This window comes from Passer montanus, unplaced genomic scaffold (assembly GCF_014805655.1).
Source record: "Passer montanus isolate IOZ18808 unplaced genomic scaffold, ASM1480565v1 scaffold18, whole genome shotgun sequence".
In the NCBI taxonomy this organism is placed as follows: Eukaryota; Metazoa; Chordata; class Aves; order Passeriformes; family Passeridae; genus Passer; species Passer montanus.
In genome coordinates this window covers 3,823,150-3,967,328 of record NW_024365381.1, presented here as the reverse complement: position 1 = coordinate 3,967,328, position 144,179 = coordinate 3,823,150, and the positions used below count along the sequence as shown (strand labels likewise).

General features: G+C 37.7%; 3 protein-coding genes across 6 annotated transcripts in view; all 3 read left to right on the top strand.

Annotated features, from left to right (window-relative positions):
* DPH6 (diphthamine biosynthesis 6) overlaps nucleotides 1-6,944 on the top strand; it is a 188,078-nt gene extending 181,134 nt beyond the window's left edge. For both annotated transcript variants that reach the window (XM_039705473.1, XM_039705472.1), the window contains exon 15: nucleotides 6,620-6,944. In XM_039705473.1, the coding sequence (XP_039561407.1) occupies nucleotides 6,620-6,735 (116 nt within the window). In that variant the 3' untranslated portion in view covers nucleotides 6,736-6,944. The remainder of the gene's footprint in view (nucleotides 1-6,619) is intronic.
* A 35,455-nt stretch (nucleotides 6,945-42,399) lies between these two features.
* Nucleotides 42,400-51,648, top strand: ZNF770 (zinc finger protein 770). Of its 2 annotated transcripts, none has more exons than XM_039705469.1 (2): nucleotides 42,400-42,512; nucleotides 47,701-51,648. In XM_039705469.1, the coding sequence occupies exon 2, from the start codon at nucleotides 47,843-47,845 to the stop codon at nucleotides 50,033-50,035; it is 2,193 nt and encodes a 730-aa protein (XP_039561403.1). In that variant the 5' UTR covers nucleotides 42,400-42,512; nucleotides 47,701-47,842; the 3' UTR covers nucleotides 50,036-51,648. The 2 variants fall into 2 exon arrangements, with proteins under 2 accessions (XP_039561403.1, XP_039561404.1); XM_039705470.1 differs by having other exon boundaries at nucleotides 42,415-42,491.
* Nucleotides 51,649-62,281: 10,633 nt separating this feature from the next.
* Nucleotides 62,282-117,281, top strand: AQR (aquarius intron-binding spliceosomal factor). Of its 2 annotated transcripts, XM_039705287.1 has the most exons (35): nucleotides 62,282-62,377; nucleotides 63,308-63,364; nucleotides 63,828-63,868; nucleotides 64,856-64,891; nucleotides 65,925-66,045; nucleotides 67,325-67,465; nucleotides 69,098-69,166; nucleotides 69,637-69,737; nucleotides 70,394-70,470; nucleotides 71,686-71,750; nucleotides 73,654-73,770; nucleotides 75,221-75,334; nucleotides 76,094-76,197; nucleotides 76,826-76,928; nucleotides 77,948-78,068; nucleotides 81,031-81,172; nucleotides 81,889-82,067; nucleotides 83,792-83,959; nucleotides 84,387-84,556; nucleotides 88,302-88,543; nucleotides 89,944-90,087; nucleotides 90,584-90,653; nucleotides 91,717-91,827; nucleotides 93,897-94,006; nucleotides 95,330-95,465; nucleotides 97,144-97,353; nucleotides 98,165-98,302; nucleotides 99,162-99,233; nucleotides 105,983-106,170; nucleotides 107,754-107,925; nucleotides 110,124-110,294; nucleotides 111,013-111,098; nucleotides 111,931-112,105; nucleotides 113,390-113,503; nucleotides 116,756-117,281. In XM_039705287.1, the coding sequence occupies exons 1-35, from the start codon at nucleotides 62,282-62,284 to the stop codon at nucleotides 116,999-117,001; spliced, it is 4,407 nt and encodes a 1,468-aa protein (XP_039561221.1). In that variant the 3' UTR covers nucleotides 117,002-117,281. The 2 variants fall into 2 exon arrangements, with proteins under 2 accessions (XP_039561221.1, XP_039561222.1); XM_039705288.1 differs by lacking the exons at nucleotides 62,282-62,377; nucleotides 63,308-63,364; nucleotides 63,828-63,868; nucleotides 64,856-64,891; nucleotides 65,925-66,045 and having other exon boundaries at nucleotides 67,331-67,400.
* The last annotated feature ends 26,898 nt before the right edge of the window (nucleotides 117,282-144,179 follow it).

Genomic DNA, 144,179 nt, shown 5'->3' with positions numbered 1-144,179 from the left:
GTCCACTGCACAAAGAGGACTAGCAGTGAAATATAGAGCACTAGTATTCTCTTTATAGCAGATTTTTCTCTTGGCACAAAAAAGACTTGGACCTGTTAAAGCTGGTCCATAGGAGGGCCACAAAAATGGTCAGAGGAGTAGAACATCTCTCTCCAGTGAGGAAAGACTGAGATAGTTGGGGTAATTTTGCTTGTAGAAGGCTCTTGGAGATTGTTTATTGGCCTTTCAATATGTACAGGGAGCTTATTAGAAAGATAGGAGAGACTTTTTAATAGGGCTTGTAGTGACAGTGTACCCCTCATCCAAGGGGTAATGGTTTTAAACTAAAAGAGAGTAGATTCAGACTAGATACGAGGAAGAAGTTTTTTACAGTGAGGGCAGTGAGACACTGGGACAGGTTGAGCAGAGAGGTGATTGATGTCTCATGTCTGGAAACTTTTCAGGTCAGGTTGAATGAGCCTCTGAACCACCTGGTCTGGCTGAAGATGGCTCTGCTTATTGCAGAGGAGAGGAGTAGACTAGATGAGCTTTAAAGGTCCCTTCTAACTCAAACTATTTCATGATTCCATGATTTCTTTTGGTGAATGCTCTGCTGGGTGAAGTGTTGCCCTCTTTCTATGTCCAAAATGACAGAGTCCTATCAGTCTGGATCCTAATAACCATACCCTTTACAAAAGAGGTTGCAATCATCTAAAATGGTACTCCAGCATTAGGAACAAGTTGAAAGACTATGGCTAACACTGGCCTTGGTGCTTTCAGTATAGGCTGTATTTTCATGTTAGGTGGTTACTTGAAAAAGGTATTTTCATTAATACAACTAAAACGAGCTTAGTGGGAGAAGAAAGAAGTCTGTCAGTATAGATGGGTCCATGTGAGGATTCTTGGAGATAGGTTTTTATGAAAGAATTGTTTGCAAATAAAGATGTACAGATCTGTCTGCTTTGGCAACTGACCAGGCATATGACTTGAGTTCCAAACACAACTACCATTCCCTCTGTAATTTGTTTTATAGTCACAGTTCCAAGGACTGCCATAGGAAATCGCAGATTGAAGTGGTTTCACAGCCTTATCCAAACTCATACTGGTCATTTGTCTCATATATCGTGGCTATAACAGATGTCCCCTGCAATTCAAAGCAACTGTTTAACTTGTATTCACATAAATATCCTAGGCCAGAGTGACGGGTGAATCATCAGTATTCCATGAAGTAGCTTACATCAGTTTTGAAAAACTGATCCCTTAAAAGTACAATGACCAACATGAAATAATGTCATCAAGAATAGCAAAAAAAGCATAAGGCATCACATGAAAAGTCAAGTATTCGACTGTGAAAAATACACATATTGTGATTTAAAATCTTTACAACTGCAGCAAAAAAAAATAAAAAAAGTCAGCACAAAATCATATTTTTCCAGGTGACTCCGTTTTATAGTCCAACATTATATTCGTGTTTACTGGGTTTGATTTTATTTTGGGTAGAAAGGCATTAATTGCAATGATGCAAGCAAAATATGCAGGGTTTTTTCCCCCAAATCTTATATTCCACTGCGTCATTTTATATTAAGAAAAATATGTGAAAAACCCTGGACTGAAAAAACAGACAATATTTTAAAACACAGCTTCTGTTCTTGCTGTGGTTGGACACCAGAGACAGTCAGCTGGATGTTTAAGAAAGGGAAGGGCATTTCCAGTTCCTCATGTTTCACCTTTTCATTGCACTGCCTGATCATTTAGGAAGAGGCTTGTTCCAGACAGCTTTAATTAAACTATGCTGTGAAACTGAATATAGATCAATGGAAATGATCCATAACAAGCTAATAGTGTATTTAACACTGTTCAGTCCAGTTCAATCACCTTCTAACATTTCTGTGGCTTTACATTCATGTGGCAAAGCCCTGAATGTGTATATGTATTTTTAATCCATCTCATTAGTGACCATATGCTTTGGCTTCAAGGGAGACAAGAACTGTCTGCAATCTGCCAGGGATTTAGGGACATCAATAATTTGTGAATAGTCATGTTGGTACTGGTCGAAGGGTTAAGTGTTCTGCACACCAGGGGCAGATCTTTTGGGACTGGAACTCTTAGTCAGCTGTTAGGAACCTGATCCCCTCTGATGCATCTTTTCAGAGTACATGCTGCATGTCAGATCTCTGCAGCAGAAGCAATGGAGCCTTATTAGCTCAGGGATTTAAAACCTGCTCTAAGAAATGTAGCAATATATTTTGGATAAAAAGTGAAGGAAAGATAGTAGTAATATGAAAGTGATTTTTTATGTACTGGGCTAAATGTGATCTTCCTTCTTGCTACCATTTTCCTTTTTGCCACCATTTTCCTTTTTCATATGAGCTATTAGATTACTACTCCCCTGCAGGTATACAGTGAAGCAAGAGTATGATAACAATAACAGGGACTTGATTTTGAAAAATGTAAGTGGATTCTGTGGCCTCATCTGATACTGCCTAAATCCAGCTGAGGTCAGTGACAGCAAAGATGTAGAAATCACCTCCTTGTCTTTTGGAATGGCCTTTTAGAAGCTCTCAGAACACTGTTTTTTCTACCTAGTATGAAAATCACCTTTAAAAACAATAGATTACACTCTTAGTTCCTGCTATGTTATATAGAAGGGCTGCTAAGTCAGCATGAGAGATCATCGAATTATTGATTCCAGTATCCTGTCTTCACAAAGCAATGGCAGAAATAGATGGTAATGCCAGAAGACACTGAATAAATTTTGTTGATTTTTAAGTTTTAGTTATGTCCATGTCCCTCAGCTGCACCCAGGTTAAAAAAAATAAATTCATAGCAGTGTAGGAAGACGCTTCATATAGAACCTGCTCCCTGAATATCTGTGGATTATTTGGGAGAAGGGGGATCCATCTTGCAGGATGAAGTTCACCTGCTTTGAGCAAATTTCATGTACTTACAATCATAAAATCATAGGATAGTTTTGGCTGGAAGGGACCTTCAAGATCATCCAGTTCCAAGCCCCCTAGCTTGGGTAGGGACATGTTTCACTAGACCAGATTTCCCTGAGCTCCATCCAACCTGGCCAGGAACACTTCCAGGGCTGGGGCATCCACAGTTTCTCTGGGCAATCACTTCCAGTGCCTCACCACACACAGTGAAGAGTTTTTTCCTAATATCTAATCTAAACCTGGTTTGGTTTTTTTTTCAGTTTGAAGCCATTTTCCCCTTTTCCTATCACTAAAGTCCCTCTCCATCTTTCTGGTAGGATCCCTTTAGGTACTGAAAGGCCACAATAAGGTCACACTGAGGCCTTCTCCAAGCTGAAGAATCCCAATTCTCTCTGCCTTTCCTTGTAGGAGAGATCATCCCTCTGATCATCTTCAAGGCCCTCCTCTGGAGGGCTTCAGCAGCTCCATGTTCTTGCTGTGCTGGCACCCCAGAGCTGATGCAGCCCTGCAGGTGGGGTCTCACAGAGCAGAGCAGAGGGGCAGAATCCCCTCCCTCCCCTACTGCCCACGCTGCTCTGGATGCAGCCCAGGACACGTTTGGCTCTCTGGGCTGGGAGTGCCCGTGGCTGGGTCATGTCCAGCCTCTCACCCACCAGCACCCCAAGTCCTTCTGGGCAGGGCTGCTCCCAACCTGCTCATCCCCAGCCTGTGCTGATAACAGGGGTTGTCCCAGTCCAAGTGCAGCACCTTGCACGTGGTCTTGTTAAACCTCAGGAGATTCCCATGGGCCCACCTTGAGCTGTGATGTAATGGCAACAAGGACAGATGTCAGGCAGCATGGTGTCTTCCATCTCTTCCTGTTTCCATGCTGCATGCAATGGTGTAAAGGCACCTCAGCTGGGCTGTCAGCTGGGTCAGCTTCCTCGAGGAACACCCCTTAATTTCTTTGAGTTATTTCCTTTGTGTTTTCCTGTTGACTTCTGTTACCTTGGGAGTCCCTGGGTGGCTTCCAAAAAACTGTAAGTGTGCTGCAAAGTGGCTGGCAGAATTAGTGTGGACTGTCACAGGAAATGAAAACATCCACAATGCACACCACTTGTTTGCTGCTTGACAATCAGCTGGTTTTCCTTGTCCTTAAACATCCTGTATCAGGGGAGTTTAAATAACTGTAAGACTGTCATCAGTCATCCATAGCCACTATTAAACTTCCAGTAAATACACTCACCGTAACCCTTTATCCTTTACTTGTTTTTGTTTTTAAAATCAACTTTTATAAGTATGGCATACAACTGAGCAAGCATTCCCCATACATGATATAAAAGGATATTTTTTTAAAATCTTTGTATTCAAACAAAGAATTACATTTAGAAAACACTCATGGCCAAAGCTCTTATTTATCTAAAATCATAATTTGAATGAGTAAAAAAAATATAATTAGTGTTTTCATTAATTTCCCATCATTAAGAATATACAATTAGTATTGGAAGATTTAGAGTAACTTATTAGAGCAGGTAAAATATATAGCTGTGAATTTTTTTAGTTTGCTATAATTTCATAGGTTGCCACAGTTCTAGTAATTGTGTGTTGTCTTCTGTGAGACCTTAGAGTACAACTTTACTGTTTTAGAAGACCCAATCTCTGCTTTTTAGGTGAAGTTTGTATGACCAGATTTTTATCCACAATTATTAAATGTATAGATATGCACATCTAAGTTGCACTGCTTTCATATAAAACTAATTGATTTGTAAATACAGTAAAATATTTAGAGGCACATGTCCCAGATTTTAATCCACATTTCATTTATACATATAGGCATTGGCAATAGAAAAGGCACTGGTCTTTAGGAAAGGTGGCTCTTCCCAGTTGGCAAGCAAAGCCACTAGGGCGCATTCAAATGTAAATATTTATGGCTATTTTGGATACCTCAAACCCACCAAGATTTATCTATTTCCAGATAGCTGCACTTTGAAATTCTCCCTTTAAAGGTATACCTGACTTGTTTTGGTAGCGTTTAGCACTGATCATAGCTTTTAAGCCTGTGCATAAAATGCTAAAGTCTAAAATTGTATTTTCACAATTTTAATTGATGAAAAAGAAAAAGTAATTTTAATAGGGTGGAATCAGTGATTTTGAGGTGGCCTGTTTTACCCCTTCCACTTAAAGCCTTCTGAGTTAGCATAGCCATAAAGTTTTCTGAAGTCAAATTTTTCAGGAAAAATGCTAGCTGATAGTTAATTACCAGGTCACTGCTGAATATCTGTAATACAGAGAATGCGTTCCTTTTTGCACAGCAAATGAAGTCATTTGACCTTTGAGGTGACTGTTGATTTTTGGCTCTCCCTTGTCTGTCTTCACCTCCAATGTCAATGATGCTAATACAAAAGGAAGCCATCTGAATTTCAAAAGGCTGGTACTGTCTTTGCAATATTGCAATATTTTGTAGGCAGCATTGCCATTATTACATTAATTTGTGCTACCGAATTTCAGAAGGCTGGTACTGTCTTTGCAATATTTTGTAGGCAGCATTGCCATTATTACATTAATTTGTGCTACTCCTGCCAGATAAAAAGAGAGGAGTTTTGGCTTCAGTGAATACAATTGCAAAATTCCTGTTTTATCCTGGATGAGGTAACACTTTGACTGAACTGCCTATTCGCAGTTTCACAGGCAGTGACGCCAAAAAAAAAAAGCTCTGACAGTCTGCAAGTTCTGCCCTCTTTACACCCTTTCTAGCCAAGATTGCTTAGTGTTATAAAGAATTGCCATAATCCCAGAAGCTGCTGACAGAAATACGTTATTGAAACAAGAACCTTTGCAGGCTATACCTTATCATTAGGAAACTGTCTTTTGTGGGTCATTCAGCGGGTTTTCGATAGCTTTCTTTAGGGTTCTGTGTGGCTTGATTTCTAGCATGTTCGCTGAGGCTGAGCACGACCAAGAATGTCTGGATGCCAAGTTTAAATTTTCCATTCTTTACTTTTCTTCTATATTTTAATTAGATTTTTTCAATTATTAATTCTGTTCCCGTAATGGACTTTTAAATTTGCAAACTTCTGCCACAAATACCAGTCCCTTTAGAGCTTCTTGTAGCCAGATTCTGTATTTTTAGCAGTTTGAATCTTACTGTAATTCCAGATATTCAGTCATATATGTTGCCATTCCTGGACTTCCTCCATTATGTCTTCAAGATGGCATGCATCCATTGATCACAAATTGAAATGAAGTTCGTAATTTTTTTTTTAAATGGCCCACTTTAACTTCTTCTCTTTTGATTAATACCCCACAATGGGACTTGGGAGAAGAGTTTCATTTACAGACCACATGATGTGCTGATCATCCAAATATCAAAAATGACAAAGAACTGAATTTCAGCTGGCCTTTTGGTATTTTTACTACTGCTCTAATTCCGTTCTCTGTATCTGTAATCAACAGACCACTCACTCACTCAAGGTTGGGAAATATGCATTTAACTGTTTTGCTGAATTCTGGCCTTAGACAACATCTAAAGTTAATCTCAAGTTAGTCAAAAAGGAGGTGGGAGATTTTCCTTCTATATAAAGTGAAAATTTAACAGTTGCATTCCACTTCCTTTTGTTAATTTCTACTCCACAATAATTTTCAGAAAAGTATTAAGAAATAATTCTTAAGAGATAGGACAATAAGACAAGGGGGACTCATTAGTTGTTTTGTTTCTATTTTAGGACTGCAAGAATACCTTGAAAAATATTTGGAAGAAAAGACCCCGGCTCTGATTTTAGTACCTGTGGTGGATTTACCTGACAAAGATGTTATTCATATAACATGCTGGCTAAGCTAGCAGTTTAGAAGGAGATGAGTTGATATCAAAACACACATACATCCCGTCAAGGAGAGAACAACGAAAAGAGCTGATACTAACTCCATTGGATACTTTCATGAAGCATTATTGTTTGATTTAAGCAAAGTTGCATTACCTTGTTAATGATGCCTCATGATATGTGACAGAGTCAGGTTTGTATGAAGAATAAAGCTTTCTTTTAAAAACAATGTACTTTTTTCTGACTTGTTTTTAGATGTATGCAGGTTACAGCAAGTGGCTTCTGGGAGATGCAGTTGGTGTGATCACATTGGTTCTTTGTTTGATATATTTAGGTCTGGTTACAATACACCAATTATAACATTTAGATGGAAGTGAAACTAGAATATTACCTCCAATATTGTTTTAAGGACTGGATTCCTTTCAGTTCTATGTTGAATTTATTCACTTCAGGCCAACTCATGAAAACCTTATTTGTGGCCAGATTTTAACCATTTCCTAGCACTAGGGAAGAGTTATTCACAGTGGTATTTAGGATGCACGTTTTACTGAAACAATGGAAATAATGGAAATGATGGCAAGACAGTAGGATTTGCTGCCTTGCGTTCTAAGCCAGGGGTATTTTTGTGGTTTATATCTGGTAGACAGCTGTTATTAAAAGAGCTACCAACATTCAGGTAACTACCAGTTACCAGTATTCACAGGTATCACAGACCCCGGCTTCAGTTTTCTCCAGAAAATCAACAGGAGTTTTACCACTGCTTTCACTAAAACAGGCTCAGACACACAGGTGAAGCACCTGTCAATTTCATTAGCACTGATATTTTACTCATTACATAAGGTCAATGTAGAAAATAAAGCCTTTTGGGCTTTATTTGAAGCAGTAATGCACTGCAGAAAAATCTTACTTTCAGACAAAGGCTACAGAATTAAATCTTCATGAATGAGTATCAAACCTTTGCCTTGCCTATATTCTGCATCTATATATTCTTGCTGCTTCTCTTCCACAGTGTGAGCACTGTAGCTAGGAGACCAGCACTCCAAGTTATCCTTCTCTGTCCTTAGCAGATATCTGAGATACCTCCACAAAAGTCAACTGTATGGCAGGACATTTACATTGAGGTGACAACAAGGCAGACTTAGCACTCCAGTTTAATTTTCTTACCCACTGTCAGAAATGCACTTGGCAGCACCTGATATAAAACAAGAGACTAAAGATAGGAGGATCTTCCTCTGTTAGAACTCCTACCTGCCCAGCATACTATGCTGATCAATACTTGAAATTAGAAATGGTTAAATGTTATTGTTCCTTACTATTGCTTCCAATAATATAGCAAAGCTGCCACCTTCTTTAGTAAAAATTACTTTTTTCACAGATCTTTAAATGTTTTTGAAAGGGGCAAGGCAAAGAGTTTTTTCTATAACAGTGTATTAAAAAATGGTTGCATTAAATTTCTTAAGGAAAAAGGGATGAATTGTTAACAATACATTAGTTGATTAGTATTCAGGATCATTTTTAGGTTAGAGTTAAACACATTTGATCCTTTCCCACGATCAGAAAAGGACTCGTTAATACCTGGATGTGCCTGGTTTATTTGAATTCTACTTTTTTAGAAGGCTAAATCATTTTCTCATTCTCCCTGAAATTACCAGTATTTTATTTCTCTCAGTGTGGAGTGTCCATGGGCCAGAGACACAATGGATTGTAAGAGAAGAGAAGATGTACTTTCAGAAATAAGGATGAAGTTTATTTTTCCATTGATGCATATGGAAACCGAAGAGATGGCATAAGTTTCACTGTGTCTCCTGTTGCAGTCATTTTTTTTCACTGTGAGTTTAAAAAGATACTGAAACATGTTGATCTTAGTTTTTGTACTGTACTGGATATTTTAAGGTAGCAGGATATTTGCTTCTAAAGAAAACAGCTTTTCCTGGAAGTCTTCCGACAAGATTCATTACTCAAACTAGCCTGCTTTTTTTCTCATTAGAGCTGCACTGAGAAATGGTAACAGAATGCATTGTCTGAAAAACACTGAGATCTTTTGTATTTCTCTCAACTGAAAGCAAAACTTTTTTTCCTTTTTTTGAGAGAGAGAAATAGAACTTCAACAGGTTTAAATTGTGAATACATAAAAAAGAACAGTTTGCTGACTTTTTCTCCTAGAGAGACTTCAAACAGTTTCTGAGTGGTGTGAATGAAACTATAAGCTCAGTCTACACTATTTTAAGTATGAACAAGGCCATTTGTGCAACATTGATATGCAAAGTAGGTGAGTAAAGTGTGCCATAGAGAGGCCTCAGACTTTTATAATAGAGAGAAATAGCACAATTTATCTGCCTTAAGCTGCTGTACTTTCATCAGAATTACTGGGTCCTACTATGAATAAGATGTTTCAGCAGAGCTCTTTTTGACTTTCTTTGTAACAATGCTGAAGATGTGAGGTGGGGAGATGGGTACAGAAATACACACACACACAGACCTACACGTGGTTTAGTGAAAAGAGAGAAGGACATCAATATTCAAAATTTATACATACAGGGCTGTTTCTTGTGGTTTTTTATTGTGGGGGTTTTTTTACAGAAAGGTCAGTGGAGTGATTACCCCAACAAGTTGTAATCTTGAGACTATAAATTCCCATATGTGCTAAGACACCAGTTTTGAGGACTTTGTATGCACACAAATTTTTATGTTTCTCTGATTTTTACGAAGCTTGCAAGAAAATGTTTTGTATGCTTATTATGACACAAAATGTTGGCTTACTCCAGCACCTCTTATATAATGGATGGGGAAATGTCTTTAAAAGAGTAACCCAAAGTTTTAATTTTTTGTTTCTCTGCTTAACAAGTGTTAGAATATGTCTTGCAAATCTTCTCTGCTTCTTTTTTTTATTTCAAAAAGTAATCTGTCTTGTTATAGTTCTCTGTGTCCATAAAATTTTGTCTCCTGCCTCCTTTTAAAAGTCTCTGTATATCAATTTCTTTAATTGCTTGAAAGTATGACCAAATGGCTCTGTAAGACCAAAACTGATTTAGTAACTTTGTGCTGTACTCATTTCAAAACCCAGTGATGGCAACAGTACTAGTGAGCTTTTACAATGCACATGGCTAAGCTGCTATAAAGGCACCAGAGCTGATCTTCCTAAATAGATTTTAAAATGACATTGAGATATTTTAAAAATAGATTATTTAATTTTTTTCCCTGTGAGTTTTATAGTTAGGTAATTCAGGAGCTGATTTGTTACACCAGATAGCATGGGTGCATCTTTCCTCTTAGCCTTCAGAAGTGCAACGAGTACTGGAAACAGGATGTCTCCTGAGTATTAGAGAGGTAATCTGAAGCAGCTCTTCTCCTTCAAGGACATCCTGTTCAATCCATTATCTCCTGTCTATGTGCAGAGCCTAGTCTATCAAAATACAGTGACTGAACAAAAATTTTATTTCAAATAAATGAGTGCAGTGGTTTAATAAAAGATTTCTACTGCATGGTGTAATAGTTCTATAAATGAACACTGAAATCCTAAAATACAGAAACTTTTCATGTGTCCAAGTTAAATCTTTGTTATTTCTTTCAGGATGGCTTTCCTGAAGCAAACCTAGTTTGTTCTCTCTATTAAAGTAAAACTGTTCTGAGCTCTCTGAGTACTAACTGGCACTTATTATTTAAGTAACCTGCTTTTACTATTATAAATGTCTGGCAATGAGAATACATATTAAGAATACTTGACAATTTACTAATTTATGATCTTTTTACTTGTATTTTAATATTTCTGGCAAGCCAGCCTGTGTTGATGTATTAGACAAACATTCAAAATACAGACTTGAGATCTTGAAAGCTTCTTTTTTCAACTTTCATCTGAACACTGAATATTTTTGACCTATTTTAAATTTTAATTTTAAAAAACAGACTGGGTACCTGTGAATTGAACTCATATGTTACATGCAAGTGCCCTTTTACTGATGATTCACTGCTCACAATTTCTTGGATTTGACTTTTGTTGGATTAATTCATGACTAGGGTTTGCCTGTGATTTCCTGCTTTTATCATTTTTTTCAGCACTGCCTGCTTTTTCCCTACATTCGCAAGCAGTCTGGTTGTTCTGAGGCTCTTGGCACAGGTTATGTCACTGGCTATAGGTCTCCTTGCCATTACTTTGGCTCTCCATTTCATTTGCAATGTTTAAAAAACATTTGTTGGATATGTCTGCTCATCCTCCATCTCCTATTATGTGGCTATTTTGTGACTGTATCAATACTAAATTATTTCAAAATGCTGTTTGCATGATTTAACAGGGTTGATGAGACTAACTGTCCACAGTACAACAGGACAGACTCAAAATAGATCAGATTTCACATTTGCTTTTCCCAGCTTTCAGAAATTCCTCTCTGAATTATAAAGATCCCCAGTTCAGAATAAAACAATGGTTCAGAACAAAAAGACAAGCCGAACTAAATGTCATGAACAAGTTGACAGCTGCCCTGATCTAGTAACCTGTTAGGGCACATGTTCAAGTCAAGAGGCAAAGGTTAGGGCCAACTCCACCCTTCCCTGGGAAAGTTTAAGCATATCCATTAGATTTCTTGTGCCTTTATTTCCATATTTGTATGTTTTCTCACCCTTGTAAAGGTGAGAAAGGGATGCTATGTTGTAGTCATACAACCTGCAATAACAAAAAGTTTAGACTGAGCGAGCAGCACACATGATGTGAAAGTAATGTTGTAGTGGGAACCAGAACGAATGTGATCACAGACAGAAATTTGCATGAGCACAATCTGGAAAGCTTTTCTCCCAGCACACTGCCTGCAGCAGTCTCAGATCACAGGAGTCTATAATACATCTAGTAACATTAATGATACATTTTACAGCAGGATTCATCCCTGATGATCCTGAAGTGCTTTACAGGTCCATCACATAAAATTTTCTTGGTCCATCACTGGGACAGCCACACACATGCAGGGGGCCTCCCCTGCCCAGCATGAGTAGGCAGGTCTCAGGTTATGCTGCTGGGAGAAGAGCTCCTCCACTCTCCCCAGGTAGGGGCATTTGCTTTGGCAGAAGAAGCAGTTTTCAACCTCAAAAGCACATCACCTGGTAGCCAGAGTTACTACTTTCTGTTACTCATGAGATTTGTTCTACTTTAGATTTTGCTGTGGTGGCGGGGGGAATCTCTCTTCTGACCTCTGTCTCTATTGTCTTTCTGCAACTCCTGCTACTGGTAGCTGTTGACAGTACTGTCTTACCATAACATCCTTCATCCATCACATTATTGCCATATCCTCACTTCACAAGAAAGATGTAGTTTGTCTGAGCTAGAACTTGAAGCTATTGCATTAGGGGTGCAAGCTCATGTAAGCATTGCTTCCCCTGCACTGATGCCCATGGGCTTGTTGGTAGCTGCCTTGACATTAGTTTATTTAGTTGCTTGTAAGAGACCAGAGGCCCAGAAGGAAGAAATACGTTTCTCAGACGTTAGAGTTATCTCCTGCGACAAAGTTCAGTCCTACTCCCACACATACCCAACCGTTTTGCAGCAAGACCCAGATACATGCAAATGCAGAGCCTTTTGTAACTGAACCAAATTACCACAGCTCCAGAGCTGGATCTGTTAAGGTTCAAAGCAGGAGGTGTTAAAGGATATGAAATAATAGAAAGGAAACACAGACAAGAAGTTATTGCCAAAGGAATGATATTACTAGGAACTGGTGGGGAAGTCAAGCTAAAAAGGCAAACAACAGGTCTAGGGACCTAAGGGATTTATTCTTTATTTATGGGATGTCTTTGAAGGAAAGGACCCTGGACTGCCTTCTCACTACTACTAGTTCTTACTATAAAAGATTAATGAATGAAGAACAAAGAGGAATAAATAGAGTTGCCAGGAAAGAGATCCAGAAGTGAACTTTAAAATGCATCTCTCATCCCTTCAACAAGGTAAATGCTTTGACTCCTCTAACAGCGTGCTTTGGTCTGGGTCTGAAGGGGAGGATGCCTGAAATAAGGGTAATATGCAAGAGAAGCCACCAGCTGTGCACCGTGTTAAGAGATATTTCTCCTGGGTACTGCCACCAGGAATGTGGTTAATAGGTCTTGACTGGAGAGCTGTAGCTTATAAATATGTGTCTCATCTGTGCTCCTTGATCAAGGTGCTACAGTGAACCAAGATGTTGATTCAGGACTCGTCTTCATTGTTATGGATCTTGTATAAAACTATTTAAACACTGAAAATCTGAGTATCTTGTATTGCAGCTCAGATTAAGCAAGCCAAATGTGATTCTCCTAATGCTACAGTCCCCAGTGCAGACAAAAAGCTTTCTCAGGTTGAGATCCTGCCACTCACGTAATTATTTAGAGAAAGACAGCTCCACTACTTCAAATCCAGTACTTCACAAGAGGAATGGAAACATTAGGAAAAGTTTTTTCTTTGATGTAGAATACGCTGCCACTTTTTTGTTATTAAAATAGGAGCTAACTTTAAATAAATAAAATTTTGCCTGGAGGCTTCTGAAAACTAATGTTGTGTTTTGACAGTGTCATTTTTCTGATTCCTGAAAGCATTATGTGAGTTAGCTCAAGACTTCAGCATGATTTTTCTTCTATGCTACATACAGTGAATTACTTTTCAGCTCTGGATTTTATTTGATTTCTCTCTCATACACAGGCAGAGTCACATCACTGTGCAACTTTCCTACTTGACAGACACTCCCCAAAGTTGGGTTTTCCCCTTTTTAATGAACAGGTGGATCAACCTTCTGTAAAGGAAGCAAAAGAGAGGGTATAGCAAAGTTGAGGCAGCTATCACTATTTCTTATTGGAAAAAAATGGATGGAAATAAATCATCTTTGAAAACAAACTAAGAAAATTAACAAAGGTCACACAAAACCCCCAAAAGACAGAATTTTGTTTTAAAAACCCCATACTACCTTCACATGCAAGCTGCATGTAATGCTTTTTTAATTGGGTTTGTAGGTTTATATTCCCCGAATTTCTGCTTTTCTTTAAAGGATATTGATATAAGAATGACAAAGGATTTTGGGAATAAGTAGATAGTGTTTAAATAATAGCTGACTTGAGACTCCCTGTCTTTGATGACAATTTATGGCCCTCTTAAAAAAAAGTAAAAAGTCATTTAGATGTATGCTCAACTAGAAAACTCAGGTAATGTGTGCTTAGTGGGAGAAAAAGGATTGCTAACAGCACCATGTGTCTTACAGCATAAAGTGCAACCCTAAAATTGCACGTTGCTGAGCAAATGTAGAGCCTTCCCAGCGTGCTGTGAGCAATTCCATACTCTGTATTTCAAACACTGAGTGCCCACACTAATATATACATATATCAGGACTGGCTACATTTTTTGACTTCAAGAGACAAAAAGAGCTAGCCAATGGAGTTCAATTGCACATTACAACTGTCAGAGTATTTTATTTTCTATTTGAAGGCAAGTAAAACACTTTAAATTGTTTGGGAGTTGGGTTTTTTTGGTGGAGTATATATTTTGTTGGTTTGGTTTGGGTTTTCTTTTGGTCATGGCTGCACTCCACCCACCCCCCCCCCCCCCCCCCCAAAAAAAAAAAAAGTATTCTTTTCTATCGAAAAGGTCACATTTTCTGTTCAGATTCCTCTTTTTCCCTGGAATTATCCTAAAACATTGAACCATGGAAGTTTTTTGGTTGCAGAACATTCCCAGTGCTCTTCATGCCCATGGTTCACGAGGTAATTTTGAGTCGTGAGTGAGTTGTGACAAAGATTTTTTTAAAATACCGCACCGAGGGGTTTTCACTTGCTTTCTGGTCCACATGCAGAGTTCAGGATGGGTGGGGGTGCCATTGGAGGTCAGCTGCAGACTGGCGCAGGAGCCCAGAGCAGAGCCCAGGCTTGTCTCCTGTACAGCTGCAGGGGGACTTTTGGGATTCTGCCTGGATTTTTCCACCTCTGCACTAGAGAGCAGAATGTAGCATGGGCATACTTTGTCTCTTAGGGCTACTCCTTCATTGTCATGGTTTTCTCTGTATCTTCAAAACTAGAAAGCACTGGGTTTAATACTACTGAGATTTTTAGAATATTACTTGTTCACAGAAGCTGCAGAGTTAAGAACTGCAAACAGGGCAGGAGGATTGAGAAAACTGCTTTTTCTCTTCTAACATCAGACAATGTATGCCTTTGGCCTTCTTCCTCTGTAACCTCTGTGCTTCTCCTCGCTCCTTTCCCCTTCTTTAAGGTTCCTATTCCTCTTTTTTAATTTTATTTTATTCTCTCTCCCTGGTACTGTCTTAAAATGTTCAGTGTATGTTCAACAAAAGGAAATATCCATGTGAGCTCTTCTTTTGCCTTCATGACTAAGGACCTTAGAAATCCAACTTAAGATGGAGATCATAAGTGAGACAGCACACACAAAAAAAAAAAAAAGAAAAAAAAAAAAAAGCTGAAACTTGCACCTGGTACCATTGGCATCAGATATATTTAGATATACAAACTGTAAAGTTTCATAGTTCCAAGGCAAGGTGAGAGCAAGCCTTACATTGTACCCAGGTGTCAGCTGCATCTCAACAATGTGACTTTGTAGCGAAATACCATCTGTTGCCTTTATCAAGCCCCACATACTTCTTTCAAAATGACCAAAATGACTGGGAACACAATTTTTATTTTGATTGAGTGGAATTTGTGCTCCCAAGTCATGTAAGGACCTTCTACAAAAAGTTTCTTGGGAAGGTAGTATTTTATCTGGTAGATTGAACCAAAATTTCCAAAGTTTAGCAAAGCAGACTATATAAATAAACTATAAAGTCGAACTACTGCAAAGGGTGCTAGAAAAATCCTCACTATTCCTTGTCCCTTTTCCCCATGTGGTGAGAGTCGTTAAAGGAGGTGCACCAAGGCTGCCACACCACTTAGTCTGAATGTTGAAGCCCAGAGCCTCTCCTAAAAATCTGCACCTTTGCACGGTTGCTCAAAGAGGAACTGATTTCTTCAGTGGTGAAACGCCAGAAGAGGCTTCGCAGAGAGGTGGCTGTTGCCCCAAGAGTGTCAGTGTCTAGGAGGAATTTGAACATTGTCCTCAAGAACACGCTTTGACTGGTGGCCAGCCCTGCGGCGGTGGGGCCGTCCCTGCAGGCTCCCCCGACGGGAGCGGCTGTGTCCGTCTGCTCTGCCCTGCCCTGCTCTTCTGACTCCCGGCCCACTCCAGAGCACCAACCAGCAGGACTCTGCAGCTGTGTTTCAATGCAAGGTCCCAGGTTTTTCCTAAGGACGTTACAGGTCACGTTAAAAATCCCGCTTGGGAGCCTTTGTCACGGCTCCCAGGCAGAGGTATCCCTGTCGCCGCAGCGGACACCAGCTGCTGGTGCTGACCGCACTTTTTAATCTCACACTCTCCCCCGGAATGGAAAGACGGTAAAGGCGCGTCCGAGCACGCCGCAGAGCAGCCCTCGGCAGGCTCCGAAGGGCCACAGAAAAGGGCCTTTCGTCTCTCCGCTTCCCCCGCCGCGTCCCTCCCGCCCGGCCTCGGCAGCCGCCGCCATTTCGCGGGCAATGCTGCCCCCTCCCGTTCGCGCCGCGCAACAGCACGGGGCCGCCCGCGGGCCGCCGCAGGGCCGGGCCGGGGCCGGGCCGGGGAGTGCGGCCATGGCGGGCCCACGGCCCGGTGTGCGGTGCCCCGAGGCCCAGAGCCTGGCTCTCACTCTGCAGTTGTGCAGAAACGGGGCACAGTAGTTGCAATTAGTAATTAATGGTAGTAGGTATGGTTCGTGATATTCATGATTGATGCATGAAGTGTTATGGACAGCAAACACAAACACAGACAAACCCCTCTTACCACACCATTTGCTGCTTTGCAAACTTGAGGGTTTGTTTTAGTCAGTTTTGTGTTTTCCGACCTCGAATTATAAACACAAGAATTACATTCACAGCAAATACCGAGAGATACAAGTGTAATGTATCAACCAGGAGGGAGAGGGAATGAGGCTGCAGCATGAACTGGTGCCAAAGGGAGAGTTAAAATGCAGGAAGAGAAGAGAAGTCTGCTCTGCTTTAGACTTTTCAAACCCCTTCTGTCGGCTGCTTTCTCATGCTGCAGTTCTTCCATATGCTCCCTACACCCACCAACACACCCACCTACACACACTCACAATTTACCAACATACTTCATGTCTTTGCTGAATTAAATTCCACACCATCATTCAAATAAAATAAAATAAACAGCTGTTTTCTTTCCACCAAAACCTAATGTTTTCTGACGTGCCACTTGTGAAGCATTTGAAAGAAGCAAGCTGCTGGAGATGCTTTTGTACTGGCACATGGTGACGCTGCACACAGGGCCAGGGCTGGCCCTGGGCACTCACCTGTGCTCTTAGAACCACTCCACTTAGGAAGGGGACCCTTCCCGGGAGGAAGGGCTTAGAATCTGTGCAAACAGGAGCAGACTGTCCTAGCGGTCACTGAGATTCCAGAATATGCTTTGGTTGAGTCTCTGGGCCTGATAAATAGATTATTCAAAGCAGCACGGACAAGCAGGGCACTGCAAAACCACATCACAGGTATTTATTTCACAGCCTCTCTTCCTGTGGGAGAAGTACATCTCCAGGAAGTGCAGAAACCAGAGACCGGCTGGCATTTACCCTACCTGTGTCATCATCTGTGTTAGCTCCCAACTGAATTTCCAGCTGAAGTTTGAAAGCCCAGTGCACAAACAAACAGTAGGAAGGCAGGGCCTAGAAAGAGTCATCAACAGGATCCTGTTGGCAGACATTCCTGTGGTTTGTCAGCCGTGGACAAATGTACATTCCTGGAGGTCAAAAGTGTTGAAAGCAAGACAACCAGCTCAAGTGGCCATATCAATATAAGTATGACTCTGCTGTAACACTCCTTTCTGACTGTTCCAACATGGTTGTCCTAACAGCTCTGGCAGGAACAGCTCTCTCAGATCGTTGATTGTGTTGGTCACAGCTGCAGGAGTAAGGTTGCTGCACTGTACAGGTGGAAAGCAGATGAAAGAACACTGTCTAACTCAGAGCTGACTTGTCATCTAGTAGAATCCAAAGACCAAGATTATACACCTGGTTAATCCATAAAGCACATTGTGAGACACAAATCACATTCTTTAAATCAGCTGTATCAATTTACCAGGATATTGTGTAGGTACATGCCAAGCCTGCAGGAACTGAAGGACTCAGATGCCTTGCTCTCAGATCAGTGCAATTCAGAAGTCATAGATAGTCATGAATACTCTCCTCATACTAAACAGCCAAACCAGGTTGGACCTAGCACAAAACCCAACCCAAAGAAGAAACGGCACTCTCCTCTCTTATTGTGCAGTATAGTTCACTGGGATACAGGACAGCCATAACCAAGTGCATCTAAAATGCATGTAAAACCAGAAGGGCAGAGGGGTTTTGAATCAGTATTAGCTGTTGGCATCAATCACTGACCCAGTTAAGTTTCTGGTTCATGATGTAAGTTTTCTTCTGTCCATCCAGTCTTGAGTGCTTTGCATCGCTGCTGTTATTGATTACCAACTTCTACATCTAGAGAGGTGGAGCAGCAGTCAGTGGTAAAGGACAGAATGCAAAACAGAAGATATTTCATCTCCATCTCATCACAGAACAAATCAGAAGTGCCCTCTGATTAAAGCAGCTGAAGCACACCTTACTGTAGCTGTAAGAAGAGACTTTAGGCTGTTCTTCCCCTCAGTATTTTTCTTTTTTTCCTCTGCAGATGTGCTGAGGAACACCAGGGCTCCGGGGAAATCTGTGATGCTGTTACAGGATATGTGAGATAAAATTTTCTGAAAGTGACATGTGTTGAGGCATCTCTTTTGGTTCTAAGTCAGGCCACATGTCAGTGAACTGGTATGACTAGAATCCAAAGAAATACCTGATCCTGTTGTCTACCTTAAACATCAAAACCCCTACTCATATTGCCACTTCCCAGTTCATGAGAGAAATTATTGTTCAAAGGTAGCCACTGATTTGGCATCAGTCTTCTTGTTGGAGGTGGTGAGTGATTGCCTTTGCATCACTTGATATCACATCTTTTTTCCTCACCTATTAAATTATTTTTGCATTGACCCACAAGTTTTCTCACTTTTGTTGTTCCTGTTTTCTCTACCATCTCACTGGGGAGAGGGGGAACATGAGTGAGCAGCTGTGTGGGTGCTTGGCTGTTGGCCGGGGTCAACCCACCACAGCCACACTAACAAAATTTCATAAAGTCAGTCAAAATGCCTTGAAATTACTCAAATTCCTCCTTTAGGCAACATATTGGGGAAAATGAGTGAGCAGCTGTATGGGTGCTGTTGGCTGGGGTCAACCCACCACAGCAACACTAACAAAATTTCATAAAGTCAGTCAAAATGCCTTGAAATTACTCAAATTCCTCCTTTAGGCAACATATTCTGACAATCAAACAAGCTGCAATATCTTCAGATCCTTCAGTTTTCTTCTCAGTTTTGGTTCTATTATCCCTCTCATATAAATCAGGCTGTCATGGCAGGCAGGGGAACTTTGTATTGCATTGGCTAAAGGAGGACTCAAGGAAAAGAAACCTCTTAGAACAGGACTTCTGGCATGGACATTACTCTGTGTTATTTGTGGAAGAAGCCTTGTATGGGTGCCCCCCAGCCTCTTTTTACTTGAGACACTAGAAAAGTACCTAGTGGAAATTAACAGCAGAAAGCACTCTGCCTCAAGACTGATGACAATAAGGAATAAAAGAGAAAAGGAGAAAAACTCAGCACTCCTTCCCTGCATAGTGGGAACCTGATTTTGGCAGCTCTGCAGGCTCGGAGCTCTGCTAAGATGCGTTCTCTCTTAATATTTTAATGAGCTGAGCAAATGACAGTCCCAGCTGAGTACTTGTCTTTGTTGCTGTTGCTAAGCAAAACAATGGTAAAAAAAGCTCCTTTTTCATCTTCTAAATCATAAAAACAACCGAACCATTTGTTTGATATGTGCAGAAATTCATTCTACCTCTATGCCAGCTCAACCCACACACCTCAGTTCACTCATGTTTTTCACACATACTTGTTCAATTTCTCTAATATATGCCATGATACATCCCGATTTGATTGTCATGCACATCCTATATATCCTTACGGCCGCACAGAGTCCATTCAGTTTGTCCTATTCATCTGGGCTCCAGCACAGCTCATGGTAATATAGATCAATGCAGGTTTCTGTTCTCTGGATTGGCTGAATATCTTGCCTTGATGGTTTTAGAGTTCTGCAATGGCAAAAGAGATGCTGGCATATTTTTGCATTCATCCTCTCTTTCCTTCTCCAGTAACTTCCTGCTTTCCTAACAAAGCCTCCTGGTTTGGTTGGTTTTTTTTCAAATTAAGAAATGTTCCTGACTCCCTTCTCTTCATTATCTATTTATTAAATAACTTCTTGCATTTCTAATTCTTTCTTTCTTTTTCCTTTCACTCTTACATTTTCTTTAGCCATCTGTCTACATTTCCTTAGCCATTTGAGTTTTAACTCATGGGTAGTTAAAAGAAGTTCTAGGGTCACATACATTTTGGTGAGGCCTGATATCTACCCTATTCTTCAATAACTTGTCTTTGCAAAATGTGCCTTGTGATAAAAAAGTTTTATCTAATGTCATATTAAACCATTTTGTCTGTAATATGAGTAAGGAAATTCCTACCTAAAGCATCAGTGAATTGTAACTATCCCTTTCTGATCAATGCCAATCTCTGATCCTGAACCCTGACCTGTAATACACAGTCAACAAGCATGTTGGGGAGCTACAGATAACAGTTCCAGTTTGAATAATGAGACAGAGCAAAACAAGCAAGTGATTATTAGCCCTCCATAGGCCATTTTAGTAATAGATTTGCACAAAAAGAGGGGAAGTTTCTACTTTTGGTGATACTGTCTGACATCAGTGCTTTCATGACTAACAAAGATTCTGAAAAAAGAACAGTAAGTAGGAGAAAATATTTTCAGTCATACTGTGTTTAGCTTTGATGAAGTTTCCTTTGACTACGGAATTCAACATTACAATTGTGCTACTCCCAGGTTTTTAATATAATGAAATTACTATAAAAACACTACCATCAAAACGAACAAAATCTTAATATAGCATCATTTTTCAAGTTCCAGTATAGCAGCATTTCCTTATCCTTCATGACAGAGAACTCTGAGTACTCCTGAGCTCAGAGCTGTCAAGGAGCACTTTATAGGAAGACTGCTGAATCTCAAGTGTTTTCTGTGCTTACCACAGTTACCTTTTTGTCTGTCTGCTGGGCACAAATCTTGAGCAAGGTACAATGCTCTACCTCAATTTCATCAGTCTTTTGCTCTCATCTCTGTAATCTACACCTTTCAAGTGCAGTTAACCGATTACACACAGAAAAGGAATTTAATAAATCACATAGGCACACTGTAAAGGATTTTCATGCATTCCTTTCCTATGTAAATGGTCTGTAACTTTTTCATGAATCAGGCCCACAGACTCTTTATTTCACATTTCCATCCTCCTTTCCCTGTAGAATTGCAATTTAAATGATCCTTACACTTTTGAAGACAATTAAAGGTTAGCTTTGCATATCAGTGACCTACCAGCAATTCCCCTGTAAAGCTCTGATAAATGTACAGTGTTTGATCTACACCTGCCTGATTTCAGGACGGTAGAACTGTTTCCATGCTGCTCTGAGCTCTAGGTAGGGTTGAAAAATAGACTCAGAAGACACCACAAAATAGCTACCACTTCCTGAAAGCTTCACACTCTTCAAGGACACCATTGTGGATTGCCATGATTTTTGACTTCATTTGAGTTTTGAACAACACATAAATTATTTAAAAGGGTTGGTTGCCAGAAAGATTTAAAGGATGTTTAGAAAATACTTTGGGTTGGCTATGTGTTGTTTCTCCTGTTGTTTATCAATGGAGACATAACTGTGACTGCCTAAGCAGGCCCCTCAACCCAAAACCTGTGATTTCTATATTGCAGTCCCATCAGACATGATCTGTGTGGGTTCTTAGAGGAAATGAAGGCTGCCTGACAGCTTGGAATGACCACGTGTGACTTGATCAAAGGTGGAGTAAGATCGACCAAACTGTAGGGACTCAGCACGTAACTAGATTTTGAGTGAATTGTGAAATATTTGAACAAGATTCTTTTCCTTCCTTTTCACCCTCTCCAACTTCTTCCCCCTGGAAAAGCACTTTAATATGTAGAATATAAATTAACAGGTCTGCAAAAGAGTTGATAAACATTTGAGAAAATATTGTTTCACAGCATGACTGGACAATTTTATTCCATTTGGGACAGATTCAAAAGATGAAAATTACTGTAATATTGGAGGGTGGAATAGCTCCAAATTCTTTCAGCTTTGTCTGGAACAGACACAGCTTAACTACTATTGTCTTACACAGTGATTAAATATAAATATTGTAAAATATTTATAAATAATGAGTGCCAAATTGATCACATTGTGGAGTTTTACTGGAACATGTAATTCCTGTTATTAACATGGCATTTATAAATGTTTTACTACTGATCACTTATGATAGTCATCTGTTCATATAGGTTGTCTTATTAAAAGAAAACCTTAATGAGGAGATGGAAACAGCTTTGTGATTTATTCAATCTCTCTGAGACTGTTTCTGCCTGTGTGTGTGCTGATAAATGTTAGGTTAACTGTTTCTCTGTTTGTTTAGTGTTTTCCTGAGGAGGGCTTGATTTAAGCAGTCTCGTAGATTTAAGCAGTCTCGTATATTTAAAGCACAGCATTAATATCTAGTCTGTGGTGAGAAAGACAAGGAAGGGCCACAGGTGGCACAGGCACTCTTCTCACAGTGGACAGTCTTTGTCTTCCTTTGTAAAACCTTATTCACATCACAAAGTACTACTGATCTCAAAAATCTTGATTTAGGAAAATATGGTCTGGAAATTACATTCTGAATTGCAAGACTAACAACCTAACAGGGCTTTGTTTAATAACAGTCTAATATCTGTTTTCCACTTTTTTTTTTTTTGCCTAGGTTTTCATGCATCCTGGTATACAGGAGCTTTTTCTTAAAGGAGAAAGAAAATTTTTACAACATCCACAATACACACAGAGGCACACATTCACACTTGCATCCTTTCAAGCTATTTTCTAGAACAGTCAGTAATAGAGATGTGATGAATCAGGCCTCAATTGAGATTCCAGTTGCATCCCTATTTTCCAGAGAGCATTTGGAAATGCTAAAGTAATTCAAAGTCTGGGATTTTTGCCTTATTGTCATGAACATTTGTTATGCCTTCTCTGCATTTGATGGGCATCTGATGAAAATATAGAAAGCTGAATCCATATGACAGAGAGCCCCATTTTTCTCACTACAGACAGACTGAAAGTAAAAAAAAAAAAATTACTAGAGAAAGCCCACTAGAACAAGTAATCCCAGTAAGGTTATGCAAAAGTGGTTGGTGTTTTGGGTTTTTTTAGATCAACCATTATAGAAGAAACACTGTCATTGAGCATCAACTATGGAAAACCCAGATGTTAGAACTTCATTAAATACTTGGTGAGAAGAGCTGATGAAGACTGCTCTATGTCCAAGTTTTGATTCACCTGCAATTGCCAAAAAACCGTGCATCGGGCTTCAAGGGAAGTACTCTCTCCAGAAGGACTTAGAAAGTAGATTATCTAAAAGCTGTCAGCTTTCCTTTGGATGAAATGATAAAGTTGACAACCAGATAGTTTTAGTTTTGGATGAGCTGGCTCTGAGGTTGAAGATGTTACAGAAAATGTAACATATTCCCTTCTGAATTACCTGTCATATAATGTAGTGCCTGGTGTGGATAAATGACATTACCCTAAGAGATATAAATTCCAAAAACTGGGTCTGCTGTTTATCCATAGATTCAAATAACTTTTGGTCTTTGAGCCCACAGGCTAACTAAAGTTTTCAAAAGAAAGTCAGAGATTCACCCCTGCAATGCTTTTGTCTCCAGACATACAGCTGTCCTTAAAGCAGTTTCCTGCACTTTCTAAAACATCACCTTACTACAGAAGCCAAGGTTATTTTTTTTAGATAATATCCTGAAAAAAATGACAATTTTTGGTCCTTTAATACCTTCAATTTGGGATGCTAGTCAGCATCAACCTCTAGTACCTGAATAACTACGGTCCTGATGTCATTCTCTGGAGTTCAGAGTGAAATATTAGGGCAAATTCAAGTCATGAACAAGAATCCCTAGAAGGGCCTTATTTCTCCTAAAATACTGATTCAGTGATTGTTACACACAAACTAAAGTCTTGATGTCTTTAAGTTAAAAGCCACACTTCTGGAAAATTATTATTATTATTATTATTATTATTATTATTACATAACTGAGGGATCTGCCAAAGAAAAAACAGAAAATTTCTGTAATGTTACCACTGTCATGTTTTTATTAGACACAGTAAGATGTTCCCAAAGCACAAAAATTAAATCATCTTTCATTGCAATATACTTAATCAGAATATTATATTATGTCCAACTACATATTGCTTGTAAAATCTCTTTGCCAAAACTTCTTTTGAACTAGGAAGGCAGAGATGACATAACAGAAATAGTTGATAACCTGATGATCCTGTTTATCAAAGCTCTCTGTTTCTCCTGTTTTCATTCTTCCTCACTTTAGTTGGGTGAAACCAACACTTGTCACTTGTAGATTTAACTGCTTTGGACGTTTCTGAATAGGGTATGTTATTGGGGGGTTTATGTCAGTCTTAATTAGTCTGCTTTCAGGTTTGCTGGTAAGTCTAATCATACCACTGTCAAGATACTGTTCTGTTTAACAGGTGCTAAAATGTATTAGGCTGACAACTACAATTGTCACTGAATCCTTTCTGTGTTTTTGAAGTAAACAGAGATAATTACTTATTTTCCTGAAATTTCACAAAGTGAAAATCACAAGTACAGCAATAAGTATTTATTCTATGCTTTGAAACCTAGGCCTTACTGGTCAACATGCTGATTTCATACAGCCAGTAACACACTGGGATTCATGGTAACCAATCAGCTGCAGTGGTACAACCACATAAAATATTGCATTTCAGGAGATACAGGAAAAAGTCAAGATAGGAAAATTAGAAATGGATCCTCAAAGACATTTTAGGGGTGCAACCAAGTCCAATGAATTATATTAAAAGTGAATCTAATATAAAGGAATCCAAGGTCTGAACACTCTAAAATTTATCATGCAATGGATTAAGCAAAGCTCTCAGCTCCAACATAAACACTGGGGATAGCTTTTTCTCTGAGTCAGACACTCAAGAAAGTTTGCCAATACGGAAACAAACCAGAAATGCTACACTGAGGGAGGAGAATTTATTTAGTGGTTTTCTACCATCTCTGGCAAACAGACAACAAAAGAGCCCTTGATCTTCTATGGGGATCTGTGGACATACTCCACTTTGCTATATCTTGGAGTTTTTTGTACTTATCATACTTTAGGAAAAAAGAATCTGTTGGAGAATGCATATTTAGATGGCATGAAATGACTCAGTTGGATGCTAACACTTGACAGGATCTCTGCATTTTTAACTACTGAAATAGTAGTTTTCATCTTCTGTCCTTTCTGCATAAGCCGCTTCTGAAAAAAAAAAGCAAACCATGCCTTATTGTTTGTTCTTGCTGCTCTGTCATCGTCTTCACCTGGCAGCCACTGCTTCTTGCATGGGAAGAGATAATAAGCAATAGATATCCATCCAGCTCCATTGCTGCTCCTTCTGGAATGCATGATGATTTATACTGAGATTACTGTGCCATACAGAGATTTCAATACCACAGTCATTACTACAGTACACAAACTTCGGTCTGCAGTGCATTAAGCAACATATTCCAATATCTCTATATGAGCTTCATCAGTGATGTACAGCTGGAGTGCCTTGCTCATAGCCTGCTGGTTAGGTGAAATTTGTGACAGCAATTCAGTTACTGATGTATGTCCTTCTTGTTCCTCACTCTTTTAAATAAGGATCAAAACATGGACAGGTTGTCCTGGCAACCTGCTCAAAGGATCAAGCAATTCCTTTCCAGGTATGAACATATGAGGTGATAAGAGTTGCTGTGTGGGTCATACACTGAACATATCTGCTGGTGACCCTATTCTTTACTTCCTTTTGCCCTCAGCATCTGGAGTTTTTTCAGACAATTTATAACACATGCTTTTAATATAGGGCAGGGATACACAGGAGTTTTTATGAGTGGGATCACAGTGCAGTGATTAATTCTTTTTGTAGTACTGTAAACATGCAGAGTTCTCTCTGTTCTTCCTAGGATAGCTTACGATGTAATTTAAACACAATGTAGCCAAATGAAAGGGATGAAAGAAACAAAACATGGGGCAGTTGGAAGAGGGCAAAGGTTATAGCATTGTATCTACATGGTTAGACAGCAAAGGTTAGCATGTAAATGTGAATTTCACAAGGTAAATTTATGAGAGTAGAAATAAAACAAAAATAAGATAAGAATAAAATAAATAAAATAAAATAAATCAGTGTCTTTTATATAATGGAATTCAGTAAAAATGATAACAGGTCATATTATCATTATTAAGAGGTCTCTGTAGTACACCAAATGTGGTTACCCTTGCTGTTAGAATGTCCAATTCAGAAGGAATAAAAGTTAACAACTGATCAAATCAAATTAAAATATAGAATCCCCAGCATACCCTTTCATCATGCTTTAATGGCATGTAAAAAGCACGTACTTAGATAACCAAGTGAATCTGAGGAAATCTTTATGCATAGATGTCATGGACAAGGACTTACCTCAGCTTTTTACAATATTCTTTTGAAGAGTTGCAAATCTAAAACTAAATCCAAATGTATAATTACTTAGGGATTCTATATCCAGAGAGCAGACTTGGATCATTTGTAAGAGCAAAACCAGTCCAGCGTACAAGAAATCTTTGAACTGTACATCCCATTTAAGGGTACACGTAAGCTTGTATATGAAGAACAATATCCAGCTGAACAGTCAAATAAAAAGGGGCAGTAAAGCTAGCCTTTTCTTGAAGCAATGCCTGAGGCAATCTAAGGGAATCGGCTTTGTGGAATTATCTGGAAGGTGGATTCAAAGCACACTATTATAATTCTAAAATATTCCTCTCTCTTGGAATTAAATTTTGTGAATTCATCTTTATTTCTCTGCTGAAAAACAAACTGTAAGTTACTCTCCTCTCCCAGCTTCAAAATCCTGGAGGTTGTTTCTGTCCTCCTTAGGGTCTCTCTGAGTTTTGCTATTAACTCTAAAGGAATAAGACTTGATTGTCATAGTACTTCAGGGGACTCTGAAAAGTCACTTGCTAATCCACTTTTATATGTAAATTACATAAATCATTGATTTATATGGAATTGAGGGGAATGAGATGCTTGTGATTTTGCTAGGTAGAGAATCAAGGCCTATGTAATTGTCAGCTCTCAAATTAAAAGAGAGTTATAAAATTACAAGAAAAACAAACCCCTTCAGAATAGCAAGAGTAACCAGTTTGTCATCATTCTGCAAATTGGTACCTTTATGGGTTTTGCTCTTTTTCTTTTCTGTGCCCACTGTTCTTAATAATTCAGTACCTTCTTTCTTTAATCATATTATTAAAGGCAATAGACTGATGATTCATTTTGCTTTCTTTGCTCTCTCAGTGATACCCATTAATGAAGACTTACTTTTCAGCGCCATTGACTCAGTTATCTAAATTATTTATTTGGTTGAGCAGCTCAGTGTATCAAACTTTTTTCTCAGTGTAGCAACTACTTGTAGCTCAGATTAGAGTTTCATATTGATTTTCTCCTGGAAAATGTGTATGAAATAGATTGTGCTTTAAAATTCCAGAAGTGGCAAAAGCAGGGCTAAAGAAGGTGCAGCTAAAAAGATAACAATAATTCCTCTTGCTATAGCAGTTTTTACGTTTGTTCTTCTTTACATTTTGGATGAGTAAAAGACTTTTATAAACTATAATGGTGCTGAAATTCCCATAAAGAACCTCATTTCCTGCTGGTTAGGGTATTGGCCTAAGGCATCAAAGTCAGATATGTATTTTCTGCCTTTTGCACTCAGCATATCAGTCCCTGGCCACTCTAAATCGGAGAAAAAATGGATTTTAATGTCTTCCCCACCCAAAGCCTGTACACTAAATCATCACCTCCAGAAGAGCTCATGTAAATGTTCAAAGAATGAATGGATATTAATAATATTTACTTCACAGAAAATTTTTGAGATACTTCATTTGTGTCAATGATTTCCCATTGCCTTGTATGTCCTGACTCTAAGGAAACCTAGGTTGCTTGTTGGATATGTTGATATTGCTCACCTTCATTTTCTCCCACTCTTTTACTCTCCTATGACCATCAAATTCATAATGCCTCCTTCATCTGCTTTCACAACTGATCCTACTATCCTTTCCTGCTCCTATCTCCTAATAAAAACATTTTTAAAGATTTGATTTGTTTCTCTCTTTCACGTAATCCAGTAAACAGATGTATTTGTTTCTACCTGAATACTTGAAAAAAAAAAAGGTCTGATAAATTATCTTCATTGTACTTCATATGACATTGTGAAAGGTTATTTTCTTTGTTAGGCCTGCATTCATAGACTTCTGCATAATGCTGATATCACTGATTCGAACTCTCCACTGTAGATGAATACTGGAAAACCTGTCAGTCCCAAAAAAAAGAAAAAAATATTTCTGTGAAATAATGTTACTTTTGAGGAAAATTATTTTCTTCACCTAAATACAGTACTTCGGGATGATGGAAATAGGTTTTCCATTTGAAGTCCATGATCATCTGGTGGTTAGATTCCTAGGAATATCTATACAGTTCAGATGAATTCTGTAGGATCTGTGTAAAGCACTTATCAGAGACAAGGGTGGAAGCTTGATTGAGTACAAAAGAATACAAATTAGTAGAAATTATAAAAGAAAAATGGAATGTGAAACTTAAAATAAAATGTGACTACTATTTGGCAGATGGAAAGGATCTTTACTGTCTATTTTGTTTGTTATGGAGGTGACACAGGAAAAGCTTTCAATGCAGAAGTAATGGAAATTCCTTGACTTGAGACCTGGTACCACCACCTGTAGCTATGTCTGCACAATGTGACTTTGGGAGAATTGACAGAAACTATTGTATTTTCTCCAGATAGCAGGAATGTTTGTTCCTAGGCATGATGTGACACCAAGTACAATGGTGTTTCAGCACTGCACAAATAATAATAATTTTTATTTTAAAGCATTTTTTTGATCAAGAAAATATTTGATCTCTCCATTTTTCAGAAACAAACTGAAGCACAGAGGTAGTCTGAAAGTCATATTTTTCTCTGTAATAGACAATGAAACCATTTATATGTGGGAGGTGAATGATATTTCCCACTAGGGACATCTTGGGGTGACCTCACCTTTGTAAGTAATTACATATGGGAGCAAGACCATCCTTTAAATGACTTATTTGTAATGAAAAAGAAATTTTTAGCAGACTGAGAAATGTCACTCAGATCCTTAGCATCTATCTTATTAAAAACTCGATTGGCAATGCTAAGTTTTCAGTGTATCCCATTATGGGTCCTTAATTTCGGTAACGTAGAGCAGATTCCCTCCTCATTACTGCTGGATCTTATTGTACAATAGAGGTAACAAATACATTCTTTTCATTTGAGAGCACAGAAAATCATGTGCTTATTATCAAACTCAGTCCAGACCATATCACCCCAATCTTCCCTACCCAGAAATCTTCAGTACCATCCTCTACTGAAAAAATTGAGACAGAAAGTGCTTTGATAATGTTTGACTAATTAATTTAAGTAGCTTTTATTAAATATTTTCTGAACTTAAATTCCTATAGAATACTTGGAAAAAAGACTGATATTTTTGAAATATCAATTCCATAACTTCTGAATTAGTGAAAGCACCCCAGGTAAAATTCCAGATACTTCATAGCGTGGATGCATTCCCAGCCACCTCTTCAGAGCACAACAAGCTCCTCTCTACAAAAACTTCTACTCAAGATTAAAGACCAGACATGATGCTGCTTATCTGGACTCTTAAATGTTTCAGCAGAAAAAGCAAAGTATATGAAAAAAGGAACAAAATATGAGGTAGGAAAAAACTTGCAGACTTGCATTTACCAGTATTCTGAGTGCAGCCTCATGCCCCTGCTCCAAGGGATTTCTCTGTCTATTCTCAAGGCACCACAGACACAGTGCAGCTGCATAATCATGGTTTAGATTGTTGAGAAAAGACTTGCATGAGAAAAAACTGTAAGAAGGGGGCTGCTTGAACCATCCTTGCTCAGAAGCTGCTTTCAATTCCCTGTTCTTTCACCTGATCCCTGCAAAGGGTCATTGGCCACTCCTGGCCATGTACCCCAGTGATCCAGACTTGATCCTGACTCACTGACTTGCTTTCACAGCTTGGACATGCACTTGTCTCACCACGGCAGGTTTGTTTGGCAACCCCTGGACTGTTGGCTGACCCTCATTGCCATCACCAGACTTGCTGTCCTCTGCTTTGGGCTTTATGGGACTGGAGCTTTGTTAGTGCAATCACAGCCCTGCACCTGCCTTTGGTCACCCTTGGCTCCCTTTTCTTTAGAGAGCATCCTGCTCTTGCTGCTCTCAGACAGTATCTTCAAATGCCAAAAGAAATCAAAAAATGAGAGAAAAAAATAGAAGACAAACACACCAATGGATAAAAATCCTTTGCAGGTCACCTTAGGCATTGCTTTTTTTTGGCAGAAACTAATTTGAGTATTTATAGCCAAGTTAAAACCCATTGAAAGCGCAGGTCAAAATGGAAACACTGACCCTTGCCTACTGCAGGGCTAGTGATCATCACCCCAGTCTAAGTACCTGTAAGCTGCTTGCAATAAAAAAACCTCTTAGTTTCAGCCCTCCAAGTGTCAGCCCTCTGTACTGGTTCATATTATCGAGGGAATCCTTGCCTGACAGAAAGTAATTTAGGATCCATTAAATATGATTACTTGGCCTTGAAAATGATGGATATTGAACAGAATTATAGGATCACTTTACAAAAGAAAGGTCTCTTTTACATCCTTTCTTGTGGGGCATTAAATAAAGTCTGAGAAAACTCCTAAGGGATTTCTGGCATTTATGGGTTACATTTATGAAAAGAAGGATTGATATTCATATTAAAAACTCTAAAAATTTAACAGGGTGATGTGGTAAGCACATGGACAGCTGAGACATGTCTAAAAAGTGAGTGACATGTTCAACAACTGTTTTCGTTGTTTCAGTTATACTAGAGATATGAAAAGTGCCTTTAATTTCAGACTAATCTTTCATGTACTTTATTGGAATATTAACCCCAAGTGGTTTCCTAAGTTCCCCATACTTCTCACTATATCTCTATTTTTAACTGAAGTATTTATGCCAGAGGTTTTCAAAATTCTTAGGGCACTGTTTTCATCAATGTCCTTTCCTAGCCATATGTTGAAAGGGAATTGTATAGACTTATATAGACTCGATATGTTTGTGCTGCTTTGACCTAACTGAAATCTATTCCTAAGAACATATTTTAGGTACATGGGAGGTTTAAGCTCTTCATTACTAAGTCATCTGCCTAAAGTTCAAAAATACAATGAAAATAGACAGTTTGATCTTCCTCGTAACTAAAATTTTACACTTTCAATTTTTTTTTTAAATTTTTATTTTTCCATGAGAAGGCGGACTGGCTGACTTACCATACTGAGAAAGTAAGAAATACAGCCCACAAAAATAGAAAAAAATGGTTTTGGATGGCTGCCTCTGAAAAGAAATCCTTCTCAAGAATCAAGGGGACAAAGGGAAAAAAAAAGAGAATATATTAAGGAATAATTAGGTCTTCTGCTGTGATCTTCCTCATCTCATTGTTTCCCTATAAGAAGTTGCCCTAGAAAGCACAGCATTCTAAAATCCCGATCCTCAGTCTGGTTATTCTCTACAGATAAGGGTTCAACATACAAACAGAAATTCCAGACACTTTATACCTGAATCTTCATCATTAACCATAAGACAGCAAATTCATCACAAAGACAAAAAGCACATTCATCATCTACTTCATAGCCATAAACACAACCACAGTTTGGGTACAGCACAAGGCATGGCCCACTGACAAATCTTGGCTTGTGCACTTTCTGTTTTGAGATAAGGAGAAGGTTTAATATATCTTTGAGTTTCAAGCCAGAATTGTCAAGGAATTCCCTGCCAAACTGATTTTTGGTTGTAGTGTGTATGTATATGTATGTATAGAGCATATATTCTGACATTGCAAGACTGTGAATATGTACTTTGAACCATTCACATACACTGGCATTTAAATTTTATGGTGTTTAAAAAAATTAATATATCTACTCAATGACATTAAATCAGCCCTCTGGCTTTTAGATCTGACTGTATGCAGTGCACAATGGAAGCAAGTCCAATCCCTTCCAGAGGCAGCCTTTCTGCTACTTCATGTAATGTGGGATCACTTGTACCTGTGTAAACATGGCACAATATTTTATGGGACTACACACAGTACTTTAATTTACACTGACAACAGCTGCTACATGCACGGAGTTGGTGAGATCTCAGCATATCTCAGCTTCAACAGCAAAGTAGGTTAACTCTGAGCTGTTTTCTTTTAACTAGCAAAACAGCAACAATCAGCAGCTTCATGCCTCAGGCACAGATCACATACACACACATGGGTTTCTATTCCAGTTTTGCCAGTTGCAGAGCACAGCAGTGAAGTGGGATTTTCCACATCCCCTATGAATGTCTTAGCTATTTGTTTGTTCAGGAAGATGGGCAATCTCACTTTCCAGTTTCAGTCAGGAAAAACACATGCTTGACATGAGATATCTTCACCAAAATAGTTGTGTTAAAACTATTAAAGATGGGTCAAAAAATAGATTTAGTGAATGAGTATTTTCTAATAAAAAGGTGGTTTCTTCAGGCAGTTCTTGACCAGCTCTACTAATGTAAGCTTTGCACAAATTTTGGTGACTTTATAAGACATTAAAAAATTAAATTTATACAAAAATATTTCCTGATGTTATCACTATAATTTCATAATCTTCAGCATGAAAACTAATGCAACGCTTAATCTCTCCCTTTTTGAAAGGAATTTATGGTTACACATCTGGGAATATTTAGAAACATACAAAGTTTCTTTTTGTTTATTTGTTCTTTCTAGTACATAACTGGAATCCTCTTGGAGATAAAGATACCTGAAAAGTTCTATCAGCTAAGTACAGAAGGAGATGCAGAGGAAAAAAATATATGTGATTGTAAAGAAAGGAGTAGTAGTCAGTCTTTGATCATGATATTAAAAATCTTTATTAACTATGTTCCAATGTCTGGAAGTGCACATAAAAATATATTTTTAATTATGCATAATCTATTCCTCAGACAGCAATCTTAGGTATCCAGACTAAGTTAGAAACACATTTTTATGGTGGCAACATAAACCCTGCCAAAACAGGAGCTCATAATGGAAGTGCCAACACAATCTTCTCACTTCAAATGCAAAGAGTATAATCAAATTTAAAAACTATTTTATCTCTGTTTTATCTTTTCAGTGTATTGTCACAAGCTGGCTCTTTAATGGGAAAATAGATTATAACAGCATGCAAGAAAAATAAATCAGGATCCATTTATGCTGGTTTTTGTATGTATTTTGTAAGTTTTAAGAATAAAATACATTACACAGATTTCAGTGCTGTATTTTTTTTAAATAAATGCTGCTCACTGATGCTGAAGCAATCCAGCAAGTTGTGTTGCAGTATAGATTTTCTTATACGTCTTTCCCCTCTCAGTACTAGAAGTGAATATAATGAGAAGTTACAATACCCAGGCTGGAGAGAACATTTCATTCTGTGAGAGAGTTTAGAAATGTGTCCTGTGCTTTACTTGAGTGCATCAAAACAGTACCCTAAGTTTTTTAGTTTCATGCTCTTCCAGGGTTACATATCCCTTTAAAATGTGCCAGGTTTTTTCTGAGGGTTTAATGATTTGCCACACCAGGCCTCATCATGCTGTATGTGTGGACATATGCACCTAAACATCTTTCCTTTGCATTCCTGTGATTACCCTGCACTGCAGTGTTTTAAAACCAGTGCTGAATGCCATGGTCACACATCACAGTGTTCTGCTGTTACTGCATGTATTGCTGGATTTATGATGTCATGCACTGTTGGACCTCTATCAGAAAATGATATAATTTCAGATGAGGAGTGAAACTAAATAGCTTCTATAACTTCTCTTGTTTTATTCTATCATTTTTCTTTTGTTGTTTTTCTTCCCACAAGGTACTGGCAGGTGGCCTAGGTTATTCCTTATGGTGATTAATATAGATAGACTCCTGAACAAATATCTGAAGTTGTGCTGGGACATTAAAACAAAGATTCTGAAGATATGAATGAAGACATGGCTCAGCAAATATTGAGTGGAACTGAGAGGAATCCTATGGTCCACTCAGACAAAAACATAGGATGGTGCAGGACTGTGAAGAGCAGTAAAGCCATTATGAATTGGCCAACATTGACTATTGCTGATTAGCAGGTAATTACAGCATTCTTAGTCAACCAATCATTCATCTTGAAATTAAGATGTTTGTGACTACTGAGTGAGCATATTTTTCTCTAACTCGTGAACCTGAGTAAAACATAAGAGGTTCTGCGGTCACTGGGTTTCCAAAATGAACTAAGGCAAGAAATGGGATACATGGAACCATTTTCCTTTCACTCCAGTTGTCAGCATTCAGTAACAGAAATGAAACCCTCGCTTTGGACTGGTGCTTTGGTTTCTAGCCTTTCTATATATTGTACTGATCTCTGCCAGGTGACTTTTAGGTGCTGGGATTGTTTACTTTAGCTATTCATTGGTGGACCTTCTACAGGTTATGAAGCCTCATCTTTTTAAAGTTTTTAAGTTGTTATTATACAAAAGATTAGTAGAAAATGTGTAGGAAAAAAACACCTACCATGCAAACTCAGAATTCATTATAGGATGGTAAAATTGTGGCATGTTTTTGCTGGATCAAAGACGGACCCTATATAGTGAAGCACCTTCAGCTTTTGACTTACTGAAACAAGAGTTTTAAGGGAAAGTTACCAAAAAGCCTGGAAGTTTACTTATGCCATCAGTCTGCGTAGTGATATCAGATGAATGATATCAAGCAAACAAAGTAGTTTGGACTTTGTCCTAGAAAAGCCCCAACATAGCCACTAGGGCAAGGATAGACAACGATGGTGAACAGAAGTTCAGTTTAATGTTATAAATGGAAACAGAAAAATCTTAACACCTTAAAAACTTCCAGATTTTAAGAGGATCACGTGGAGCTCTTAGGATTGACCAGACATCTAAGATATATTTTGTCATGCAAGGGACCTGAAGAATACTTAGAGCTGACAATGTCCTTAACATATGTTAAAAGGTAGACAATCTGTGGAAATAAGGGATGGGACCCTGAAAAATCAGCATTTTCTCTCTCTCCAATGCAAAGGGGAAGTAGGCAGATGTAGACTGGCAGTTAAAGGTGTTACACTCTCATGACAGTTCTGGAGTAGTCAAGGACACACAAGTAAGTGTGTAGGCTGACATGATTATCCATAATGTCTTTTAATAACTGGAGGGCTTGGCAGCTGTGTAGAATTTACCAATTTTCTATTTTCTTCTTTTTGTTACTCATGTTAAGGTAATTTAAAGCTGAAGTTGGAAGGGTAAAGCACTGAGACAGAAAATACCTTTTACCGTAATAGCCAATCCTACAGATCTTATGCAAGTAAATATCTAGCCTTAGAAGCCAAAAGTATATTTTTCTCCAATTTTCTCTCTTCTTCCTGCATATGACTTTAGTTGACATTAAGCACATATATTAAATTTGAACATATTTATTGAGTTATCAAGTAATTTGATAATTTGACAATTTGATTTGTCAAGATTCTCTGCAGTGTAGATAAAACTAATTGTATTGACCGACAGGAGTTTTTGAGCAAGTCAATACAGGGGCACTGGAGTTTAAGAATAGAAAGGATTTCGTAGCTCATCAAATCCAATTTCCTGGTGCCACAGGTGGTCAAGTGTTTCATGTTCTACTGCTGTTATATTTCTGGAAAAATAAACATACACCTTTCCTAATTGTCTCACTTCAAGCCTTACAAGTTTTGCTGCTACTTAAGATTCTCAGTTTCCCTCTCCTTTCACCTACCTAGTGATCCATATTGAAAACTGAAGCAAAACATCCATTTTGAATATTCAATGCATTTTTGAACCATGCATGATTTATCCTCCATTGTTCCTTTATCTTCAGAGAACAGGGATGTTACTTAACGTTATTTTAGATTTATGTGGATGAAGAGCCTTTTGTTATCTATTTTTTTAAGTTTTATAATGCCTGATTTTCAGGAAATCTTATTTCACTACTATACTTTGCATCACTGAAGTTTAGCTTTCTTTGCTGACCACTATTTGGTTTAATTAATTCTAATTTCATGAAATTCAGCCTTTCTTTTGAAATCAATAAACCTGAAGACTAACTTCTATTAAACTATCAGCTAATCAAAATGTTATCTGTATGGCATAACTTAAAAGGTTGTTTTTATGACCAGCTATTCTTTAGTGCACATACCACTTCAAAAATCTAAAACAGAAATAGCTCTACTTGATTTAGTAATCATTCACTATTGTTTACCAAATCTGGGGATAACTGGTTCTGAATATTCTTATTGACACTTTTTTCCCAGGGAATGACACAGAAACTGAAAATTGATCTGTCCAGCAGTAATTTTGACTATTGTGTTCCTAGCTCATTTATTTCTCTTTAACTAAAGCTATGGTCCACAGGCCTATAAGCCAGTTTAAATGTTAGATCCTTTTGTTTTTCAAACCTCCATCACCTCCAGCTACATTTAATTTTGTCCCTAATATCTCCAATGATGGAGACCCCATTCACAACATCTACCTCTTCCATTTACCATTTTCAAAGCAAAAAAGGTTGAGGATTTTTTCCTCATGTTTAGGTGAAATTTCCTGGATTTCAGTCTTTCCCTCCTGCCCTTACAGAGGCGACGACTGAGAGGAGTCCAGTTCCAGCTTCTTCCCTCCCTGCCTCCCACTTCAAAATGTATTTGAACACATTGATAAGATCCCTGCTAAGTCTTCTCTTTCTGAGGCTAAACTGTCACAGCTCTTCAAGCTCCTCCTCACAGAGCAGATGCTACTTAATCATCTTAGTGCCTTTTTGCTGGACTCATTCCAGTATTTGCAGCTTTACCTTCTACTGGGAAGGCCAGCAGTGGGCACAGTACTGAGAACTTTTTGTTTTCTCCATATCTGTTTTTGTTTATGTTAATTTTACTAATTCCATAAAAGGAATTAATTTCCATTTAATGAAAGGTTATTTTTAGCTCCTGCATGCATACACATACCTTGGAATTATATTGCAGAATTTAATGTTTCAGTGATGTAAGGAATACTTTTTCACTCAGTGTCCACCTAAGCTACCAAATGGCATAGGATGTGCGAAGTCAGAAACTCAAAACTCACACATAGACACAGCATGTGCAATTTTATATTGCATTTTAATTTTTCACTTCTATATCATCAGAAATTTCTTTTAAATTGAAACAAATGAATCTACAGGAAGGAGGTGAAGAAAAGGGGAACTTTCTGTGGAGTATGTCAATCTGTAGATTAATTAATACATTGATTCCATTTGAGAGCCTGAATGTACCTGTCTTCCCACTGAAATACCCACTGTGCAATCAGTGGTAATTTAAAAATCAATTGCTCTTCTGTAGTAATTAGGTTTGTCCATTTAAACAGATAAAATTGATAGAGCCTGGAACTAATTTCAAAGCAGGGATTCTTAAGGGATTGAAGAGATTAAGAGCTGGGAGCCAGCAATTTGTGGGTTTTTCACTCAACAAATGAACATCTACATACACTGGTTTGTGTATAAATTTCAAGTATATTATACCAGATAAGAAAATTATTGTAAAATATACTGCTAAACAATTGCTAGACGAAGCCAAAAAGTTAATGAAAGTGATTCTTAAAGGCATTGAATTGTAATTATTCTTACATCTCATAGAATTAAATTAGTACAATGTGTTGTCTTTAAAATTTCATCATATTCTTTGGAAATTTTTCTTTCTTTTTCCTATGTTTTTATAAGTGTGGCTGAATAACTTTTACTCTTCTCAAAAATTTCATTGCAAATGAAATTTTTTGTTTTCTGTTTTGAGCATACAGAGAGAATTTATGGAGCTCTTGACACACGGTGCTTAATCAAATAAAATATGATACTTGCATGTGTAGAATACATGTTTTTGAGATTCATTAAACAACTATCTTCCCTCAAGGCAATTCATTGTTATGCACCAGAGGGCTTTAAGATGGACTATTTAGGGAAAAAAAAAAGGCAGAAAATAGGGCAAGAGAAAAAGGAAGAAACCTAAGATTAACATTAAATGCATATTCACAGTTTTAAAAGCCTTTGCAATTTATTGCAGCCCCGAGGTGGCATTAATTGACACATTAGCAAGTTATATACTGTGTTATGTGTCTATTTAGCCTATAACACAATAAAAATAACACCAGGGGAATCGCTGTAACACATTGCATATACAGCTTGTGTTTAAAGTAGGGAACACCTTACAAAAGCAGACAAGAACAGATTAATGATAATGTGTTGCAGTTAACTCACAGACTGTCCCTGCAACTCATGTAATTGAATTGCCAACTGTCAGCTTGCAGAGGCATCTTCACAATATTTCAAGGCAAAATCTTATGCTTCCTAAAAATTAATGGGAACAGAAATTTATTTGAATGAGATCTGGCTTTCCATATCAATAGACTACAGCATATAAGCACAAAAAGACTAATCACTCATTTTGTGTTAAAATTGAGACTGAGATGTTAATACCTACTCTAGATAGTGTGTCTTCTACAAGAAGTGGAGCAACATGCATTTAGAATAACAACATAAAAGCATTACACAACTTATGTTCTTGTGTAAAATTTGCTTTCACAAATGAAGGAACACTCAGCATTTCAGGATCTTGACATTCAGCACTAGCCAGTGAAATTATTCTATTGCACAATTTTTATTTAAGGAAAGTTTAGCAATTCTTTCTTAGTTTATTTTTTACATTTCAGTTTCTTTGGAAAAAAAACTTTAAAAGGATTTTGCATGTAACACTATAGCTATCACTAGAGCTAATTCTGTAAAACGTCTCAAGTGCCAAGTTAGATAACAATCATGCAGATTGTTTCAATATGCTCCTGGTTTATTATCTGTTAAATGCAACCTTATCTAGATAAATAAAACAAGGATAATATGTATATAATACGTATACCAAAGCATGCACATCCTGAATATTCTGCATATTCTTAGCATGTAGAAAACTGCCACAAATGTTAATATTAGATTGCAGGGAGAATGAATAACATCTGGGTGTGGAAGCATCAGAAAGAAAAAACAGCTGGAGAATAGTTACCAGAACGGTGTGTATCACAGCACCTCGATTACAGGTCATCAGGACCCCAGCACAGATCTACCTACAGCTTCGAAGGACACACGATGAGGCAAAGGGCAACGAGTAAATCCCAATGCCTTGCTGAAGTGGGACAGGATTGTGAAAATAAGTATGTTCAGGTTACAAAAAGACATCCACAACAGAGATGTGGGAAGAAGGCATAAGTGAATAGCTGAAATCAGTTTAGATTTAAAATAAATCCACTTTCCACTCCTAGGAGGTCTTGCATTGTTGCTACAATGTTGCAACATTATTTCCTACAAACCCTGCCTATTTTTATTTTGGCATCATAAAACCATATAATTGACTCAGTGTGTTTGCAGTGTTTTCTACAAAAACATATTGAATTAATTCACCTGTTTTGTTACAACTGGGCTAGGATTGAATTTAGTATTTTTGGATTACACTTTCTGGTAACTTCTAGAACTACACAAGAAGATTCTCAGCTGGTATTCATTGCAACAGCTTCGTTAAAATCAAGAGCTACAACAATCTACACCAGCTGTGGGTCTGGTATACTACCTTGTTACCAGGCACATGCAGAACTCAGCTGCTTGTGTACTTGCTTCAGACCAGACCAGAGGTTTCATGAGCAGGCTGCTAAGGCTGGATACACTTTAAAATTAAATAGATGCTTTAAAAAAAAATAAATATATATTCAGGTCATCTGCAGTTATTAAATGATGACAAATATTTCTGAACAGCTTTATGAGATGCACATGGCAAGGGGATGGACATCTAGAAGCCTAAGTGACTTCCCTGTGGTCATATATTGTTTCCAAGCCTTCAGCTCTAGGCTGTCCCAATCCCTGTTTTAACCACAAGACTTGGCTCCCTTTCAGGAGGTTAATATGTGACTGTATGCTACTAAAGCAACAAGCAACACTAACTAAGCTGTTTGCTTGAGCATTTCAGCTTAAATGGAAATAAATTTTGTTCCGCAGTGTTACAATTTGGCTCGGGTGTTGTAAAGTAGGTCAGATGTTATTTATACCACTGGCGATGAGAATAATTTGATTTCTAATGTTGCTAAGCTAAGAACTACTGATTGTTCTACAGACATTTGTTTCTAGGTATCAGAAAAGGACATTTCTAGGAATCTCAAGAACAGTTCTTCACAGACATCAGGGCCTGCAAAACTTATCCTTAGGGTAGTAAATGCTGCCAACTTCTCTTTCATTAATGTATACAACATTAATGAGTAAACAATTACATTTTATATATACAGCAGTTGCTTGGAGTTTCCTCAGCACAGATGATTTCTACTTGAATTCTCAGTAGGCTTGGAGAGAGGGCTTAACACCCAGAGCAGAAAGGCAATTTAAGTTACTGTAGCCTTTTTAAAACTTTACTAATTTACATCTTTGATATTTTGTTTGTTCTGCCCTCTTCTGTTCCTCCTGCAAAGAGTCAGATCCGTTGTACACAGATGGAGTCTCAGTAAAAGGACAGCTGAAAAAAGATGAGTGAGCTGGCAGTCATGTTTTTCTAAGAAATTAATGCTGCACGTGCAAATAATTATTTAATTTCAGTCTGCATGAACAAAAGAAAGTAAGCAAAGCTCTTAGGAAAATGCATCTGTATGAAAAAAATTAACCTCTTATAAGCTTTATCTCAGGGAATGACTTATTTTGTCTTCAGTGTTGCAATTTCACTTGCAAAGATGGTCAAATCAATTATCAGTGTTTAAAAAGGTGGGGGTCGATGAGCTGTCCCTTTTTTAAAGTAAAAAGGAAAGCATAGAAGATATCTGCTGTTCCTCTGTAATTCCTGGGATATGGCAGATACCTTAAAAATAATAAATTACAAAAAATAGAAAAAATCTGCAATCTGTCTTTATGTGCTTTTGATAAAGAGTTTAAGATTTAACTAAGAGAGTCCATATTGAGCTGTAAATGCAGGTGGCTAAGTCAAAAGTCTTGTGACTACAAATCCTCTGTCCCAATGGGGACAACGTAACCAGCCTCATCCATGTCTAACACACATTTATGATGAATCTCTTACACTTTGCTGTATCATTTGCATGTTCTTTTATGATGCAGAATCACAGAATAGGGTGATTTGGTTTGGCAGGGACCAAACCCAGATTATCTGGTCTAACCCTTTGCTGTAGATAGGGACATCTTTCTCTAGACCAGGTTGCTTTAAAGCCCACTCAACCTGGCCTTGAACACTTCAGGGATGGGGCATCCACAACTTCTGGCCAACCTGTTCCAGTCCCTCACCACTCTTATTTGTGAAATATTTATTCTTATTTGTGCAATATTTCTTCTTTATGTCCGATCTAATTGTATTCTCTTTCAGTTTAAAATTTTTGCTCCTCGTCCTATCACTATAAGCCTTTGAAAGTCTTATACACCCCCTTTAAGGCCAGGAGGGCAGCTGTGGGGTCTCCCTTCTCTCTCCCCGAACAGCTCCAACTTTCTCAGTGTGTGTTGACAGGAGAGGTGCTCCAGCTCCTTTAAGGTCAGGAGGGCAGCCGTGGGGTCTCCCCAGAGCCTCCTCTCTCCCTGAACAGCTCCAACTTTCTCAGTGTGTGTTGACAGGAGAGGTGCTCCAGCCCCTTTCTGTGGCCTCTTCTGGACTTGCTCCAGCAGGTGCTGTGCTGGGGACCCCTGAACTGGATGCAGGACCCATCTGTAAAAGGTTTCTGTCTCTTTCTGTGTGCCTTCAGCCCTTTGCTGGCCGTTCCTCTGAGGTCACCTCAGCCAGGCCGTGGCCACCAAGGGAGATCTGCCTACTGCCGGCCGGGCGTCCCGGCCCCAGCGCAGCAGCTCCTGCCGTGTTCGCTCCCGCCCTCCTGCAGAGGAGGCAAACCCGCCGCCTCTGTGTGCACATGTTACTGGCGGTGTGTTTAGAATTCCCGGGCAAGCCTCCCTCTTCCCCTTCCCTTCCAGGTACCATTTCCTGGCCTTTTAGGCCAGTAGGTTTGGCTTCGCGGTGCGTTTAACACATAACAAGAGTATAACTCTGCCATCGTGCTTTGCTTGCAACCCCGGGCATTGGTTACGTGCTTTTGGGTTGCTGCGGTAGCAAATGTGTCTTGTTCGTACGGAACAACGTGCCACGCCAATTAAAAATTCATCAGCAGGGCCGGGGGCATTTTCTGCCTGGGCATTAATGAACCGTCCCCCCGCTCCTCGTCCCGGCCCCTGCCCCGGCCCCGGCCCGGCGGCGGGCGGGGCCGGATTGCGCGGGGGAACGGAAAGCACCAGCCCGGGTTTCCCGCTGTCCCGGTGCCATCCGGGGGGAAGAGTTTAGGCGGCAGCAATCCCGGGAGAGATGAGGAAGGTGGAGGTGCGGTAGCTGCTTCTCCAGGTCGCTCCCTTCTTCGCTCCCGGTCGTTGCCCTTTCCCTGGGCCGAGCCCCGGGGCACCGCGGGGCCGGGCTGTGCCGGGGGGGTCTCCGCGCGAGGGGGGAGGCGCGGCGGGGCCGGGCCCAGCGCAGACCCGCTGTGCGCCGGGAGAGAGCCGGCCCGGAGGCGGGGGTGCTGCGTGTGTGTGCCTATAGATGTATGTCTGTGTGTGTGTGTGTATGTATGTCTGTGTGTGTGCGCGGTCTGCTGTCCGCAAGGGCCGCCTCGACACCTGCTCGTAGGTTTCTAGCTGGGGCGGGGGTGCTGCGTGTGTGTGTGTGTGTGTGTGTGTGTGTGTATGTATGTATGTATGTGTGTGTGTGTGCGTGTGCGGTATGCTGTCCGCAAGGGCCGCCTCGACACCTGCTCGTAGGTTTCTAGCTGGATTTACGTGTGTCCCGCTGGGCGAGTGCTGGTGTCAGGCCCCTGCAGCAGAACGTACGTCTGTTCTTAAACCAGCCCTGCTTCACCATCGTGCATCTTTTACTCGGTTGGCTTCAGGAAGTGTATCGGACAGTCACAAGGAAAAGAGGAGAGAATAAAGGGTGTTATTTTTGAGGAGCCGTGATACCTGATGTTGATTTCTGAGTAACTGGCGAGTTAAGGTTCCATTTCTGATATGATTTGTTCTCCCATTGTAGCAATCTAAACTTTTCTCTCGGGAGAGATGGTGAGGAAATCCAGCAAGCAACGTGTTTGTCTTGGTGCTCAGGTTCCTCTTTCTGGCATGTTGTGTTTCATAAATCAGTAGCTAGATTTTCACTTTCTTTTTGAGTCATTAGTGTTACCTGAGGCACCTTTATGTTTCTTCGCACATCTATTATTATAATTTGTTTTCTTATATAATTGTTTCTGGGAGGTTATAAGCATTAGCACGTCTCAAGGATTTGAAGATACACTAATAATAATGCAGAAGAATGCTGCTGTGAAAATTTTGAAATATATTGAAGTTTCAATTCCTAAATGTCTTGTTTTGAATTACAATAATGAGTCACCAAAAAACAATACAAGAATATATTCTCTTATGTAGAGTGAGCTGTAGGGGTGTGGGAATTTGAGAAGTGTTTGTACAACCTTCTTTGGAGACCGCCAATGTAGGCAGAGCAATCTCCTCATATAACTTATTTGTATGCTCATTCAGAAACACTTTGCAGCTGTAAGGACAATAATATACTTGAATTCTTTCTATGCTAATTTGAAGCCATTTTCATTCACAACAATAAATGGTTTGGGGAACAGCTTATTTCTGTTTCCCTTAAAAGTGATTCTTCTGCTTTGTCTTGCAGGGTGTGTGTGGTTTTTTTTTTAATTGTATCTCCTCTTTTTTAGCCTAATGTTCCCAGTTACTTTAATCTTTTCTTGTATATTTTGCATTTAAGCTCAGATAATTCTTGATCCTCTTCTCTGAATTGTGGCAGAGAGAATAGGGACAGGCGATCGGAAGATCTCGAGCTGTCACGGAAACCTGATAGGGCCCCTCTCTCCCCTGACTCCCAGAGATAAGGGATAGCCATAGGAAAAGAGGCCAAGAATGTAACCCTTCCTAACACGGCCTCTACCCATTTTCCTCACTAACCATAAAAGGCAAAAGTTAGACCTCAGAAAGTAGAAGGAGAACCAAGGGTATATATACCGAGGAGAAAACCAATAAAGTGCTCTCGGACCCTCTGTCATATTGATGTCTGCGTGCCTTAGCCCGAACGGCCCAAAGGGAGTGGGTCGTCGTGCTGCACCCCTTGGAACCAGGGCGTCACGCCTTCATCTTAAGGCAACACTGAATTCATTCATTCTGATCAATTCATATGTTTGACTCAGTTCAAAGGGCAATATTCCAAACAGGATAGACTACTCTAGCTGAATTCTAAACAGTAGCAAGTAAGTAAGAAGGAAAATTTATGTCCTCTCAAAGCTTTACATCTGTTCACTCATCCTGGTATGGATGGTGTAGCCTTTGGCATATTCACATTCTGTTCCAGCTTAGACTTTAGATATTTTCTGCATCAGGGGATTATTCTGTCCTAAACTGAAGGTCTTGTTTTTGTTCTTATTTAAGTACCCTCTTCCTGATTGGTTGCTTACTCTTTTTTTTTTTTTTGGTTGGGGTTTGGTTTTGTTTTTTTTTTTTGTTTGTTTGTTTTACACTACAGTGCAAACTTTTCTGATTTGTAAAGACTGGATTCAAATTCAGGATTTTCTTCCATCACGTTTTCATTTTGTTGCAGCTTTCTGCCATCTGTAATATTAAGAAACAGTTAATTATTAAACAATACTACTTAGGAGGGTCCTCTCTGAACTTTCAGTGGCCTGTGTAACTCCTTGGTTCTATTTTTCTGCATGACCTTGCAGCCAAGATGAAAGGTAGAGACAGCGTAATATTAAATTGGACCTCTGCCATAAAGTAAATCCTTATCACATAGTGAGGTATGTTTTCTAACTCTAATTTGGACAAGCCTGTGTACTTTCAAGGCTAGCAGGAAGCAATATTCCAAGCTTGTCTTTTGCTCTTTGATCTTCAGTAGCAGCATGTTTGTTCCTTAGATGTGCAAGGCACAGAGCACCTTGAAATAGATGTGGAGATGCCTGTCCTTAGTAAATAGGATTTGAAAATATATTTGGGCCACACAGTAATGCCCTGTCTTGGCTCCTTTCTCCTTCCCCTGCATCCCCTTAGTTTAGCTTTTCTGAGCCTTCAGTCTTTCACAGAGCAAGAAGATCACAGCAAGAAGCTCTACTCTGCTTTTGACACCTTGTACTACAGAGCATTTTCGCCATTCACCAGATAGAATCTTAAAAAATTTATAAGCTAAATACAAAATCCCTTGTGTAATATGCCACAGCTGTCTCTTACTTCGGACTTCTTTTCTCTGCATGTCACGGTAGTGTTTGAGCATTTTCCTGATGTGTAAATTAGATCTGTATGACAGTATGTTAACTGAAATTCATCACTCTTTACAGTTCTTCCTCAGGAGGTTTTCTTTCCCTGCTAATGGAGGCTGCCTTGAGCTGCACAGAAATTCAGCATAGCAGAGGATCTTCTCTCCTTTTCTCAGCCTGCCTGTCTTTAGCTTCATGGTAGCACCAACTAGAAAGCATTTGGTGTCACACACTTTTCTAAACTCCTAGCTTCCACATGATGTGACAACTAGGAGGAAAAGGGGGTCTCCTAAAAGTGTTGTGTTATCTTGCATCTTCAAAAGGAGATTGAAATTGAGTAGATGTTAAAGTTCTACAGGAAAAGAGAATTGGAAAGGAAAAGTTGACTTTTTCAACTGCTTTGTCTACCCTGAACTGTTTCAGTGAGATTAAGAAACTCCTCAGTGTAGTGACAATCACATCTTAGGCAAACATCCAAATGTTCCTTGTTAAGGCCCACAGTTACATAGGAACATATCTGTTAGGGATAGAACAATTCTACCTCATTACCAGGTTTTCTTTCCATTAAGCTTAAGAAAAATCTTGGTTCATTGGATATTTTCAGTCTTAGTGCGTGTTTCTTGAATCTCATTGTAACTTGCTTTAAAATGCAGTAGGCTTTTATTCTTTGCAATTACTTTGAATAGACATTTTTGATATTTATTAATTTTTTAAAATAAGAACATTATCTCTGTGAAGTGACAGGGGTTTTGGAGACAATGAAGAAATGAATTTTTTATTCTGCTGGTATGTTGAATGAATATTCAACTTGTAATAACTTTGAGATACACAAGACATTTCTATTAATTGTAATTTGTGGTAGTTTGATATTACAACTCAGGTGCTAACTGCTATACTCTTGCTTTAAAGTTTGCTCCCTTCATCCCTTTTATATTGGTAATATCATAGAGTGGTTTGTTTTTTTTTGTGTACTCTGCTTGTGGACTGAAATACTTAATCTTTTCTAGATGTTGCAGTTTAGGAATGAAGTGACCAACTGAAATTGGTCCAGAGATGATTAAAAACACCAGGTTTTTTTTTCTTGGTGAACCTAAAAGCAATACTTAGAAAACCCAAGAATTTTCCTAGTTTTAAAACAACAGGGGAGAAAGCAGACTGAATACATAAAGTAGTGGCAGAGAACACTGACAATAACTTTGTAGTAAAGAAAAGCTGAGCTGGGTGCAAGGAAAAGCTTCATGAGGAGGTGAAACTTCGAAGCAGGAGCCCTGCTTCAAGGAACCTCCCTCACTGGAAATTTTTAAGACCACTGTTGAGACATGGATTGGCCTCACAGTGGAAGGCTTGGGCTAAATGTTTGGTTGAGGTACTTTCTGGCTGTTCCTGTGAATATTTTAACAACCAACAATGTACTCGGGAACTTGCAAATTGTTTTTTCTTCTTTATAAGTCATTGAGCTGAGGCACAGTAGCTTGCCCAACTGTGTTCCATGTTGAAAATTCAAAGAAAATTAAAACTATTTCACTTGGTTTAGACTAATGAATTGTGATAACTACCTTGGTATTCATGATGACTTCACAGTATGTGCATGGTTGGGTATCACAGCCCTGATATTCTAGGGGGGCTAGAATATGGTGTGACAGCAAACATAGCCTGTATTTTTTTCCACGTTCTGGGAGTTGTCTTTGTTATGGTTATAGTTTGTGGCTAGTGTGTTGCTCTTGCTGACTGGCTCCAGCATTTGCCATTGTGAGAGAAATCAAAATTGATTATACTGCTGATACAGTTGATGAGATGCAGAAACATGAATAGTAAATTTAACAATATATTGAAGCTAAGTGTTTTTCTTTTCACTAGCACTGCATTCATTTAATGTATTTCTGAAGTGCAAGAAATCTTAGTTCTTCTCTTTTTCTCTCATCTTCATAAATATTATTTGGGAGTCAGAATTACTGATATAGAGAAGACATTTATTACAATAAGTTATTGATTTTTTAAAAAATAAATTCAGTGAAGTTGAATAGTGTATTATTTGGAAGAACAGATGTATTTATAGCGCAGATGACTTAAACTTGTTTTTCTTCTGGAAAGTAATCTAGTTTTTCTGTATCATGTAACAACTAGTGATTACTCTGTTACAAGGAAAGTATTTTAAGCTAAATTAAATCAAGAATGTGCTAATGTAGATACTTTTGGTATTTTATGTAGAAAACAAGAGACAAATTTAGGCAATTATGCATTAATATAGGCTAAATAATACTCTTTTTCTTATTTTAGGGACCAGTGGGATTTAAGAATCTCTCTCCTAAGAAAATTCACTGCTTCTACAGCTTTTCATCTTAGTGTGCATTTGATGATTTCACTTGAAATACCTATCTGAAGAAATTAAGAGTAGGCGAGGTGTAATTACCTTTTAAAAATGTTAAAAACTCAGCATTGTGTAACAGCTGTCAAGATACCCAAGAAAAAGCCATATATTTGTGACATGTGCTATAAACAGTTTGAAACCCCATCAAAATTAGCTAGGCATTATCTCATACATACCGGTCAAAAGCCATTTGAATGTCATGTATGCAATAAAACATTCAGGCAGTTAGTCCACCTGGAGAGGCATCAGTTAACCCATAATCTGCCTTTTAAGTGTATTGTTTGTTACAGAAACTTCAAAAATGTAATCACGTTCTTAAAGCATCAGCAGCTTCATAATGAAAATTATGAGAATGATACAAAGCAAGCAGAAAACTATGTGAATTCTGAGCAAGACAGGGTCACTTGTGGCATATTTCATTGTTCTGTGTGCTGGAAAACCTTTGCAACTGAAGAGAGGTGGATGCTGCATCAGTGTATCAAGTCAGATCATGTACGTGGTACCCGAAGGAGAAAGAAGAAAGCTCACACTTGTGAATCCTGTAACAAGACGTTTCCATCGAGATCCAAGCTAGAAAGACACTTCCTTATTCACACTGGCCAGAAACCTTTTAAGTGTTCTTCATGTGGCAAATCTTTCAGACAGTCAACACACTTGAAAATTCATCAGCTCACACACACAGAAGAAAGGCCTTTTCAGTGCTGTTTTTGTCAGAAGGGATTTAAAATACAGAGCAAACTCATGAAGCATAAACAGCTCCATGCCAGAAATAAGACTTTCCCCAATATTGTATGCAAAGCAAAGACTCTTAAATATCCCAGACCACACAATGTGTTGGAAGGAAAATGGGATAGTTTTGAGAATGCTGATACACACAAGTCACCGGAGAATGACCCTCATGATGTGCACTCAATTTATATTGTACCCTTTCAGTGCCCAGCATGTGAGCTGTGTTTTGAAACAGAGCATGGTCTGAAGTTGCACAAATGTTGTTATCCAAAAGACAGCCGAAGTTCAGATAATGGTACAACAGCACGCAGACACACAGTCAACAGGAAAAATAAGAGCCTGATGAAACTGAAGTATACTGGAGGAAAGGCAGATTTTTCTCTGACTGACAGAAAAAAAATTAAATCAGGTCACGTTGGAAGTCCTGACCTGATTACAGCTAGAGATCAGCGTTGTGATCAGCATGTGTCCACTAAACCTTCCAAGGGCCGCCGGAGCAGGCGTGACCTGCACAAGTCAGTTTGTAGTCGGATGAAAAGAACGTTTTCTGTGCCATTACCTTGGCAAGAGTACCCACAACCTCCTGACTTGGGCAGTAATTTAAAAGGCGTGCTTCCTGGTGAAAGCATGTTAAATGTTGGTGATTCACTGGATAATAAAGATGATGCTTTTTATGGTTCATCAAATGATAGTTTTTTTGATAATCCAGAAGTAATTCGCTGTGCTTTTTCATCTTCTGCTAAAAATACACATAACAGACACAAAGTGTGTAAATGTGACAGATGTGAAAAGATTTTTCCATCTTCATCCAAACTTCAAAGGCATTATCTTATACACACGGGACAAAAGCCCTTTGGCTGTAATGTTTGTGGGAAGGCATTTAGACAGTCAGCTCACTTAAAAAGACATCAGCTCACCCATACTGAAAAGAGAGCCTGTAAAAGCCCCGTTTGCCAGGTAGAATTTGTAAACCTGAACAAACTTTTCAGTCACCAGGGAGATCACACTGAATTTATGTCTTCTCAGCCTGTGGGTTATTCAGGTTACTCTCAAACACCTTCACAGCCATCTGGCTTTCAAGAATTTGAGCTGATTCAGTCAAACCAAGCAGCTGAAATCAAAGTCGAAATTGAGTCAGGGGATTTTGTTCTTGACACCAGCAGTAGAAACCCACAGCCATATTTGTGCACTAAATTGTTGGAAACAGAGCAAAGCTGTTACAGCTATTGGCATGATTTTTCTGAAGGTAGTGAAAAAAATGAAGCTGTTAACAAATTATATCAATGCAGTATCTGCTTTAAAACTTTTAAATCTCCTTCTAAGCTTGAAAGACATCACCTAATGCATGCTGGACAGAAGCCATTTGAATGTTTAGTTTGTGGAAAAAAATTCAGACAGGCCCCACATTTGAAAAGACACCACCTTATTCACTTTAAAGAGAGCTTAAAGCTTAGTTCCACTGAGGAACAAGCAGAGAATATATTAGTTTTATCAAAACAGGATACTATCCTATGAAATAATTTTTAAATTTTTTGGTTGCATAACTATAAAAGATTTATATTAAGCCAAACAATTATAGGAAATTATATTTTCTATTACAGAGATGACCTGGTGAAGTTAATTTACTGTCTTCAGAACTGTCTACTTAATACAATTTGTGAGATACTCATGTTGAGATGTTTTTTTAAAATGCAACAAACCCACACTCTTTGCATTCCCTTTGGCTACATTAAGTTTATAAATACACATTCATGTTGTATCAATAGTGTTGCAGTAATCTACAATGTTCCATGAGTAACATAATTATCACTGAACTAAAATACTATATGGGAAAATGTAACACTTTTAAACTATCAGTAAAGACAAAAAGGTAATATTGAGAATACTAAAAAAAAGGTCCTTTTACCTTCTTCTGGCTCCCCATATGTTCCAAGCAAAGGATTATTGCTGTATTTATCCTATACTTTAAAAAAAAGATTATTTTTAGATAGAAGAGAGTAGAAAAAGGGGAGAAAATTCAATGAGAAGAATGTTGATGTGGTGTTATAGAAGATTCTGTTTCCTATAGGATAGAACAAAAAGAACTGCATTGTTATTTACACTTAATGTGCTTGCAGAGCTATACATGAGGAATTAGATAATTTCCCTTTTTATATAAAATACAAGGAGACAATGCTATAATATTGGGATTTATAACCAATTTATCCATTTCACCACTTCATTAACTCTACTTCCTTGTAAATCCCTTGCCTTCTGTAGCATTTTTGGCCAATTTATACTTTACTGAACTATTTTTCTGTAAGAAAAGAAGACAAGAAATTATCATTAAGGTTAAAAATGAGCTTACTCTGTTCAGTCTCCTTTCCTTCTAGCATACATAGTGAACCAGTAAAAGAAATGTTCTCTGAGATATGATAATAACTCAGATGAGCAGTTTTGTCAGGAAGTCATGTTCTCATTACATTAAATATAAGAGACTGAAAATTACTTTTAGCTGAAATTAAGTAATTCTGATTTTGTATTAATAGAATCTGTAGTTTTACTTTCTGGTAAGTAGATGGTTTTGTCCATTGTGCCAATGGGGCTGGCAAGAAGTGTAAGTGCAGTGGAGCTTCATACATCATGAGCAAGAATGAAGTTTGTTTCTTCTTTTTTGTCCTCTGAAAAACTACCTTTTAGGACACTTTCTTTGTTACACAACTTTTGAATAGCTGAATCCTGAAGTTGTTATTCCTGTTTCTAAATTAATATACCTGTAAGATACATAACATTTTTTTAGTATTTAAATAGAATCATATTTATTTAAGTAAAATGGGATGGTATTTTTTTTTTAATTTTTGAAATGGCATGAATCTTGTGGTACTTTGTGAATATGAAGGGTAAAGGGAGTTTTATTTTCATACATGTTATTCTTTTCCATTTTCATTGAGAGTAAAACCAGGAAAAATACTTGGAAACAGTCTGTAGTTACTCTGCTTTTTGTATGACAGACAAATTCAGTATATTAATAATGATTACAGTTATATATTGAGATTTTTTTCTCCTTGTGTGAATTGTTTCATATTGAAAGACAATGCTGTATAAAATGTTTTGAAAGCATATTGTAGAACTCTTTTAAAATACTTGTAATAAACTATTTTATTTATATTGTACTTTCAGAGTGTGCTTTATGTGCAAACCAGTTTTAAAACTACATAACATTCATTGTGCAGAAAAGACTGCATAGCAAAATAACTTTGTATGTTACAATGATAGGTGTGGTTTAAGATTTTTTTTGTAAAAAATACAAATATGTTTAAAGATAACATCTTTCTTGAGGAGTTACGGTAATTTTAAAATGCTATGAGAGTAATGTTTAGAGAAAACAAAACTTTCATATTTTGAAAATACCAATTTAAATAAAATTAAGGGATATAAAAAGATATTTTGAGGGATGAATAGACATTTGCAGGAAGTGTTATTGTCTGATGCATTTGGAAAGTAATTAAATCTTTGGGCTTGTATTTCAGAGCCACAATGGCTATCTGGCTCCCCATCCCTTCATAAAAATTTTTGTCAGTACAAATTCATTATTTTATGGGGATTATTTCTTAAACTAGCTAGAAAATAGTTAAATGGTTTCTAAGAGTCAGGAAATGAAAAACCCGAGGTTGAAATCCTGTGTCTTTTGCAGTTAACAGTGAAATTCTTCAAGTATATTTTAGAATTTGAACTAGAACAGTTTTCTCTGTGTTCACAGTAACACTTCTTGTTGATTAATATGTCAGTCATTTTCCATAATGCTTCAAGGCAAGTTCAAGCCATCAATCTTTTAAGTATCTTTGGTGGCAGAAACATTGCCTGTGGTTTTGTTAGAATGAACTGATGGCTAATACTAATAATCTGATAGTTCTGGAGTAGTGGATTTTTTGAGAATCCAAAAGCAGAACCAAAGCATATTCTTTGAGGCAAACAGAGGGTCCCCCTGTGTTAGCAATGAGCTCCTGCTGAGGAGAACTTCAACAGCATGGGTTTAGCACTGTGGTTGGCCTGTGTGGAATAGAAGAAGGGTCAAATATTTTAAAACAAGCAGAAAAAAAAGGTGAAAGGGATTTTTTTCAGACAAGTTATGCAACTGCAGTAGTAACTAATCACATCATCCCTTTGCTGTCTAGATGTGGCTGTGGACGCCTTTAAAATGTTCATGCTGTACTATCACTGCAATGTGTCACAAATGACTGTTTTAGGTGGCTCAAGGAATCACCAGCAAAGGTATCATCAAAAGCAGGTTTATTGTAAAAGTAAAAGCACAACAAAGATTGTTGGCAACCTTCACTCTACTAATTAGATAGTTAAAGAACACAGACAAATATTGTAGTTGAGTTGGAGACAATACAAAGCAACACACTCCATTTCCAGAAGGCTTCAAACCGTTTTTATTATAGCATGCATGCTTTTTATACATTCTTACAAAACTCATTAGTTTACACTTTACTCATTGGTCACGAGAGACAAAGTGCTTACTGGAATAGGCAGTTGCAGGTTTCTCTTATTTATCCTTCTTTCTTTCTTGGTTTCTACATCAACAACCTTGGTAGGAAATTCCTTCAGAGGTAAACATCAATCCTCTTATCCTCTTCTCTCACAGAAGTTGCTGTAAAACCTCTTCCACAAAAAAATCAGACATCAATCTAAAATAAATCAATCTATGACTAAAATCAACCTAAAGTAATCTGTGTGGAGGCTCTTAATGGAAAAAGGCTAAGGATGGAAAAAGGTAAGGATAAAAGAAATAAGGGGGACCCTCCAATTGAGTCACAAGGTTCAGAGGGGAGCCAAACTTAGCCCCACATTTGACCAACACTTTAGGCCTAAAGTAACAGCATTTAAAGCACTTGATTTAAACCATTTTCCAAAGATTCAGTGGAATTTATATAGCACTACAGTAACTCAACAGGACTAATTTACAAATATAACATACTTCAGAATCTAAGAGAGCAACATTCATGGTATGTTTCCTTCAGCAGATTCATAGTCGCACATGCAGAGAACTAAAGGAGTATGTCCAGGGTATATACCTGTGAAAAACTTCCCTCAAGTTCAGTGAAGTTCTCACATCAGATGCCATTGCATCTTCTCAGTGGGCAAAGGGCTACCTGGGGGTATCAGCCCAGGCTCTGGCAATGCTGTTCAGTGCAGTCCTCAGAGTACAGGAAACTTGAGAGCTCACCAGCTGAGAGCCATCCCACTTAGAGGGCAAGTGCTGGTTGAAGCTCACTGTGGTTCAGGAGAGCTCCAAGGGTCTTACTTAGGACTGCTGTTTATAGGGATGCTAGAGAGTTGTCTTTAGTCATGGTAACTTTCCATCTGGATTAAATTTGGCTCTAACTTTCTTTGAAAGTTTGGTAAAAAAAAATTGCTCCACTTGTGTTGCTATGTAGGCAAGAAAAATAAGTTTCCAAGGCTGTTTGTTAAAAACCAGGAGCTTGTTAGATAACTTGTTAGTTCCCAGGAAGAGACAGTGTTTCTGATAAGCTCAAGAGTAGCTCAGCCCCAGTGCTGTTCGTCAAGGCCGAGGCCCAAGGAGCAGTTCTGAGATCATAGTGTGGCACGAGGTGTGTGTGTGTGTGGGTGGCAGCTGTACCCCCACACAAGGTTTGCAGAAAGTCAAAACATACATATATAAGTATTCCTATATATGTCTACAGAAAAATTCAAAAGAGGAAAAAAGCAATAACAACAGAAAAACTGTTTCATCACTGCTTTTCACTGTGTGCTGGGTTTCTCACTTGGCTGTGGTCTGCTCTCACACACCCACAGCCAACAAGAAAATTAGTGGGACAAGTGGGGGATAGACACAAAAGAAACTTAATTGAGGCTACTGACACCTTAGGCTTCAAACCAAGATGCTGGATCTAATATTTAGTTTTCCTGACTGCCTCCTAGTATAAATGTAAAACTCTAAAAGTCATAATATCTCAATAGTAGCTCATTTGAGTAACATTTACCTAAGTACAGCTGGATGACTCTTAAATCAATAAAGACTATGGATACAGTCCATCTAATGGCCCCTTGTAATGATGTTGAAAATGCCCAGACCTCCTAAATAACTGAAGTGGTAATGGTTCATATTCCTAGCACAAGGTTTTGTGGATTTTTAAAGTGTAAGTTTTAACTTAATAGTCTGGTTTTACGGTCTGATGGCTGTAGATGAGATGTGTCTGAGAGGCAGTTATCACAAGGAAAATTGAAATTACAGAAGTGACTTTTCTATGCTCTCCTATAATGTTCTTACTCCAGGTTAAGCAAATAAGTTGTATTTCTTCATATAATGACTAGTTCTGTCAAGCAGCTTTTAAACAGCTTTTTTTTAGCATCTGTTATAAAAGGGAATCTTCAAAGTCCATGCGAAGGAGAAATCAGTCTTATGACAACAAAATCACTCACAAGAGAACTGATATCTCCTTGTTAAGAAAGTACTGTTCTATCATGAAAGTGTCATTATGCTGAGTTGTCATGGGTCTCTGAATGCTGTTTTACTTCTGCTCTCTGCCATTCCAGTTCCTGACTGCTCCCAGGATATCCTTATGTGTGGCTTGACTCTTACACACTTGCATGATTTGGGTATGTGGCTGACATTTCTCCTCTCCGCTGGAATCCTTCCAGTGTCCCTGGTGCCAGTCTGCATGGCTCTGTTAAAGCCCACCTGTGAGTTCTAGCCCAAGAGTCACGGAGCTGCCTGTTGCCCGTGTTGCCCGTGTGCTGCCATGGTGTGTAGAATAGTGCCTGAGGATGCGAGTGCAGGAAGATGTGAGAAGCTGACTGGTGATGATGTAGGCTGTGGCCTGTCACTCTCCACTCAAAGTCATCAGGGTGTGTAGTGTGGGTAGTAGGAGCACATGGATGTGGTGACTGTCCAGCTTTTCCTGTGGCACTGGAATGTACCTTGCTGACACAGTGAAAGAGGAGAAACAGACTACCGTGGCCACTGCTATTTTAAAAAGTAAAAGACTGTTCCTAAACTAAAGAAGCCAGCTATGCATGGTCTCCCTTTTGCACTCCTAATGCACTGCAGTCAAATCCTATTGACATAAAGGAAAACATTCTCTCGATGCTAAGTGGAATTATTTTATCTGTTGATTTTTTTGAGTATTAATTTTAATCCTTAACATGTGTTTGCAAAAGCAGCTTGCTGGCCCACAGAAAATCAGATGATTTCCTCAATTTCTAGTTTATTTTGTTTCTAAGATGATCCTGAAAACACAGCAGAGCAGAGAGATTACTGTTAGTGACAATACAGTCCTACTAAATGAAGTAGAAATCTGCTAAACTATCTGGCCACTCCAAGTACAGCAGCCAATTTGAGGATAATTTTTAAGATCAAAACAGGTTAGGATTTTTTCATGACACCAAGAGCAACCTTGGACCAGTATCTTGCCAACATTGTTTGCTATAGTGTACTATACCTTGTATTTCATACTCTGGGTCTTAAAAATAGCGAGTAAGTACTTGGGTAGTGAAAATATCTCTGGAGGAATCCCCTCAGGTGTTGAATAATGTGTCTGATGCTAATGCAATTAGTGGAGGAAAAATGTCTATTTGCTAATAAGCTAAAATGATTTGTTGGGTAATATTGTCATTTATAAAAGTCAAAGCTTTTTTTTTTTTTTTTTTTTGCATTACACAGGTGTGAATTTGCTGTTTTCTGGAGGTATTCTGTTTTATTGCCATTTTATACTCCTTTAAAATCCTGAAACTTTTTTTTTTTTTTTTTGCACTACACAGGTGTGAATTTGCTGTTTTCTGTTTTATTGCCATTTTATACTCCTTTAAAATCCTGAAATGCTAATGGAAATGTCTACCAAAAACATAGAAAATATAGAGAAAAGCAAGGATGAAAGCTTTAGGAAACTGGAGCAAACTCTTAGCATCTTAGAAGTGCTGTCTTGATGCTAATGGAAATGTCTACCAAAATATAGAGAAAAGCAACGATGAAAGCTTTAGGAAACTGGAGCAAACTCTTAGCATCTTAGAAGTGCTGTCTTGATTGAGTTTTACACTGCATATTAGGCATGTTACAGTTTTATCTGCGATGTGTATTTTTTTCCTTGATTGTGAGAAGAGAGATGTGATCAAGAATGCACTTTTGCAATGATGCTGCAAATAGACCCAAATTTCTATAGCACTTCTCATGCCAGCACTAGCAGAAAGGAAATTATTCACCTTAAAATCTCATTTCATTGATGAATTTTATTCATCAAACAGATTTATTTCATATTAATTTTTTCCACACAGAAATGTCAACACATAAAAGCCTTTCACAGGATTTTTTAGCAAATATTGCTAGAGCATGTCTGACCACTGATCTCAGCTTCTTACCACTGTTCTCTCTCAGCTGGCAGGAACCTAGCTAGAAGTCTCTGAAGCAAATTAGAATAGTCCTGAGTCTGCTCTAACCTGAGCTGTTACCCAAATGTGAGCCCAGCAACAGAAAGCTAAGAAAGACACAAAGTCTCCTCTTTCACCATCTCCTTCACTAGAGGCACTGCTTGCTATTCTGGGATATAAAAGCATCTGGGTTGCTGAATTAACCATATTTTCCTCTAGTCATGAGCTCAGAATATCCATTGAAGTTACTGTAAGTTTTGCACAAAAATCAAGGGCAGTACATTGGCCAGAATGTGTGCTAAATAAATATTTATACACAAATCAGAATGCTACTGATGGCTTCTTTACACTTTAAAATTCTAAATATTTTAAGAAGCATCTGTTACTAAACTGAGGCATCATTTTTGAAAGTACCCATATTTACTGAGTGGAAGTACACATATTTAATGAGATGAATACAGTGACAAAAGTCTTGGACTAGAAGAATGCACACAAATAAAATAGTAAAACCAACGTGACATGATTGAATTAAAGCTGCAATGAACAGCCTGAACATTTAGTTTATATGAATATTAACTGCTATGAAGGATGAGCCATAACCAAAGCAATAACCCCCTGCCATTGTGCCTAAGCTTTTTACATGTTAAAGGATTCCTCTAATCTTTTCAGGTAAATACAATTTAATTGTATTTACCTGAAAGCAGGTTGAAATCAATATATTTCTTCTATAATTTCAACAGGTAAGAGACACAGAGATTTCAGCTCTTTTTCAATTAATGTACATATTATTTGATTTACATGCCATTCATCCCTTCATCCCCTTCAAAAACTTATTTCATATAACTTAGCAAGAAATATTTCAAAATATTGCATATTCACAGTCACTTTCATCCTTTGGTTAGAAGAAAAGCTGTACCTGCAAGTAGGTATATTTACGTGATGCATGATGACACTTGAAATCCTCATATGCGAAGATTTCGCTTTCAAAGCTTTTCAGAGGGATGCCTCTTGAAAAATCTCATGTGTATGTGCAAAAGTCAATAAACTAAGATAAAAGATGATTTTAAAGTGATGTGCTCCCCTAAGCTTTACAGACTCGCTTCACAGAAAGCCTACCCAACATATGGCTTAGTGTCACTCAGGCTGAGATTCATCTGCCTTTAAATTAAGGTGTGCAGCGTGCAGTTGGGTACCTCCCCAAAGCTAAGTGTACACGTGTAGTATTATGCAATGGTATTCGGCCAGATAACACATACCCATACAGCAGTGAGATGAACCCCACATATTTTGACCCCCATCCGGAGAAGCACAGTTCTATTAAAAACTGCCTCATAATCTGCAAGTTGTACGCAGAGAAAGCACAATTCAGTCATCAAAACTTAGCTGGTTTTGACTTCCTGCACACAGAGCATGGCTGTCAGAACACTCAGGGCTCACTTTCAAAAAGGGAATGTAAACTTCCCTTGGCCTCTGAGCTATGGAACACATGGTCAAGAAACAATTAAGGGTATTCAGTATATGCAGAAAGGAGAAAAAACTGCTATTGAAATGGGAAGTATAGTGACAGTCAATGATTTGGGAAGGAAGAAGAGTCTCCATCTATCAGGCCCCAGAGTCTGTATCAAGAAGCATTTGAGGCCAAAGACTCAACAGCCTTGGTCATGTACTGGAACTTTATGCCTACCTTGAAACTGTACAGCAACAACACAACCCCCGGATGGGACAGCATGGGGCAGTACAACAGTGCTGCTGTCTGTGAGCTGCTTTTCTCTGTCATGACAGCGGTGCTAGCATGCCCTCAGCTATGAGGGAACAGAGTCTTTACACTGGAAAGAAGGTTTTGATATCTTCAAGTCCATCTTATGTCAAGGCAATCAATGTTTGTTCTGCTCCCCGTGCCACCTGGCCAGGTGACAGTAGAGTTGTGATAGTAGCCACCCCATCATTGCAGATCTAAGAGCCAGGAATAGTCACTGCTGCTGTATTGCAGTGATCAGGCTGAGGCACATGAGGAATCATCTTTCCCAGCAGAATGCTTCCTCAAAGGAGAACAAGTCTGTTGTCCACCAGACAAGATACCTGTTCATAATTTTGAAAATATTTGATGACTAGAATGGGCAAGATAATGCCTTTTTGCATGCTGAGTACAGTGCTGGTATTTTTTACCTGCTTTGGAACAAAACTTTCCCACCAGAGTATACAAAGGTGGAAGATGGTATCCATACACAGAGTATGCATCTTAGAGCAGAGTTTATGTCTAAGAAGCTGAAGTCTAAATCTTCATGTGATAGACAAACAGTCAAAAGTGAGACAGTGTTTACATTAAAAGTATGGCCCTGCTGAATCTATGGCACTGCTGAATCTTCTGAATTCACTTGTCATGTCTCACTGATGATGACTCTATAACAGTAACAAACAAAATCAACTACTGTTTGAAATCTTTATTAATTGTCTGGGGTTTTCATTGCTAGGAATTAATATTTTCTGTGACTCTAGGTAGAATCTAAAATAACCTGCAAGGTAGAAAATAGAGAACATAGACACAACTCCTGCTGATCATCACTAGGTACTTCCTGTACTGGTGGAACTGTGCTCAGGAGAGTATAACTGAAATAAAAAATAAAAACAGTGGCCAGCTTACTGCTGACTTTGGCTTACACAGTTTACAAAGAAAAGGAGAAAAACATATTTTTCTGGTTACAATAATATTGAAAGGGAAGCATGCAAAACAAGAGGAGCTAATTAAATGAGAAAGCAGCATGGAATATAAATTGACCAGGACTGTATGCAGCCTAGGAATGAATAATAGTCTTGAAAACTGCATCTACTCAAATATGTGACTTTTAAATAATACATGTCTTCATTAATGAATTAACAGGTTTTTGAAAGAAATGTTTGATTTTCTTGACATGTTAAGCCAATGAGTATAGAAAGATGGAGAACTTCACAGAAGGCTGCTGGGATGAGGGGGTACAGGGTTTTATTTCTCCTCAGTTACAAAGGAGTTTGGAGTGGAAAGTGTCAGATGTGCCTCCACTCTGGGGGAAACTGAGTGTAGGAATTCAAGAGACCAGTCTTATTAGACAGTAGTGAGGTGGGGTGAGATTTGCAGATGGGGACGAAGGTACAACACTAGGTGTCATTATGCTTGGTCTCACCAAAATTCTTTAAAGGTATCCCCTGCTCTTGAGGATGAAAGTAATGTATTTTTCCAAAGCACTAATTTATACTTTTGCTACTTATTTGTAGTCCTACTGTCCCCAGCACTCTCTAAATAAACAATACCCTGTATAGAGAAAAGATTAATATATTATTTATAGGAAGAGGACCTTTGTCACTTGATTTGACATTTTCACTGACGAATGTAATTATACTGCTTAACATTAGGCAACTAATATTAGTTTCTGATATGAGAAGCACCTTCAGAGAATGAGAGCACTTAGATTAGTCCTGACTTGCCCTTTGGAAGGACCTCTGGTGCCACACTGACTGTAGGGAGGTTGAAGACAACTGACCTCCCCAGTGGGACACCCAAATGCCAAAGATTAGGTAAATGTGGATTCCTCCTTGAGGTTTCATAGCTTTGATAACATATGGAAATTTGTGGGTTTTGACACAGACCTGATGATCCGTCATAACCAGAAGACTTAGGTTAGCATTGCAAGGCTGTTCTAGAAAATTCACAATTTTTTACAAAATTTATAAAGTCCAAAATTCATTTGCCTCTCCTAATTTTCCCATCGTAGCACAAATGAAACTTTTGGCTTCCATCTGAAAGCCAGTTCAGAAACTTTCCTATTTTCAGCCTATATTTATAGATAATAAACTTACATTCCTTTGTCCTTTTTTTTATCACCGTTTTGTAGCTTCAATTTCAATCCTTGTTATTTACAAAACTTGTTATTGGTACATTCGTAAATTTTATATTTTACTAGTTTTCATCTCCCTAGATCTTCTAAAGTAAAGGCATACAGTAGGCATATTTATTTGAATGCAGCCATTGTCTGATCCTATTCAAGGTACTGTCATTACTTTTCCCATTCCCATTGTACATTCTAATTCAACTTCAAAAAGAATATTTAGTTTAACCTCTGCTTGAAGAAATGAAATGGAGATCACCTTGATATGAAAACAAAGGAGGTCATATTCAAACAGACTTCAGTGGGACCTGCCTGGAAGTTTAAAGCACTCAAGTGGCAGGTGATGGATAATGAGCCCAGAAACAAAGCACAGTATTCCCTGGGGAGTCTGTTATTTTCCTCCTTAATTAGTGTAGCAATTAGAATAAGTTAATTGCAAACCGTTCTAAAGCATTACCAAACTGTTGACTTCCTTGAGCATGCAATTTTCCCATTGTACCTTTGCCTTCCCTGCACACATTTCAAGAGATTCAACGGAGTACTCTGAGTTGGAAAGGACCCCGTAAGAATCATCCTGTCCAACTGTTAAGTAAAAGGCCTTAATTACGGGCTTGTGGATGGGACAGAGTGCTCATCCACGCTCAGGAGTTACTGGCAACTGTTTGATATTAAAAAGAGTGTGGTTTTTTCCACGTTAGATGGACAGAAAGCTGACCTCTAAGTGACACATAAAATAAAAGGAGTCCCCCTAAGAGTTAGAAGGCTGAGTGTGGCATCAACCCCGTGCGCTGACAGCCTCCTTCATTTTCTCCCGCAGCCTTTCAACACCGACTCCTGCCCTCCGGCCGGCGGCAGAAGGGAGCTGTGGCGGTGCAGGGAGGGACCTGTGGCGGTGCAGAGAGGGATCTGTGGCGGTGCAGGCAGGGACCTGTGGCGGTGCAGGCAGGGAGCTGTGGCGGTGCAGGCAGGGAGCTGTGGCGGTGCAGGCAGGGAGCTGTGGCGGTGCAGGCAGGGAGCTGTGGCGGTGCAGGCAGGGAGCTGTGGCGGTGCAGGCAGGGGGGCCGGCGGCAGGGAGGAGGATCTGTGGCGGTGCAGGGACGGATCCGTGGCGGTGCAAGGAGGGATCCGTGGCGGTGCAAGGAGGGATCTGTGGCGGTGCAGGGAGGGATCCGTGGCGGTGCAAGGACGGACCTGTGGCGGTGCAGGGAGGGAGCTGTGGCGGTGCAGGGAGGGACCTGTGGCGGTGCAGAGAGGGATCTGTGGCGGTGCAGGCAGGGACCTGTGGCGGTGCAGGCAGGGACCTGTGGCGGTGCAGGGAGGGAGCTGTGGCGCTGCAAGCCGGAGCTGCAGCGGCACGGAGGGACCAGCAGATGGCGCGGCCGCCGCCCGCCTCCCCGCGGCCGCTCCAGCCCTCCCGGCCCCGGAAGCGCTCCCGCCTCCGCTGCTCCCGGCCCGGAGATCCCTCCCTCGGCCTGGCCCGATCTGGCGGCGCCGGGGACCGGGGCCTGTGCCGGGCGGCTCCAGCGGCGGCACCATGGCGGCGGCCGCGGCGACGGCGGCGTCCTCGGCCCCGCCGAAGAAGATCGTGGCGCCCACGGTGTCCCAGATCAACGCGGAGTACGTGACACAGGTAGGGCCGGCGGCGCCTCCGGGCCGCCTCTGCTGCGGCCGGGGCTCCAAGGGACGTTCTGGCGGCGCCGGCCCCTCGGTGTTTAAATAGCCTTTGGAAGCCGTGGGTGGTGGGCAAAGGGTCTTGCTTGGTCGCAGTTGACCAAGGGATGGACGCCTGTGTCATGTACCAGAGGGTATTTCCCCCCGCGCTTCCGGACCAGCGGGATTTACAAAGCAGCGCTACCGAACGCATCAGTGCAATACACTGTGCATCGCTGTAAGGCGTGTTTTAACTTGCGAAAAGCTGCCGAGGGTTCCTTGTTGGCTAAAGTTCTTAGTGATTTTCTACAAGTCTTCTTACTTTTTTTCTTTGTTATTTTCCTTTTTTTTTTTAATTGGAAATCTGCTCACCTTCCTCTTGCAGAGCATCAAGAAGCTTGAATAAAGTTGCATAGGAAGCTCTTGTCATCATCGCTCAGGACTATTGGTGAAGTGATGGCTGCAGCAAAGAGCCTTAAAATGCGAGACTTTTCTATATCGCCTCTAGTGACTTGTCAGATTCCTGAAGGAAACACAATCACTAGCCACTTTGCAGTTCCTGAAAGATCATGGCTTATTTTTGATGGATTTGTTAGGTGTAAGTTAAGAATAGGAAATGTTTGTTAGGTAGCACCTATGCATCTGAAATTTTTCCAAAGAATCGCATTTCTGTTGGAAGAGGTTTAGGCATAAAAGCCTATAAACAGCAATGCTGATCAGCCTTAAATGATTGATAAGCCTTGCTGTTAAAAAACGTACTTTTGTTACTTATAGTTAGCATAAGCTGAAAGTAAGCAAGAGACTATACTAGTGAAGTTTGGGGATGGGATATGTTATAAAGATGTTGTATCATTCACATGAACATGGATGTATTTAACCATTCCTTTCTTTTTTTTTTTCCCTTGTGCAGTTAGCAAATAAATACTGGGCTCCACATGTGAAGAAGACATTGTCTTTTGATGTAAAGGTAATTACTTCTGCTGGAATTTTGTTGGGGCCATAAAAGAACCAATCTGTGATGTGCCAATATTTAGTCTTGCTTATTTTATATGAGATAATAGGAGACTGCTTGGAAGGTCAACTGTTGCTTGAGACACTGTAATTTGTTATGTATTTGTAGTTTAACATTGTCTTTTGATGTAAAGGTAATTCTGCTGAAATTTTGTTGGGGCCATAAAAGAACCAATCTGTGATGTGCCAATATTTAGTCTTGCTTATTTTAGATGAGATAATAGGAGACTGCTTGGAAGGTCAACTGTTGCTTGAGACACTGTAATTTGTTATGTATTTGTAGTTTATAAATGTAGGCACTATTTTGAAGGGATGCTGTTGCATGCATTTATTTTGTATGCTATTCAGAATAAAATGTCTTCATGCATTTTGAATTGTGTTAGTGCATATATAAAATTCTCTTAAATTTTTTTCCATAGGTCATTGAAGATGTATATACAAAAGAAATTGTCAGGTCAAAGTAAGTACACCAGTTACTTTCTTTTATTTATGACCATTCCAACATTATCCATGTTGCAGTTGTTTCTAATGTTTGATAGAATACTTTCAAACTCATCTATGTGTTCAAAGCAGGTGAAAATTACTCAAGTGCATTTAAGTCATTTAACCTTTATGGTATTTCAAAGTCTGAATGTGGTAACAAGAGAGTTCCTAAGCCCATAAAACTTAAACATGGTAGTTGGGGTTCATTTTTCAGACCCTTTCCGTGGTAGTGTGTTGTCTTTTATGTTTGTTTTGTTGTGGTGGTTATAGAAGGCTCTTCTTTTGTCACTAAGGAATGTAAAGGAAAAAAACTGCTGCAGAGTGCACTGCCTTTAGCTTCCTCCTCTGTTCTGGCTGCTGTTACCAGATTCATGAAGGGAGAGTAGATTGAATGAATTTAATTGTTAGATGGGGGAGACAAATCCAAGCTGCATTCTGCAGCTCTCTGTGCAGAAAATAGGTGTAACTGTAGCTGGAGCTTTTTGGGGAAGATTGAGCTCTGCAGAGAATTCTCTGTATTATTCCTGTGTGAAAGCAATCTAACAATTTGTCATATGGAGTCAAAGCAAACTTCCATCTCCAGTCACTAAGAAAAAATACCATTATGAACAGATTAAATATATAATTGTAGTTTTCCAGGAGACACTCTCATCTGCTAGCAGTTGGTATCATCAAGGCTATTAGTAGTGGTGTTTTCATATTTAAAAGACCTGTGTTCATCTCTTTAAAATGTGAATTTGATTGCTTAATGAATCTCTATGAACTTTAGCATCTCCAGTGTTACAGCAGTTGCTTCTGCATTCAAGTGGTTGCTGTTGCATGGAAATGTCAGGACAGAAATAATTCCTGAGTATTTCTGCTAGTTTCCTTCTATAATGAATAAAGGAAAATGCAGTAATTTTCCATGCAGCTGTGTGTGGGAGGCTTTCTTTCCTGTGTTAATTGATTAATTTTTCCTTTTTAGGTTTGCAATTAGAAAGATAATGCTTCTTGAATTCAGGTAAGCTAATGGGAGGGAAATTTGGAGTTATGTTTTCATAGGAACCTGTAAAGGTGAGAAGCAGGGCAGTAAGACAGTTTGAAGGTAGTGTATTCGTTCATACTTTGTAAGGCCTTGAATTGTATACTGAGGAAAATTAAGCGAGGAGAGCTTAGTTTAAAGAGGAAGTAATTCCATAAATGTAAGTGACATCTCAGTGTCTTGTTTTGTGATTCTCAATTTCTAGTGTAAGTGGAGCACCGAGAAAGAGAATATGAATGAAATGAGTGAAAAACTTGGGTCTGTAATTTGGAATGTATCATTAAGCCTTAAATCAGAACTCACTGAAATCAGAGAAGTTTTTGGATTATGTCTCTTACTATGAGGTTAAAAATGGATTGTGCTGCAGCAGCATCATTAACATTTTCTTCTCTTGAAAAAGAATGGAAGTCTATTTAAACAGTAGTTTACAACTGCTTCAGACTTTCCTGGAAGAGCTGACAGAGTATGTCTAAAATGATGTAAAATAAATATTATCAATATATACTTAAATCCACAATGTTTTATGTTCTGTTTGGTTCTTTTAACTCTCAAATCTTAAGAAAAACTATAAAATGTTTCTTCTTTGAGATACATTCTTTATTTCTAAAAGGCTCAATTCCCTAAGTTAGTGCCAGTAACTACAAAAGGACAAACCTCTCAGTTTTTTGCATCTTAATTTGAAAAAGCACAGACTAGAAAATGTAAATTATGGTTAAGGATTTGACACTGAGAAATGGCATGCAATTGACTTCTAGAATTTGTATGTCCACAGTAGCACAGAGTTAGAAGTTCCTGTCCTTTCTGTGAAAGTGTTAGTGTCATTAGTTACCGAGTCTAACAAGTTTTGCTTCAGTGACCTAGATGAGAGGTAACTTGAGGAACTACTCACAAGCTCTGAAGATGGCTTTTGGGGGGAGGAGGGAAAAAAGCCCTGTGGATAACTGCTTTTTTAAATGAGTGACAGATTATGTGGGTGGCTGCAGCTAATGAAATACTCTTTATCTCTTCACAGTCAGTACCTTGAAAATTACCTATGGATGAATTATTCTCCAGAGGTGTCCAGTAAGGCATATTTAATGTCAATCTGCTGTATGGTGAATGAGAAGTTCAGAGAGAATGTCCCTGCGTGGGAGGTAACTGATTTCAATTGCAGCTAGAATTGACTTTGATCTGCAAGTTGCAGCTTTTACAGCATGCTCACTTACAGTGACAGATGGTAGAAGAGCTTGTAGTGTTAAAAGGAAATGGTGCCTCAGCTGGAATACCTCATATGGTGTGTTAAACTTTGTGTTCTTTTTTGGAGAAGGGAATGGACAGGTGAAAAGTTACTTGATTCCTTCTGGTGTGAAAGTCCTTAGTTCTGCTGTGTGATGCTGAACATTATCACCAGCATTTGCTTTTTTGGCACTTGACAGAGGTTGGGTATTTACAGAGAAATTCTTCTGTGTATTCAAGAAGGCACCACTGAAAGTCTAACGTATTGTCCAATAACATCTTGCTTAAAACATGTTCATCTATCTTTTTTGCTGTATACTAAAATAATGTCTTACTTCCTGTAGTGTATAGTGTATATTGTTTGGTTGGGGGTTTTTTGTTTGGGCTTTTTGTTTTGGGTTGGTTTTGTTTTTGTTTTTTGTAATAATAGGTTTAGAAATTATTTAATGTTTCTACAAGCAGTCCAGGTTTTACAGGCCATCTCAACAACAGAAGCCTATTTATACATTTTATGCAGGCACTATTTCAGAAGCACACTTACTTCAATGTGTGTGCCATTACCTGAGTGCTGGAAAAGCACAAAGGATTAATAACTTGCTCATATATTATCTGTGTGCTTTTCTTCTGGCATAGGTACTAGAAGTAAAATGACAGGTGCAGATTATATTCCAAGCAGCTTAAATTTATTTGGTACATGACTGCCCTTGTAAAGGAACTATTTTATCTTGCTGATTATTCAGTTTTATCTTTTTCCTGCTCAGGTAGCTCAATGGAAGTTCCAGGACTATAATTAATCTCTGGTGGTTTTTACCTGCTCACTTTTTGCACTTCACTTAAGGCTGCTATAGCTTTGGCCAAAATCTACTATTTATCTTCTAGCTGGGAGATGTTAGAGTATTTCTGTGCAGCCACAAGCTGAACATTCCCACAAGACTTCACCTGTGCTTCTTGTTTAGTTTGTCCTGTGCATCACCTGTTAGACTATGCAGCAGGTAGAAGGGGAGGATCCCTTGTCAGGAGGGTATCATTAGTCAGTTTGCTTGTGCTGCCTAGTTAGAAAAAATGAAAATGAAAAAAACTAATCCCTTCTTTTATAGATTTAAATGGATTTAGAGAAATTCAGCTATGTTATATGAATGAAGATTGAAATTATTTGTATCAACCTGACTCAAAATTACCTTTCTCTTCTATTCCTAGACATTCAAAAAAAGGCCAGAACATTTTCCTTTCTTTTTTAAACGCATACTGGAAGCATCGCTGGTCGAAAATGAGAGTGAGTACTCTCTGCATGAACAGACAGTGCTGCTGCTTTTCCTTGATCACTGCTTCAATAGTTTGGTATGTTAAAAGTAACTAAATATTTCCAGTGTGTTTATGTTATGTATTTGTAAGTAACTAAATATTTCCAGTGTGTTTATGTGATGTATTTGTAGCAGTTTAGTTTGAGCGATTTCTTCTTACAAGGCAGATGAAGCAAAATTCCGATTTAAAGGAAAACACAGTACCAGAGGGCTTTCATCCTGTGTTTGACTCTTACTTATCTCTCTGAACACATCTGCTTTTCTCTGACATGAGATCATAGGTGAGACTTGCAACTGAAGGATTAGCAGTTAGACAATTAAAAGACAGGATTTAATATAAATTTTTGTATTAAAAATGGTACTGTGAAATTTATGTATTTAGATTTTAAAAGGTGCTTTACTTTTAAAACCAATTAGTTACTACTGTGCTCTTTTTAGTTTGCCTAAGAAATACCACAAAAATTATTTCCATTAATTATTGAGAAAGACAAAGATGATTTTTTCACTTTTGAAACCAGGTTTAGATACAATTTTTATCTGCAGTTCTCCTGAGTTAGGTTTAAGAAAGCATTAGACCAACTCGATTGTATTCCCAATCTATAAAACAGAGTTACAGATCCTAAGTAGCAAGCAGGAAGAACACTTAACCTGTTATATGAAGCAGTGCTCTCTAACTTCTCTTGCTACTGGGTTTTTTCCTTACTTACATTTCATGTGGGGTGTATTATCCAAAATCTGAGTCTGCACAAATAAAATTGTCCCTCAGACAAAACAACATAGAAAGTGTATTAGTTTGTTTTGGGATTAGGAATGATTTTGGGAGCCAGTAACCATCTTGAACTTTACATGTATAGTTTATTGAGATACTGCTTTTCTGCAGTGGCCATGGTACAATGCATCTTCATTTAAAATAGTTTGATGGTGACTACAGAATCCTTCTTGTAGAGCACATTTCTAATACAGCATGATAAGGAAGCTGGTGAAAATGTGGCTGTAAAAGCACACTGTTATTAGAGGCTGCTCTTCTTTGTAAAAGGCAGAATGGAATAGTCACAGTAGTGTTTTTAGTGAAGAGCACTGAAGTTTGAAGTTTCAAAATGTTGAGAATGGAGTATTTGTCCACAAAGACATATTTAAGATATTTATTGAATTTTTTCAGTAGCTCAGGAAAGAAGGAAAACTTTCTGGATCCAGATCATAGGCATAGTTGGAGAGAGCACATTTGAACTGACATGGAGAAAATTATTTTTTTCAGACAGTGGGAAAAGTGTAGAAGAAGTGAGAGAAAATTGATAATTAAGGGCTTCAGGAGACAAAGAACAGCTTAAAAACAAGTAGAGAAAGCACAGTAGGTGAGTTCAAGAATAAGAAATGACAGAAGAAGAAGGAACATCAGTTATCAGCAGCTTTTGTCCTAAAAATACTTGCATGGATGGGACCCCTGGTGAAGTGTTAAGAACTGACAGGCTCCATGAAAAGAACCTAAAATACAGGGCTGTCACTGGGTAGGATTATAGTGCAGTTTCCTGTTAGGAAATCATGAAATCTGATAGAACAATATAAATATTTTTGTTGGATGGTAATGTATGTTGATGTATTTTGTAAGACAGACATATAAGAAAACACAAGAATGTTCTAAAAATGTTTATCATCTGTAACTTTCTAACAGGAAGTGGATTTGATCAGAGGTCAGGTGCAGCAGCTGATTTCCTTACCGATGTGGATGGCTCTACAACCTGTAAGCATAACACTGTTAACTGGCAGAGCAGTTTTCTAGGCAGTGTCCAAATCCTGTACAATAAATTCTCATGGAATACTGTTGAGGAACTCTAATATTTACAACATTGCTATGGAATTACATTTTTGTGTGCTTTGCTAGATTCTTTATTTTTTGTTGCAAATTTCCATGTAATAATGTTTTTAATGTAATTTTTTAGAAAACTGAGCTTTGTTGTTTACAGCTTCTTCAAGGTATAATTTATAGACAAGGCCATGAGGTCACAGGGAGGCAAAGGAGTTGGCATCTAGTCGTGACTAGACTCTAGCATTGTTGCATTTTTCTTTCACAGTGATACTGAGAATAGCCAGAGACAGCTCTTTATTTCTGTTTGTTATATATTTTTTCTTTTTTAATAAAAAGACTGGACTGTAGTTTTATCTTATGAAAGCAAGGTTCCTTAGTGACTGAATATAATTTTAACATTTCAGAATCGACTGGAACAAGAGTTGAAAAAGACACCAAAACTAAGAAAATTCTGGAATCTAATTAAGAAAAATGATGCAAAAATGGATGAAGAGTCAAGAATGCAGTATGTACAGAAGCTTTTTTTCCTTAGTGCATTCATTGTGTTTCAGCTGAAATAAATTGTTTCAATGAAAAAGGTGTTTTTTGAAAACTTTTGGCAAATGAGGATTGATCATATGTGGTCACCTGGAAGCTGTTCTGTTTTTCAGTATTCTTTATGCAAAATACTGTTGGTAGAACTTTATATTCTATTTGGTCAGTGAATTTGTGATATCAAATCTTAAAACTAAAGGATGAGAGCACAAAAGAATATTTATGTAGCTACTCACTTTTTCTCGTGACCTTTAGCAAATGTTTCCCTCTTAGGTGTATGGCTTATGCAAATATTTCAGTAAATCTGTGTCTATCTCACCAAACTTAAATGTTCCAGTGTCTTTGTGTTGCAGTGTGCTAAGGTGTAGGAGGGGACTGACTTCTCCTTGACACAGTAAGAAGCATAGGTTTTTAATCAGTTTCTGTGCCTAAAAATGTAGGCTGCTAATCTGTCTTCCTGAGTGCAGAGAGAAAAGTTATCATCTAAACAGTTTAGGTGTGTTTCAAAGCAACCTACTATCAGTATAATAATTTTGAAGCAGCTAACTTTGTATTAGTGAAAGCTGCAATATACTTCTGGTCTGCATTTACGGAGTACTAATTCTTTTGTCATATGTCCAATTTTAGAGCATATCGAGAGAGAAGATTTCTTTCACAGCTCATTCAGAAGTTCATTTCTGTTCTAAAGTCAATACCTGTCTCAGGTAACTGTGTATGTGTATTTATGTTACTTTGTTATCTGGTAATCTGTGTGAAAATCTTTTTGTGTTACTGAAGCAACTAGTCCTTAGGATATCAGCCTGAGGTTGGGGACCTTATTCAGGTGAGGCTTGTAGTGAACACTATGCCTGTCTGCATGGATTTCATATCAAAATTAATATTCAAATCTGTATATACTTTAAAAATGAAACAGCAAAAGCTACTTTGAACCTCCTTCTATTCAGTATGTACTTAGTAAAAACAATATTTTTGGGAATTGATATTCTTTACTGTGTGCTTGGAGCCTTAAAGCATTTCATACATACTTAGGTGCCTTATTAAATAGGTGGTATAAATGGATATCATAAGGTTCTGTCTGTTCATACTGTTGATTTACAGTAAGAACAAAAGCCTAAGTGAAGTGAATTCTGTAAGATTTGACTGCTCTTGAGTCATTGTGACAAGTAAAATTATCTCCTTCCCTGATTTAGAAAGGAAAAGTGTTTGTGGAGGAAGGTGTTAGCCTTTTAACAGAAAAGGGTTATTATGCTCTAAGCACAGCACAATTTGGGTGAAATCAGTTCCCAGAGTTTGCTTTTTCTGTTAAACTCTTAGCAAACTTCAGCTCTTACCTGAGCTGTAAATTTTCTAATGTGGCTTCCTCAGAAAGGATACTTACCCCTTCTGTTTTCCTGATTATGCTAGACCTGTTTTAGGAAGATTTATTTCAACATTTCTTTGGAGGCTGTAAGAACTGGAAAGTCATTAAGGGAGACTTGGTGTGTTTTGACATGATTCTAAAGGCCCTTAGTAGTCACCTCTGAGTACCTTTGAATAGGGTTAAGGCCTTTGGCACACATCTTGTTTGCAGCTTTTAAAAATGTATTTTTGAGTACCTGGCATTAAAAGTTCTTAGCAAACATAATGGGCAAGTGATACCTCGTGGAAGTGAGCATTTTTGCATGTTGCATTCAGAATTTTTCAGAGCAGATAAAATCACTCATGAAATTCTGATTCTGTTGCTCTTTCATTGTTAACCAAAACAATTTTTAATATAAGAAAGGATTGTTTTAAAAAGAGAATAATATTTTAATTAGCTTTTAACAAGATTAAAGTGAATATTTTTATATTTGTAACGTTTATTTAGTTTTTAAGGAATTGTTTATGTGTAAGTATATTGTTATGTGGATCAATTTAAACTTTTTAATTTTTTTATCTAGGTCCTATTTCTATGGACAAAGTTCATTATTGTGAGAGGTTTATTGAACTCATGCTAGACCTTGAGGTAAGTTTGATTCTAGCCAGTTTCCAGGTGTACTTTTCTAGGATTGAAGTGCGTAAAGTAATTGTTACAGCCTTACTCCAAATAGGAGGTGATTATGTTACAGCTGTGCATATGGTTGTTTAAAACTGATTTTCCATCTGTAAATAAGTGGTTGTAACATTGCATCCATATTGGGAGCTGACCAGCAATGTTGATAAGCCAGTAGACAAAGCTAGGATCCTAAAGTGCTTAGTGATGAGGATTTAATTGGAATAGTGGTAATAATACTGGCAATTTCTGAAAATGTGTGATGCTTTAATCTGGTAGGAATAATTCAGAATTATTCTTCCCAGTGCATAACAGGTCACTTAAAGTCTCTTTTGTGTTGTTGGGTTAAATCCCAGAAAGCAGCAGTAGTCTGAAACACAAACTATTCCTGTTTGACTAGAGTTCCTTATTTAGAAGTACCAGGTCTGGGGATCTGCAGTTTGTTAGAGTAATAAGGTGTGGAGCAAGGTTTTGTGAAACTGTTCAGCAGATACTGAGGAAGTGAGACAGTTTTAAGCACCACAGTACCAGTAGTAAAAGGCATTCATTCACAATTTCTTGCATGAGTAATTATTTATTTAGAGTAACTTCAGATTCAGAAGGCATTGTGAAATAAAACAAGAGTTTTCTGAAATAGTATCACAGAGAACATTAAAATGGCTTTATGGTGAATTTCTGCAGGCTTACTCTGTTAAATCACTGAAGTAGTCTGTGCTTATAGTTGCAATAGATTGAATAATTTAAATTAGAGCTTGCTGTCTTATGTATGTAATATACTCTGGTAAGAGAAAACATGTTGGAAGGTGAGCTAAAGTCTGTCTGACTTAAAAAGCTTAGAAGCAGCACATTTGAGATTAGTTCTCTCTAGATATTACAGAAAGATAAGAATTCAGACAGGTTTATAAAGCCGGTTTACGTGACTGAAACAATCAAATGAGAAATTAGCTGTAAATCCAAGTCTTTTTGCCTTTGTAGCATATACTGTGTTAATGGGCTCTTTTTACTTGTGTTAAAGCCTATTTCAGAATATTACTGTTTCATATTACAGTGCATACACTGCCATCAGAACTGGTGATTTGGTAATTCGGAAGTAATAAATCAATGGAGAGTTCTTACGGTTTTATGAGTTTGTTTGTAATTATTGTACAGGGCAATCAACATCTACTACAGATTCTTTTATTTTCTTCATCTTAGTTCTAAACATGCTGATGCTTTTTGGCTTTCTAAATTCAGTCTGTAGAGAACAGCTCATTTTTCACTTAAATTGTTATGGACTTCTACTGTATGCTCTTCAACAGTTGCTACATATAGCAGCTTAATCTATTTACATTGAGAAGGGAAGATCTCTATTTTTGTTGTTATTCAAGATTTGAAAAGTACTTGAGTATTTTGAAAAGAAGAGAAGATACCCTATCATATTTAGAAGAAGCAGTTGGCAATTTTAAGGACCTCGAGCTTAAAATTCATTAAATTAGTGTAGAAAACAGACATTTAAAACAATGCTGAAGCAGTTTGACATATCATTTGTAGCAACCATTTGACACAATCATTTTGTAGACACTTAGTAGTAGAATAATTGCTTTATTTAATTTACTTTTTTACTGGCAGGATGAATTCTCACTTATAGCAAGTTCATGCCATGCTCCCCGTTACATAAAGAACTGTGTTTGTTACATAAAGAACTATGTTTTACCTGCATAAACCCAGTGTCTTGGCATACATAAATGCTGCTTTAATACCTCTGTGAGGGCATTAGATATGCAAATAACTGCAGCAATCTATCGTAATATGCCTTCTTGAAATGGAAAATTCTGAGAAGCCAGGATGTCTTACTTTTGGAAGAGTTGCTTGTATTAACATGAGTTATTTACCACAGGCTTTGCTTCCCACACGGCGCTGGTTTAATACAGTGTTGGATGACTCCCATCTTGTTGTTCACTGTTACCTGTCTAGTCTTGCTAAAAGAGAAAAAGAGGGTCATCTCTTCTGCCAGGTGAGATACAAAGTTCTTGAAAAGAACTTTTTCGTTCCCTTTGTTTCTGAATGCTGCAGTTGGTTTCTTTCTATTAAAGATAGGCTTTTGTTTGGATGCAAACTACATGTTTATTTAAGTCTTTCACACAGTATTTTTTTTTCTCACCTGAACCTATGTGTGACTACTCACATAGTATTTCATATATTTCATGGAATCACAGGATGGCTTGGGTTGGAAAAGACTAAAGATCATCCACTTCCGATGCCCCTGCCATGGACAGGAACACTTTCCACTAGTCTGGTCATGAGCACCTCCAGGGATGGGGCATCTGTGGGCAACCGTTTCAGTGCCTCACCATCCTCATAGTGAAAAGTTTTATCCTACTGTCTAATCTAAACCTGCCCTCCTTCAGTTTAAGGACATTCCCTCTTGTCCTATGACTACCTGCCCTGTGAAAAGTCCTTCTCCATCCTTGTAGCTCCCTTTAGATACTGTAAAGGAAGCTATAGGGTATAGCCTGGAGCCTTCTCATCTCCTGGCTGAACAGTCTGAACTCTCAGCCTGTTGTTACAGAGGAGGTGCTTCGGCCCTGTAGTAAACTCCTCTGGACATTTTCCAACAAGGTTTTTTTGTGTTGGGGACCCCAAGGCTCGACACAGTACTGCAGGTGGGGTCTCACAAGAGCAGAATAACATTTCTGGTTCTGTTTTTGAGGAGTTCTTTAAAGTACAAGCTAGAAACAGTACAGCTTCTGGCATGCTTTACTACATGCATGGCAGAAGTTGTCACCACTGCATTCTTCTCTTGTTCATTTTGGCTTCACACTGTTTTGCAGTGCAGCTGTTTTTCACTCCTGTCCTTCAAATTACTCACTCACAGCTAGTACATTGTTTTTTATATGGCAGGATCTCTGAAGATCTGCCCCTTTCCTGCATCTCAGCTGCTTTTTCTGCTGCTTGCTGTCCCCATCTCTGCCACTTGTTCATTTTCTCTGAGGGTCAGTATTAATAGAACACAAAGACAGCAGCTCATCTGAATAATTTTCTTCCTCCAATTTAAATAATCCCATTGAAAGTGTTGGATGAACTTCAGAGCTGCCATCAGAGGGCAGAAGGTCACAAGCCCTCTTCCTTTTGGTAACAGGAAGCTGTAAGTTGGGTTCAATGACAGCCTCTGGCTAGATCACTTTACCGTGATCAGTTTCAGTTTCAAGTCCTAGTATATCAAGAAACCATATTGCTTCTGGACTATACTGAAATTTTGATGGCTTGCAATTGAGATACCTAGCAAAAACTATTTTCTGCATCAACCAAGTATAAAATGCAGATACTACTCCTTAGTCCAGTTCTTCTAGAACTTTGAGGAGTTCCTGTTTGTGCGTTTGTCCTCTTGAACTGTGGTTTTATTCGTAGTGTTCGTAGGGTGTCTCTTGTTGTTAATCCATTAATTTATATTGATGATGTCTCAGCTTTTAGATATGCTCAAATTCTACACTGGCTTTGAAATCAATGATCAGACTGGAAATGCTTTGACAGAGAATGAGATGACTACAATTCACTATGACAGAATTACTTCTCTACAGGTAAGTAGAGGATGAAGTGCTTACGAGAGACAGAGGATTTGGTTTTGCTGTTCTAGTCTGATTTGCATCTGGAATAGGCATGAGGTTATTTCCCAAATCAAACCCCTTATTTTCCCTCTTGAGTTACAGTAATAGCTTTAGTTTGACTGCCTGTACCATATTGAAGACATGTAATGCTTCAGCATGGTGGATGTGACTATGACTAAATAATATGCTCTAGCAAAACATCAACATTTTTGACCTTGCGTCACCAAAATGAACTGTTCCTGTTAAGTCTGTTAAGAAGGGAAAGCAGAATGCTGTAGGAACCTGTGGTGATGCAGTAGGTGGCAGCATTTCCTCATGATCAGTGTGCACATGTGCCTGCAGTGGTCCCTTGCACAAATTCACTCACACTTTTTAGAATTGTTCGCATCAGTTTTAACAGAACAGTTCAAGGAAGCGTGGTTAAGTTAAACTTGTTCCTGGCTTTTCTCAGTTGCCTGCAAACCTACGTATCTGCTCTCTTATATTTTGTTTTAATGACAACAAATGCTGGTGGAAGGGTGTAATAAGGAAGATACTGTGTCAGAAGTAGAGAATAGATGGTGTTAAGAAAAACAGAGATTTAATCTGGCTTGTATTTCTCTCCTGGTGGGGTCCATAGAGTGGTTCGTGTTATGAACCAGAAGAAACTGTGCTTTTCTAAGTATTTAAACTGTTTTTAAATAATTTCATTAATATGCTTACATCCACTTTTCATGCATTGATCTTTTGTAGAGAGCAGCGTTTGCACATTTCCCAGAGTTATATGACTTTGCACTCTCAAATGTAGCTGCAGTAGATACTCGTGATGCACTGGTGAAGTTATTTGGACCTCTTAGGTAAGTTACCAAATTGAAGTTGCAATTCTTGGTTCTCAGTATGATTAAATTTAACAAATTTTGAGCCTTTTTTCCTTCTGATTTCTCATGTGCATAGCCAGTAGTTAACTTCTAACTTGTTTAGTTTATTTTTTTTACTCTGTTCTGTAGAAGAACTACAACAGAAATCATGAAAGCATGCCACTGTATTCACTGTACTAGATTTTAAATGCTGTGAGTAAAAGGATAGCAGTATGTATTTTGACAAAGGCAGTGTATGCTTTGTTGTTTACTTCTGTGTCAGGTCTTGAAACAATAAAAAATATCCACCCCTTGTTGGACGTGAGAGGTATAGCTTACACCTTATACACAAATTTCACTTAAAACCCTGACCCGTAATTGTTTAGCTCTGTTCGAATCAGAGAGCTGGAGTAGTGTATGCTTTGTTGTTTACTTGTCATGTTTGTTGTAGGTGAGAGGTTCAGCTTACACCTTATACACAAACGTTACTTAAAACCCTGACCCGTAATTGTTTAGCTCTGTTCGAATCAGAGAGCTGGAGTTTTCTTTAAGGAAAAAGCAGCTGCAGTAAGTGCTCTCTCTCTGGTTTCAGTGTCACAGAGGATTCTTGTTTTCCCTTTCTGTGCAGCTCCAATGTTCTCCACCAGGTGGCGTCGTACCTGTGCCTGCTGCCGCCGCTGGCCGAGGGCGAGGACACGAGCCACGAGAAGGAGTTCCTGCTGGAATTGCTGGTAAAAACATGACTGGTGCTCCTTGCACTTTTTCTGTTGAAAACTCAAGGCGTAGCTACATCCAGCAGCTACACTGCAGTAAAGTAGTCGTTTTGTGAACCACCTGTGCACCACAGCAGTGTTGTAGCAGTAATTGGCATATTAAGATGGGGTTTAATACCCTATAAATTAAGTATATGAAAATGCCTATTCATAAATATAGTTTCCATGAGAAATTAATATGTGTCTTTTTAGGTCAGTAAGGACAGCCTTGGAAACGGTTTTGAGTTCTTCTGAAAAAGTTTTTGTCCCATTTTAAAACAAAAAGATCTGCTAAAGTAGATCTAGATATTCAGTACCTACTTGGGCCCTAAACTAATTTTGGGGGAAATATTGCTTGATGCACATCACGGGTTTTTGGATATTCAAGGTCTAGCAATACTACTATAGGCTTCTAATTTGATATCAGTATTAGAATACCATAGCTGTTTTTTAAAATCTCATTCATGAGAGTTTGTTTTGTGGTTGTTGATTTCTTAAAATATTGTTCATGTAGTTTTCTAAGGTATTAAGGGTGGTGATATGCCTATGGCTGCCATGGAAAGATATTTGTTCAGATAACATATTATAGTCTTGGATCAATTTTTTTGTGTCCCAAAGAGGAAACAAAGACTAATTCTTACTGAATGAGTAGTATTAGTTAGGTACTGGACATATTTTTAATGGAAAGTAAGGTAATTTTTATTTGAAGTCGATTCTCTGCTGAACCTTGACTGAGTATTTTCAGTTCTGTTGTGTCATTTTTGGTCTGCTGAATACCCAAAGGATTGTTTCACTCTTGTACCATGACCAGTAGTTGAGCTATGTGTTTGTTCATCTTCTGATGTCACTGTATACATTTAGTTATATTAAAATATTTCATTAGAAAAATATTGATGGAGAAAATGCAAGTGATCACCTTATGAATTATTGTCTGTGTTTCAAAAGTATCTTTATTGTTCCTTTTTGACTCAGAGGTTTGAAATGCTTCCTTTCTTTAGGTTTCCCGTCATGAGCGACGAATATCTCAAATTCAGCAGCTCAATCAGATGCCTCTCTATCCCACAGAGAAGATTATTTGGGATGAAAATATTGTGCCAACTGAATATTACTCTGGAGAAGGTATGATTAGTAGTTCAGTAGGTGCTGCAATAAAATAAGGAGTTCTGATGTATTATGATTATTCTGTCCAAGAAACTTACACATGGTACTTTGGTATCTTCCAGTATCTTAGAGTAAGATCAGGGTTTTTTTCCCAGCTATACATCAGGAACTCTTGAGATTAAATTGTTAGCAAATATATAGTGGAATTAAAGAAAAATCCAAAAATCTATTTTTACACAAAGATGTTAATTTGCTTCTGGATAATAGATGTGCTGTACTACCAGCTGAGGCACAGGTAGGGTGAAAAAAGTTGGAAATAGCAACAGAAAAGCTGTTTTCTGTGCTTTGTGCTGAAGTATGTTCAAGAAAGCCTTTCTAAAAAGGGGCAAAAGGTGGCAATGGGAGGAATTGAACACCACTGATCTTGCTTCTATTTCAAGGTAGAAGTACAAGTAGTCATTGAAAGGTGACTGGTTTGAGAACCTAATGTTCTCATGATCAACCAAGTAAACTGCTGGTATTGCAAACAGGAATCATGTAATTTTAAAGTTTGCAATAAACAGCACATGCATTTTTGTTTAGCTACTTTTAAAAACTGTTGATCTAACGTAGATCATGAGAAATTTCATTAGAAATGTGAAAATTTTAATTTAGAATGTGACAATTTCAAATAACAACATAAGTCTTCACAGACTAGTATAAAGTTTGTTTTGGATTTTAACAGGCAGTATTCCATACCCTTCTCTGTGTAGTTTTGATTTAGAGGGGGTTTTTTGCATAGGTGTAAGCTGTAATTTCAGCTGCTTGCCATAAATTAGTCTTTTTGGATAAATTCTCTGTGAAACAAATGTTAATGAGAAGAAAGAGATGACCCCGTTTAAATAGGGTTATAGGCAACAAAGGACCTTTTCCCCAACAAGATATGATACAAATGTCGTCTAGAGATATTCTCCAAAAGAGGGAAAAAAGTATTTTTCTTTAGTATGATGCAGTTTCAGATTCTTCTGGTGCTGATGTTTAAAAAAAAAAGGGAACAAAAAAGAGACTGCCCCTCTTTCTCCCAAAAAAACCCAAAAGTAGATTCAGATTCTTCTGGTGCTGATGTTTAAAAAAAAAAGGGAACAAAAAAGGTAGTATGATGCAGTTTGTTAAAAGCAGATTCAGATTCTTCTGGTGCTGATGTTTAAAAAAAAAAGGGAACAAAAAAGAGACTGCCCCTCTTTCTCCCAAAAAAACCCAAACCAAAACAAAGGAAAAAACGCATGAAACAGGGAGATTGCTGTAATTTCTAGGAAATTATTATATAAACCAAGTGTTTTTTAATTTTCTTTTTTGTTTCAGTGACCAGCATACAGGTTCTAATGCTTTGAACCATTCAGGTTCTTAAGTGCAGGTCAGGGCAGCTCTGCTGTCATTCATCCTGTTCTGGGTGGTTGACTTCTGTGTGCTGTGCGTTTATGTTTGATCAGCCAAATATATTAATGGCAATATGAGTTACAGTGGGGGAGGGAAGAGGGGGCAGGAGGAGAATGCAGGTCATCATTGTGACTTCTTAATAGTGCTCTAAAGAAATTTTGTTAATGATGAAATGTAATTTTGTCAAGCAACACTGGTTGCTAGTGGAAACATTTCCTCCTGTAGTGAGCACTTTTGGAATTATGGTATTGATGGTGCTGTTGTGAAGTATTTCTTTTGCTGTCAGACTGGTCCAAATATTTGGACCAGTTCCCTTGGTTTAGTTTACACTTTCTCTTTTTCATCTCCATGTATTCTCCTGTCCTGGTTTCAAACAAGACAGTGTTGGTTTTGTGGTATTTTAAGGTGGGTTTTTTTTGTGTTCTTAAAAGTAACTAAATAAGATTGGTCTAAGATTTATGTAAGAGTAATTTAACCCAAGAATGTTAGAAGTGTTGTTTCTGTTTCGTTTTGGAAGATGAGAGAAGAAGAATATCTCTCTGATGAATACTGTGCAGCCTTAAGGAGCTGTTGCTTCACACCCTGCCCTTTGTGCATATAACTAGCTTTACAGGACAGGGATTCTTACTTGGTGTTGGGAAATGCGTTAAAATATTTTATCACCATCAGGCTTCCCACAATAGAAATTACTGTGTTCTGCTGCCTTTTTTCACTGCTGTTGTATCTCAGTGCATGTGAAAGTCAATATGTGGTACCTATACCAGAGAAAGATTTCAACAATGATACTGCAAATTTCATAAGCAAGATGCTTTCACAGGTCTTAAACATAGGTATCAAACTGGAATAGTAGTTCAGTAATGTTAGATGAGTAACTTAGAGGAATTTTAATTATGGAAAATTTGCATCTGAGACTATCCTAAAACAATGGAAGAAGCTTTAGGACCTGTCTAGGAGTTCTAATACTCCTTGTGTAGGAGGATCTAACCTTCCTATGTTCTTCTTTCTCATTTAAAAAAGAAACCAGTAACAGAAACTTAAGAGATGTGTGTTAAAATTTAATTTCTTTACTTAAAGCTTTTTTCTACATTAATGGTTTTTATGGCATCTAATAAACATAAAGCATGGGAATAGGGGAATTGTTGGATGTTGCATGGTTCTTATTATTTTATTAGCCTTCTTTGTAATTTTTTAATGCTAACTTAATTGTTGCATTTCCAAAGACCGTTACTTTGTTGTGCATTTGATTTTCCTGAACATGATTTTGTTGTCTGAATACATTGATGGATTTAATATTTAAGTAGTTCACGGTATTAGTGCTAGAAGTATGAAAATTCCTTCAGTCTTGTGCAGGTTCTTTTAAAGAAAATCTGAAAAAGACATGCTTTTTATAGGTATGTATTGATACAAGGGGTAATTTTTAGAATCTCCAAGGATAACAGCAATGGCAGTTGTGCCATAAAGTGTTCATGTATGTATGAATTCATAGAAACAGTGTATTAATTGATCTTTTTTTTTTTTTGTTTGTCCCTCAAATACCTCTTTCCTTCTTCCCTTAAATCCTTAGGTTGTCTTGCACTCCCCAAGTTGAATCTACAGTTCCTGACTCTCCATGACTACCTGCTGAGGAACTTCAATCTGTTCCGCTTGGAGTCTACCTATGAGATCAGACAGGACATTGAAGACAGTGTCAGTAGGATGAAACCATGGTAATATTTATTAACTGGTGCAAACCAGTCAGTTCACTTCTAATCAAAGTGTGTTCAGGAATCAAAAATGGATACTGTGTGTATACTAAATTCGTAGTAACAAATGTGTTTAAAATTATTACCTAGATACTGTGGTTTGTACTTAGTCCTTCCAAAGGGTGTTGTCACCCCAAGGGTTGATATTTTAAGGGTTTGTGGTTATGTATCCCTGTAGGTATATTAAAGGCAGTATGCTGGTTGCTAACAAACAGCCTGAGTTGTGTTAAGATGGATGAGTCAATTTTCCATGAGTACTAAGCCTTGGCTGACATTACAGAATACGCAAACGTCATAAACTCCTCTGTTTGTGGGAGATGTTGCTCAGTATTCTTGAATTTGCTATCTGCCACATTTTAATCCTCTTTTGGTTTAAAAGGTTTATTTGGTGTGATATCTTTTATACTCAGTCCTTGCTTTTTGTTACCTTTCCTTTATCTTCTGCCTGTGAGTTTTTTTGAATAATGCTAGTATAAGTTTCCTTTCTTTTTGGGATATAAGTTGTGTTATACTTCAGTTCTAAAATACAGGATTACATTAATCTAATTCAGTAGCACATAAAGTTAAGAATTGTACTTTTGTCTTAAAACTCACTGTGGGGTAAATTTTTTCGTAGTTTAAAGAAGAATTGAATCTGTTAGCAGCTAATGACTAACAAAACTTTGGGGTTTATTTCTTAGGTTATCAGAATATGGAGGCGTGGTCTTTGGTGGATGGGCTAGGATGGCACAACCCATTGTCTCTTTCACAGTGGTGGAGGTGGCCAAGCCCAACATTGGTGAAAACTGGCCCATGCGAGTGCGAGCAGATGTTACAATTAATTTGAATGTCCGAGATAACATCAAAGATGAATGGGAAGGTACTTAACATGCTTTGAAATAAAGTGCTCAAAATAGGTGCTCATCAAAATACATTTTGATTCAGATTTATTTGTAAGAAGAAGAGGTTTTAAACCATGATACAGGTTTGTTAGTTACTCAAATTCCAAATTTAAGGAGTTAATATTTTCATAAAGTGAAGTTTGAAATAATTACTTAGATGTTCATTGGGAACAGAATGTTTATTACTTCAGACTGATATCATTCAGTGATCAGCTGTAAAACGCTGTCCTTTACAGGGACTGTGGAAAGTTAACTTAACATTTAAAATAATCTGTAGGCTAAAAATGTCATATTGAAAAGTATGGGGAATGTGATATCTGTCTCATACACAAGTGGAGAGGACAGATTTGTATTTAATTCAAACCAGTGCATTTCAGTAGTTTTCAGTGTGTTTGAATGTTAGGAAGTGCTGACTGTACCAAATACTGTTTCTTATAAGTGTCCACAGGCGACACTTCTTTTGCTTGGGGATTTGAACTTTAGTTGACCATGTTGACAAGTGACATAGAAGCATGCAGTTGTACTTGTATTATCAGTAAATGTCACTCCTTTCTCTTTTGTTAGAGAAACCTGATAAATGTGCTGGAGCTGCGTAGTGTGATTACAGGTCACGTAGCACAAATGCTAAAGCTGGACTGTGTGATAAATAACCCATTTGGGGCTGTAGCTTTCTCTTAAAAGTAGAAGTCTAGGAGGATGGCAGAGAATTCACTATAGTGAAGGTATCTATATAGTGGTGCACCTAGCTTTTTCAATACTAAAACAGCCTCTGTGATTTGTAAAAAATCATATTTTAACTAAATCAAAACTGAGATGAAGAATTCATAGATCATTGCCTGATGTAACAGGGTCTTGATGAAATTGCCTTCTGTTGAATAATATCCGGTGCTTAATGAGAAATTATTTGTTTCAAAAATACAACATGTTTTCTGAACTTTGAAGGTGTCTTAAGATTTTGAGACTCCTGAAGTATACTGGAGAGAAGATTTAGTGTTCAGAATTACGTTAGTGAATTGGAGAAGCAGCATTTTAAAAGTAGGATGTAGTTCAACAGGGATGATTATTAAGCAAGAACAAATCACTGTACAAATGCATGTTGGGGGAATAATTTATCAGGCAGTACCTCTGCAGAGTGGAAAGATCAGAGGTCATCATTGCTCACAGGTGAATGTGATTCCCCAGCATCGTGTTAGTGCTGCGGGAAAAAAGAAAAAAACCTCAAGTTATATTGGCAATTATAAACTGGTATGTTACAGTAAACAAGTAACTTGGTTAAGTGACCTTCTACTCTATTAAGTAGATAAGTAACTTGGTTTAGGATTTTGTGCCCAGTTCTAGGCACTGCACTTGTAAAAAAGGAAAAGAATTGGGGGTTTGTCCAGAGGGAAGCGGTGAGAATAAGATATTAATGCAACACTTTTTAGGGATGATTGAAATTAACTGGAGTAAGATTACTGGGAGAAGAATAATCTTGAAATAATGTTTGTTCTTATGAAAAAAGCATTCAACTTCTATTTTTTATATCTATTATATCACAGTGGCCTATGGTTTTATATTCTCTAAATTGAAGGCATATTTTGAAGTAAAACAAAATAGATACAGGTGGGATTTTATTTAGAAGACATTTAAATGCATTCTTCTATATACATGTTAAGGAGTTGATGAGGACTAAGTTACTCAATCCAATCCTTTTGGGGCTCAGGTCTGCGCAAGCACGACGTCTGCTTCCTGATCACGGTGCGTCCCATGCAGCCCTATGGCACCAAGTTTGACAGGAGACAGCCTTTCGTTGAGCAGACTGGCCTGGTGTATGTCAGAGGCTGTGAAATTCAGGGCATGTTGGATGAGAAAGGGCGTGTTATTGAAGAAGGTATGATATACCAAAACTTGTTCAAGAGATTTATATTTTTTTCCTGTCTCTGTTTTTTTATCTCTAACACCCTAATTGATAATTTTTCTCTCTTTTAAAGAATGCTCATTGAATTGGTTACATACATGGAAAAAAAACAAACCAATTCCATAAGCAGCCTGAGAAAGGTTAACTAGTTTCCTCTGGTAAAATCTGCTGTAGCTATTAATTAAATAAATCCAGTATTGGGTTAAGGAGTAAAATAGATTCTGTTCAAAAACTATTAGAATAATGCAGTGAAAATGTGTCCATTGCTATGCAGAAATTAGTTTCATCATATGAATATATTTGAATTTCATTTGAGGGACAATTATGGATCACTTATTTGAACAATATTTTGCTTTTAGCACTGAGTCAAATTCTAATCTTGCTGTGTAATTATGAGCAGGACCTGAACCAAAACCAAGACTTAAAGGTGATTGCAGAACGTACAGAGTATTTCTAGACCCAAACCAGTATCAGCAGGACATGACCAATACAATCCAAAATGGAGCAGAAGATGTCTATGAGACATTTAATATAATAATGAGAAGAAAACCAAAAGAAAACAATTTCAAGGTAAGATACCTGCTGCTTGGCTCTTAGGTAAGAGTATGTCTGAATATGCTGCCAGTACTGAGACTTTTTTATTTTAGATGCATATTGTTAGGCTTTTTAGGTGGCAAAGTTTAGGCTTTCCCTGCGGGAAGCTAAAGTATATCAGTTAGTGATTACTTTCCCCTGCAGATAACTCTTACACTGAAAATCAGAACACTGCTACTTTGCTTGAGTTTATAATAAAACATTAGTTTATAATTTCAGTCTTCTAACAGGAGGCCTGCAGATTTGGACTTTTGGGTTAAGGAAGTATGTGGAATGTTTTTGTTACCTAATGTAATAGTGGACTGTAAGAAAAGGAGTAAAAAAGTCAAAATGTGAAAATCAGAGGAGTCTGATTTTGGGAGGGTCACTGAATCAGTTACTGGACATTGGAGTGTGTCAGGTCAAGAGGAGCCCTGCTGGGAAGCACTCGGAGGTACTGGTGCATGATAAGCTAGATATGAGCCAACAGTGGGCACTCTCAGTCCAGAAATCCAGCTGCATCCTGGTCTGCAGCAAAAGCAGGATGGCCAAAAGGTTGCAGGAGATGCATCTTCCCCTCTGTTCTGCTCTTGTAAGACCTCACCTGGAGTGCTGCATGCCCTGTCAGGAAGGACGTGTTGGAGCAGTCCAGAGGAATGACCAGGAGATGATCAGAGGAATGGAGCACCTCTCCTGTGGGGAAAGCCTGAGAGATTGGAGTTGTTTAGTCTGGAGAAGAGAAGGTTTCAGGGAGATCTGACTGCACCTTTTCAGTAAGAGGGATTATAAGAAAGATGAGGACAAACTTTCTAGTAGTGGTAGTACAAGGAGTAATGTTTATAAACTAAAAGATAGTAGATGCAGTCCAGATATAAGAAAGATATTTCATTATGAGGGTGGTGAAACACTGGAATAGGTTGCCCAGAGAAGTGGTAGATGCCCCATCCCTGGAAGTTTTCAAGGTCAGGTTGGACAGGGCTCTGAGAAACCTGGACTGCTTGAAGATGGCCCTGCTCATTGCAGGGGGGTGGACTCGATGAGCTTGAAAGGTTCTTTTCAGCCAAGACTACTATATGATACAGCCTCAACAGTGCTGAGCAGAAAGGAAGGAGCCACTTCCCTTCACCTGCTGGGCAAATTCATACTGTAGCATGAACAAGGTGCTGTAGGCCACCTTCACTGCGAGAATGCATAATTTTATATACCTAAAAATATTTCTTATTCAGTTTCTTTGCTTTTTAGATCTCTGAATCATTAATGTTCCTTGAGTTTTCCATTTTGAAAATGCAGCATGAATGAAAAACTACATTTCTTTTGGTGCCTTAAAATCATGCACTGCATAATTGAAGTGATGTTTATTTTGAGGGATTCTGTAGCAAGTTCTGTGTAAATGGATAAACAGGTAGGCAAGAAGACTTGGACTTTTTTTTCTTTCTGTATCTAGAAAGATGGCACTAGTGTGAAGCTGTAGCTTGCAGCCTACATAGACCATTGTGGTGCTGTGTTCTTGCAGTAGTAATTTACAGGCAAATTGCCATTCAAGCTGTTTTGTGCTGGCATTTAGGAAAGTCTCATACCTTCATTTTTCAAGACAATCTAAGGTATTTCCACATTTATCATATTGATGCCAGCTTGGGTGCATGCATTCTACGCCATTTGCAAACCTTTCTAGCTTCAGCTGGAGAAAAGAAAACCAGATGATGCTGTGATTAGTGTAGACAGTGTATGCAGCAGATGGAAGGCAGCTTGAAGTTTAAAGCTGAGCTTGTAGGAGAGAAGACAAGAGGACTCTTGTGCAGTGCTTTTAAATTAAGCAGATGAGACAGCAGAGAAAGTGCAAATACAGTGTGTTTGCTGGAGGTGACACCACTGTGTCACTACAGTTGGTCAGCAGTGTTAGTTCTTACAAGAATGAATCTTACTGTTTTTACATGCATAGAAATTACTTCTTGAAGAGCTGAAGCAAAGTTTTTGTGATGTAGAAGCACCACATTTGCTGTTAGGAATATATTTCTTGCTTTCTCTTAGAAACTGACCACTGGGTTTAGAAATACTACCTGAAAATGTGACATTGTCTGATTTCTTTGTTCTTTTCTTAGCACAAACATATTATGCTGTGCTTAATATATGTTTGAACTGGAAATACTTGTTCTGTATTTGCAATAAATATATAAATTTTTTTAGTTAATATGGGACTTGTCCATCCATATATCTTTGAGGTAATTCAGACTTCAGAAGTGCTAAGATGCCCTCAACTTTATAGCTTTACTGGTCTGTCACAGAATCCACAGCATGAGTGTGACTGGAAGAAACATATTCAGAGAATGGTTGAGGTCAGAGGGACCTTTGGAGATGATTTAGTCCAAGACCTGTTTAAAGCAGAGTCAGCTTGAGCAATTGGCTTAAGATCTTGTGACTGTGTAGTTGAAATTGGATATGTCCAGTGATGGAAACTACATAGCCACTTCTACACAACCTGTTCCAGTGTTGCATTACCTCTGCAGTAAAAATATTTTGGTTTATTCAGGTGGAATTTCCCGTATCTCAATTTGTGTCCATTGCCCCTTGTCCTTTCACAGGGCACTACTGAGTGGACTCTCATTCCATTGACCTTACTTCCTCCTGTTACATTTTTTTATACAAATCACTCAAATTCTCCAATGCTCCTTGAGTTTTGTATTCTTGAGGCTGAACAATCCCAGCTCTCTCAGCTTCTCATACAACAGATTCTCCAATCCCTTAATCATTTTAGTGGCTCTTTGCTGGACCCATTCCAGTGTGTCTGTGTCTCTTGTCCTGAGGAGCCCAGCACTGGACACAGCCCTCCAGATGTGATCTCACCCATGCTGTAGTGGGGAAGAATCAGGACCTTAATAGAGGCTGACTAAGCAGGGATGGTGATCATATTACTTAACTCTTTGAATGATACAACACAAGCAAGAAAAGAAAATCCCACTCTTTGGAGATGAATAATAAATGTAGACTATCTGAATAAAATTCTGTACTTCAATTTGACTGACTGTTCTTTTACAAGATTGGCATTTGGAGGTTCTGTATTATATTCTGGTGTGGACAGCTGATGCACTCTGTTTTCCATTCATTTGCATTCATGTTTGGGAGCATGGGAAGTCACAGGATCTGGAAATTAGTGCAGATACATGGTGTCCAAATGCCAAGTTTCAAGTGAGGTGGTTCTTCAAGGCTTGCCATTAAAGTAGCCCTTTAACAGGAAGGCTAAAATTCAGCTACCTCTTAGTTAAAAAGCACATCTTCTATGCAAGTGTAGGGTCTGGAGCATTGGTGTTTCCACAAGAGGGGAAAGGAGAGAAAACTTACATAACCACAGATGATTTTATAAATTAATTTGTGGGTGAAGAGCAAATGCTTGGGAAGCTTAAGCTGACTGCAGGAGTGAAATTTATAGGCGTGTAAGAGGAAACCTTAAACTGCATAAGGATCTTCTGTGCATTTTTACCTTGCTGTGAGTGTTCTGGGATGAAAACTTTACTGATGATTATGGCCGTCTTTACTAGCTCTTAGTTTAAGAATTCTGTGCTTTGATCCTGGTGTTCTGTTGCAGATGTACACTGTCTGTATATTGACTCAATGTAACCAAACACTGTTGATTAAAGAGTTATATTCTATCTTCTTAAAACAGATTTGATTGATCTTCAGTATGATTTTTACTTGGTGAAAAGTCAGTCTCTTCAATCCTATTTTTTCTGGTTTTTCTTATTTACAGGCTCTTCTGGAGACTATTAGGAATCTGATGAACACAGATTGTGTGGTTCCTGACTGGCTTCATGACATCATTCTTGGATATGGAGACCCAAGTAGTGCACACTATTCAAAAATGCCCAATCAGATTGCAACGCTGGATTTTAATGACACTTTCCTGTCCATTGATCACTTAAAAGCTAGCTTTCCTGGCTACAATGTTAAAGTCACTGTTGACAATCCAGATCTGCATGTACCCCCGTTCAGGTGATCTCAATATTTCAAGTACTTCTTGATATTCTTGCTGAAATGTGTTTTCAGGTAGAGTTATGTTCAGAGGTTGAAGTAAGATGCTCTTTCTTTTAAAAAAAGATGGAGATATGTTTAGATTATGTTTAGATATGCATCAGAGCATTGCTTGTAGATCAGCCTACACAGTATATTCAAAAAACAAAAGTATGAGATAGAATCAAGACACATAATACTCTCTTCTGCATTATGGTATCTAGCCTCCTCAAGATCAGGCTAGAGAATTTTAATTACATAGTTGCCTTACATGTCTTGTTACAACAAGCTAAGAGTAGCAATTTCAACATCAGTTAAAATTTGGGCTTTTGGAAACACCATTCAGTCAACACAAAGTCTGAAATCCTATAATGCATGTTTTTAGAAATGATTTCTGAAATAGAATGCAATTGGCAGCTAAATGAGATTTACTTGTTTTGTTTCAGTGGTGCTATTGTCCAGCATTTTTAGACTTGACAATTCTGTCCCTCCTGGTGCATTTCCTTGAATTTTGACAACTGAGTTTCACAGTGCATAGTATTGGAAAACAGTTCCTTCAGCTGAAGAAGCTACATCTTTTCCTGGTGAAGGAATAAATCTGTGGAGGGAGAAGATTCCTTTCCCCTGCTCCAGTCAGCTTTTATTCTGGCTAAATTGAATCTCGAAAAGCAGGGAGGTAATCTCCCAAACATTTTTTTGGAACACTGTATGGAAAAGGCACTAGCAGTATATAATGATATAAAACAGTCTGAAGGTATCAGGAAAAGATCTCACATGCAGTTTTCCTCAATGACCCGTTGTTCAGAGTCAGTTCCTGTATTAAGAGAGGTACTGCTCTTCATGAAGAGCTGTTGCTCTTCCTACTGCTACATTTGTCCTGTAAGAGATTATTACTGTTACAGGTATCTGCATTTTGGATGGGCATTGGGATTTTTTCACTTGTGATTTGTTTCCGAATTAGAGAAGCTTGCTAATTATATATAGAAGGCTATGAAAATTGAAATTGGAGGATAAAAACCTTCATCTGTTGGAATAGTTTGGAACACTGACACAGCTTATGTTCTATTACAACTTTTCTCCTGTCCCTTCCATTTTCACTTATGAACTTCTTGTCTTCAGTGTTTTTCCAGCTGCCTCTCTGCACTTTTTCTGGCCTTTCGAGTTATGAAAAGAGTGCTTTTGACACACTTTTTGTTTAATCAGCTTCATCAATTCATTTGTCATTTCTTTTCTTTATTCTCCTTAAAACTGTCATTTGCAGCACTTGCTTTCCTGTTGTGTGAAAGTTTTTCTTAGTAGTGAGAAAAAATCTTCATCACCTTCTGAGAGAGTCTATGTCATAGTGAACATGTTGAATTGTAATCTTAAATTATGTGTTACAGGATAACTTTCCCAATGAAGGAAGGTAAAGGAACAAAAAGAAAAGAGGATGGAAGTGAAGAAAACCCTGAAGAAGCTAAAACACTGATTGTAGAGCCTCATGTTATCCCAAACAGGGGACCATATCCATATAATCAACCAAAACGGTAAAAAATGGATGGGAACTTATTTTCAAATGATAACACATGCATAGCAGTTCATTTTCAGAAATGAGACCGGTTTGTTTTATATTTAAATCAAAATATTCTATTGCCCATATCTGTTAAAAAAGTCCCTTGAAGAACAGCGAGAAATACTGTCTTCTAGTGGTTTTTGTCTCAGGAATTTCAATATTTGGAATATAATACCTAAATAATTTTACAACATTCTCTGCAAATAATGACAAAAGACAAACAGGCATTTAGATGGAGTTTGTTGTCACATGGACAACATGATTTACTGTCTTGCTTAGAAATTTCAAAACTGTTGTATCTATAAAAAAGATAGTTGTAATGCTGATTTCATTTGTGCAAAAGTTTGCAAATGTGTAGTTCAGAAAAGATATAAACAGTTAATTGAAATACAACTTGTTAAAACAATCGCTTTTATTAAAGTTGTTGACAAAATCTATCAGTTATCTGATCTTTCTTTGCTTTGTTACAGCAATACTATTCAATTTACCCATACTCAGATTGAAGCCATCCGTGCAGGAATGCAGCCTGGACTAACTATGGTAAGAAGGTTTTTAAGGATTCTATACTCTTGTTTATTTAATTCTGACCTTAGGTACATTCAGTGAAATACTAGTAATGCCCCTTTCTGTAGCCTTGCTGAGGTGATTTCTAGTAATAGTTTAAGGATATGAAAAATTAACATTCAGAGGCTCAACATGCTCCAATCCTCACAAAATCATATGGCAACCCATCTCTGTATCCTGTGTTTCAGTGGCTGAAGGCTTTCCACAGCAACTGAATTTGCTTTTGCAGTGGTTGGAGAGTCCTTAAATAAAGGAGGAATGATTTCATAGCAGTTTGTAATTTTTTGTGTAGATGCTTATGAAAACTGCTATTCTGTGGTTCCTAATCCTGAACAAATTATTTTGAGATGCTTTCTTTGTAATACTTGGATACCTTTAAAATGTCTGAGGTGTCAATTTTGGAGTGTTTGTGGAATTGAGCCTATGAAAACATTAACTGTTATTATTTGTGTGTATCATCAGTTGTAGATTTCTGAGTAAATAGAAGGAATGAACTCTCTTTTTTATTATTTTTTCCTGTTCTTTATGTCTGTTTCACCTTATTCTTCTTCAACTATGTGTCTTGATTCTCTTCTATTTCCCCCCTGTTTAGCCTGTTCTGAGGCTAAACTACCTTTTTTCTCTGAGGATGTCTCTTTTCTTATTAGTTCCTGTTTTTCAATTGTGTGTCTTGATTCTCTTCTCACTATTTCCCCCCTGTTTAGCCTGTTCTGAGGCTAAACTACCTTTTTTCTCTGAGGATGTCTCTTTTCTTATTAGTTCCTGTTTCTTCCATACTTCCTGTGCTGGATTACCATATTCCTTTTAGTCAGGAATCTGAAAAAATAGTCTGAAGGAGTCTTTTGTAATACATTGCATTTGGTCGGAAAGTTCACCAGAGCCAGGAAGCAATGTGTAATGTCAATGTATTGTGAGATTGTTCTGGGTTTTTTCTTCCCCAGCTGACTGGTGTTTTTTGTTGTATAGTATTCTGATAAATTATGTATTGATTTTTGTTTGGCTTTATTTTTTGTGTGTGTGTGTGTGTGTTTGATTTTAGGTAGTGGGTCCACCTGGTACTGGAAAAACTGATGTAGCAGTCCAGATCATATCCAATCTTTATCATAATTTCCCTGAACAACGAACTCTAATAGTTACCCACTCTAATCAGGTAAAGTGTCAATCATGTGTGGAATTTTCCTGTAATTGCAATGTAGAAGAGCAGTAGGTATTGAGATCTTTAGTTTGGGAATTGAATTTGTCTCCTAACAATGGAAATTTGAGTTGAATTATGTGCAGTTTTGCCAGTTTGATAATGAGACATTAAATTTTTGAATTTCAGGTATGTAGTTCTAAACTATTTATCTGAAGTTTTCAATGTGTTTAATTGGTTGGAGGTCAAAAGTAAGAAAGTATTTTGAAAAAGTCTCTGCTTGGTTCTTACAGTTGCATATGCATTGCAAGCATGGCAGATTTTTACTAATTAGCTTTCTCAGACACTGGTTCTGTGCTTTGTGCTCCAGAGGGAAGGCCTCTTCAGATGAATATTTGCTTCCCACTCATAAGAAATGGAGTCTAACTGCTAATTCTCAAGCATATATAAAATAAAAATAATAATAATAATAATAAGTTTTTAAGAGTCTTAATTTTTCCACTTTACTGTGCACTGGTGCAGCCTTACCTTGAGTCCTGTGTGTAGTTGTGGGCGCTACTATATACAAGAAACATAAAGCTATTAGAGAGTGTTGATAGCAGGGCAACAAAGATGCTGCAGGACCTTGAGGGACAGCCATATGAGAGCAGCTGAGGTCACTTGGTCTTTTCAGCCTGGAGAGGAGGAGACTGAGGGGAAACTTCATTGTGGTCTACAGTTTCTTCATGAGGGGAAGAGGAAGGGCAGGCATCTCTTTTCTGTGGTATGCAGTGACAGGACCTGAAGGAACAGCCTGAAGTTGTGCCATGGGAGGTTTAGGTTGGATATTAAGGAAAGGTTCCTCATCCAGAGGGTGGCTGGGCACAGGAACGGAATCCCCAGGGAAGTGGTCACAGCCCCAGCCTGACAGAGCTCAAGAAACATTTGGACAGTGCTCTCAGGCTCAGGGTGTGACTCTTAGGGTGTCCTGTGCAAGGCCAGGAGTTGGACTTGGTGATTCTTATGGGTTCCTTCCAACTCAGCATATTCCGTGATTCTATGAAATCTGCATTTGATTTGGAATTATTTGTTTGGAAACCAGGGTCAGCTGTTTCCTGGTCTCCTGGTTAGCCTGTCCTCAGTTATGAGTTACTTTAACTGAACATACCATTGGAAAGCATTTCATATTTTTTCATCAAAGCAAGATCAAAGAGTGGTTGAGGGGGTTATTGTTTTGGTGAGGAGTTACAGCCTGGAATAATACAGGCCAGTCTGCAGTGGGTTGTAGGAGAGTGACGGGTTGAAGTTGGGAGAAAGGGTTGAGAATATGTCCATTGAGGAGAAAAAGAAGAAAATACTTGAAGGCAGATAGAAGACTTCTTACCAGACACAGGAAATTCAAGTGAATTAACTTGAAATTGTACCCTGGGAAATTAACTGTATCTCAGGAGGGTAGTTACCCATGCTTTGATGCTGCACTTTAAGATGTTTACATGTTTTGCAGCTGCAAGTGGAGCTTGTTTGTGTTTATTCTTATTTTCAAAACTTGATGATCCAGTGCTTACAAGCTTCCCCTTTGAAATAAACGAGTTAGTTGACAATAAGCCACTAGAGAACTGAAGAGTTTAAGGTAGAAGATGTAGCACACCTAGAAGTTTAGTTAAGCAAAATTAGTCAAAATGGGATAGAGTCACAGTACCTGACATTCAGTACCAGATGATACTTCTTTCATGTACAGTAAAAGTTAAATTGTTTAATGTCATCACACAAAAATTGGTGTTTGTGAGACAGTTTTGTAAACTGATAGCTTTATCAACTGAGTTAACTATGTGATAGAACTAAATTTTGAAATTGTAAAATCAAATGTACTTGTTGCATAAAGTATGCAAATAAAAGGGTGTTACTAGGCTAATTTCCTTGTTGTCAAGATTAGGAGTTTCACTATTAACTTTGTTTTGTTAAAACAAAATTATTTTTGTTTGTTTCGGCTTCCATTTATATAAAATAGGCAAAATATCCTACTTTACTTACAATTCCTCCATTTTCCCCTGCCAGAGGACTGTGAACTTCTAAAAACTACCTTTTCTCCTGTTCTTGTCAATCTTTAGGCTTTGAACCAGCTGTTTGAAAAAATCATGGCTCTAGACATTGATGAGCGTCACCTTCTGCGTCTGGGTCATGGAGAAGAGGAATTAGAGACAGAGAAAGATTTCAGCAGGTGAGGAAGGAGATGCTAATGATAAACTCACTTGTACGAACATGGCAGCAGCATGTCTCTGTTGAATCCACTCTCCCTCCCATGCGAAGGAACTGTGGTGGACAAGTTTTACCCTTCTCATATTATTCAATCCTAGTAACACAGATTGCACTATTTTTCAGTACCAGATTTAGTAATTTGGGTTCTTACTCTGTACAGAAGCTGTGCTCCCTAGAGCATCTAAAGGCAGTCAATTGCTTGTTAACAAAATCAACTGCTTGAATAATATATAATTATATATTTTTTGACCCTTATACTTTCATACAATTATTCTGTGAGAGAAATTAGAATGATAAAGTGGATTCTTAGAGCTAAAGGGTTTTTTGTACAAATATGCTATCACTTCTACTATAATGGTGATTTTTGCATGAATAAACATGGAATTAAAATTTCTTCTTTGAATTCTTCTTGAACTGCTTAACCCTAAATTGATAACACATTTTGAAGTGTACATATGGAAGGAAAGCTATCAGCTCTGTGTCAGTACAAAGACTTAAGAACCTGTTCTTCTAAATATTTGTATGTTTGTCATGCGTTAGTCCAATTGACGTCAGTAGGATTACACACATTCATGAATGTAAGCGGGGTATAATGGTTGTGCACTGGAAATATCTGAACTGTCCAGAACTGGATTATCATAGCCATACTTTGACTTCAAAAGCTGTAGTAAAACTTATATATAGTCACTAGAAGCTACCCACATATACATAGTTCAGTATTTAGCAAAATAAATACCTTGTGATTTTTTTTTTTTTTTAATGGAATGCTTTGACATAGTCAAATTATTCCAGAAATTTGATAGCCAAAAACTTACTGAAATGATGCCATAGCAGGTATTTATTTAGTAATGTCCATAGTTTAGTATATTCCTTGAACTGTAGCGTTCATCAATATTTTCTTTAAGATGCTAGATGGTCTATTTTCATGTTTTCTCAAGGGAGATTGAGACCAAGGATCTCAAGGGAGATCCAGACCTGTGGGATATTTGTGCAAGCACTATGGGTTCTGGCAGTTCAGGAGGGAGGGGTAAAGATTGAGGAATATATTTGAAGGTGGGCTGCACTGCTGTGAAAACTTTATTTCTCATTAGCTTGGCTTTGCGAATTGTTAGGGCTCAGCTGATAAAAGTAGTCAGCATGTAGCAAATTCTTAGGTCTTGGAAGAGGGTTGTAGTTGTGACGATTTTTTGGCAGGGTGCTGGGATTTTTTGTGATCTCTCATTGTGATGCTTAGATACTATTTTGAGTTTAATAAAAATTATGTTATATGTAATCTGTTTTGTAGGTATGGAAGAGTTAATTATGTGCTGGCTCGAAGACTTGAACTTCTGCGAGAAGTTGGGCGATTACAAGAGAGCCTTGGAGTCCCAGGAGATGTATCTTACACTTGTGAAACAGCTGGCCACTTTTTCTTATACCAAGTAAGGACTGAAATACTTCTGCAGAGACTGACCTAAATACATTACGAAACACTTTGTAAAACTTGCAATGAATTTTTCAAATTTGAGAGTAAAAGCAAAAAGCATTTTCCTTGGTGATTCACAATACAGTAACAGCTAAAGTTAAAATTGCAGCATGACTTGCTTGTGTTGCTATTGTTTTAAATCCTGCCTGCTGACTCACCAAGTCATTGCTGCCCTTCATGAATGCTGGCAAAGATTCTAACCTGAAGCTTCTCCTTCAGATAGGAAAATTTGTGGGCTGCTTTATATTTTGGACAAGCATTAGAGCAGCTACTTGATGGTCCTCATAGGAGGCTTTTATAGCATTAAATGCCTATGTGAAATCAAATGTACAGTGTACAGAATGGTATGTTGCATGTCCCTCATTTCTCCTCCATGTATTTTTCAGTGATGAGGTGCACATTTGCAATTAGTGTTGCATAAGGAGGCTTACAGAGTGGCACTCAGGACTGAATGCACTTACTGTGTATGTTTTTACAGCAGTTACTCTGGGCTAGCTTTAGTGTGGACCATAACATTAAATGGACATTAGGTGTTGAAGAGTGCAAGGAATACTGTAGAGAACATCTTCTGGTTCAGTTTCCTCCTAAATGAATCTCACTTGGCATTTAAATCAAAGTAGTGTAAGTGGAGATAATAAAGAAGTTTATTTCTGTATTGGGTGTATGTTGCAAGGTTTTGGTAGCAAGTGGTTGTAGGAATGACCTCTGAGAAGAGGCCAGGAGCTGCCCTGGGCAGGATACAGCCAGCTCCAGCAGACCCACCACTGAACCAAAGCTGAATCCACAGTGAAACTGGTGGTGTCTCTGTGAAAACCGCTTTGAGAAGAAGTCAAAAGCCAGCAGCAGCCAAGGGCAGAGAGGGGAGTGTGACAAGCAACCCCATGCACCCAGGTCAGAAAAAAAATGAGGGGAGAGGAGGTGCTCCAGGCATCAGAGCATAGGTTCCCCATAGCTTGTGGAGACAGCCATGATAAAGCAGGTTTTCCACCTGCAGCCAGTGGAGAGGCTGTGGCAGAGCAGATAGCGACACTGCAGCCCATGGAGTTCCCCATGCTGAGCAGGTGGATATATCCTGAAGGAAGAGGCAGCCTGTCTAAATCCCATGCTGGAGCAGGGAAGAAGTATGAGTAGGAGAGATGTGGTGTAAGTGGCAGAGATGTGGTGTTGTGAACTTGAATGACAGCACCATTATTTCTGTACTGCTCAGGGTAGGGAGGAGGTAAAAAAATTGACAATGAAATTAAGCCTGGGAACAAAGAGGGAGTGGAAAAGAAAGATGGTTTTGGTTTTGTCTTTGTTGCTCACCATCTTGCTCTCTTTTTAATTTGCAATAAATGAAATTAATTTTCCCTGTTTTGTCTGTGATGCTACTTGCTAAGCAATCTCCCTGTCTTTATCTCAACCCATAAGCTTTTCTATCTTAATTTCTCCCACTGCCCTGTTTCAGAGGGGGAGTGAGAGAAACTGGGTGGGTGTCTGGCAGCCACCCACCACAACTTCAAAAATGTCATTCTGGCACAAGGTCAAATGGTACATAAGACATACCTTACTTCTGTGATATTTTTTTATGCTATGCTGCAAGCCTGTATATTGCCAAAACCGTTATGATATAAACCCACCTTGTTTTGTTGTAGGTAATGTCTCGCTGGGAGGAGTATATCAGTAAAGTGAAAGTTAAAGGTGGAAAATCGCCAGATGTTGCAGATGTCTCCAGTTTCTTTCCTTTTCACCAGTATTTTGCAAATGCTCCTCAACCAGTTTTCAAAGGCAAATCATATGAAGAAGATATGGAAATTGCTGAAGGATGTTTTAGACATATTAAGAAAATATTCACTCAGCTTGAGGTAAGACATGTAATTGTTAAAGGCAAACGAATCTCGCTAATCCTGTAGAAAAACTACACGATTCCAAAATTCTCATTTTCCATACATTCTAGAAGAAATATACATGTCTAGGCAGCTTCATTACCTTGCAAGGTGAGAATTTCCACCTTTGAGTAATATAGGTATGTTACACAGTAGGGGCAAGGGTCTGGTCTCTTTTAGTTGGATCGTGGGAAGCAGCCATTCTGTGTCCCTTTCCACTGGTGAGGTTACAAGGGTTGGTTCACCTATGACTGCTCCTCTGATCCTCACAGGGTCATTGTATTTACAGTGAGTTGGCTTTAATCAGGTAACCTAAAAGTAACAGATTATCTTCTGTTTTTGCCAGAATTGCTTAAGAGGCTATTAAAAGTTAAGGTAAAGGTGATTTGTATATCATTTGATTATAATAACAGTAACGGTCTTTCTACTACTGAATTTAATGTCATGTTATGATGCAGTAAAGGAGGAAAAAAGAAGATATAGTACAAAAAAATTTTGGGGGATTCTGAGAGGGTTCCTCAGAATTATTTGAATATTTGTCTGCAAATTTATATGTATGTATAGGTTGGAAGAATTCTTTCATAGGTTTTTACCTATGATTGTTTTTCAAGATACACTAAACCTGGAAACCACAACAAATTATTCAGATGGGATTGTTAATAGTACATACCCTCAGAGCTTTCCTGTTGAATTGTATCAAGAAGGTGGCCACACAGTTTGAGTTGATTCATTTTTTAAGTGATATTTTTTCATATTCTGACTTCCAAGAATTTTCTTTTGTCCTCCATAGGAATTCAGAGCATTTGAACTTCTCCGCAGTGGCCTGGATAGATCCAAATACCTGTTGGTGAAAGAAGCAAAAATCATTGCCATGACTTGCACGCATGCTGCTCTGAAACGACGTGACCTGGTTGAATTAGGTTTCAAAGTAATGTTTCTACTAGTGTTGCTGTACTACTTGATTTTGGTGTTGGTTCTCTCCTATTCTCCACCCCATACAAATCATTATATCTGCCCCAAATCTAGGCAGCTAGATTTGGAGTTGCATTTTTTTACCTGTATGTTTCAATTTTTTAATTTTACTGCAGAAAAATATAACTTCTGTAAGTAAACGATTAAATCACTTTTAAGTTACTGTATATACAAAAATGATAAATAATGCCTTTTTTAAAAAGTCCGTTTTGCCATATTATGTGATAAACAGCAGTGATAGGATTAATAAAATAGAGGCAGAACTGGGTAGAAAAACATGGCTGTTACAGATTTGTTTACCTAAAAAATTAACAATCTGAGGAAAAAGAACTATGATGCAATGCTGTTTTCACTCTGCAGTGGTGACTATAGTTATTAATTTCATGCAGTCTTTTATTCTGACAAAAGCCAACCACCAGTAATTCTTTCAGTATTATTTTTCACTGATCATGTACTGTATTGGATCACAAAATGGCTTCTCTTCGGCCTCAGTGCAGAGATACCAAATTAGTTTGCTCTGCTGCACAAAACTTTTCTCTTGTGGTTATGGCATTTAGGAAGCACGTAATGTAATTCAGTCATGGATTCCTTCTAGGTATAAGCCTTGACTGGTGCAGAGAAACCTGCCATTGATGTAGTAGGACTTGACCTATTTGGTAATACTGATATTTTGCCTGTAAGGTGAACTCCTGCTGTAACCGTCCCACCCAGCAAAATCTGAAGGAGTAATAGATACTTTCTTTTGGTAGGCTGAATAAATATGTTTATTTGTGTTACTGTGTTTATGGACATCTCTTTACTTTTTTTTTCCTCAGTATGACAACATCTTAATGGAAGAGTCTGCTCAGATTCTGGAGATAGAAACCTTTATACCTCTCCTGTTGCAGGTTAGACTTGAAACATAAAAGATCTTTAAAAACAAAATATAAATAAGACTCTGTGTTCTTGAATAATATTGAATATTAAAAATATCATGTGCAGGATGTAACCCAGAACTGTTACTTGCTATTAAGAACTTTCACATTGATTATGAAATTATTTTATTCAGTGAAGTGTCTTAGAGTTTTTTTTCAAACTTTTAAATGAGCATTGATTAACCAGATGCATCTGGCAGGTGAGGGAAAATAGGTATATGTGGGAAATGCAGAAACTGAAGCATTTGTGTAATTAGAGTAGACCGTTTCACCATAGAGGCATATTCTGGGAGATATTCCATGAGTTTATTTATGTGAGGCATCCAAATAGTCCTTGAAAATTGAGTGGGTTTTAATTGTAATAAAACGTAAGATGTAGCCTTCCAGAGTAGCAGTACTTGATTTCTTCGCTTGCAATTCAGTGAGAAATTTTTAAAAACAGAATTCTTGGTAGCCATACTTTGACTTCAAAAGCTGTAGTAAAACTTATATATAGTCACTAGAAGCTACCCACATATACATAGTTCAGTATTTAGCAAAATAAATACCTTGTGATTTTTTTTTTTTTTTAATGGAATGCTTTGACATAGTCAAATTATTCCAGAAATTTGATAGCCAAAAACTTACTGAAATGATGCCATAGCAGGTATTTATTTAGTAATGTCCATAGTTTAGTATATTCCTTGAACTGTAGCGTTCATCAATATTTTCTTTAAGATGCTAGATGGTCTATTTTCATGTTTTCTCAAGGGAGATTGAGACCAAGGATCTCAAGGGAGATCCAGACCTGTGGGATATTTGTGCAAGCACTATGGGTTCTGGCAGTTCAGGAGGGAGGGGTAAAGATTGAGGAATATATTTGAAGGTGGGCTGCACTGCTGTGAAAACTTTATTTCTCATTAGCTTGGCTTTGCGAATTGTTAGGGCTCAGCTGATAAAAGTAGTCAGCATGTAGCAAATTCTTAGGTCTTGGAAGAGGGTTGTAGTTGTGACGATTTTTTGGCAGGGTGCTGGGATTTTTTGTGATCTCTCATTGTGATGCTTAGATACTATTTTGAGTTTAATAAAAATTATGTTATATGTAATCTGTTTTGTAGGTATGGAAGAGTTAATTATGTGCTGGCTCGAAGACTTGAACTTCTGCGAGAAGTTGGGCGATTACAAGAGAGCCTTGGAGTCCCAGGAGATGTATCTTACACTTGTGAAACTGCTGGCCACTTTTTCTTATACCAAGTAAGGACTGAAATACTTCTGCAGAGACTGACCTAAATACATTACGAAACACTTTGTAAAACTTGCAATGAATTTTTCAAATTTGAGAGTAAAGGCAAAAAGCATTTTCCTTGGTGATTCACAATACAGTAACAGCTAAAGTTAAAATTGCAGCATGACTTGCTTGTGTTGCTATTGTTTTAAATCCTGCCTGCTGACTCACCAAGTCATTGCTGCCCTTCATGAATGCTGGCAAAGATTCTAACCTGAAGCTTCTCCTTCAGATAGGAAAATTTGTGGGCTGCTTTATATTTTGGACAAGCATTAGAGCAGCTACTTGATGGTCCTCATAGGAGGCTTTTATAGCATTAAATGCCTATGTGAAATCAAATGTACAGTGTACAGAATGGTATGTTGCATGTCCCTCATTTCTCCTCCATGTATTTTTCAGTGATGAGGTGCACATTTGCAATTAGTGTTGCATAAGGAGGCTTACAGAGTGGCACTCAGGACTGAATGCACTTACTGTGTATGTTTTTACAGCAGTTACTCTGGGCTAGCTTTAGTGTGGACCATAACATTAAATGGACATTAGGTGTTGAAGAGTGCAAGGAATACTGTAGAGAACATCTTCTGGTTCAGTTTCCTCCTAAATGAATCCCACTTGGCATTTAAATCAAAGTAGTGTAAATGGAGATAATAAAGAAGTTTATTTCTGTATTGGGTGTATGTTGCAAGGTTTTGGTAGCAAGTGGTTGTAGGAATGACCTCTGAGAAGAGGCCAGGAGCTGCCCTGGGCAGGATACAGCCAGCTCCAGCAGACCCACCACTGAACCAAAGCTGAATCCACAGTGAAACTGGTGGTGTCTCTGTGAAAACCGCTTTGAGAAGAAGTCAAAAGCCAGCAGCAGCCAAGGGCAGAGAGAGGAGTGTGACAAACAACCCCATGCACCCAGGTCAGAAAAAAAATGAGGGGAGAGGAGGTGCTCCAGGCATCAGAGCATAGGTTCCCCATAGCTTGTGGAGACAGCCATGATAAAGCAGGTTTTCCACCTGCAGCCAGTGGAGAGGCTGTGGCAGAGGAGATAGCGACACTGCAGCCCATGGAGTTCCCCATGCTGAGCAGGTGGATATATCCTGAAGGAAGAGGCAGCCTGTCTAAATCCCATGCTGGAGCAGGGAAGAAGTATGAGTAGGAGAGATGTGGTGTAAGTGGCAGAGATGTGGTGTTGTGAACTTGAATGACAGCACCATTATTTCTGTACTGCTCAGGGTAGGGAGGAGGTAAAAAAATTGACAATGAAATTAAGCCTGGGAACAAAGAGGGAGTGGAAAAGAAAGATGGTTTTGGTTTTGTCTTTGTTGCTCACCATCTTGCTCTCTTTTTAATTTGCAATAAATGAAATTAATTTTCCCTGTTTTGTCTGTGATGCTACTTGCTAAGCAATCTCCCTGTCTTTATCTCAACCCATAAGCTTTTCTATCTTAATTTCTCCCACTGCCCTGTTTCAGAGGGGGAGTGAGAGAAACTGGGTGGGTGTCTGGCAGCCACCCACCACAACTTCAAAAATGTCATTCTGGCACAAGGTCAAATGGTACATAAGACATACCTTACTTCTGTGATATTTTTTTATGCTATGCTGCAAGCCTGTATATTGCCAAAACCGTTATGATATAAACCCACCTTGTTTTGTTGTAGGTAATGTCTCGCTGGGAGGAGTATATCAGTAAAGTGAAAGTTAAAGGTGGAAAATCGCCAGATGTTGCAGATGTCTCCAGTTTCTTTCCTTTTCACCAGTATTTTGCAAATGCTCCTCAACCAGTTTTCAAAGGCAAATCATATGAAGAAGATATGGAAATTGCTGAAGGATGTTTTAGACATATTAAGAAAATATTCACTCAGCTTGAGGTAAGACATGTAATTGTTAAAGGCAAACGAATCTCGCTAATCCTGTAGAAAAACTACACGATTCCAAAATTCTCCTTTTCCATACATTCTAGAAGAAATATACATGTCTAGGCAGCTTCATTACCTTGCAAGGTGAGAATTTCCACCTTTGAGTAATATAGGTATGTTACACAGTAGGGGCAAGGGTCTGGTCTCTTTTAGTTGGATGTTGGTTCACCTATGACTGCTCCTCTGATCCTCACAGGGTCATTGTATTTACAGTGAGTTGGCTTTAATCAGGTAACCTAAAAGTAACAGATTATCTTCTGTTTTTGCCAGAATTGCTGTTAAAGAGGCTATTAAAAGTTAGGGTAAAGGTGATTTGTGTATCATTTGATTATAATAACTGTAACGGTCTTTCTACTACTGAATGTAATGTCATGTTATGATGTAGTAAAGGAGGAAACAAGAAGATACAGTACAAAAAAATTTTGGGGGATTCTGAGAGGGTTCCTCAGAATTATTTGAATATTTGTCTACAAATTTATATGTATGTACAGGTTGGAAGAATTCTTTCATAGGTTTTTACCTATGATTGTTTTTCAAGATACACTAAACCTGGAAACCACAACAAATTATTCAGATGGGATTGTTAATAGTACATACCCTCAGAGCTTTCCTGTTGAATTGTATCAAGAAGGTGGCCACACAGTTTGAGTGGATTCATTTTTTAAGTGATATTTTTTCATATTCTGACTTCCAAGACTTTTCTTTTGTCCTCCATAGGAATTCAGAGCATTTGAACTTCCAAGATACACTAAACCTGGAAACGGCAACAGATTATTCAGATGGGATTGTTAATAGTACATACCCTCAGAGCTTTCCTGTTGAATTGTATCAAGAAGGTGGCCACACAGTTTGAGTGGATTCATTTTTTAAGTGATATTTTTTCATATTCTGACTTCCAAGAATTTTCTTTTGTCCTCCATAGGAATTCAGAGCATTTGAACTTCTCCGCAGTGGCCTGGATAGATCCAAATACCTGTTGGTGAAAGAAGCAAAAATCATTGCCATGACTTGCACGCATGCTGCTCTGAAACGACGTGACCTGGTCGAATTAGGTTTCAAAGTAATGTTTATACTAGTGTTACTGTACTACTTGATTTTGGTGTTGGTTCTCTCCTATTCTCCACCCCATACAAATCATTATATCTGCCCCAAATCTAGGCAGCTAGATTTGGAGTTGCATTTTTTTACCTGTATGTTTCAATTTTTTAATTTTACTGCAGAAAAATATAACTTCTGTAAGTAAACGATTAAATCACTTTTAAGTTACTGTATATACAAAAATGATAAATAATGCCTTTTTTAAAAAGTCCGTTTTGCCATATTATGTGATAAACAGCAGTGATAGGATTAATAAAATAGAGGCAGAACTGGGTAGAAAAACATGGCTGTTACAGATTTGTTTACCTAAAAAATTAACAATTTGAGGAAAAAGAACTATGATGCAATGCTGTTTTCACTCTGCAGTGGTGACTATAGTTATTAATTTCATGCAGTCTTTTATTCTGACAAAAGCCAACCACCAGTAATTCTTTCAGTATTATTTTTCACTGATCATGTACTGTATTGGATCACAAAATGGCTTCTCTTCGGCCTCAGTGCAGAGATACCAAATTAGTTTGCTCTGCTGCACAAAACTTTTCTCTTGTGGTTATGGCATTTAGGAAGCACGTAATGTAATTTAGTCATGGATTCCTTCTAGGTATAAGCCTTGACTGGTGCAGAGAAACCTGCCATTGATGTAGTAGGACTTCACCTATTTGGTAATACTGATATTTTGCCTGTAAGGTGAACTCCTGCTGTAACCGTCCCACCCAGCAAAATCTGAAGGAGTAATAGATACTTTCTTTTGGTAGGCTGAATAAATATGTTTATTTGTGTTACTGTGTTTATGGACATCTCTTTACTTTTTTTTTCCTCAGTATGACAACATCTTAATGGAAGAGTCTGCTCAGATTCTGGAGATAGAAACCTTTATACCTCTCCTGTTGCAGGTTAGACTTGAAACATAAAAGATCTTTAAAAACAAAATATAAATAAGACTCTGTGTTCTTGAATAATATTGAATATTAAAATGAAAAATATCATGTGCAGGATGTAACCCAGAACTGTTACTTGCTATTAAGAACTTTCACATTGATTATGAAATTATTTTATTCAGTGAAGTGTCTTAGAGTTTTTTTTCAAACTTTTAAATGAGCATTGATTAACCAGATGCATCTGGCAGGTGAGGGAAAATAGGTATATGTGGGAAATGCAGAAACTGAAGCATTTGTGTAATTAGAGTAGACCGTTTCACCATAGAGGCATATTCTGGGAGATATTCCATGAGTTTATTTATGTGAGGCATCCAAATAGTCCTTGAAAATTGAGTGGGTTTTAATTGTAATAAAACGTAAGATGTAGCCTTCCAGAGTAGCAGTACTTGATTTCTTCGCTTGCAATTCAGTGAGAAATTTTTAAAAACAGAATTCTTGGGGGCCTCTTTGTCCAAGATTAAAATATCTGATACATACAGAACAACTATATAGAATGCTTTGTCATCTCCAAAGCAGAAGCTTTTGAGGAGAAAAAAAAAAAGAAGTAAGTTTTGGGTTTTCATGTTTTTTTATTCTTGCCAATAAAAAATATTTCCATCCTCTTACTTTCTTACTAAGGCATTTTCAGGCTTCAAGAATTGGACAGTCCAGAGTTCAGTTTTCTTTCCTTGCTGTCTGATCAGAAACAGCTTCAGAGCACTTCCACTTCAAGTGGCAGGAAAAGGAACTTTATGTTCTGTCTCAAATAGTGTTCCTGTGGGGAAAGGGAATTATCACAGGAGTGTGTAATGAGGATCTGACAGCTGGAAGTCTCCAAGACACTAATTGTGAAGAGCATTCAGTCCAAGAGCCAAGATGGTAATTAGTATGGGGCACATCCTGGTCATGGAAGAGGCTATTTGAGAATTACAGAAGTAAACAGATGAAGCACAGGAACTGCAGAGATACTTGAAAGGCGGGTTCAGTGTTGCCTCAGAAATCTGAACACTAAAAACTGTTTCAGATGCTTCATATTCACTACCTGATTAAAATTAAAATTAAATTTAAAAAAATTAAAAATTAAAAATTATTTAATTAAAAAATTAAAAAAAAAAAGAATTAAAAAAAATAAAGTTCAGAGGACAGTTCTGGGTTAACTGCTATTACCCTGTTTCAGATGCTTCATATTCACTACCTCAGAATTAAAAAAAATAAAGTTCAGAGGACAGTTCTGGGTTAACTGCTATTACTGTGTAGTAATCAGGGATTTTGGCCTTTAAAGCAATATAATATGATATTTATTCTGATATTTCTCTACTAATTTTAGTAGATAAAGGTACTTGTTTTATAAGAGACTTTATTTACAATTCTACTCTGATTGGATGGAAGCTAGTAGTCTTTAAAAAGACTGAACTTCAGTGTAGCTTAAAAACAAATGTTGAAGGGCTTAGACAAAGGCAAACAATCTGACTCTTAATGTGTTTTGAGTGCCTTGATTATATTGTAATAGTTGCAATAGTGTAATTGTTCAATTCTAGAACCCCCAGGATGGATTCAGTCGTTTGAAGAGGTGGATTATGATTGGTGACCATCATCAGTTGCCACCAGTCATTAAGAACATGGCTTTTCAAAAGTACTCCAACATGGAACAGTCTCTTTTTACACGGTTTGTTCGTGTTGGAGTGCCAACTGTTGACTTGGATGCACAAGGAAGAGCAAGAGCAAGGTAAGACAGAAAATCCTTTGTCTAGCTTGTAAGAAAGTAACAAGTTAAAAATGAGAGAAGGGCACACATAGCTATGTAAACTGGTTTTTGCTGTTAGGACATGAGTTTACAAAGCCTGAATTTTAATTTCAGCTTAGACTAGGAAGGCAGACTTTACTTCTCTGAAATGCAATCAGATTCGTTTCTTCATTATTATTTTTATATAGTAGTACTCTGCTGTTGCATGGGTACTTTAATAAAAATTGTATTCAAAGGTACTTATGGAGTTTTTTTACAAATGAAACTTTGCAGAAGCTTTCTTTTCTAAACAAATGTTTAGTATATTCAAAGTTAAATAAAAATCCGGTTTATTTAGCATTTAATATATAATAATTCCCCTAAAGACTGTAAAAGGCTGCTTTTCTGCAGTATTTCACGAGAGATCATCCAGAGATTGGACACATTCAGGTTGTCCTCATAAGAATAAAAAGCCTTTTTTATAATAAAGGAGATGCTGCAACTGTAGTGTAATAGCTTTTCTTTTTGATCTGTGTATTTGTCATTTCACTGTGGTAATTTAAATACCAGATTTATTGATTGTGTGCATTGCATATTTGTGGTGTCATGTTAAGAAGGAAAAATAAGACCAAATAAGAGAAAATTACTCCTTATAAAATCTTGCCACTCTAGGTTTAGTTCTAAATCTTTATTTTAAGCATAAAGTGGAGTCAGCAATATAAAGGATTACTTCAATTTTTTCATGTAGGAAATGTTTGGCATCTAGAATATTATTTTCTAGTCTTATGAATAGCAGTTCAGTATGATTTTTAAAATGAAGATGTTATTTGAATGCGCTGGTGAATAAACTTTGTTTTACAGAATCTTAGTGAACTTCTTAGTGATAAGAGAGCAAAAGTCCTTTGTTTTGCAAGTAATTTCTTGATTAAGAAATTACTTCTCGTGCTTTGTCTTTTGTGATCGCAGGTAGCTTCCCTATGAGCTATCTGCTTCTTGAGCTGATCTGGATGTTGTTGGGCATTTGTGAATGAGGCATTTTGTTAGTATTACTGTCCCTATAAATATCAGGAATCATTCAGAATTAGGTAGATTTTGTTTGTTTCCATTCATGTTTTGTGTTAGTCCTAGGCATTACACAAAATAAATAAGGAAATCAATTTATTTTTACTGTAAGAAGCTTTACCACAGTTACTGCAGAAAATAATTTTTTCCTTACTCCTTCTGTGTTGTAAAGAAGGATTAATGTTCCTTAAGTTTCATTACGCATGAAAGTTTTTGCTAGAATTCTCATAAAATTTGTAGCTTGATCAAGAGGAACAGACTTAAACCTGAGTGTGCCACATTGACATGGCATCTGAAATTTTCAGTGAGAGAGAACAAAACAGAATCATGACCTAAAAATAATATTGCTGGATAGATTGTTCGAGTGTGTTCATTTATATATGTACAGGCTGCCTAGCACAATTACTCTTTTCACTGAAAACCTACAGAAGCCCTGATCTCTATGCAAGTGAACTCTCCTGAGTGAGTTAAAGAGCCTGCTGTAGCTCACTGTGTGTGCTTTGTGTGTGTGTGGTTTTGAACAGTTTGTGTAACCTCTACAACTGGCGCTACAAGAACCTGGGTAACCTGCCCCATGTGCAGCTTCTGCCAGAGTTCAGGACAGCCAATGCTGGCTTTTTGTATGACTTCCAGCTTATAAATGTAGAAGACTTCAACGGTGTAGGAGAGTCTGAACCCAATCCTTATTTCTATCAGGTAAGGGAAGTACTAAAAACAGTAAACTGACACTCGTTCATGTTCTCAGATAATTGAGTCATGTGTATGATTTTTTTCCTTCTTTTAATGAATTTTGAATGTTGAAAATGAAGACATTGTGTTGGGGCTTTTGCTCAGTGAATTACTTTGTTTTCTCATTGTTATGGGAGGCATGAGACGTGGTGTAATGAATTAAAAAACATAATTTTGACCTGAGGCAAATTAAAGGCCATTGTAATTCAGCTGTACCATGATAGTGAAAAAACAGTAGCACTTCCCCTGAACACAAAGAAATGAAGTTTGCTTGGTTGCTCATACCTGAGTTTGAAGAGTCACTGTGTGGATTTGATCTACAGGTAGGAATGCTGAAATGCCCGTTCATTAAAGAACAAAACAGTACTGCCAGTAATATACATAAGAGGCATAGAGACATTGAAGATGAAGTAAATTGCCAAAAAAACTTAATCTTGGAGTTTCTCAACCAGGTTTTCAAACTCTCAACTAAATTTTGTAATTAAGCTATCATCAGCAGTCTCTATTTCTCTTAAATTAGGAAAACATTTTACACTTGTAATGAGATGCTTATATTTTCAGTCCTCTTATTTTTCTTATTTTAAAAACTGGTGGAACAAACTACGGTGCCTAAAATAGCCAACTTGGGCTTTGGAAAAATTAGAGCTGGAGCAATGTGCAAGTTAAGGAGTTCAATTCAAACATGGAATTAACACCTTATATTTTGCTCAATATTATGGAAATCAAACAATACACTTTATGATGATAATACTTATGTTCATTTTTCCCTCTGAAGATCACTGAGACTTATGCAAATCTTTGTTTTTAAAAAGGTATGAAATATATTTGTAGGTTTTGCTTGGGTTCTTCTCAATACTTCTTCAGTACCAGTTAGTGTGCTGCTAGAGAAGAAAGCAATGGTTAATCATAATCTACTTTATCCCATTGCTAAACTGAGGACAACATTTGTTGGAGAGATTATTTTGATTTTGTTTTTAAAACTCTAACATGCAAGTAGTAAAAAGTTGTCCAGTGGAACACAAACAGCTGAAAGGAGTGTCTGATAATTGAGAGTGGGAGCACTGCTTTAGACCACTCTTTGGCTAAAGAAGATTAAGAGCACTGACATGAGGACACAGAACACACTTCTCATTATATCAGTACTTTAATGTGCACACTCTTCTAATACTTCCTACCATTACTTTTTTTTTGGTGATATTGATAATTGAATGATATTTAGCAGAGTATGTTGGTGGCATTCAAGGTTTTTCATGAGATAACAGATTGTTGTCGTGTGTAATTCTCTTTGTAAATTTGGGCTTTTCTTTCTAGAGCTAAAGGGGATTAAAATTTGTAGAATAGCTTTACACCCACAGGTGTTTGATATGCCTGGCAACTGCATTTTCCAAGTAATGCAGAGCCCACTTAGTCAGAAAAAATAAATGAGGCTGGTATGTCCAGCCTATTCAAACATACGCCACGTGGGGATAAAATTCCTTGTATAAATAGAGCAGGAGTAAATGTCAGCATTTGAGAACAACTTTTTAACCTGAAAGATAATTTTTGTTGACAGAAAATGGATTTAAATAGGCTATGAATAACTTCAGTCTGGAAATAGAACAAAGCTTCCCATAGGCAGAAGAGTGGTACTTTGGGACAGACTCATAAAGTAATGACAGAGAGAGAAAGTTAGAATATACAAAATAACAGCTGGTAATTTGTAATTGAATAGGATGGCCTGCAGTGGAAATAACTGGATTTGATAATCCAGATGTCTGTCTCCTAATTAACACTTGAAAGGACTATTTATAATAGTGCAACTAGTTCTTTCGTTCAGTTTGGGGAGTGAGTCATTGCAGCTTTTTTGGCTGACTGGAACTTTGGAGTAAATATTGCAAAGTTTCAATCAGTGCCTAACAATAATATTAATGTAGATATTTTTAGGAGTTGTCTGCAAAGGAATGAGAATGAAGGTATTAAACCTACTTGTGTTTCTTTCATTCTTTCAAAGTGGCTTTATTAAGTGAGCAAAGAATCATCAGATCTAGGGACATTTCTCTCAGCACTAAAATACTTGTCTAAAATACCTGACAATGTCACAGGTGTTATTCTTCGTAACCTTACAGGATGAGTAACCCTTTTTTTGTCTTTTTCTTCATGTCTTTTTCTCTTATTTTAAACTTTAGAATCTTGGTGAGGCAGAGTATGTTGTGGCAGTCTTCATGTATATGTGCCTGCTTGGTTATCCTGCAGACAGGATAAGTATCCTGACAACATATAATGGACAGAAACACCTGATCCGTGATGTCATTAATCAGCGATGTGGAAATAATCCTCTGATTGGAAGGCCAAACAAGGTGACTTTGAAAGTATTTCAGTCATTGCAGTAGTTCTGGTTTTTGTGGTTTTAAATTGTCATGTTGAAAATCAGGCTAATTTAAGCTATACTTATATAGGTATCTGTGGAAGTATTCCTGTTTAACCACATATTTATGAACCTACATTTTATGGAATTTCATAGATTAGTGCCCTTGTTTTTGCCTGTTGATAATTTGATGGAGTGAAGTTGGTGAAGGTGAAAACACTACAGGCTTTGTGGGGAAGAATAACTATTTTTGTCATTTGTTTGTCCTCAATAATATCATTCCCCAAATCACATCATTAGAAAGAACCGCCCAGAGTGGAAATTGTTTGATAGAATGTATGATCACGAATTGGAAGAAACAAATAAATAATAGTTATAAATGTCTGGTGCTAATTTTGCAGGTTAAAACTGTATTACAAAGCTAATGGCTTTCCATAATCTTTTGGTATTAGCACGTTGCTTCTCTGTCCAAATTTAAACAAAAAGAAGTAAAAGAAACAGTATACAGTCAGACAAAAGCTCCTCTCAACATATTCCAGAAAAAAAACCCAGGCTTTTTGTTAGAGGCCAGCTAAATCAGTTAAAGAATTTTCTCTTCTTTTTACTGCAATCACAGTCCAAAGTCAATGTTAAAATTTTGGTGTAATGTTTTAATTGAAATGGCAAAGATTAACCTATGGAGTTTTTTTTTTTATTTTTTAATTCTCTAGGTGACAACTGTGGACAGGTTTCAAGGTCAACAGAACGATTATATTCTGCTTTCCCTAGTGCGTACCAAAGCTGTAGGCCACCTTAGGTATGTAAGAACATCTTCTTGTAGCGCCATAGCAGTACTTGTACTCTGTATCACATACAGAAATGTTTACAGTACATTATACAAAAAATTCTGTTGGATGAGTATGTAGTAGTAGAAATGAAGTTCAATGCTATGTATATAATGAAGTTCAGACAGACTTCCTTTTATAACTGTCTGGTACCCTCTTCTTGAGCACTTTATCCTTTCGTAATGATAATTATATGGTAACCCTATAATTACTTTATGTTGCTGCAGATAGGCTGATCTTGGTTTCACCCTAGTAGAATGATAGGACTGTAGTACTGTTGAGCAAATGCAGCCTTAAATTTTCTCATAGATCCTTTCCTGTAATCAAGATTTTTTTTAAAATTTTGCATCAGAAGTGTTTGATCATTGCGTAAGTTGCATTATTGTGTGTAGTTTTAAATGTTTGCACTTTTTGTTTGGGATGTGATGGAGGAAGTCTTGTCTAATCTTAGGTAGATAGGTGAGTTATCAAATTCATCTTTACTCATTCAGATACAGAAATGCTACTGGGATTTTTTCCTAAATGTTTACTCTCAACATTACTTTGGAGGTGTAGGAAAATAGTAGAGGGTGGTTTTTCATAGTGGTATTGGTAGCGTGAACCAATATATTTATGTTTCTATATAATGGTACTAGAATTTGCTAGCTATTGAAACAATGTGTAGGGAAAAAAACTAAAGACAAGATAGTATTTGGGCAGGTGATTTTATATTTCTTTTAATTAAGACTCCCATGTATGTTTAGTTATTTTTATTGCAAGTGTGTCATCAGTGAAAAAGAACATGTTTGATTTTATTTTCTGAAGGGATGTCCGACGATTAGTTGTTGCCATGTCAAGAGCCAGACTTGGACTTTATATCTTTGCAAGGGTATCACTATTTCAGAACTGTTTTGAGCTAACTCCAGCTTTCAGCCAACTCACAGCTCGACCACTTCACCTTCATATTGTTCCCACAGAATGTTTTCCAACAGCAAGACAGGTAGGAACAGCTGCATTTTGGTGTCTGTAATGGGTGTTTGTGTTTGCTTACGTTTTTTGAGTGGGCCGTAAGAGGTGAAACTGTTTTCTCTGCTAGACTGGTGCCTCCATTTCTTGGCTTTGGACCAGGCTGCCCAGAGAAATGATGGAATCACCATCCCTGGAAGTATTTAAAAAAAGGTGTGGATGTGGCACTTGAGGTTATGGTTTAGTGGTGAACTCAACAGTGCTACTTGATGATTGGATTTTGTTGGTTTTAGAGGTCTTTTCCAACCTTAATGATTCTATGATTCTATTAATAACTCCATGGAGTTGTCTTTTGTCATGATACATACCAGTTGGTTTTAATTGATGTTTCCACAGAAGTTAATTATCAGTATAATTTAAGTATCAGTAGCTGTTGCTTTTTCCAGAGTTCTGCCTGTGTAAATGATTCAGTATTTTTCTTTTTGTGGTCAAAACAGTTTTTTAGTTCTTACATGTTTTTGGTTTTGTTATGAAAGAAAATATGGTTTTTCTCAAGCAAAGCTACAATAAAGCTACTAATTTCTTACTTAAAGAGGTAAAATTACATGTAATCGAGTGATTCAGGATTACAAGTTAATTTTTTTTTCTCTTAAAATTGGTTTCAATATTGTGAGAGTTTTGCTGCTGAGCTAGGTTCATAAGTACAGAAACCTAATTTGTAATACTGCACTAGATCTTTAGGTAAAGGTTCGTATTGAGGATCTAAGCACAGGCACACAGCTGGATGCTAAATGAAGAAACAAAGGAGCATATTTGCTCTGCTTTCTGAAGCTTTGAGAAGGGATGCCTGCATGCACCCAAAACTCAGTTACAGCTTGTTCCGTGGTCTTAAATGCTGTTGACAAGTTTGGGAGGGACCCTTTCAGTTGAAACTTTCAGATCAACCACCGTACAACAAGAATGCAATGAGCATGGTCAGTGAGTGTGCACAAGGAGCTGGGCTGCAACACGCAAGAGGCTAAATCCTAATCTGATCATAAACAAATCGTGCCTTTAATATGTTAAATTACTCTAGTCCAAAATGTACTTCATGCAGTAACAATCAGAGCCCAGCCTCTCCTTTTGAAGTTTCTTCAGGCTGCAGTATCATGATTGATCCAGTTCCCCAAAATGTAAGACCTATGCTTCCTAACTTTCCAAAGAATTCGCCAATTCTTTTTTCTTTGAAAAGCATTATTTGATTTCTTGGGGCTTTTGACTTCTAATATAGTTAAATAACCTTTGAATGGTGGTTTTTGCTTTTTTCCCCCTTCCTTAGAATGGAGAAAGACCAGCTCACCAAATCCATGTTATTAAGAACATGCCTCAAATGGCTAACTTTGTCTACAATATGTATATGCACATGATACAGAGTACACGCCACCATCAACAGGTAAGGACTGTCTAAGTTATGGAATACATTTAAAATAAAGTCATTTTTCAGTTAAATGGCATGAGAAGCTGCTGGAATTTGAGTATTTTTCTGTTATATTTAAAATTCAAGAAGCGTTTGTGACTGGAAGTGAGAATATTGAGGTCTTGTAAAATGTTGCAGTAGCAAAAACTGTATCTTCTAGTGGTTTAAGCCCCAGTTTAAGGCCCCAGACCTATCAGTAATTGTTGACAAGTGCGTTGACGGCTCTGTCTGGGCCAAAAATACTATTCATTAATACTAAAGAACTAGCTTGTCCAGTACTAATTTGAAGGAAACTTGTGTGTTACATTTCAAGTAAGTGTGGGATTTCAGCTAGTTGGATTATAACAGCACTGCATGATGTAATAATGTTTTGTAAGGGAAAGACCAGACCATGTCTTGAAACCATTTTGACCCTGTTGAATCTCCCTATTATCCAGGTTGGTTTCTGATGCCTTCAACAGGCCTGTCTTTAACAACTCATACCCATAATTTTTCCCTTGCAACATCTCAAAATACTATGTGAATGTATTCAACATTTGTGTATGTTGTATGTGTACATACGTATGTGTATGTATTCAACATTGTGACCCTGTTGAATCTCCCTATTATCCAGGTTGGTTTGCAGCTGTAGTGTTTTTTGTTCTGGAGCAATTTTTTTCAGCCGTACTTCAGCATCAAGCAAAAATTGCATGGGGTTGGAAGCAGTTGTAGACACTTCTGTACCTAGTTTTGTCGCTGTTTAATCCCTGAAGCAGAATTCAGAACCCATCAGAAAGTATTTTAGTCTCATGTAAGTGAGTGGAGCATTAAGGTAGCTTAGATAGTGTGCTGAGCAGAAATCTGCCTTTACTCAGCATACTTGGAGCTGTAAAGCCTAGAGGTAGTTAAACCAAAAGGGAATGGTCTTAAATGCTACCCCTTAACTTCATCAGCTTCCACACAGTCTCTAGGATCTGTCATCTCTATATTACCTATATATTATTCTTCATACATTATACAGTATCTATATATTGTATTACCTATAATTTATTCTTTCATGGTACTCTGAAGTTCCCTTATTGGTTTTTGCTCTTCTGAAAGATTTCCAGAAGTGGACAAAATTGATGTAAAAGGACACTGCTTATTCTCTATTAGCTGACTGTGGGAAGAGAATGTGAACATGACTGTCCTTGAGCAGATGGTCTAAGAGGTCTAGGTCCTGTTCTTTAATGCAGAGATGTCTCTGTCACATCCTCTTCCTTTTTTTCTTTCACTTCCATGTTTCGTGTAATACAGAACAGTGTAATTGGTAGAGATCAGAACCCAAAACTAACTGAATGTCAGACTTTCAGGCAGAAAATTTATTTTTCCCTGCATTTCTTAGACAGTGACTTCTAGATTTTATTTTTACTTCTGAGAGAAAGCTTCATCAAAATTTGAAGTGTTTTGTTACCCAGAAAAAGCCTTTTCCAGGCTATCTGAACAGAGAGGTTACTTTCTCACTATTTTGAAGAAATGCTGTCATTACCTGTGTGCTATAAAGAAAAGGGGATATACAAAGAGGATACTACTAGAACTTCTTATTACTGTAAATTTTTTTAGTAGTAGTGAAGTAAGCTCACACTGGTTTTTTTAGAAACCCAGTCCTATAAGCACCTGACAAGACTTGCTTTGAAGCCAGTTTGTCTAATATAGATGGAGATCTTTCAACCATGCAAAATGTTATGTGATGAAGACTCAGTAGATTGTGCAGTATATTGGCCACATTTAGGTGTAAATGAACAGCCCTGTCAAAACAGGCAAGTGTATACATGTTCTGAAAAGCAGATGCTAGCATCTAAATTTTACCAAAAACCATTTGCTTGACACCTTAATCAAATATGGATGCAGTTCTCCTGCTAATACCTGTTACTCTTTTTGGCATCCTAATCTTATCCATTGCTAGCTAAAAATAGTTACAGAACTGCTGTTTTCCTACTGTGACAGTGCATCACATTCTCCTTGCAGGAGAAGCTGAGAAGTGAACTACTGAAAAAAAGCAAAGCTGGCAATAAATTTCTTTTATTCTATTCAGTACAACATTATCATTTTCCTTTTCTTTTACGCTAGTCCTTACAGTAGCTGTAAAAAAGCACAGCGTGCATCTAAGTAAGTAACAAAAGTCTGAGTTTGTTGCATATATCAAGAATATATTTCTGTAAAATCTTTGATTTAGAACCACACTTTCCTGTGCACAGATGGATATAGAGACCAGTCTGATAACTTCAAGGTCTGTAGAAAATGCTTTTTATATCTCTGCTGGTAATCATAATTGATTTGTAGATTTGCCTATGCAAATTTGTAATGCTAGTGTCATCTAATTGAAGGTAAAACTTCACTGTAATGAAACACCTCATTTGTCATGTGATAAAAGTTGCCTTTTGAGCAAAACAAATGGTCAAGTTTTTCAAGATTGCATTTCATTACAATGATCCAAAATACTCTAAAGAAATATCCATCATGTCATTAAATAATTTCAGGCTGCAAGAAGTGTGTGTTTCTGTTCAGCCTGGAGCATTCATCTATACTCTTCAGTTCAATGTATTCCTGGTCTTTTTTGTCCAGTTTTGTTACTTGGCTACCATTCTAGCCTATAATGTTTTACAAACTTCTTTTTGGTTGTAAGCAGAACACTTGGAATATACAAAATCACTCTTTCAGAAGTATTGTGTGAAAATATTTAGCATTGTTTAATTGTTAGTGAAACTTGAATTGTTCTGCGTTTACAGGTGTGCATGAAACTTGTGTAAGTATAGATAACATTCAGATAGTATTTTATAAGATGTTGCAAGGGGAAATTATGGGTGTTAGTTGTTAAAGACAGGCCTGTTGAAGGCATCAAATACCAAGTTAAACATGTCTTGGAGTTTGAAATGGTAACAGATGAGATTTGGGTAGAAATACGCATATTGCTCCAAGGATTTACCGTAACCCTATTACTTGTGTGAGTGTTTGGGATAATGAATTGTGTTTTCTCTCCTTGAATTGGAAGTCCTGAGATTTTAACACCCTCTTCTAAGATGACTATATTGTGACCATTACTCTATTTTTTTTTATAAATATAGGACTGAAGTGCTTATAAAGCATTATGGCTTCTAAATCTTAAGTGTTTGTTGTTAACTTGTTATCTAATGCAAAATCCTAAATATAACATGAATAGTTCAAGCTAAAGTGTAAAAAATTTAAATCCTTCCTTTTTCAATCATCCAGCATTTACTGCCCCCACCTGCCATGATTGAAGAACCAGAACCAACACAAACTGGAGAGACTGAAGCTGAAGGTGAAGTTCAGGGCCTGCAGGAAGATGCAGCAGAAGAAAGTGAAGTAGTGGAAGAAATGATGAAGGAAGGAGAATTGAATATGGATGAAATGAATGAACATAAAAAAATGCCAGAACACCCTGGAAGAGACAGTGATAGTGGAGACAGTGAACCTGAGAATGAGACTGAAAAGTGATTGGGGGAATCCTTGTCCTTCCAAATGCATTTTGAGAAATTGGCAGGGAAAAGAGCAGTTGGAAAAATAATTGCTATTTTTACATTGACTTTCATTAAATGGTTGCCTATGTAATACCTGTTTGGTATACTTTTCACTGAATACTTGGTGGACAAGCAGGATGTTTGGCAAACATTCTGCTGAGTTCTTGTCACTACTGGTAATGTAATTTGTTTAATGGCCTCAAATTATATGCATTTTCCTTTTTATAAGTTGTTCAGTAAAGATGCTTTTTATACCAGTTTTGAGTATTTGACTCTTAATTCAGTCACCCATTTAACCTCACAAAGTATAGTCAGTATTGGTAAGACATGATTTATGGTTTCATTAGTATTTTGCCCTGGAGAATTCCTTATGCAGAGCTGTGCTTCTATGCACTGGGATGGTACTTTAGGCATAGGCTCAAGTTCATTAAGGTATGTGATTTTATGTCTGAAAAATGTAAATTGTCATGGGACTTGGAAGTGATCAAAAGCTTTATTGAATTTTGACCTTAGTGGATTCTCAGGATCCACGTACGTGTAGCAATTTCTTATCATTCTTATCATTCTTCTGATATTTTTATACTTTACGGAAGAAGGAAGGATGCAGCTTTTCAACAGCAGTGGGTACTAAATTAGTGTTTTGAAATAAATTTCTCTTGCTTGAAGAAGACACAGTAATTGCCCAGGCTAAAGCCACATGAGGAAGAAAAGAGAAAATAGTTCCCTGTCTGCAGGATATGTAAAACATACAATATCTATATTAATGACATAACGGTTGAGTGGGGTTTTTTTAGGGTAACTTCTGAGTGTGCACATTTCATAAAGTGATCAGACAAAGGATTTGTCCCTGATTCATTATGAATACTTGCCATCATGTCAAATTAGTCCGTGATTTAATGATGCTTAGGAATTTCCAAGTAGATTCTCAACACAGCAATAGCCATAAAACACCTTTTGCTGGCAAAGGGAAGAGTCTTGGATTTCAAGTGTTGCAGTTGTGAAGCTGCCAGATGGACTTGCTAGAATGATTAGAGAATAATTAACTTCCAAGCTTCTGCTGGTAATCATAATTGATTTGTAGATTTGCCTATGCAAATTTGTAATGCTAGTGTCATCTAATTGAAGGTAAAACTTCACTGTAATGAAACACCTCATTTGTCATGTGATAAAAGTTGCCTTTTGAGCAAAACAAATGGTCAAGTTTTTCAATATTGCATTTCATTACAATGATCCAAAATACTCTAAAGAAATATCCATCATGTCATTAAATAATTTCAGGCTGCAAGAAGTGTGTGTTTCTGTTCAGCCTGGAGCATTCATCTATACTCTTCAGTTCAATGTATTCCTGGTCTTTTTTGTCCAGTTTTGTTACTTGGCTACCATTCTAGCCTATAATGTTTTACAAACTTCTTTTTGGTTGTAAGCAGAACACTTGGAATATACAAAATCACTCTTTCAGAAGTATTGTGTGAAAATATTTAGCATTGTTTAATTGTTAGTGAAACTTGAATTGTTCTGCGTTTACAGGTGTGCATGAAACTTGTGTAAGTATAGATAACATTCAGATAGTATTTTATAAGATGTTGCAAGGGGAAATTATGGGTATTAGTTGTTAAAGACAGGGCTGTTGAAGGCATCAAATACCAAATTAAACATATCTTGGAGTTTGAAATGGTAACAGATGAGATTTGGGTAGAAATACGCATATTGCTCCAAGGATTTACCGTAACCCTATTACTTGTGTGAGTGTTTGGGATAATGAATTGTGTTTTCTCTCCTTGAATTGGAAGTCCTGAGATTTTAACACCCTCTTCTAAGATGACTATATTGTGACCATTACTCTATTTTTTTTTATAAATATAGGACTGAAGTGCTTATAAAGCATTATGGCTTCTAAATCTTAAGTGTTTGTTGTTAACTTGTTATCTAATGCAAAATCCTAAATATAACATGAATAGTTCAAGCTAAAGTGTAAAAAATTTAAATCCTTCCTTTTTCAATCATCCAGCATTTACTGCCCCCACCTGCCATGATTGAAGAACCAGAACCAACACAAACTGGAGAGACTGAAGCTGAAGGTGAAGTTCAGGGCCTGCAGGAAGATGCAGCAGAAGAAAGTGAAGTAGTGGAAGAAATGATGAAGGAAGGAGAATTGAATATGGATGAAATGAATGAACATAAAAAAATGCCAGAACACCCTGGAAGAGACAGTGATAGTGGAGACAGTGAACCTGAGAATGAGACTGAAAAGTGATTGAGGGAATCCTTGTCCTTCCAAATGCATTTTGAGAAATTGGCAGGGAAAAGAGCAGTTGGAAAAATAATTGCTATTTTTACATTGACTTTCATTAAATGGTTGCCTATGTAATACCTGTTTGGTATACTTTTCACTGAATACTTGGTGGACAAGCAGGATGTTTGGCAAACATTCTGCTGAGTTCTTGTCACTACTGGTAATGTAATTTGTTTAATGGCCTCAAATTATATGCATTTTCCTTTTTATAAGTTGTTCAGTAAAGATGCTTTTTATACCAGTTTTGAGTATTTGACTCTTAATTCAGTCACCCATTTAACCTCACAAAGTATATTCAGTATTGGTCAGACATGATTTATGGTTTCCTTAGTATTTTGCCCTGGAGAATTCCTTATGCAGAGCTGTGCTTCTATGCACTGGGATGGTACTTTAGGCATAGGCTCAAGTTCATTAAGGTATGTGATTTTATGTCTGAAAAATGTAAATTGTCATGGGACTTGGAAGTGATCAAAAGCTTTATTGAATTTTGACCTTAGTGGATTCTCAGGATCCACGTACGTGTAGCAATTTCTTATCATTCTTATCATTCTTCTGATATTTTTATACTTTACGGAAGAAGGAAGGATGCAGCTTTTCAACAGCAGTGGGTACTAAATTAGTGTTTTGAAATAAATTTCTCTTGCTCGAAGAAGACACAGTAATTGCCCAGGCTAAAGCCACATGAGGAAGAAAAGAGAAAATAGTTCCCTGTCTGCAGGATATGTAAAACATACAATATCTATATTAATGACATAACGGTTGAGTGGGGTTTTTTTAGGGTAACTTCTGAGTGTGCACATTTCATAAAGTGATCAGACAAAGGATTTGTCCCTGATTCATTATGAATACTTGCCATCATGTCAAATTAGTCCGTGATTTAATGATGCTTAGGAATTTCCAAGTAGATTCTCAACACAGCAATAGCCATAAAACACCTTTTGCTGGCAAAGGGAAGAGTCTTGGATTTCAAGTGTTGCAGTTGTGAAGCTGCCAGATGGACTTGCTAGAATGATTAGAGAATAATTAACTTCCAAGCTTATTTAACAGCATTGAAGTAGTTTGTTTTTCTTAATATTTTTAAAGTATACTACAGGATAAAACAGTATCAAGTTAAATGTATGCCAAGCTCCATGAAATGCATCTATTGCATACCAGTCTGTGTGTGCTGGGATCTCATCTGCCCCTGCCCCTGAAATCATTATCTCCCTTCTCTCAGAGGGCAGCTCAGGGGTAGCAAATCTAAGTACTTACCCACACGGTGTTCTTTAATGTTCTTCCTTTGCTGAAATGAAGTTTTCTCAAACAAGAAACTAATAATAATGCAGAATTTGTGTTCTGTTCTTGTGTGTTTTGTATTAGGGAAGTGTGCTGTTTATTACTGACTTGCCTGCCTTGGAAGAACAAATTGTGTTGAACATACAGGTTTTATGTTTCATGCAGTAACAATCACGTTCATGCAGAATTTAATAATACTCAGCCTTCAGGCCACAAGCAACTAGCTCGTATGAGGACTGTCATCTTTGTTTTCCAGTTAATTTTCTATAAATACTGAGTTTGACAGTCATTTACTTACTTTAGTATTTTATGAATTTGAAAAGGATTCTCCAGTTGTTTGGGATTTTTTTTTCCAAAATGAATAATTTAACTGACAGAGATCCTATAAAAAATTAAGACAGAATGACTCTTAATGAACACCCTGAGCTGAAGGGGGTGCAGAGACCTTTTTGAGTTGTGCAGTTTGCAGTGCCCAGTGTCCACACCTGGCTGTGCCATGCTGTGCTCTGTGTGCAGGCCCTGGGTGTTTCTGGTCACTTGGGCTCAGTCCTTGTAGAGCAGCAGCCAAGTATGGAGTTGTCCTAGACAGACCTGCGCGGTGCCCTGAAGTGATGAGAGGAGTGGCCATGGAGGTTGTTTCTGGCTAAAGTGCAGGAAGAGGCAGTGGGATTGCAAACAATTGTAAAAGCTTGAACAGTTTCAATGTGCTTTTTAAAAAATTTTTAATTGGCTTTTTTTCAGAGACGTTAGGAGAATACACCCTCAGGAATCTGGGAAAATCGTGTCATCATTCTAGCAATGGTTGGAAAGTTCTGGAGGCTTTGCTTTGGAGTGTGAGGTTGGGTTTGGGGCCTTTTACTTCCAAAGCTTTTTAGTTCTGTTTTTAATTTTTGGTAAAAGATGAATTTTGACTTTTCCACCAAAATATTTTTTTATGAGTGATTTACATTTTCTTTCAAGATTAGGTGGAGAAGTGAAGGAGTCTAAAACTGTAATCTTGATCTATGTGGTTTGTTTTCCAATGGCAATATTTGCATAGGATTTAGCATCTCTATTCAAGTGAACAACAATATCCAGTTGTTAAACTAAATTTATTGAAATTTCTAAAAAATATACACAAATTTAATTATTTTAAAAAGACAGAATCTTTAAATGAACAAAATAATTAATTGTTTTAAAAATTATTTTTAAACATTATTGCAAAGATTATAGCAGTGCATGAAAACCTAGTAAACAAAATTAAAATCTTTCTGAGGGCAAGATCCCCTGAGGGTATGAACTGGAGGAAAATAGATAAAATTGCTTTATATTATTGTTCCAAAGCTATAGAGTGAGAAATCCATGAAGGACATTTGAGTGAAACTAAATAGCTATTAGTGTTTTTTCTTCATATTTATTTAGCCAACCCTTCCATGAATTGGCTCATTTTCCTCTTACGCTGAGCCTGTAAACAACTTAGTTACTGCTTCCTAAACTTGCTTAGAGACTGGTTTGGAAACAGCTGAACCCTTGGGTGCTGATGTAGTGCTAATGTAAAAATGCTACTGTAAGGCAATGTCCTGTTCATTTCTGTAATAGCCAGAAAAAAGGTAGAGAGCAATTTACTTTGGGCTCTGTCATCCACAGGTAGGTGAAATAATGCTATATAAATACAGGCTGTGATTGAAATAATGCAGTAAGTGCAGGTTTTGGTATTATCAAAGAAAATGCCTTGGTAACTCTCAGAGCATGGTTTGCTTTTGCTTTAGTCTGTACAGACTTTGAAAGGGCTTGGCAAAGGTGGTGGATAAGTCAGGACTAGAGCATTCAGGAGCAGTTTTACCAAGGGAAAAGAAGGGACAAATAAATGTAAGACATACAATATATATATTCTATAATATTAAATATAATTATAGATGATAAACTTCTAAAGATAGGGCCATTACTTTTTGCTACCCTACATTGTATTTGTTTTAGTAGCGTATGCTGAGTACTGCTCTGGGTGTTCAATCAGAACTTCCTCTGCAGGGGAAGCAAGCACTTGCAGTTTCCCTTCCCTCTTGGAATGGGTCTTGCCATTCCCTGGCATGTAAAAAGCTATGAATCCTGAAGAAAAGTATTCTCACAAGGAGTAGAAATTAAAGGGGTTTTTTAACAGAATGGCTTTGCTGACAGGACCAGAGAGACCAGCTTTCTGAAATCACTGAATTCTTCTGAAAGAAGACCTAGAGGTGGTGATGATCACATGCTGGATAAACATGGTGACACTCAATTCTATTGAAACAAGAAGCAGGTAACACTGAAATCTTGTAGCAAGCAGACAAAAGTTAATGTCCTGGTCAACAAATGAATCACAACCACAGCAGTCAAGAAGCTGTGAGTGCTGTTAAGATATATGACAGTTTCCTTTGCCAAATATGGTGATGCTCTCAGGAGAGATAATCAATCAAAAATTAATGTTTTTGTGGGAATTTTGGAAGCTGTTTTTATGGCCCCTAGTGTTTCCTTTGCTATGTGGTTTCTCAAGCGTAGTTCTTTTGCAATCCTTTTTCTCGAAGTATTGGTTGTTTAGGTACCTGTTGGAAAAGCCCAATAACAGTGTAATGTTCATATGATATAATGTTTTCAAAGAATGCTGTTTCCATTGCAAATTGCAGAAGAACATTCTTGAATGGCTTTCAGCTATGTATCCTCTGTAAATTTTGTGTTTTCCTAAGTTTTTGGGAGGTATCTGAAAAAGTACAGTACACAAACTTCCAAACCTTGCAAACACGAGCATCTACAAAATTGTTACATTAAAGAGAATAGAGAGAGAAAAAATAATTGAAGTTACTCCCTCTAAGTTTCTAAATAATAGTATTTCAGACTACTATTTAGACTACTAAACACTTCTACAGTAATGAGAAAGTGATTTTTTTCCCCACACTTAGGGTAGGTAACAAGGACAGATCATCTCTCTGGGCCTTGCTCTGGCAGACCTTTGCCTTAATCCAACCAACATAAGGGATAATGTAATATGATGCTATTAAGAAAGACTGTGTTTTATTTAGCTGCCATTATGATTTTCACTCACCTTGAAAAAGGAGCAAGGGCAAGGATAATTGGATCGAGTAATAGTATTAATTGTGTGGAATACTGAGTAGTCTGTTGCTGATCACTGTATCTGGAAAACAAGATTCAAAAAGAAGCTGAAGAGGAGTTGTTTCAGCTATAGGTAAGGAACTTTCCAGAGTTCAGGTGTTATCTTTCTGCTTTAGAAGCACTGTCAGAGCAGAGTATGTTTCTGTACATGTTCTAAGAAAATGTAGATCCAAACAAAAGGCTGAGCCGGCAGCTGACAATGACTTAGTTCACCTAGATGTCAGTGAAAAAGCCATATACAATAACAGTGCATGTTATGTTTAATCAAACCTTAGAATTTTGAGATTCCAAAGAACAGCATAAAAGAAGCAAGCTGGATTGCCAAATAAGGATCAGGAATACATCAGTCCTGGCACCATTTGCAAGAGATAAAAAGAAGCCGCCCGTATTGCATTTATCAAGTGTGAATTCCTAAAGTGCTGCAACTCACTGTAAGAGAAGCCCTGCTACGCATCTAGAGACGCTTCAGCATCCTGCTGTGCTAGTCTGACATCTCTTGTGTGTCAAGAGCACTTATTTTTAGATGGGACAGTCGCTAGGGACAGAACGTGTCTTAACTATGGTAAAGGAAGAAAGGAAGTAGTTCAGGGGCAGCACAAGTGGGTAGGGAGAAGCTCAGTACAGAGGCACAAAGATTCTGTTTTTGACCATAAGCCACAGCAGTTTAGGTTTGCCCTATTTTTATAGAGTGATTTTTGGCAGCAGCAGTCACATCCTATTGGGCAATACCTGTTTTCTAAAATGAGACCATGTTTTGCAAGCTGAGTCAGAGAGGAGAGAAATTGACTCACTAATAATCTTCCTCTGCTGAGGACACATTCAAGAGCACTGGAACAGGACTAACTGGGATGAAAAAAAGTCCAACTGTGGAAAGGTTTTCTTGCTGTCTGTCACTGACAACCCCTGGAAATGTGACCAGTGTTAAATAAAAATCTGCTGTATTGTAATTATGCAATGTAATGTATGATCTAAATTTGAAGAGAACTCATGCAAATCCAAATATTGCCTCTGTATAGTTCTGAATTAAAACTAATAATGACTAAATTTAAGATAAGAAGAGATAATGGTTTTGCACATGAGAATGACATACTGAAAATTACTATTCTTTGATTAAAATATTTACTAAATCTCTGATAGGAGTTTTGTGGTTTCATACAGATTCTAGAGGAGAATGCTGCATATTCACCTTCAAGAAAATTTTGAGTTCTTATTTTGCAGACTTTTTTTTTTACTCATAGCCTACTGTGTATTGATCTGGATTCTCTTATCTCTGTTGATGTGTAGTAGTGAAAAATTATTGTGGAGAGAAAGGCCAGAACCTAAGGCTTCCAGTTCAATTCTGTATTATAACTTTGTATCTGAACTACTGCAATGGATATGTTTTACATAAACTTTAAGTGATGAGCTCTGAGGTTTTGAACAGAAAATAAATTACATTATTTGGAAACTCCTGTAGGATATTAGTTTCAAAAATAATGGGGTTTTAGACATGATGACAATTTTCCCAAAGCAATGCTTTTCCCAAAATATTGCATTAATGTTGCAATTTGTTGGGCACTTATTTAAAAACAAACAATAAATAGAAACTGTTCAAGCACTTGCCTTTAGTAACATACTTTTCCCTTACCTGAATTATACATTTTTAGGAAGTCTAGGGATGAAACAGAAAGTGAAAGGTGCAATATTGAAAAACACCAAAAGCAAACAAAAAAAAAAATCAACCAATCAAACAAAAAAATCCACCCACACAAAAAAAACCCCAAACACTCCAACATGTACGATTGTTTAAAATTTCTGTGATTTTGTTTTGTTTGTTGATCCAATTAGCACTAAAAGGAATTTAAAATTTGGAGTTTCACATAAAATGAAAATTTCAAATTGTGACCAGGTCTGGTCAAATACGTTTGGATTCTGAACCATTCCTGCACTAGCACTTGAGTTCCAGTTTTGAAAAATGGCCAATCTCTGTGCAGAAGTGATGATTCACTATAGTCTTCATAAAGTTCAAGCTATTGGAATTGTCCTAAATGCACTGCCTTCCTGTCCTGGTAAAAGATGTAGTGCCATGCTGCTTCTTTCCTTGTCCACTCTGTCCATGCTTAAGGCACCTGCTAGTTTTACTCAGAGCTAAGAAATGCTAAGAAATTTTCACAGGCTCTGTTTCTTATCTCATTTGATCTCTAATGTACTATGAACTAATCTTGTTCCTGCATACACAGATACTTCAGTGATGGGACAGTTGTCCTAGATTGCTCCCTGCTCCTGCAGTGCTCACCCACTGGCGTTCTGTCAGTCTGAGCTGCGTAATGAGATGAGACACTGAGGACAGCTGCTGCTCCTGACTCATCTTGGTGCTCAGTACCTTCCTGTAACTCTGAGCTGGAACAATCACTGTAAATTGGAAACAAATACTGAGCAAACACAGCAGGTATAACACCTTAAATTTTTATCTATTGAAACACAAATATCAGTGGAAGTACACATGCATACCTTGTGTAGTGCTATATTTATATCAAGCTGATTCTAAAGAGAATCTCTTACTATTATCACAAATGTGTTCAGTTTTGTCAGTATGAAGCCTGAGATTTCATATAAATATAAGGTAAAGCCTATTTTGTAAATTATTAGTTTAAATCAGGTTTTTGATACGATTTCATTTTAAGGAACTATGAGTGAATATGTACCCATGCTTTCTTTCTAAGTAAATATGCAAAAAGCCTTTCAATTTAAATAACATAAAAGGGTTTGTCCTGCAAATTTATTCTATTTGCATTTATTTTATTACATTTAGAAATTATGCCTTACAGTGTTCCAAAATGAATACAGTGGAATAAGGGCCAATACAAGTTATTGTTTTTGCTAATGTTCCTTTACCATGGAGAAGGTGTGAAGAAGGCAAAAGAAGGCAATCCCTCTCTTACATTCCTGAATTCTGCCAGCAAAGGAGAGTACTAGAGGAAAGCACATTTCACCCAAGCTAATGAGGCTTTGGATCAAAACTATTTATCTTCATTCTCCTAGACCTTAGAGAAAGATGCTAAATTTACCCACATATAAATTTGTCCTAAAAATTGCTACCCAAACTTCTTCATAAGGGATTGCATGGCTGCAAGTAATTGGGACCTGGAAGGCAATAGGTATAAGGTGGTGAGACCTTTAGATCAGAGGTGCATAGTATGCCATGAGCACAGTGTGAGGAGATGCCCAGTAATGTGTGGCAATAAGCTAAACATGTACCTCAGTGATTTAGCTTTAATTTCTGAATGTAACAACAGCTCCATGTTTCTTCTGGCAGCATCTTGTAAATGGGCTATAAATACATCTGCTTTGATAAAATATTTTCCCAGCTGGCACCTGTCTGCACCTCAGGCTACTTTCCTCCTTTTAGAAGCAAGAGGCAACTGTGTTTGTTACTGTTCTCACAGTGATGCCTGCAGAGCCAAGCTCTCTTGCTCAAGTCAGCCAGAAAAGCCTTAGTGGGAATCTTCCCCTACCTTCTGCCTTCTGCCTCAGTTTGCTGTTGATAGGAACTTCTCAGCTTGGAAACATCGCTGAATGAGTTTTGCAGCATTTTACACTCTAGTTACAGCCACATTCAACACACAGTTGAAGGCAAAGACATAAGTTTCACCTTGCAAGGTGAGCCTCTGAGAGATAAATGTGAAAAAGAAAGAATTTGCTCATAAGCAGAAATCTGTATGAGGTGTATAAGGGTAACTGCCACTGCCTGACTCAATGTCAGCCATGTACATCAAAGTCTCTCCTAAGCCACATATCCCTGTGGCATTTGGTAGGAGCTATGTGCAGATTTTCAGGTTATGGTTTTATATTTTGATGTTTACATGCTGTTGTACTCATAAAAGTTTTGGTTTGGGTAGGGGTTTTTCCTTTCTGATCTACCTCTATACTGTATGGGTATCAGTATCTTTTCAAAACAGCAATCTTGAAGACAAGGAACAATTATTCATAGCAATCTTTTGGGTAATTCTGAGAAAATACTTGAATGCATTTATAATGGTTTCATTAAATTTTTTGGACTATCACTTATAAAATCTGTTTAAAATAGGGAACTCCCTCACCCAATAGAACAAGAAAGACTGTACTTTCTTCTCTTGTTCTAGCTTGAAGCCAGACTTGGGACATCATAAATATATTCGTAACTGAGAAATTTGGAGACAGATTTAATTAGCTATTTAATTGTTTAGGAAAGGCAATCAGAAATTAAGCACTAACTTGCAATACTTTTTCTGTGGGTACATGTTCAGAGTGAAGGTTTTGTCTGTTTTTGAATGGAAGAAAAAATTCAGACCATCTCCAAATTAATGTTAAGGGCCTGTTCAGCAAATATGAGACTGAAGATACAGTGCCATTATTTTGCTGTGTCCAGTGCATTTTCTTTATTTTAATTTGTTCTTTTGCTTAAGTTGATTGTCTGTTTAAAATTTCAGCTGACAAGTTGTCAGGCTTGCCAGCAGCATTATAATTGTGAATATCATGATATCCATATACTTAAATTTTCAACCAAAATATTTGTTTAACAACTTCAGTGATGGAATAAATTTATTGAAAAAACCTGACTTCTTCATATACACTGTGAAAAAAAATGTTGACATAGTTCAAATAAACATACATTTACATTGACTATAAGATGTTTAGTTAAACTGAATGCTCAACTCATTTTGTGGCAGAGACTTTCTTTGAGATATCTCCACAAGAAGAAAGTTACTTAGAATATCTTACAGCATTTCACTGTGATGTGATTTAATATAGTCTAAGTGGATTTTAACAGAATTTTCTGAAGCATAAACATTGTTGAATTATAAAAAAGCTGTCTATCAAAAGCATTTGTTAAATGTCTTTTAAAAAATTACAAAATGCGCTAACAGAAATACAGACTGAACGTTCCCTGGAAGCCATAGAATGTTCTTGTCATCTAGCAAAATGATGGCAAAGACAAGTAATGGAGGATTTGAGGAAGTGCTTGTATAATGAATAAAAGCAGAAACTTTGGCATAGGGCTTTTGGGACATGTTTTCCTCCCTGTCTGGCTGTTTTCTGTTTCTTTGGTATGCCTGTACCTAAATCACAGAATATTTTGGGTTGAAAGGGTCCCACAAGGATCACTGAGTCCAGCTCCTGGCCCTGCACAGCACCATGCCCAGGGGTCACACCATGTACCTGAGAGCATTGTCCCAACATTTCTTGAGCTCTGTCAGGTTTGGGGCTGTGACCACTTCCCTGGGGAGCCTGTTCAGTGACCAACCACCCTCTGGGGGAAGAACCTTTTTCTGATGTCCATCTAAACCTCACCTGATTCAGCTTCATGCCATGTGAATGACATGAAGAATATGCTCTTTCACAGTGAACACAGGGAAGTTTTCTGTAAGGTCACTGCAAAACTTTTCTAGCCTTCCTTATTTTTCTGTTCCTGTCATGGAAGGAATGGAGGGACTAATTTTTAATATCTTCATGTGTGCCATGTCTCTCCTCCACAAGTTTTCACTAATCAAAACACAGCATGCATATGCATTAGTGTCTGTTTTTAGTTTCCCTCCCTCATGTTTTTTGTAGCTGAGATCAGAAGAAACTTACTATATTCACTAAAATGCATCTGCCAAACCATGGCTGAGGTTGGAAGCTGCATCTTCAGCTCTTCAGAACAGGTGACATAGAAGGGTCTTACCAGGGCAGCCATCAATGCCTCTTGAGATGAGCAATCTCTGGCTGATGGTGGTGACTTCTGCACACTTCTGTCCTTGCCCAGCAGCTCCAGACAGACCAGCCACCAGCTGGGATTCCATGTGGCAGCACAAAGATATTTCCTGCCATGGTTGCTGGTTTACAGGTGTGAGTGTTGGGGAATGTCAGGCTCAGGAGCACCTCAGTTCCTGGGAGACATTTGCTGTCCACAGAAGTCCCTCCATTCCTTGCAGACCTCCTGAGGCATGAGCCACTTGCTGTCTCTGTGGCATGGCCCTGTTCTGGCTATGGTGGGGTTGGTGACAGGAGAGGAGACAGGCATGTGTCAAACATTGTATTCACATTGGTTTCCTGCTTTGGTGAATGCCCACTGGAGTAAATGTGATCATTTAGAAAGACATAAATCTGTGCTGTCAAGGTAAGGAAGGCTATTTTCCATATATTTTTGTGATTTTACTCATAATTTATAAATTTGTGTGCTTTACAGTATGATATCATAAGGCAGTAAAAATTCAGCTAGATAATTCACACCTTCTGATCTTTGAGCCCTTCTTTGGTCCATTTTCATTAACAGGAATGATGAAAACTGCAGTAGTATGTTAGTTAGATTAGTATGTTAGATTGTGTGGTTGTGTTAGTATGATTAGAGTGTTTGCTATGAAATTAGTCCATGAGCAACACTCTCTTGGTAAAGCTATACTGTTCAAGAAAACATTCTTTCTAAGAATATTTTAAATGCTTTGTAAGCAGAACTTGTCTGAAGAAATGGAACTGTGTATGCTGCCCATACACCCAGAGATACTCTTATTTTTCATGTCATTGTTTACTTTGTCATGATTTTAAAGAGGTGCCTCCTGTGTGTTGTTCATGTATTTCATTAACATCTGAATTAGAGCAATCTGTTTAACTCAATAATACTGTACCATATCAAGTTATCTCATTAGGCTGAATAATACTGCTTTTTATTACCCCAACTTTTGCTTCTTTCTCTCTCCTTGATGTTTAATCCCTTTATCACCTTGTATATATAACTAGTTAACAGCAGTCATCTGATAACCAAGAGTGTACAGAGTTCTTGGATTCTAATTTTAAAATAATTTCCTGAGTAACTTGTATTTTTACCATGAAATAATTATAAATTATTAATAATGTCTCAGTATTTTAGATATGATGCTTTATTTTTGCATTGCATCCTTTTCCTAAGTTTATTTAATTGTTGGACCTCTCACAAGACCATCAGAAAACAGCAGGTTGTGTTTTCAATTGTGTGGTGTTATCATAAATATATCTGCAATTTTCCAGTCTGCTGAAAGAATGAGCAAAGCAGAAATAAAATACTCTGACAGCTCACAACCCATCTCAGTCATTGGGGAGATAGCTGTTAATATTCTTAGTGGATAATAGGCTTGATGGATCTGTTAAATAAAGCACATAGTCTCAAAGCTCATCACAGGGAGTAGGTGATAATGAAAAGAACCAGCAGATATGCAAACTCAATTAACCTGCTACTGGTTGTGAGCAATCTATTCCTTGTTAAGCCAGAAAATAACCAATGTTGTCAGCCTGAGATGTTCTGCAGCTTTATGGACTAGCCACAGTCTAATTCTTGGGATTTTAATAATGTATTATATTCCAAATGTATTGTCTTCCATACATTAATTTTATTCTTTATTTATAGCCATATTTTATCATGCATTGAAGGGACATTGGGACTTATCTCTGTAGAGCTGTGTTAAAAGTTTGCATCTAAGTCATTCTGCTCTAGAATGCTACTCATTAAAGTGAATCTGGTATTTTCCTTTCTTCCTGAGGAAGAAAACCCCAAAAGGCATGTGTGACTTGGTATTTTTTAAATTAGACTCTGTTAAATAGAGGAAACAGATCTTTCTTGGCTGCAAATATCTTTCACCCCCTCCCTCAAAAAAAAAAAAAAAATCAAACAAAAGAGGTCTATCTATATGTCTCTATATGCACTTGCAGTCAAAATCAACCCTTCTGTTCCATGTCAGTGGTTTCAGATGGCAGAAACCTCTGCCATCTGCATATCATGGAGCTTATTTTGCCTCATGCCTCATTGTGCTGGTGTTTCTTGGCTGGCCCATAGGTGTAGCCTTGTGTGCCCTCCCTGGATTCCCCTCTTCTCCCTTGGCTTCAGCAAGACCTGATGAATGAAGTGAAGTGTTGCTGAAGGGCGCGTGTCTGGGGAGGCAGCGTGCTCAGCATGCATGCAATGGGCAGCTCCTGTGCCAGGCAGTGGAGACAGTTCTGCATCAGACCAGCTCTCAGCTGTGGGCTGTTGGATTTCATAGTGTACAATGTTAATCTTTGTTTTTCAGGTCTGAGCAACCTTTTTCTTGAGCATATCACAGAAACATCAACAATCCAGAGGTTTGTCTCCTAAAATATACAATGGAAGCTATTGTAGTGAAAATGAGTAATGATACCTTGTACTTTTAGAAGGTAGCTTACTTGGAAAAGGTAGATATATATATGCCTTTGTCAAGCTTTGAACTCAGTGTCAAAACCTAATTAATTAGAAAAGACTGAAAACAGGAGGATAGGGCAGCCAAGGTTATACCGTGGAGATAGACTTGAATGTAAGTAAGTAAGAATGAGGTTATAGGGCTAATGAGATGTTGTTGAAAGACTTAGAGGAAAACAATGCACCCAGGAATGATACTTATCTCCAACATGGCCGTGGAAAACATGTATTACTGTGACGGTAATATTGGCAAAAGTAAAGACACAAACCTCACCAGGGAAAAAGCATTATGGTGCTATATGATGTCACTTCTGAATTTCAGTTTCCTTTTTTAAATCTCCCCGAAACCTTTCTGCAAAGACAATTCAGTGAAAGAATACCATGCTTGCAAAGTCAAGAATCTAAAGTCAGGAATGTTTCTCTTACTGATTAAGTGGATGTTAAATGACAGAAAGTGTTTTCTTCAGCAGGGGTTTTGGTATCACTCTGAGTACTACAGGGATGTGCTCTGGGTGTGATGCTTCAGACTTTAATTTTATTCAAAGCTATTCCAGAGCTTTTCATACATGGAGATCAATGTATCCTCTTGTTCTGTGGGACCCTTGGAAAACTCTGTGGTGAAGAAGGGTGCAGGAAAATGCCTGAGGAAACCAGAGTTCCTCTTCTCCAGCCTACAGTTTAGAGAACCTTCTCCAAGGCTGTTTACAGTACTTATGTAATGCAGGTACTTTTTAGGTATTGAAAGGGAAGAATACATAGAGAAACAATCCCCAAATATCTCAAATATTACCTCTTTTTGAGGATGCACCTAATCATTAGGGTATAGTGAGAGATTCAATCCTGTGTATAGCTATCCATAATTACTCTTGTAATAGTGTCTGTCTAGAACTGCCTTGAACTTGGCTCTGAGAAGTAGTGATATGTTTTTCTACCTCAGTAGGAACACAAAAGGTTTATATACACTATTTATGAATAAGCTACTACAATTAAAAAGCCGCTGGAAAATAAAGTTGGCCATAACTGATGCATTTTTGAGCCTTTAGAAAGTGGTTTCAGGCTGTGAATCCAAACTGACAGAAAAAAGAACATATAAGCTTTGAAGATGAATGGTATTTCAGAAATACCCTTGTCCTCATTTAGCCTCAACTTTCAAGCATCATCTCATGCTGAACTGGGTGATGGTACACAGGAGAAAGTTAATATTTTAAAGGATAGGATCAGAGAATACACAGTGCTGACTGAGGTGATTCACTAGGGGGGTTTTTTGCTGATTCTGTTCTCTGAAACATTTAACTTCCCCTGTGGATTAACGTGGGAGCTGTGAATTCTGCTAGGGCAGAGCAGACAGATAAAACTTAGACATTAAACATTCATCTAACATTCATGTTAATATATAAGCTGGAAATATGAGATTTAGATTAGGCACAGTATGTGTTTTTGATATTAAAAATAAATAAATACACCCAAACTCAAACCCTACCCATACAAACTTAGTATATGGTTCATGTGAGGGAATCACTATAGGTTGGTTTTTAAGTGCTGGAATGAAAGCGTATTTTTTGTTTGACTTATTTAGCACAGACAGAATGACTCAGGTATTTTCTCTTTTCTCCCTCTTTTATAGCTCCATAACAATCAAACAGTAATGAGAAAAACTTCTGAAAAATCAGATTTTTCGTTGAAAGCTGATTTTGAAATACCCGTATGCGTAAATTTTTGTTCTGCAGAGAAGACCACTTTCTAAAAGACAACCTTTTAATTAGATTTCCTTCTCAATCATAAATATTTCTGTGAGACTTCCAGCAGTGATTGTACTGGCTGGTAAAATGGAACAATGTCCAAACATCCAATATATAAACATCTTTAAGCTACTCAAGCCTAGCAGGAGCATCCTGGGAGTACTGGAGCAGTAGCTGCTTGGCTCTTTGTGTCACTTTTGTCACACCCAGTTACACACCTACGGGGTACCAACACGTCGAGGCTGTGTCTGTGGCCCAGAGTCCCAGGAGGATTTGTGAGACATACACTGGGAATTAGAATGTTGAGTGATGTCTATGAGCACCTCTTAATGTGCTCTTCCCTCCCCATCTCCCTCAAATTAAGAATTAGTAGCTGATTGCTCAAAAACTTTTGGATTGCAGTGAGTTTTGGTGCCATCCAATCAAGACAGATGTGAATGCTGCTCAGAGTAGCCTCCGTTCTTTTCCCCTTCCTTTCACTCTTGATGTGCTATCCATCTTTATTCTCTTTAAGCCTTTCCTCTATTTTTCCTATTTTTGCTGGGTTTTTCTTTAGTTCATTGTAATTTGCATCCTCTTTTTCTTTTTTTCTTGTAAGATTAAATTTTTTTTTAATTTGAGATTTTCTTAATTGATTTTATTTTCCTTCATTATATTTTCTATCTTCTCCATTACACGCTTTACTTTCTTAAAGTCCCTTTTATATTTAAAAAGCTGATTTTATGCCTGACATAACAATTGTAGAATTCCTTGTGCTGAGTGTGTCTTAAGGGGTTGTTGCATTTTGTTTTGTGTTGTGGTGTTTTGATTTTTTGTTGTGTTTTTTGGATCACAGTCTGTTAAACCTTATGTTATTAAGTTTTCTTGTTCAGCCATCCTTGATCAGATTTTGGACTACATCCTATTGTTGTTTCCTAATTGGAATGGGCCTCCAGCATTCTAGGCTGATGGTCTCCAAAATTTTTTTATTGCACACCTTTGTCAGTAAAAATTTTAAGTGAGCACATCCAATCTATGTATATTTATTAATGTATAGCTTACGTATGAGTGCTACTGTAATAACACATTCTGTACACTATAAAACATTAAAAAAACCAAAATTAGAGAGTGAATGAGATAAAAATGAAACAAACACAATTTAATTTTTTTTTATCCTATCTATTAATGGTACAGTGCACCTCCTGCACCCCAGTGGATTGTCTTGTGCAACCCCTTTGGTCCTTGCATGCCACTTGGACCCCACAGCATTTACCTTTTGTAACATTCTTTTTCCTAAATCAAATTTCTAGGATAATTTCGTCAGTTTTCCTTTTAGAGTTCACCTATCTCACAAGTTTTTTTCCATGCTAAGTAATTAATCTCTCATGATATCATACTAATTGTTTTGGTAGCAGTGACATTTTTATATCCAACTACATTCTCCCAACACTTCCAAGAATCAGGAGGTAAGCCAAGAATGACTTATATGTTAAGCTGTGATTTTCAAACTCCTTGTGTTCCTGTGCTCAAGACTTTTTTTTTCATTTGAATAATGCAGAGATAATTTTCCTAAAGGTAAGGCCTCCAGTATTTAGTTTGCTTTTTATTAATAATTGAATGCAGAACCTTACTGCTCTTTGGCTTCAGGTGGGTATAACTGCTGAAACCAGCAGTACTTTCTAGGGCTTTCAAGATCAGCTTGGAAAATATGGCTGAGCAAAGGAATTTCTTCATGTTGACAGCTATGTCATCATGTCAAAGTCATCTGTAAAACTGCATTCCCCAAAACACTCAAAGAAATGGGGATATTTTGAAAATTTGAGGACTGTAGGACTGATGCTTAAAACATTGGAGTGGTACTTCTTAGATTTTTTTCTTTTTTGGGTTGATCAACAATTTCCTATTTATCAGTAAGTCATTTAACCTGTACCTCGTTGCTTTATGCATAGAAGCCTCACAGGAATTTTGAGAGGGTAAAATTCACTAAAACGCATGAACATCTTAGTTATATCAAACTGGAAGACCTCTGAAGATCCAGAAAAATCCTGACTTTAGGACAGAGGCAGGTTGTTAGCCAGCCATATTCTATCTTTTTTTCTTAATGTTCAGGCTTTGAGACTTCATTTAGTTTATATGCTTGTTAGTGTATATGCTTCCAGGCCAGCTGAAATTTTCAGAGTATATTTAGACATGATATTTTCAATATTTATCCTATTATTTATGTAATCTTGAATTTATTTTGTGCTTGTATGTAAATGCATTATCTTCCTGGTGTTACGGAAATTGACTCAGCACAGTAATCTGTCAGTTGCTTAGTTCAATAGGAATAGTCCAGTTTCTGCTGTGGTTTGGACTCTTCCAGTATCCTTTCAAGGTGACAACCTAAATTATCAGTTTTGTAGGGTACACAATGTTTCATAATTAATGGCCAGAGTAAATACACTAGTTATATTTCTATCAAACAAATATTTCTTTATCCTTGGGCATTTATGCCTTCTATTTAACTATAAATAGTTGTTGTGTCCTTCTTAAATTGATAGGAAAGCAATATACCCTAGACAATTTCTCTTGGGCTTATTCCAAAGCCAATAAATTCAGTGAGAGTTATTAAGAATTTTGGCGCAGTTTTTATGAACTCCTTAAGCTTTCATCTAAAGATTTTCTCTCAAACATATTATGTTTCTGAATTTTTCTTGGACTGGAGTGCAGTTTTTATGAAGTCCTTAAGCTTTTCTAAAGATTTTCTCTCAAACATATTATGTTTCTGAATTTTTCTTGGACTGGAGTACTTAGAACCTGCATTCTGAGTGCAATAGTTTAATTCCTACAGCAGCCATTTAGAGAGCTTCCATCTGAGTTTTCATAGGGTCCTCATGGGGAATCAGACTGACCATGAATGACAGAAAAAGGAAATAATGCAGATGAGTCTTACAGAAGACAAAGTATTTCTTTTCAGTTTCCAAAAGCTTTGACAAAATTTACATTTCAGAAGAGATTCTGTATTTAAGACCTTTAGCTTTAAAAAGAAATTGTATCATTTTTGAAAGCATCATAGATTGCAATTGTTATTTTCAAAAAAATATGTGTAGAGTGCTAAATGTAAGATAGGCTGGAGGTGCTGCATACCTAATTCTTAGTTGCCTCTCACTCAGCAGGAGTCTAGAGAATCGGCACAGGTGTGTTGGTTCCACCTGCAATATGTGAGCTGGCTTGGAACCCTCAGCAAGTAACTGCTCTTTTTTACTCGTTTTTGCTGAATCCTTTGTCTTAAGGCCATTTTATCTCATTTTGAAATGCAGTATGATATATTTGAATTTTTTTTCATGTCAAGATATGCCGTGAAGACAATACAATCCAAGACAAGACATTTTGGCACTGGGAAACAGCTGCTTATCATGAGAGCCATTCTTCTGAGGGCAACCTTGTGGCCTGGTAGTTCAGATACCATTTTGCAAAGTAGGAAAACATTTAGATTTTCCTTGTGGTCACTGCCTTTGGTAGTACTATGTGTATTATTTTCGAAAATATTTTATGGGGAAATAATTGCTTTATGAACCATTGAATTGACCTTTCTTTTTTCCCCTGAACATCTACTATGCTTAAGGCAACCTATTAAAACTGTATTTTCAGCAACACTTTCCCCAGTTGACTTAAATGATGAACTTTTGCCAGTGAGATTTTACGATTTCCATCTGGTACTTTCTCTGATCTTGAATTACTGAGATTTTAGGTAGATTACCTGTTCCTTGAATATGCATTTAACCTTTCAATTTTGACCCTTTTTTCCCAGAAGTTTTCCAGGGTTTTGTAAGGATTCAAACCCACACCTGCAGTGGATCATTGCTCCCAAGCTTAGAATAGTTCCTGTTTGTCAATTCTTTACTGGATAAATGACAATCAATAGAAATTTTAGTTATGCCTTAACGGTATTTTAAATGGAAAATTCTATTGCTGCTGTATACAACTCCTACCTGTAGTACAAACAAGACAACTGTATACAAAATGCTAATTGAAATTTTAATTTTAGACACCTTTGTAGCAAGCATAAATAATTATTAAGTTTGATGAGCCAGTAACATAACTTCCTATGTTAAGGAAGACAGTACCTCAAATAAAGTATTCCAATACCTTGGAAATCCAGTATTCTGTTCTACAATTAACTCAGAAATGCTCCATTTTCTATCATGTTAATGACATCTTGGCAAATACTTAGTCTTGTATAAAACAGGGCTTTTTAGCAAGAAAAAGGAGAATTTGTTCAGAAACAAATTCTCACATATTGCAGGTGGAACCAACATCCTGACATATATTTTTTCTGTAGTTAGGACTTTGAATAAATAAGTGACAAAATATGGACTGGTAGAAAATATTTGCCACTGTCATTCTAGAATACTATTTAGAAAGTTACTAAACCCTGGATGTAATCCCCTTTTAGTCCACTAAGATTGTTTCCATCACCAAGCATTCTATAATGGTTTAAAATATGGGTTTGCTATTCTCATCTCATTTTGATTTTTTGTTGTGCTATTGTTTTTTTTAACCTGTAAGCACTTAATAGGAGTAACTTAAAATATGCTTTCTGAGATGTCAAAAGTCTGTTAGCACTGTTAAAATGTTGCACATATATTTTATTGTTAAAATGAAAAATGTCAGTCTGCTAGGGATTCTTATTAGTTGTACTGAATATATTATGGAAATTCTGGATTGGAATTAAGATTGCATTACTGAAGACAGCTCACTGTAAGATATTGATTTTGGAAATATTTGGGTGTTCTTTATAAAACACACTATGCAAGTAACTATTGATTGATAAAATCTGGTAAAAAGCCTAAGCCATACCTGCACATGAAAGGTAGCCTTATTATAGGTTCTCTGTGAAAGTAAAATTTGTGATCCAGTGGCTGACTGAAAATGTAGGAAAAGAAACCCATATTACATAACAATTCCTTCCCTGGTAAATGTAGGTTTTTGAATTATGCTTTCTCTGTCTTTCAATCTCTCTCTCTCCCTTACTATCAAGTCGGATACAATTTGCAATTGTAACATGATATACAATCACAATATATGAATTTACTCTTATAAGAATTTTTTTTATTACATAAACTCTCTTTATAAGGTAACATTGTGAAAGCTTCTTCAATCTCGTAGGCAGTTGCTTAATTGATAATTGCTCAATTTTCAAGGGAATCTGATGGTCACCAAGACCCCAGAGAATTTTCATTTTGGTTATCAGAATTTTAGCTTTGCTTAATAAACTGTTATATTTGAGCTAATTTTTCATCTTTTGAAAACAGTGAGACAAAATAATTTTTCTACTGAATTTGTCTGGGGGACAAAAATATCGAAATACTTAGAAACAAAATTTGGGAAAAAATAGTTCCCATCAAATAAATGTTTTTCTTCATAATTTGGATAATGTTTTTTTGTGAAGTAAATCTTTGGCTTTGTGGATTTTTTTTTAATTGTAAGAAAGTAAAATGAGCTGACTTGAGATCATTCTTTGAAAAACGGAGTAGCAAACTTCTGGGGTAAATGTATTTTGTTGGAGCTTTGGTTTTCAGCAAGATAAATAATTTTAAAAGAAATTTCCAAGCCAGTCTCTGCGTCATCCAGTTCTACACCTGAATCCACTTCAACTCCATGCAACACAGTGCAGCTACACCCTCTGTTAATAACTGAGATGTTTTTATCTAAATCATCTCAAAGCTTTGCAAAATTGTATGTGGGAAGCATTGCAATTTTATAAGACTCATCAAATACATTTGTTTTCCTTATAGCATCAGCAGAATCCATGGGTCTTGTAACACAACATTTCTTCAGAAAGATGTATCTATGAATTGTGGCAAAGCAAACTCTCTGCACAGACTACAGATTCAGAAAATCTTATGTACTCATATCTGAGAGCAATGGAGTGCTTCTTATTCAGTGGCAGAACTGGTCTTCAGGAGCAGGATTCAATTCTTACAGAAACTGCCAATTTCCAGGGTGACTTCATCATGCTGAAGCTTAGCTTCTCAGCTCTAAATTATCACTTCCTTCTCTCCTTAGTCTATGCTGATTAAGAAATGTGTGCTTTCACACACAGTATAAGCAAATGCATGCAGAAAGGTTAGGAGAAAAGCAAGTATTTGATGGTTTCATCTATTAAAGGGTAATTCTTTAGTGAGAATGCAATTAAAATAGACTGTTTAAGTGCTGCTTTTGTTGTAATCATGAGACATCTACCTCTGATTCTGGAAAACTAAAAGGCAGCTGAGGAACAACTTGGATACTGTCACCTTACTTTGCAGAAACTGGTAGATTCAAGGTCCTTTAGTTTCAAATTAAAATAATTTCTTCCTAAAACCTAATATAAATCGACTCTCTTTCAATTTGAAACCATTTCCCCCCTGTCCCATCACTCCAGGCCCTTGTAAGAAGTCCCTCTCCATTTTTCTTGCAGGCTACTTTCAGGTACTGGAAGACCACAATTAGGCGACCCCAAAGCCTTCCTTTTTCCAGGCTGAACACTCACAATTCTCTCAGCTTTTCCTCACAGCAGAGGTGCAGAATGGGTGTAAGAATCTCATCCTTTCTTTGGAACTGACATGAGGCAAACAATACTCCTGGAGTGAGAGAACAAACACCTTTGACTGCCACTCACCTCCACTTATGCTGCCCGTGTCTAAACCTGTCAGCTTCAGAACAAGATGGTTTAGCTGCATGTCTGACTCCCAGTGCCCACCTCATGATTTTACCCTTTCAGCGCACACTTAAGATGCTTTAGGTTAATTATAGAAGTGCAGCAGCACATGAGTGAGTGAGAGAGACTTGCAGGGAGATTATAAGAGTCTGCAATAACGCAAAGGGTTTAAATGCTGAGAAGACGAGGAATATATAAAGCATGAAACATGGGCTAGTAGGGTGGATGAGACATAACTAAGAGAGGGGAACACCCAGTGAATTCTCAGGAAAAGTTTACCAGACAATGTAATTATTAAACTGGATAACTCTTCTAGGAGAAAGATTTCTCATTTGGAAGGTTCAAGACTTCAACAGTTTCATAGGGAATAATTTCAGATTTGTGGTGACTGCAGAACTGTCTTCTCTGGCTTCTCTTGGTATGTCTGCATACACAGGGAGATTCATAACTGCACAGACATTGATAACAACACATGGCTCCTTCGTGACAGTGACTCCTTCATGACAGTGATTTTCATCATATATTGCATGTTTGGCATTCTTATCTCATCAGGACTTCTGCCCATCCACAAGACTCTGCTGCAATGCTGCTTATATTTCTAAAGAGTATATAGCTCCAAACAGCTGTTGTGAGACAAGAGAGACAAAAGAAAACCTGTCAGAATGGCATTTCCTTCTTATTCTTTAAAATGTTAAGTTTCTTTCAAAGACTACACTGGCCTGAGGCTTAAGAGAGGTAACATTTGGCTCTGTGCTAGGACAGATTTTATATGTCAACATCCATTGGATTTAGAAAAAAGAGATTTTAAATGAGAAGTTGCTGTAGAATCTGATGGGACAGGATATACTCTATACAAAATTGTTTGGTATATTTTGAAAAAATTATTTATTTTATTGGGAAATTTACAGGAAAAAATCATAAACTGTAAGGCTGAACTAAAAAATACAGAGAGGACCTGATCCTACACATTTTCAATTTCTGAATGCATTGCTTAATACTGTAAATTATCTGAAGTCTGTTGTAATAAGTGTTCTATGCTTTAAAGCTTTTAAAGAATCATGGCTATATTTTTAAGTGTTTGTATTTTTTTTTTTTTAGTCAAAAGATGAATAGCAATTGTGAGGATTTCTAGGCATCATAAGATCACAATCTGATTTTTTACCATGCAGAGATTCACATTTTTACCATGCAGAGGTAAGGACTCATGTTCTGATTTTGGCTGCAGCCACAACAGCATCTTGTTGGTTGAACAACACATCCAGTATTGCCTATATGCATGTGTCTCCCACAGATATACATATATATATATATATATATATATATATATATATACACACACACACATATATATACACACATACACATCTCTCTATATATATACAGACATACATATATTTAATTTTGCTGTCCTATTAATAATCATTAGTAACACACTGAGGCTTCATGCTCCTGCGTGTTCAGGCTGTTCTAGGGACATGCAGATCACGTCCACTGCAGATCTGTCTGCTCTCCAGCACCCTGCACAGCCTGTGTTTCCCTTGTCCCTGGGGTCACTCCCAACAGCTAAGTCATGAGAAATGTTCACAGCATGTGGGGGCCCTGGTCAGTCAGAGCTGGAGTGTTATTCCTGTAGATGACATTGCATAACATACCTCAGTAGGTTTTTGCTTCTCTGGTTTACTTGAGTCTGTGATGACACTTTATTGCAGAAAGCAGAATTATTTTGGCCTAAGGAATAACTTTAGTAGGGCAATTTTCAAGTTGCTACAAGGAAGGAAATGATATTATGGAATTATGTACGTTGTGTGGTGCCCTTTCCATTTGACCTTGCAATATATGGGAGTGTGTTGGTGTGTGGACTGATGAGTTCTCAAGTGCACCAGGATCCTAACTGTGAGTCCTGCTGGATTAGAAATGTAAAGCTTGAGGAGATAGTAGAGAAAGCAAAATTTTAGTTAGGCAGTAAACAAGAAAATACAAACTTTTCCATAGATTTTTCAGTGAGAGCTGGCTCTGTCTCAGTTTCAGGAGAGTCTGTCTCTCCCTAGCCAGAGGGAATGTAGGATGTGTCAGAGAGGGTCTGATTGGGGAGGAATTCAATGCAGCTATCAGCACTGGACTTCTATGTAAATACTGCAACACCTCTGAACCAAGCAACAGCTGAGATAACACTGTAAACTAATCTCTAGTGCTGGCAAAGCTGGTCAACCCTTCACATTATATGGTTTCTGTAGAAAAGATGTGCGAGGGGAAAAAAAAAAAAAGGCAGATTTAAACTATATATGGAAACTTACCGTGGGGTAAAATATGCTGACTTTTTAAGATTGAAAGCAACATATGGTGCTTTTTTCTTTGAAAGGATGCTCTGTGCCAGGGTGTATATGCTTAGAAATCCCTGCATCTGTACGAATTCTTGTATAAACAGGCATCGCTATCACCAAAGTATTTCCAAGTGTCTGTTACGTGGCCCTGATCAATTTAGATAAACATATACTTGCTTGGGATCCTTATCCCACCAGTATTGATTTTAGTTGATTTTCCATCAAGACAAAGCAAACAAAGAGCTAAAGCTTGTCCAGAGCAGAGGCATTGAATCACAGTGTTTTGCTGCTTTGACCTTTTGAGGTCACTGCATTTCACAGTCCTACACAGCCTTTCTTAGGTTGCTAAGGAAAACAAAAAAGCAATATATAAATAAATACATATACACACAGATAAATACATGCACATAAAATATATATATGGGCATATATATTTGTATATACTGATGTATTAAATATACAAACACAGCTCTGTACAAAAATGGTGTCTCACCTGGAACAGGTTCTCTTTCCTCACAACATTTAAAGAAAAGCAGGAGCTTATCCAAGAAGTTTGCTGCTACCATCTCTTTCAGAGCTGTGCTCATAATTTGGCACAAACCCAAGATAAACGGGTTGGTGTGGAGCTAACCACCTCGTTAATTGTGCTAGAAAAAAGGAAACTGATTCCACAATCTCTGATTTCAGAAGAAATCAAAGTCTGAGGGTCTCTGATGCCCCCTTTGGATATCGTTTAGAAATAAATAATGACTTCCAGTCGTTATGTGCTTTGTCAGAGCTAAACCACCGTGCAGATTGCTCTTCCGTGAACACTTCTCAAAGCCCCCAGACTGCAGGTTGTGTAGCATTCACAAGCTCTTTCCTTCCACATAATTTAAGATCTATACACCCATGTGATGTCTGCCAGGATTTGTATGGCATCTCGTAAACTGGACCTGTGTTTAAGCAGCTGATCCACTTGGGTGATCCTCTCTTGACTTTGAATCTCACCATTCCCTCCTGTCCAAAACCTCAATTCACTCCATCCTAGCATTGTTTCACAGGCAGACACAGGGCATTTTACAAGATGAGCTCCTGGAGGACACTGTACTCCTCATTATAATGAGTTTCTCTGGGACATGAGTTGACAATCTCTGCTTTCACATACCAGGCCAAACCCACTCAAGAGATGCCTCTCCAGTCTTTCTATTTTTAACAAACAAAAAAAAGTCCTGAAGACACATGGATTTTCTAGGTTCCACCGCTGGAACAAATTATCAATGTGGATGTTTCAACAACTGAGCAGGAAAACAACTGTCACATTACATTAATACCATAGCTCGGTTTTGTCCAAGCTATTTCCATATCTCGTCCTCTGCCCTAGACATGTAACTATCTCTTACTGATCTGGTGTGCATTAAAAGAGCAAATATGAGGAGTTTAAGTGTATGCATCTTAACATAAGTGAGCACATTCCATTTTTCACTATAGATGTCAGCCAAAAGCAGAGAAAAGGGTGATTTTTGCAGCATGTGCTCATCAAAGTTTAAAAGAAATTGAGTGTGTACTGCTCCTTCCTAAGGCG

Coding starts and splice junctions, on each gene's coding strand:
- ZNF770 (XM_039705469.1), top strand. CDS start 47,843: ATGTTAAAAACTCAGCATTGTGTAACAGCTGTCAAGATACCCAAGAAA.
- AQR (XM_039705287.1), top strand. CDS start 62,282: ATGGCGGCGGCCGCGGCGACGGCGGCGTCCTCGGCCCCGCCGAAGAAG. Junction 63,365..63,827: donor CATTGTCTTTTGATGTAAAG/GTAATTACTTCT, acceptor TTTTTTCCATAG/GTCATTGAAGATGTATATAC. Junction 67,466..69,097: donor ATCACTGCTTCAATAGTTTG/GTATGTTAAAAG, acceptor ACTTTCTAACAG/GAAGTGGATTTGATCAGAGG.